The 144,179-nt window shown below is 36.9% G+C and overlaps 1 protein-coding gene across 1 annotated transcript; it reads right to left on the bottom strand.

The window, feature by feature from the left end:
• Positions 1 to 22,521: 22,521 nt before the first annotated feature.
• CASD1 (CAS1 domain containing 1) lies at positions 22,522 to 96,664 on the bottom strand. Its single transcript, XM_032643533.1, has 18 exons — positions 96,265 to 96,664; positions 89,093 to 89,189; positions 88,421 to 88,541; positions 73,286 to 73,330; positions 72,200 to 72,262; positions 68,370 to 68,414; positions 67,820 to 67,943; positions 66,388 to 66,602; positions 64,110 to 64,532; positions 62,981 to 63,070; positions 50,562 to 50,681; positions 49,435 to 49,591; positions 47,986 to 48,065; positions 45,631 to 45,732; positions 42,824 to 42,964; positions 42,228 to 42,305; positions 39,563 to 39,655; positions 22,522 to 23,948 (listed from the first exon to the last, which is right to left on the bottom strand). The coding sequence occupies exons 1-18, from the start codon at positions 96,395 to 96,397 to the stop codon at positions 23,682 to 23,684; spliced, it is 2,394 nt and encodes a 797-aa protein (XP_032499424.1). The 5' UTR covers positions 96,398 to 96,664; the 3' UTR covers positions 22,522 to 23,681.
• Positions 96,665 to 144,179: the final 47,515 nt, after the last annotated feature.

Below are 144,179 nucleotides of genomic sequence, written 5' to 3'. Positions count from 1 at the left end.
CCTCAGATATCAGGAGAAATTTGCAAAAATTAAATGGTGAGTTTGGAGTGAACAGTTCTCAATTGGTAGATGTTGCTTTTACAGTGTTCAGCAACAGGGAACAAAGAAAGGAAAAGGAAATTGCAAAGCAAAATGCCACTTTTTTTTTCTGTTACTTTTTAATATTGAAGTATAGTTGATTTACAGTGTTGTAAATGTTTTCAGGTGTACAGCAGTGATTCAGTTATACTTCTAAATATCTATTCTTTTTCAGACTCTTTTCCCTTGTAGGTTATTAACAAAATATTAAGTATAGCTCCCTGTGCTATACAGTATGTCCTTGTTGGTTATCTGTTACATATAGTAGTGTGTATATGTTAATTCCATCCTCCTAATTTATCCCTCCCTCTCCCCTTTCCCTTTGGTAACCATAAGTTTGTTTTCTATGTCTGTGGGTCTATTTCTGCGTTGTGTATAAGTTCATTTGCATATATTTTTTTCAGATTCTACATATAAGTGATATCATATGATATTTGTCTTTCTCTGTTTTATATCACGTAGTATGATAATCTCTAGGTCCTTCCTTGTTGCCGCACATGGCATTATTTCATTGGTTTTTTATGGTTGAGTAATAGTCCACTGTGTATGTATATCACAACTTCTTTATCCATTCATCTGTCAGTGGACATTTAGGTTGCTTCCATGTCCTGGCTATTGTAAATTGTGCTGCAGTGAACACTGGGGCATGTATCTATTCGAATTATAGTTTTCTCAGGATATATGCCCAGGAGTGGGATTGCAGAATCATATGGTAGTTCTATTTTTCGTTTTTTAAGGAACCTCCATACTGTTCTCTACAGTGGCTATACCAATTTGCATTCCCACCAACAGAGGTAGGAGGGTTCTTTTTTTCTCCACACCCTCTCCAGCATTTATTATTTGTAGACTTTTCAGTGATGCCCATTCTGACCAGTGTGAGATGATGCCTCACTATATATATATATTATATATAATTTTAACATCTTTATTGGGGTATAATTGCTTTACAATGGTGTGTTAGTTTCTGCTTTATAACAAAGTGAATCAGTTATACATATACATATGTTCCCATATCTCTTCCCTCTTGCATCTTCCTCCCTCCCACCCTCCATATCCCACCCCTCCAAGCGGTCACAAAGCACCGAGCTGATATCCCTGGGCTGTGCGGCTGCTTCCCACTAGCTATCTACCTTACGTTTGGTAGTGTATATATGTCCATGCCTCTCTCTCGCTTTGTCACAGCTAACCCTTCCCCTCCCCATATCCTCAAGTCCGTTCTCCAGTAGGTCTGTGTCTTTATTCCTGTCTTACCCCTAGGTTCTTCATGACATTTTTTTCCCTTAAATTCCATACATATGTGTTAGCATACGGTATTTGTCTTTCTCTTTCTGACTTACTTCACTCTGTATGACAGACTCTAGGTCTATCCACCTCATTACAAATAGCTCAATTTCGTTTCTTTTTATGGCTGAGTAATATTCCATTGTATATATGTGCCACATCTTCTTTATCCATTCATCCAATGATGGGCACTTAGGTTGTTTCCATCTCCGGGCTATTGTAAATAGAGCTGCAATGAACATTTTGGTACATGACTCTTTGAATTATGGCTTTCTCAGGGTATATGCCCAGTAGTGGGATTGCTGGGTCATATGGTAGTTCTATTTGTAGTTTTTTAAGGAAGCTCCATACTGTTCTCCATAGTGGCTGAACCAATTCACGTTCCCACCAGCAGTGCAGGAGTGTTCCCTTTTCTCCACACCCTCTCCAGCATTTATTGTTTCTAGATTTTTTGAGGATGGCCATTCTGACTGGTGTGAGATGATATCTCATTGTAGTTTTGACTTGCATTTCCCTAATGATTAATGATGTTGAACATTCTTTCATGTGTGTGTTGGCAGTCTGTATATCTTCTTTGGAGAAATGTCTATTTAGGTCTTCTGCCCATTTTTGGATTGAGTTGTTTGTTTTTTTGTTATTGAGCTGCATGAGCTGCTTGTAAATTGTGGAAATAAATCCTTTGTCAGTTGCTTCATTTGCAAATATTTTCTCCCATTCTGAGGGTTGTCTTTTGGTCTTGTTTTTGGTTTCCTTTGCTGTGCAAAAGCTTTGAAGTTTCATTAGGTCCCATTTGTTTATTTTTATTTCCCTTTCTCTAGGAGGTGGGTCAGAAAGGATCTTGCTGTGATTTATGTCATAGAGTGTTCTGCCTATGTTTTCCTCTAAGAGTTTGATAGTTTCTGGCCTTACATTTAGGTCTTTTATCCATTTTGAGCTTATTTTTGTGTATGGTGTTAGGGAGGTCTAATCTCATACTTTTACATGTACCTGTCCAGTTTTCCCAGCACCACTTATTGAAGAGGCTGTCCTTTCTCCACTGTACATTCCTGCCTCCTTTATCAAAGATAAGGTGACCATATGTATGTGGGTTTATCTCTGGGCTTTCTATCCTGTTCCATTGATCTGTCTTTCTGTTTTTGTGCCAGTACCATACTGTCTTGATTACTGGAGCTTTGTACTATAGTCTGAAGTCAGGGAGCCCGATTCCTCCAGCTCCGTTTTTCGTTCTCAAGATTGCTTTGGCTATTCGGGGTCTTTTGTGTTTCCATACAAATTGTGAAATTTTTTGTTCTAGTTCTGTGAAAAATGCCAGTGGTAGTTTGATAGGGATTGCATTGAATCTGTAGATTGCTTTGGGTAGTAGAGTCATTTTCACAATGTTGATTCTTCCAATCCAAGAACATGGTATATCTCTCCATCTATTTATATCATCTTTATTTTTTTCATCAGTGACATAATTTTCTGCGTACAGGTCTTTTGTCTCCTTAGGTAGGCTTATTCCTAGATATTTTATTCTTTTTGTTGCAATGGTAAATGGGAGTGTTTTCTTGATTTCACTTTCAGATTTTTCATCATTAGTATACAGGAATGCCAGAGATTTCTGTGCATTAATTTTGTATCCTGCAACTTTACCAAATTCATTGATTAGCTCTAGTAGTTTTCTGGTAGCATCTTTAGGATTCTCTATGTATAGTATCATGTCATCTGCAAACAGTGACAGCTTTACTTCTTCTTTTCCGATTTGGATTCCTTTTATTTCCTTTTCTTCTCTGATTGCTGTGGCTAAAACTTCCAAAACTATATTGAATAAGAGTGGTGAGAGTGGGCAACCTTGTCTTGTTCCTGATCTTAGTGGAAATGCTTTCAGTTTTTCACCATTGAGGATGATGTTGGCTGTGGGTTTGTCATATATGGTCTTTATTATGTTGAGGAAAGTTCCCTCTATGCCTACTTGCGGCAGGGTTTTGATCATAAATGGGTGTTGAATTTTGTTGAAAGCTTTCTCTGCATCTATTGAGATGATCATATGGTTTTTCTCCTTCAATTTGTTAATATGGTTTATCACATTGATTGATTTGCGTATATTGAAGAATCCTTGCATTCCTGGAATAAACCCCAGTTGATCGTGGTGTATTATCCTTTTAATGTGCTGTTGGATTCTGTTTGCTAGTATTTTCTTGAGGATTTTTGCATCTATGTTCATCAGTGATATTGTTCTGTAGTTTTCTTTCTTTGTGACATCCTTGTCTGGTTTTGGTGTCAGGGTGATGGTGGCCTCGTAGAAGGAATTTGGGCGTGTTCCTCCCTCTGCTATATTTTGGAAGAGTTTGAGAAGGATAGATGTTAGGTCTTCTCTAAATGTTTGATAGAATTCGCCTGTGAAGCCATCTGGTCCTGGGCTTTTGTTTGTTGGAAGATTTTTAATCACAGTTTCAATTTCGGTGCTTGTGATTGGTCTGTTCATATTTTCTATTTCTTCCTGATTCAGTCTTGGCAGGTTGTGCATTTCTAAGAATTTGTCCATTTCCTCCAGGTTGTCCATTTTATTGGCATAGAGTTGCTTGTAGTAATCTCTCATGATCTTCTGTATTTCTGCAGTGTCACTTGCTACTTCTCCTTTTTCATTTCTAATTCTATTGATTTGAGTCTTCTCCATTTTTTTCTTGATGAGTCTGGCTAATGGTTTATCTATTTTGTTTATCTTCTCAAAGAACCAGCTTTTAGTTTTACTGATCTTTGCTATTGTTTCCTTCATTTCTTTTTCATTTATTTCTGATCTGATTTTTATGATTTCTTTCCTTCTGCTAACTTTGGGGTTTATTTGGTTCTTCTTTCTGTAATTGCTTTAGGTGCAAGGTTAAGTTGATTATTTGAGATGTTTTCTGTTTCTTAAGGTGGGCTTGTATTGCTATAAACTTCCCTCTTAGAACTGCTTTTGCTGCATTCCATAGGTTTTGGGTCGTCGTGTCTCCATTGTCATCTGTTTCTAGGTGTTTTTTTTATTTCCTCTTTGATTTGTTCAGTGATCACTTCGTTATTAAGTAGTGTATTGTTTAGCCTCCATGTGTTTGTATTTTTTACAGATCTTTTCCTGTAATTGATATCTAGTCTTATGGCATTGTGGTCAGAAAAGATACTTGATACAATTTCAATTTTCTTAAATTTGCCAAGGCTTGATTTGTGACCCAAGATATGATCTATCCTGGAGAATGTTCCATGAGCACTTGAGAAAAATGTGTATTCTGTTGTTTTTGGATGGAGTGTCCTATAAATATCAATTAAGTCCATCTTGTTTAATGTTATCATTTAAAGCTTGTGTTTCCTTATTTACTTTCATTTTGCATGATCTGTCCATTGGTGAAAGTGGGGTGTTAAAGTCCCCTACTATGAGTGTGTTACTGTCGATTTCCCCTTTTATGGCTGTTAGTATTTGCCTTATATATTAAGGTGCTCCTATATTGGGTGCATAAATATTTACAATTGCTATATCTTTTGCTTGGATTGATCCCTTGGTCATTATGTAGAGTCCTTCTTTGTCTCTTCTAATAGTCTTTATTTTAAAGTCTATTTTGTCTGATATGAGAATTGCTAATCCAGCTTTCTTTTGGTTTCCATTTGCATGGAATATCTTTTTCCATCCCCTTACTTTCAGTTTGTATGTGTCTCTAGGTCTGAAGTGGGTCTCTTGTAGACAGCATATATATGGGTCTTGTTTTTGTATCCATTCTGCCAATCTGTGTCTTTTGGTGGGAGCATTTAGTCCATTTACATTTAAGGTAATTATCGATATGTATGTTCGTATTCCCATTTTCTAAATTGTTTTGAGTTCGTTATTGTAGGTCTTTTCTTTCTCTTGTGTTTCTTGCCTAGAGAAGTTCCTTTAGCATTTGTTGTAAAGCTGGTTTGGTGGTGCTGAACTCTCTCAGCTTTTGCTTGTCTGTAAAGGTTTTAATTTCTCCATCAAATCTGAATGAGATCCTTCCTGGGTAGAGTAATCTTGGTTGCAGGTTTTTCTCCTTCATCACTTTCAGTATGTCCTGCCACTCCCTTCTGGCTTGCAGAGTTTCTGCTGAGAGATCAGCTGTTAACCTTATGGGGATTCCCTTGTGTGTTATTTGTTGTTTTTCCCTTGCTGCTTTTAATATGCTTTCTTTGTATTTAATTTTTGACAATTTGATTAATATGTGTCTTGGTGTATTTCTCCTTAGATTTATCCTGTATGGGACTCTCTGTGCTTCCTGGACTTGATTAACTATTTCCTTTCCCATATTAGGGAATTTTTCAACTATAATCTCTTCAAATATTTTCTCAGTCCCTTTCTTTTTCTCTTCTAATTCTGGAAACCCTATAATTCGAATGTTGGTTCGTTCAATGTTGTCCCGGAAGGCTCTGAGATTGTCCTCAGTTCTTTTCATTCTTTTTTCTTTATTCTGCTCTGCAGTAGTTATTTCCACTATTTTACCTTTCAGGTCACTTATCCGTTCTTCTGCCTCAGTTATTCTGCTATTGATCCCTTCTAGAGAATTTTTAATTTCATTTATTGTGTTGTTCATTGTTGCTTGTTTCCTCTTTAGTTCTTCTAGGTCCTTGTTAAATGTTTCTTGCATTTTGTCTATTCTATTTCCAAGATTTTGGATCATCTTTACTATCATTCTTCTGAATTCTTTTTCAGGTAGACTGCCTATTTCCTCTTCATTTGTTAGGTCTGGTGGGTTTTTATCTTGCTCCTTTATCTGCTGTGTGTTTTTCTGTCTTCTCATTTTGCTTATCTTACTGTGTTTGGGGTCTCCTTTTTGCAGGCTGCAGGTTTGTCGTTCCCGTTGTTTTTGGTGTCTGTCCCCAGTGGCTAAGGTTGGTTCAGTGGGTTGTGTAGGGTTCTTGGTGGAGGGGACTAGTGCCTGTGTTCTGGTGGATGAGGCTGGATCTTGTCTCTCTGCTGGGAAGGTCCACGTCTGGTGGTGTGTTTTGGGGTGTCTGTGGACTTATTATGATTTTAGGCAGCCTCTCTGCTAATTGGTGGGGTTGTATTCCTGTCTTGCTAGTTGTTTGGCATAGGCTGTCCAGCACTGTAGCTTTCTGGTCATTGAGTGAAGCTGGGTGCTGGTGTTGAGATGGAGATTTCTGGGAGAGTTTCACCTTTTGTTATTATGTGGAGCTGGGAGGTCTCTTTTTGACCAGTGTTGTGAAGTTGTCTCTCCCACCTCAGAGGCACAGCACTGACTCTTGGCTGCAGCACCAAGAGCCTTTTGTGCACACGGCTCAGAATAAAAGGGAGAAAAAGTAGAGAGAAAGAATTAGTAGAAGTAGGAGGAAAGAAAGAAAGAAAGGAGGGAAGAAAGGAAGGAGGGAAGGAAGGAAGGAAGAAAGAAGGATGGAAAGAAGGAAAGAAAGGAGGGAGGGAGGGATGGTGGGAGGAAGGAAGGAAGGAGGGAAGGAAGGAAAAAAGAAAGAAGATAAAGTAAAATAAAATAACGTAAAATATATTAAAGTTATTAATTTAAAAGTATTAAAAAAATTAAAAAAAAAAACAAACGGACAGATAGAACCTTAGGACAAATGGTGGAAGCAAAGCTATACAGACAAAATCTCACAGAGAAGCATACACATACACACAAAAAGAGGAAAAGGGGAAAATATCATAAATCTTGCTTTCAGTGTCTACCTCCTCAATTTGGGATGATTCGTTGTCTATTCAGGTATTCCTCAGATGCAGGGTACATCAAGTTGATTGTGGAGCTTTAATCTGCTGCTTCTGAGGCTGCTGGGAGAGATTTCCCTTTCTCTTCTTTGTTCTCACAGCTCCCAGGGTCTCAGGTTTGGATTTGGCCCCGCCTCTGCATGTAGGTCACTGGAGGGCGTCTGTTTTTTGCTCAGACAGGATGGGGTTAAAGGAGCCGCTGATTCGGGGGCTCTGGCTCACTCAGGCCGGGGGGGAGGGAGGGGCGCGGAGTGCGGGGCGGGCCTGCGGCTGCAGAGGCCAGCATGACGTTGTACCAGCCTGAGGCGAGCCATGCGTTCTCCTGGGGAAATTGTCCCTAGGACCCGGGAACCTGGCAGTGGCGGGCTGCACAGGCTCCCGGGAAGAGGGGTGTGGTTAGTGACCTGTGCTCGCACACAGGCTTCTTGCTGGCGGCAGCAGCAGTCTTAGTGTCTCCCGCCTGTCTCTGGGGTTCGTGCTTTTAGCCACAGCTCGCGCCCGTCTCTGGCATTCCTTTAAGCAGCGCTCTTAATCCCTTCTCCTCGCGCACCATTAAACAAAGAGGGAAGAAAAAGTCTCTTGCCTCTTCGGCAGCTCCAGACCTTTCCCGGACTCCCTCTCGGCTAGCCGTGGTGCACTAACTCCTTCAGGCTGTGTTCACGCCGTCAACCCCAGTCCTCTCCCTGCACTCTGACCAAAGCCCAAGCCTCAGCTCCCAGCCCCGCCCGCCCCGGCGGATGAGCAGACAAGCCTCTCGGGCTGGTGAGTGCCGGTCAGCAACCGATCCTCTGTGCAGGAATCTCCCCGCTTTGCCCTCCGCACCCCCTGTTGCTGTGCACTCCTCCACGGCTCCCAAGTTGCCCCCTCCGCCACCCCCCAGTCTCCGCCCGCGAAGGGGCTTCCTAGTGTGCGGAAACCTTTCCTCCTTCACAGCTCCCTCCCACTGGTGCAGGTCCTATTCTTTTGTCTGTTTTTTCTTTTTTTCTTTTGCCCTACCCAGGTACATGGGGAGTTTCTTGCCTTTGGGAGGTCTGAGGTCTTCTGCCAGCATTCAGTAGGTGTTCTGTAGGAGATGTTCCACGTGTAGGTGTTATTTCTGGTGTATCTGTGGGGAGGAAGGTGATCTCTGCGTCTTACTCCTCCGCCATCTTCAGAACCCCCTCATTATAGTTTTGATTTGCATTTCTCTAATATTTAGCGAATTTGAGCATCTTTTCATGTGCCTCTTGGCCATCTGTATGTCTTCTTTGGCAAATGTGTTTTTAGGTCTTCTGCCCATTTTTTGATTGGGTTTTCTTGTTTAGTTTTATGAGCTGCTTGTGTGTTTTGGAAAGATATCATTTGCAGATATTTTCTCCCAGTCCATAGGTTGTCTTTTAGTTTTGTTTGTAGTTTCTTTTGCTGTGTAAAAGCTTATAAGCTTGATTAGGTCCCATTTGTTTATTTTTACTTTTATATCTATTGCCTTTGGAGACTGACCTAAGAAAACATTCATATGATTTATGTCATAATGTTTTGCCTATGTTCTCTTCTAGGAGTTTGATGGTGTCATGTCTTATATTTAAGTCTTTAAAGCCATTTTGAGTGTATTTTGTATATGGTGTGATGGTGTGTTCTGACTTCATTGATTTACAATGTGTCTGTGCAATCTTTTACAACACTTGTGAAGAGACCCTGTTTTCTCCATTGTCTATTCTTGCCACCTTTGTTGAAGATTAGTTGATTGTAAGTGTGTTGGTTTATTTCTGGGCTCTCTATTCTGTTCCATTGATCCATATGTCTGTTTTTGTCCAATACAAACACTGTTTTGATTACTGTAGCTTTGTGCTATTGTCTGAAGTCTGAGAGGGTTATGCCTCCTGCTTTGTTCTTTTTCCTCAAGAATTGCTTTGGTAGTTCTGGGTCTTTTATGATTCCATGTAAATTTTAGTATCCTAGTTCTGTGAAAAACGTCATGGGTAATTTGCTAGAGCTCACATTAAATCTGTAGATTGCTTTGGGTAGTATGGCCAATTTAACAATATTAATTCTTCCAATCCAAAAGCATGGGATATCTTTCCATTTCTTGGAATCATCTTTAATTTCCTTACTGTTTTACAGTTCTCAGCATATAAATCTTTCACCTCCTTGGTCAGGTTTATTCCTAAGTATTTTATTTTTTTTGACATGATTTTAAAAGGGATTTTGTTTGCTTGTTTTACTTTCCCTTTCTGATATTTCATTGTTAGTATAAAGAAATGCAACCGATTTCTGTATGTTAATCTTGTATCCTGCTACCTTGCTGAATTTGTTTATCAGTTCTAGTAGTTTTTGTGTGGAGTCATTAGGGTTTTCTATATATAATATCATGTCATCTGCATATAATGACAATTTTACCTCTTCTCTTCCAGTTTGGATATGTTTTTATTTCTTGTCTGTTGCTGTGACTAGGACTTCCAATACTATGTTGAATAGAAGTGATGAGAGTGGGCATCCTTGTCTTGCTCCAGATTTTAGCAAGAAGGCTTTCAGCTTTCCACCATTGAGTATTATGTTGGCTGTGGGTTTGTTATAAATGGCCTTTATTATGTTGAGATTTGTTCCCTCTATAAGGAGGGAAGAGTTTTTTTTTTTAATCATAAACGGATGTTGAGTTTTATCAAATGCTTTTTCTGCATCTATTGAGATAATGTGATTTTTGGTCTTTTGTTGATGTGGGGTAGCACATTGATTTATGTTGAACCATCCTTGTGGCGCTGGGATGAATCCAACTTTATTGTGGTGTATGATTTTTATGTGTTGTTGGATTTGGTTTCCTAATATTTTGTTGAGAATTTTTGCATCTATATTCATCAAAGATATTGGCTTGTAATTTTCTTTTTTTGGTATTGTCTGTCTGGTTTTTGTATCAGGGTGATGGTGGCTTCATAGAATGACTTTGGGAGTGTTCCCTCTTCAATCTTTAGGAATAGTTCGAGAAGGCTCAGAAGAAGTTCTTTGTATGTTAAGTAGAATTCCCCAGTGAAGCCATCTGGTCCTGGACTTTTGTTTATAGGGAGTTTTTTTTTTTTAATTACAGATTGTATTTCACTTCTAGTGATTGATCTGTTCAAATTATCTCTTTCTTTTTGACTCAGTTTTGATGAGCTGTGTGTTTCTAGAAACTTATCCATTTATCCTAGACTGTCCAACTTCTTGGCATATAATTTTTCAAAAATTTTCATAGTATTCTGTTATTTTTTATTTTTTTTGTATTTCTATTGTATCGGTTATTTATCCTCTTTCATTTCTTACTTTGTTTATTTGGGTCCTCTTTTCTTCTTAATGAGTCTGGCCAGAGGTTTGTCAATTTTTGTTTACCCTTTCAAGGAACTAGCTCTTGATTTTATGGATTTTTTTTTTCTTTTTTTAAATCTCTATTTTATTTCCTCTCTGACCTTTATTCCCTTCCTTTTGTTTACTTTAGAAAAAGAGTGACAAAACCTAATTCTTTTAGGTGGTAGGTTAGGTTGTATATTTGAGATTTTTCTTGTTTTTTGAAGAATGCCTGCATTGCTATTAAATTCTCTCTTAGGACTGCTTTTGCTGCATCCCATAGATTTTGTATTGTTGTGTTTTCATTGTAATTTGTCTAAAGGTATTTTTAAATTTCCTCTTTGATTTCATCATTGAGCCATTGGTTTTTTCAGGAGCATGTTGTTTGGTTTCCATGTAATTATTTTTTCCCTCATTTCTCTTTCTGTGGTTGATTTCTAGTTTCATGCCATTTTGTTCAGAAAAGATGCTTGAAATAATTTCTATCCTTAAATTTGTTGAGGCTTGTTTTGTGTTCTAGTATGTGGTCAATCCTAGAGAATGTTTCATATGCATTTGAAAAGAATGTGTATATATCCAAAAAAAATCTGAAACGTCTTAATTGATATTTTTAAGTCTAACTATTCTACTGTGTAACTTAATATCTTTGTTGCCTTATGGGTTTTCTGTCTGGAAGATCTGTCCATTGATGTGAGTAGGGTGTTAAAGTCTCCTATATTACTGTATTCCTGTCAACTTCTCCCTTTTATGTTTGTTAATCTTGCTGGGTAGAATATTAATAAATATTATCATTTAGAATAGAAAGTGAGAATTTCTCAGACAAGCAAGAACTAAAAGAATACAGCAATACTAAACATATCCTAAAGGAAATAGTGAGAGGTCTTCTCTAAATAGAAAAGAAGCAAGAACCTATAGGAAAGAGAAAATAACAATTGGAAAGTAAATCACTTAAATAAGCCAGTATACAGATTTAAAAAGAAAATCAAAAAAGTTTTTGTGGAAGCAATGATAACTACAATGAAGAGCAAAAGGAAAACATGAAAATGTAAAAGAGGACAGCAAAATCATAACATGTGGGGGAGGAGAGTAAGAAAATGTACTTTTTTTTTTTAGAATGTGTTTGAGCCTATAGGACTACCAGTCTAAAGCAAATAGATATAGTAATGGGTTAACATACTTGAAAAGCAGGGTTACCACAAATCAAAAACATACAATAGATTCACAAAAACCGAAAAGAAAACACAAGCATAATACAAAAGAAAACCATCAAACCACAAAAGGGAAAACAAAAAAAGGAACAAAGAAGAAATACAAAATCAACTGGAAAACAAGATATATATTTGCCATTTTAAATCTATCAATAATTACTTTAAATGTCAATGGACTAAATGCTCCAATCAAGAGTGGCAGATTTGATTAAAAAAACATAAAACAGAAGACTACAATATGCTGCTTACAAGAGACTCACTTTAGGGCAAAGGACACACATAGATTGAAAGTGAGGGGGAAGAAAAAGATATTTCAGGTAAACAAATGACAAGAAAGCAGGGGTAGCGGCACTCGTATCAGACAAAATAGACTTTAAAACAAAGGCCATAAAGAAAGATAAAGAAGGACACTATATAATGATAAAAGGATCAATACAAGAAGAGGATATTACATTCATTAACATATGCACGCAACATAGGAGCACCTAAATACATAAAACAAATATTAACAGAAATGCCACTCTTCTGGTAGTGGCATTGGATTCCTGGGAGGCGAGTAACCTGAAGAGAGGTAAGCCACCACTGGGGAAGGAACAATGCGCTTACTGTAAGGAGGAAGGACATTGGATTGCCATAAGCTAAAACATAAGAACAATAAAAGACGGGAGCCTCTCATATGGTAGAAACAGAGGGACACTCTGATGAATGAAGAGGCCCAGGGGCTCCCTTGGACTTGAGGCACCTAATTCCCATTTCCCGATAGGAGTCCTGGGGAATGAGCTGATTGACTTTCTGATAGATACGGGTGCAGCGTAGTCTGTGGTAGACATCAAAGTGGCACAGAAAACATCCCAATCCGTCCTGGTCACGGGAGTATCTGGAGGAGTATGAAATCATTCATTCTTACAATCTCTAGAATGCCAACTAGGAGACCTCACCCCCAAACAAAAATTCTTATATATGTCAGAGTTTCCAATCCCTCTTTTGGGCCAAGGTCTCCTTTGTAGAAAAGGGCAAAGAGGGGGCCAAAGAATGGAGTTTCACTCTTGATCACACCTTGCTTGGCTGGAAATGTAGTGCACAAGGAATTGTTTTCATCCCTGAGACACTCTTGGACACTGTGGTGCAGCACATTCATAATAGTACCCATTATGAGAGATGCCACCTTACAGTGGACTAAAAAGTATGTGATGGGGTCTAACCTACACAAGATAATCCAGCAAGCCACTCAGAATTGCGTGATTTGTGCTTAAAAATAACCTGAAGACTGCTGTCAGACCTCCCCAGACGGGGAGTCAACACAAAGGAACCTGCCTCACCGAGGACTGGCAAATAGACTTTACTCAAATGCCTTGAGCTGCAGGAAATTTCAGATACCTGCTAGTGTTTGGATACTTTTTCAGGATGGGTGGAGGTATATCCCACCCAGACAGAAAAAGCCTCTGAAGTGATTAAAGTCCTCTTTATGGAAGTTATTCCCTGATTTAGATTCCCTAACACCCCTTCAAAAGTGACAATAGGACTGCTTTTGTCTCCAGTATAATCAAACAGGTATCTAAAGCATTGCAAATTAATTGGAAACTATGTTCATCCTGGAGACCACAATCAATAGGAAGAACCGAGAAAATAAATCATCCATTAAAAAAGAGCATTGCTAAAATGTCAAGAGACTAATTTAACTTAGGATAAGGCCTTGACAGTTGCCCTGATATGAATCAGAGTGGCTCCCAGAAGCAAGCTTAAATTAAGCCCCTTTGAAATATTGTATGGTAGACCATTCCAGGTGTCTGCTGGGTGGGAGAATCTATAAATGCTCTAAAGACCTAGCAGTTGTCTATTATGTTAAAACTTCGGGCACTATACTAACCCCTGTTCATGAATTTGCCTCCAACCGGTCTGCCTATCCAACGGAAGTAGCCTTACATCCTTTCCGACCTGGAGACTGAGTCCTCCTTAAAACCTGGAAAGAACAATGGCCTGAACATCAACTGACTGCAAGGTGGACAGGACCACACGTGGTATTACTTACCACACATTCATCTGTCAAGTTAGCTGGAGTAAAACCATGGATTCATCACACTCAGATAAAAGCAGCACCACTATCATCCGAAAATGACCCTACTTCTGAGAGGCCTGGAGAGCAACGGGTTTGTGAGCTCTTAGAAGACTTAAGGTTGCTCTTTAAAAAAAGAAGTATTGATTATAATTTCATTGTTGCTAGGGAAGGGTCAGCCCATTTAATTTTGTCCAAATAAATAGCACAGGAATTTATACGTATTGGGAACAGGAACCAAAAACCCAAATTCAATTAAATTAGACAATAAAGTGCTAAGGGGTTTAATCAGTTTCAAATAATTGTAGATAAAAAAGGAAGGAGGATTGTACTACTGACTAAAAGACTCTAAGGAATATTTCCCGTTCAAGGTTCATCAATTCCATTTTGTAATCACCTCTTCGTCACCCCTGTTCAACAGCGATTAGAGAGGTCTTCATCCCTTTTCCCCCAAGATTGGGGAATGGATCATTGACAGTGGGAAATTGTAATAGGGAAGAACCTTTGTATTCTATTACAAGTTAATCACTAGAGGGATGTTGCCTATAAGCTTAAATTACACATAATGGCCTATCTCTGGGAACCCTGCCTCCCAGGTAATGAGCATTAAACTAATATACCTTTGTTTAGCTTACAGGAAACATCCTGACTAGGCCTACCTGCGAACAGCTGCAGGAAGGAAGGAATTAACACATCCCTTCCAGAGTCTGGCCAGAACCAGGATTTTACCCCCTCCCCCCCACCTTTTAGTACTGATATAAAAGAAGCCTGAATTCTAACTCAGAGAAGATGGTTCTTCGGGACATTAGTTCATCATCTTCTCAGTCTTTCTGAATAAAGTCACTGTTCCTTGCCCTAACAGCTCATCTCTCAATGAGTCACCCTGTTGTGCAGTGAGTAGTATGAGCTTGGACTTGGTAACATACAAGCTCTTATTTCTAATTCTTATTTTGAATGTCTTTAAACCTTTTAATCATCTTAAATATCTTTTAGTATATGGAGTAAGAAAGGGAATTTACTGCCCCCACTCCCATAATTAAGCAGTTGTCTGAGGACCATTTAAAGACTATGTCTATCTTTCCTTAGTAATGTGAAATCAAATATTACCTTACTCTAATTGTTGGGATTAAAATGTTTTTGTTTCATATTCTGTCAATCTATATATTCTTGCATCTATCCCACACTGATAACTGTAGGTTAATGTGTCTATACATCTAATTGTACAAGTCCTACCCCTTTCATTACTCTATTTAAATTCTTTTTTGGATAGCCGTGCCCATGTATTACTTCTCTATAGTTTCCATTTTTAATTTTGTAGTCTGTAAGTGCTCCAGCTCTGTGTCCCTTGTGTACAAATGTGTTTTGAAAGTGCTGGACCCCTTGGCCTTCAACTAAATGTTTTTCCATCATTTTTTTCTCTCTTAGTGATAGTGTTCCTAGGTGGGGGTGAGATGGAAGGAGATGAGGTAAGGAAAATGTGGGTTCTTAGTTCTAGTTTACTCTCTCTATACCAGAGATGGCTGTCACTATTTTTCTACTGAATTACTTAGTTAAAACTAATCTTGCCACTCCAAACATTAATATCTAATCTAGTCTCATAGAGGAGAGTCTAATCCTTTCATTAGCAGTACCTTGACCCTATGACTTACCAGGCAAAACAAAACAAAACATACCTAGTTATGAAAAAGCTATGGTCAAAAGTCAAGAACTTTGACTAGATAGAAAGTAGAATAAAGAAGGTTAAGAATTAAAACAAAAAAAACAAAACACAACTGCCAGATAGAGAATCAAACCTTTTTATTTTTAATGTATGAGGGTGTAAGCCTTCAATATAACATAAACATTTATAATACCGGAGATATTTTAAATTAGAAAATGGAAAATTTTTTCTTTCTTGGTTTACCTTGAATTTGGAAAAAGAATCTTGGGTACCATTCTTTACTAAGATATAAAGTGTCAGATATTTCCATTATGATGCTCAGTAAAATTTTATCTTTGAATCCTTTAAAGACAAAGTATTTCATTTTATCCTGTTTCATAGTCCCCAAAATTCTTCATAATGGATAAAATACCTGTATAATAGCTTTTATATTTTAGAACAACTATTCCTAGTATTACATAGAATTCAGGTATTCCAAAATTTTGTCATATTTAGATTCTGGTACCATATTGAATGGCAGCCATATAAATTCCACTTTTTTCTCATATCTCATTTTTACTATCACTACTAACATGAAAAGCTAAAACATATAGCGCTTTTACATTTTATAAGATTTAAAACCAGAAAAAGTTTTCTAGAATTTAGTCGTCAACCCTATAATTTTGGGAATGTAGTTGCCAATCGTTCCTTCTCTGGAAACCATTTTTAGCATAAGAAAATGAACCAGAATAAACGTTGCCAAATACATTTCCCCAAATGACAATTATCCTGAGAATGAACAAATTGAGTCATATATTCAATCAGTTTTGAATGTCTTTGCAGAAAAATATTCAAACTGGTAAGACAGATTGAACTGCCAGTCAAAATTGGCCATCTTTATTTCAGTCTTTGAAATTAGGCTAATGGTCATTTTCTCTTAAATTATGTAAAAAATTTAATCTCTTTCAATAGTTCTAAAGATCTCTAAGTACAATGCCATCTACCTCCTGTCATATAGCAGGTTCCCATATGGTACATCCAATCTATCAAACAAAACACTGACCTGTCTATAAGATAACCCACAAAACACTTCCAGTTTATGATATCAATGGCTATATCCAGAATGTATTCTATTTTTAAAATTTAGCATAAAGCCATTCCCAGGAAGTGAAATGAGTGGACTTAAGTTCCATGTCCTTGCAAAACATCATTAATTTCAGTCTTATTTTGTAAGTCCACGGATCATCACAATAGCACTTTCTGTTATCATACTAATTAACTTTATTAATATTAGCCTATATCAAACTTTAAGATCTCAATCAAATCAGTAAATCATTTTCTTATAATGAACATGACATAGGTATGTTTCTGAGTCCGTTACATTAGAATTCTCAGTGTAAGCAAAATATAATTAACTAGGTGGTTTGCTGATATCTGTGCTCTTAACACAATAGAAATAGACAATAGACAATTTCTCTCAACACAATGTGCAGTAGAAAATGTCACAAATTACACTTTTAATAAACTTTCTCTATAAGTTCTCAGCCATATCTTGATATACCAAGGGAGATAAGTTTTCCTAGTTAGCCTTCTATTTTCAAAAGCTTATTTTTTTGGCATGTAATTTCTGCTATATTCAATGGATATGCTTTTAAAACTTACCATCTGTTAAATGTTCTGGTGCAGTTTTTTCACTTAATATATATCAGAATTTCACAGCATTATCATTTAAAAAATTTTCATTAAAGTCCTGTTGAAATTTCAGGTTTCCATTTAATTAATTAATCTGATTTTACTTATACTGGCACTCATATATATATTTCTAGGTACTGGCAATAGTTTTTAATATAGTTTATTTCATAACGGTTTAAGTAGTATTTTTAAGTAGTATTTTATGACATAGTCACATTTTATCTGAACACAGAAGAATATTTTTGACTTCCACAAAAAGCACAATCTTTTTTAAAAATACATGGCTTTCTTAGTTTATCTTTTCATTTTCCACTTTTGATAGAGATAGGATTCCAAAGAAATAATTCTCTCTACTATAACAAATATAATAGTATAAGTACAAAGACAAATTGCAGTTGACATTTTGCCCCAGCATAAAGCAAAAAAATGAAGAACGGTAGGACTCACAGCGAGTGAAAGCTTATGTTCTACCAGGTATGGCAAGCACTCAGGTCTGCAAGTAGTTTGCATCCAGGACAGAAAGACTCTTGCCCTGCTGCGGAGTCACAGGTTATGTGCCATGTGACTATTTAAACTCACTCTTTAGCTGGCTGCATAAGTGGGTTAAATTTTTTATAACATTATTCAAATCAACATGCTAACAGCCAAATAAAGTTTATCTTTAGCCTCCTGTCCAAATCACTAAGAAGGCAGTTGGGAAAATAATTTTCCTTTTCATCATTTGCAGGGCTGCCCACCTGCCTTGTATGGGGTTAGTACTTGATAGTTTCTGGAGCATTTATTTATTAGTTCATTCAGCAAGTAATTGAAAGGTATTGTTCTAGGAGCTGCGGATACCATAGAGAGTAAAACAGAAAAATCCCTGTCCTCAGAAAGACTACATTCTAATGGGGGGAGACGGAAGATTAAAAAAATAGGAAAATAAAAAGTGTTAAGTATGTTGGAACTACAGAGAAAAATGAAGCTGACTAGTAACCATAATCCAGGAAAGAGCTGGTGGACTTCTGGAACAAGGTGATCACATAGGGGATGATGAAAAGTGGTTGAATTATTGAATTATGGATATATTTTGAAGATGAAGCTGACAAGTTTTACTAAAATATAAGACAAAAAGTATGAGTCAAAAATTTTTTAGTTGAGCACCTGAAGAATGTAGTTGCCATTTACTGAGAAAAAGACTGTGGGTGTTTTTGTTTGTGGCCAGTAGTGGGGAAGCTTAGTTTTGTTTTAGACTTGTTAAGTTTGAGATGTCTTTTAGATATTCAAATGGAGATGTTAAAGTACGCAGGTAGGTATCTGGATTTGAATTTTCGGGAAGAAGTTCAGACTAAAGACAAAAATTTGGTAGACATCAAAATACAGATAATGTTTAAAGCTATGTGACTACTCATACTCACTCCTTAAGTAATATCACCTGAAGTTCTGAGAACTGACCTCTGGGAAATTATTTAGAGACTGAGGGTGTGAAGAGGATCCAGTATCCAGGACTGTGAAGGAATGGCTACTGAGGTAGGGAGAAAATGGGAAATGGTGATGTCCTGGAAGCATAGTGAAGGAGATGGTTGAAAGGCGAGGCATTAAATCAACTGCGTCAAATACTGCCCATAGGTCAAGTAGGGTGAAAACTCAGAACTCATCAATGGATTTAGCAGTATGGAAGCTCTTGCTGATCTTGACAAGAACAGTTCAGGTCTGGAGGAGAAGATAAACGAAGCAGTAGCTTTGGGAATGCTAAATATAGAGGAATTTTGTTTCTAAGATGGGAGAAAATAAAGCCAGAATCCGTTAGCTGATGGTCAAGCCTCTCGATACCTACTTTGTATAACACGTTACTATATCCATCTTGACTCTGGAGTTACAGTCTTACTGAAGGAATGGAAGAAATGACAACATAATGGCACCAGGTAACTAATGCTAGAATAGTTTAAAAGATAAAGTATTGGTGTCACAGAAAAGGCGGAGTTTAAATCCTATGTTAAAGAAGTTGGATCTAGGTAGATGAAGAGTGGGAACAAAGGAATAGTATATTTGGGGAACAGTAAGATTGGTCTGGCTGGAATTCATATTAAAAAGACATAAACATGGAGAACTTTTACCACGTGCTAAATTCTAGTTTATTATTTTAGGACTGGTGATTAAAAGAAATAATCCATCTGTGGTAGCTATAGAATTTAAAAAAATTTGTTAAGTTTTATCATCCTTTTAAGTGATTTTCATTATTAAAAAATTCTCTTAAATGTCTTCTATATAATAGGACCACTAGGTATTAGTGAAGTAAATGCTAATACAATCAGCTGAATTTAAATATCATAAAAGTTACTTTTAAGGATGAAGATTTTGCCTGCACATGACAAACACTTCTAGGTAAGCATAAATTTCCTTTTAAAATGTTGATCTACCCCCTTTTTATGCTTTGGAATGGTATTTAAAAAAGTATTTTGTAAATAATTGTGTACAGTATCACGTCATCTGCAAACAGTGAGTTTTACTTCTTTTTAAATTTGGATCCCTTTTGTTTCTTCTTCTCTGATTGCCGTGGCTAGAACTTCCAGAACTATGTTGAATAAAAGTGACAAGAGTGAACATCCTTGTCTTGTTCCTGATCTTGGAGGGAACGCTTTCAGCTTTTCACCGAGTATGATGTTAGCTGTGGGTTTGTCATATATGGCCTTTATTATGTTGAGGTAGGTTCCCTTCATGCCCACTTTCTGGAGTTTTTCTCATAAATGGGTGTTGAATTTTCTCAAAAGCTTTTTCTGCATATACTGAGATGATCATATGGCGTTTATTCTTCAATTTGTTAATGTGGTGTATCACAGTGATTGATTTGCATATACTGAAGAATCCTTGCATGCCTGGGGTAAATCCCACTTGATCCTGGTTTATGATCCCTTTACAATGTTCTTGGATTTGGTTTGCTAGTATTTTGTTGAGGATTTTTGTTTTTATGTTCATCAGTGATATGGGCCTGTAATTTTTTTTTGTGGTGTGTTTGTCTGGTTTTGCTATCAGGGTGATGGTGGCCTCGTAGAATGAGCTTGGGAGTGTTCCTTCCCGTGCAATTTCCGGGAAGTTTCAGGATAGGTGTTAACTCTTCTCTAAATGTTTACTAGAATTCGCCTGTGAAGCCATCTGGTCCTGGACTTTTTGTTTGTCGGAAGTTTTTTAATCACAGAAATTTAAGTCTTATTTCTTAATGTTAGATGTATTATAGCTCATAATATATTCAACTCTACTTTTGGAAAATAAGTCTCGTTTATACTACCTTATGGATCTTTTACGGAAGTTTTATAATTCTAATTCATATAATACAAGATGCTAGGAGGGATTTCATTAAAAGACCAATACAGATTTAAACGTGCTTTTCAAGCATGAGTATCTTAATATTTAGAATTTTTGAAGTTGTCAAGATCAATTCTGCAGGAAACTACCCAAGTTGTTGTTGATGTTTTAATCAAGGGAAACTGTTAGGTTGAGCCCTATGAAACTGCCATTTTTGTAGGTCAAAATGATAGCATATTAGTGATTTAATATTGTTCAACATAAAAATTCCAACTTGGCTCTCAAGTTTACTAGACTGCCTCTTCCCCTCTTATCAATCTAAAGGGGGAGAGGCATTCTCGTAGAAATTGCATGTTCTTTGACAAACTGTTCTTACTGAGTCTGTTTTATGAAGGTTCTGCCCTAGGTCCTATGGTTTATTTGTTTAGGCTTAATAGTTTATATACTTTTTTTTTTTTTTTTTTGCGGTATGCGGGCCTCTCACTGTTGTGGCCTCTCCCGTTGCGGAGCACAGGCTCCGGACGCGCAGGCTCAGCGGCCATTGCTCACAGGCCCAGCCACTCCACGGCATGTGGGATCTTCCCGGACTGGGGCACGAACCCGTGTGCCCTGCATCGGCAGGCGGACTCTCAACCACTGCGCCACCAGGGAAGCCCTATATACATATTTTTACAAGGTAGTAAAAAATACACATAATCAAACACAGACATGCTTATCATTAAAGTTAATTTTACCAAGCTTAAAAGCTTACTATGCTCACTAACATGTGAAATAATATTCACCCATCTTTAAAATTTTAACTGGTTAACTTATCTTACAATGGATGGTAGGATATAAATGTTATCTTATACCAGCACCTAAAACAAATAATAAGATCCAGTTCATATGTACAGAGAATGGTTTTAGGTGAAGGCTCTGAATTTTTAATGCTATGTTGGCTATCCATAAAAATGGGACCGTTTCACAAGGGAAACGGGGAAGGATTGGGTTAGAGTGAGTCAAGCAAGTACCTTTTGGGGCCAGATGATAGATTTTTCAACATGATTTATATTATAGAAAATTTGAGCTTTAGAGAATCTGTGGTTTTATCTAAATTTTAGCATATCTAAATATTCTGTTAAACATCTTTCTGAAGAATGGTATGATTAATGCAAATAATCACTATGTGAGTCAATGCAGAAAAAATATTAAAACATACCGTAGATGCTATCATTGTGGTAAGCTATCATTGTGGTAACTAATACCACAATAACCTCTTATCCATAAAGACTCATTAAGAAAATCAAATATATTTTAATGACATGCATATTTTGATTTTAATTTTTATGTGCCACTGTTTTATTTTATACATATAAATTAAATGAGAACGCGTGATGAAGAAATAGGGCTTACCAGTTCCAAGTTTTAGGAAAAAACTTTTTACTTGGCTATCACTATTAGAAGACATAAGTACTTTAAAAAACAAATAATGGTCATCTTTCTTTTTCAATTGTTTCATCAGGAGGAATCTTTCTCTGATGATAAAACTTACAAGCTAAATTAAAATGCACTCTACTCATTGGCAAGCCACACCAGCAAGAATAATGTGATCACAGTACTTGGAAGTTTTTGATTTATAACTATACTGTTCTCTACTTATAAGTCTGCAGTCTAGGAGGCAGAGCAATGAATCATTACAATTGTCTATCTGGGAAATGTCAAAAGATTAAGTAAGGGCAGAAGAAGAGAGGAAAAAGAAAGACCAAACATCTGTTTGAGAAATATTCCTCAATTAATGGAAATATATCACTAGCACATAAATCCAGTGCTAAAGAAATACATTTTAAAAATCTTTAACACGGGGGGCTTCCCTGGTGGTGCAGTGGTTGAGAGTCCGCCTGCCGATGCAGGGCACACGGGGGTTCGTGCCCTGGTCCGGGAGGATCCCACATACCGCGGAGCAGCTGGGCCCGTGAGCCATGACTGCTGAGCCTGCGCGTCTGGAGCCTGTGCTCCGCAACAGGAGAGGCCACAGCAGTGAGGGGCCCGCGTACCGCAAAAAAAAAAAAAAAAAAACAAAGAAAACGTTAACATTACTAATAAAACAATGTTTTAACTCATGGGCAGAAAAGCAGATTATCCTCTGAAGCACTGATAACTAAATTATTCTTTAACTGTCACAGTGACTTACCCATATATGCTAAGAGATTGAAAAAGTAAATTTAAGTTGAGGAAATGAATTAGACATTTGAACCAATCATTAATGGATCCAGCTTTAAAAAAAAAACAGTTTAATTGATACTTTACAATACAAAAATAAGCATCCACAGAATGTTTATTTACTGTTTAAATTACTCCATATTTTCATATACCGTGAACAAAAAATATCTTACCCCATACACAGTAACAGCAAACAAGTGCAATCTTTCAAACATTAAAATTTATAATCAAATCTGTACAACAGATAAATAAATTTATACCTCTAACAGTTAGCTTGTAACAAAACCAAAAACATACATTGCCCAAGGTCACCGGTTTACTTAAAATTCTACTTATGGTTATACATCTCACACATAACTTGAATCTTTACTACACTGCACAAGTTTAGGTTGATAAATATTTTTTTTAAAATAGGAGGGAGTAATAGGAAATACCAAAATGGTTATAAAGAGCTTCCAAACATTGGAAATAATACACAAAATTAGATGGGGGAAAGCATATTCAATGGATCCACAGGGTAACTGGTATTACACTGGTATAGCTTAAAGAAAGGAAACAGGTGAATGTTTGGACTAGAAAGAAAAAAATGGCCTTTTTATAAAAAGCTACAACAGTATCAATGACAAAACCCTGTCATGGAGCCTAGAACAACTTTGAGACAAAGTGTACAAAGATTTTAGGCTTATATACCTGAAAACCATAGTTAGGAAGAAAACTCATGTCAGGAAACATAACAATCAGAACATGAACACAGAAGACATACTGTTTGTCATTCCACATCATTGCACATATAAGAAAACAATATTGCAGTCTTTCTTGAGTAAGAAAGTTTTCAACGAAATAGGAAGTTCCATGATGAATACAGGTGCATACAATTTTATTACCACAAATTTAGTAAATATCAAAACACTCAGTGGTGTCACTAAGCTAATTATCTGTATTTTTTACTGGAAAGGTAATTATTTCCCTGCCTTCATAGGTTAACTTAAAATCACTTATAAAAGGAAATACAGATCCAGTAGAAAAGACTTTTCACATGCAGTCCTATACAATGCACTCTGCTTCAATTTTCTTCCGTATTTCACATCATATATGTACATTTCCAAAATATACAACCACATATGTTGAACAGATGTCACTGAGCTATCTTCTTGTCACACAAATTTTTATTTACATATACATTTGTATCTTCAGGTAGATGCTGTTCTCCTCCAGGTAGACACAAAGTTAATCTGAAGAGTTTAAGGTTTTAGTATCCTAATGTCTTGATTTATCTTGAACAGATGATAAGATGAGGAGTCCACAAAAAAATGCAGCTATACATGCCAATCTTTTCAACAGAGATGAGTTATCTTTAGGAATAATAATCTGTGCAAGATCATTAGTGATCTGAGAAATTTCATGTGCCACACAAACAAATATGAAAGTGCTGACAATGATGTTGAGCATAGGGTTTCCAGGTATGAGTACCAAGATACCCCTTGTGTCTGCTGCCAGCCATATGTGATACTGACAAATAAATAGCTGAAAGGAAAAATATGGAAGTCAGATATGTTCAGAGGGTCCATGAATACATTACAGATTTTCCTAATTTAAACATATGATAGCATAATTACGTCAGAAGGCTTTTCCAAAACCATTTAATTATGTTTCACTGTTGGCCTTGAAAAGTCTAGTGTCCAGAACTCCTAATTGCTGAAGCACTGCTTCAAAGTCCCCAAGAAATGAACCACCAGGAACCTTATAACTTGAAAAACATTTCTTTGTCAGCTGTCTTCTGCATCATGCAATGATATATGGACTTCTGTATTCAGACGCCAAATAAAGAATTACTGTGTGTGTGTGTGTGTGTGTACACGTCTGTACTACATGTATATTTGTGAATATACTTATGTATATGTGTATATGAATGGGAAATGGCATGTTTTTTAAGATGTCCTCGTGTTTGTTCTGCACCAGACAAATGTCTTGAATTGCATTTGAATGTTTCAAAAGTGTATTTCAACTTCTATGTGAGTATACATATTAGAGGACACAATTAGTACTTTTGATTGTGATTACAAACGTGGTTCTACCATCTCACTGCTTCAAAATATCAAAGATTAGGAAAATGCTTAAGCTACTTCAACAAATATCAACATGCTGAAGAATGCTGAATTCTATACAATCTCTCTTTTAAAGGAGACTTAAAAAATAGGACATTCAGAGACAAGATGGCAGAGCAGAAGGACCTTGCTCTCAGGAGAACATCAAAAAATTAAAAAGACTGGAATCTTCCAAAACAAGATATTCTATTTCCAAAGACATAAAGAAGAAACCATGAGATAGTAGGAGGGGCACTCTCATGATGTGATCAAATCCCATACCACCTGGGTGGGAGGACCACAAACTGGAGAATAATTGTATCACAGAAGTTTTCCCACAGGAGTGAGAGCTCTGAGCTCCACACCATGCCTAGGGGTTCAGCATTGGGAGGAGGAGCCAAGCGGCTTTGAAGGCCAGTGGGGCTCAACTGCAGGAGCTCCACAGGATTGGGGGCAACAGAGACTTCACTCTTGGAGGATGCACACCAAGACCCAGGGCAAAAGCAGAGACTCCACAGGAGCCTGGGCCAGAATTACCTGCTGGTCTTGGAAGGTCTCCTGGGGAGGTGGCAGGCATAGCAGGGACCTACGTGAACTTTGGCTAGAGGCAGACATCTTGGGTCCTTTGACTAAGACCTGGTTGCACCCAACTGCCTATAAGCTCCAGGGCTGGAACACCTCAGGCCAAAAACCAAAAGGGCAGGAACACAGCCCCACCCACCAGCAGCCAGGCTGCCTAAAGACTTCTTGAGCCCACAGCCACCTCTAGACACGCCCCTTGACATGGCCCTGCCCACAAGAGGGCCAAGACCTGGCTCCACCCACCAAAGGAAGGCACTGGCCTCGCCCCCGCCAGGAAGCCTGCACAAGCATCTAGACTGGACTAACCCACCAGAGGGGAGACACCAGAAGCAAGAAAACTATGATCCAGCAGCCTGTGGAACTGAGTCTGAAAACAGGTCAGAACTACCCTGGGACCAGCTGGTCCCTGGCCCTTGGGTGACGAGAGGGGAGTGTAGTGCTGGGACATACAGGACATCCCCTATAGAGGGCCACTTCTCCAAGGTCAAGAAACATAACTAAACTACAACATATATAAAAACACAAATAGGAAATTAAAATGAGATGGCAAAGGAATATGTTCCAGATGAAGGAACAAGATAAAAATAACAACTAAGTGAAGTAGCCATAACCAGTCTACCCAAGAAAGAGTTCAGAGTAGTAATGGTAAAGACGATCCAATAACTTGGGAAAAGAATGATGTACAGAGTGAGAAGTTACAAGAAGTTTTTAGCAAAGAGTTAGAAAGTATAAAGAACAACCAAACAGAATCGAAGAATACAGTAACTGCAATGAAAAATACACTAGAAGGAATCAATAGTACAATAAATGAGGCAGAGGAATGAATCAGTGAGCTGGAAGACAGAGTGGTGGAAATTATTGCCATGGAACAAAATAAGAATAAAATGAGTACAGTTTAAGAAACCTCTGGGACAATGTCAAACACACCAACATTTGCATTAGAGGGGTCCCAGAAGGAGAAGAGGGAGAGAAAGGACCTGAGATAATACTTGAAGAGATAATAGCTGAAAAATTCCCAACATGGGAAAGGAAACAGTCACCCAAGTCCAGGAAATTCACAGACCCATACAGGATTAACCCAAGGAGGAACATGGTGAGACAACAGTAATCAAATTGACAAAAATTAAATATAATGAAAAAATATTAAAAAAAAAAAAAGGAAAAAGCAACAAATAACATACAAGGGAATCCCTGCAGGAGTATCAGCTGATTTTTCAGCAGAAACTCTAGGCCAGAAGGGAGTGGCACAATATAAAGTGATGAAAGGGAAAAACATACAATGAAAATTACTCTACCGAGCAAGGCCCTCGGTTCAAATTAGATGGAGAAATCAAAAGCTCCACAGACAAGCAAAAGTAAAAGAATTCAGCACCACCAAACCGGCTTTACAACAAATGCTAAAAGAACTTCTCTCGGCAGAAAAGGCCACAACTAAAACAAGAACATCATGAAATGGGAAAGCTCAGCAGTAAAGGCAAACATACAGGAAATCATCTACACACGAACATGATATCTAAACCAGTAACTGTGAGAGAAGGAAACTACAGAAAAGTAATGCAGGATATTTGAAATTCATTTGATATTACGATATCAGAAACTTAAACAATCATGTATAGACCGGTATATCAAAACCTCATGGTAACCACAAACCAAAAAGCCATAATAGATATACACACAAAGAAATCCAAACATAACACTATAAAAATAGTCATCAAATCACAAGAGAACAAATGAGGAAAGGAAGAAAAAAGACCTACAAAAACAAATCCAAAACAACAAACATAATGGCAAGAAGGACATACATACTGATAATTACCTTAAATGTAAGCAGAGTAATTGCTCCAAACAAAGACACAGATTGGCTGAATGGATGCAAACACAAGACCAGTATATATGCTGTCTATAAGAGACCCATGTCAGACCTAGAGACACATACAACTGAAAGTGAGGGGATGGAAAAAGGTTTTCCATACAAATGGGAATCAATAGCAATACTCATATCAGACAAAAGAGACTTTAAAATACTGTTACAAGAGACAAAGAAGGACACTACAGAATGATCAAGGGATCAATCCAGGAAGAAGACAGAACAACTGTAATATGCACCCAACACAGGAGCACCTCAATGTACAAGGCAAAACGTTAACAGACATAAAAGGAGAAATTGACAGTAACACAAAAACAGTGGGAGACTTTAACACCCCACTTACATCAATGGACAGGTCATCCAGACAGAAAATCAATAAGGAAACACAGGCCTTAAATGACACATTAGCCCAGAAGGACTTAAATGCTATTTATAGGGTGTGCCAATCAAAAGAGCAGTAGGATACACATTCTTTTCAAGTGCACATGGCATGGAACATTCTCCAGCATAGATCACATGCTGGACCACAAAGCAAGCCTGGGTAAATTTACAAAAACTGAAATCATATCAAGCATCTTTACTGACCACAACACTATGAGATGAGAAAATCAATTACAGGAAAAATGCTGTAAAAAACACAAACATGTGGAGGCTGAACAATATGGTACTAAACAACCAATGGATCACTGAAGAAATCAAAGAGGAAATAAATACCTAGAGGCAAATGAAAAATGAAAACACAACAATCCAAAACCTGTGGGAGGCAGACAAAGCAGTTCTAAGAGGGAAGTTTATAGGAATACAATCTTACCTCAGGAAACAAGAAAAATCTCAAACAACCTAACTTTACACTTGAAGCAACTAGAGAAAGAACAAAACAAAACCCAAAGTTAGAAGAAAGAAAGAAATCATAAAGATCAGAGCAGAAATAAATGAAATAGAGATGAAGAAAACAATAGAAAAAATCAATGACATAGAAGCTGGTTCTTTAAAAAGATAAACAAAATTGATAAACCTTTAGCTAGACTCACCAAGAAAAAAGGGAGGGCTCAAATCAATAAAATTAGAAATGAGAAAGGAGAAGTTACAATGGACATCACAGAAATACAAAAGATCAGAAGAGACTACTACAAATAACTATATGCCAATAAAATGGACCACCTAGAAGAAATGGACAAATTCTTAGAAAGGTACAATTTCCTAAAACTGAACCAGGAAGAAATGGAAAATATGAACAGACAAATCACAAGCACTGAAGTTGAAACTGTGATTTAAAAATTCTCAACAAACAGAAGTCCAAGACCAGGTGGCTTCACAGAATTCTAGCAAACATTTAACACCTATCCTTCTGAAACTATTCCAAAAAAATTGCAGAGGAAGGAACACTTCCAAACTCATTCTATGAGGCTACCATCACCCTGATACCAAAACCAGACAAAGGCACCACAAAAAAAGAAAATTACAGGCCAACACAAGTGATGAACAAAGACAAAAAAATACTCAACAAAATACTACCAAATCAAATCCAGCAATACATTAAAAGGATCACAGAATCATGATCAGGTTGGGATTTATATCAGGGAGGCGAGGAGTCTTTGATATCCGTAAATCAATCAGTATGATATACCACATTAACAAATTGAAAAATAAAAACCATATGATCATCTCAGTAGGTGCAGAAACAGCTTTTGATAAAATTCACCATCCATTTATGATTAAAAAACTCTCCAGAAAGGGGGCATAGAGGAAATCTATCTCAACATAATAAAAGCCATATATGACAAACCCACAGCTAACCTCATTTGCAAAGGTGAAAAGCTGAAAGCATTTCCTGTAAGATCAGAAACAAGAAAAGGATGTCCACTATCAGTACTTTTATTCAACATAGTTTGGACGTTCTAGCCACGGCAATGAGAAGAAAAAGAAATAAAGGGATCCAAATTGGTAAAGAAGAAGTAAAGCTGTCCCTGTTCGGGGAGGACATGAGAGTATACATAGAAAATCCTAAAGATGCTACCAGAAAACTACTAGAGCTCAGCCATGAATTCAGTAAAGTTGCAGGATACAAAATTAATACACAGAAATCTCTTGCATTCCTATGCTCTAACAACAAAAGATCAGAAAGAGAAATTAAGGAAACTATCCCATTTACTACTGCAACAAAAAGAATAAAATAGCTAGGAATAAACCAACCTAGGGAGGCAAAACATCTGTATTTTGAAAACTATAAGATGCTGATGAAAGAAATTGAAGATGACACACACAGAAAGATACACTGTGTTCTTGGATTAGAAGAATCAATATTGTTAAAATGCCTATACTACCCAAGGTAATCTACAGATTCGATGCAATACCTATCAAGTTACCAATGGCATGTTTTGCAGATCTAGGACAAAAAAATGTTAAAATTTGTATGGAAACACAAAGGACCCCAAATAGCCAAAGCAATCTTGAGAAAGAAAATGGAGCTGGAGGAATCAGGATCCCTGACTTCAGACTATACTATAATGCTACAGTCATAAAAACAGTATGGTACTGGCACAAAAACAGAAATACAGATCAAATGGAACAGGATAAAAATCCCAGAAATAAACCCACACACCTATGGTAAATTAATCTACAACAAAGGAGGCAAGAATATACAATGGAGAAAAGACAGTCTCTTCAGTAAGTGGTGCTGGGAAAACTGGACAGCTACATGTAAAAGAATGATATTAAAACATTCTCTAACATCACGTACAAAAACAAACCCAAAATGGATTAAAGACCTAAATGTAAGACCGCATACTATAAAACTCTTAGTGGAAAATATAGGCAGGACACTGTTTGACATATATCACAGCAAGATCTTTTTGGATCTGTCTCCTAGAGTAATGGAAATAAAAATAAACAAATGAGACTGAATTAAATAAATGCTTTTACACAGCAAAGGAAACCATACACCAAATGAAAAGACAACCTGTAGAATTGGAGAAAATATTTGCAAACAATGTGACTGACAAGTGATTAATCTCCAAAATATACAGCTAGCTCATACAGCTCAATATCAAAAAAACAAAGAATGACTTCTCTAACATGGGAAACAGTCACCCAAGTCCAGGAAGCGCAGAGAGACCTGTACAGGATAAACCCAAGGGGGAACACTGCAAGACAAATATTAATCAAACTAACAAATATTAAATACAAAGAAAAAATTTTAAAAGCAACAAAGGAAAAGCAATAAATAATATACAAAGGCATCCCTATAAGGTTATCAGCTGATTTTTCGGCAGAAACTCTGCAGGCCAGAAGGGAGTGGCATGATATATTTAACGTGATGAAAGGGAAACATCTACAACCAAGAATACTCTACCTAGCAAGGCCCTCATTCAGATTTGACGGAGAAATCGAAAGCTTTACAGACAAGCAAAAGCTAAGAGAATTCAGCATCACCAGACCAGCTTTACAACAAATGCTAAAGGAGCTTCTCAAGGCAGAAAACATAAGAGAAAAAATGAGGAAGGGAAGAAAAAAGACCAATTAGAACAAACCCAAAACAATTAAGAAAATGGAAATAGGAATGTACATATCATTATCAATAATTACCTTAAATGTAAAATAATTAAATCAATTATTACCTCAAATGTAAATGGATTAAATGCTCCAACCAAAAGACATAGAGTGGTGGAATGCATACAAAAACAAGACCCATACATATGCTACCTACAAGAGACCCACTTCAGACCTAAGGACACATACAGACTGAAAGTAAGGAGATGGAAAAAGATATGCAAATGGAAATCAAAAGAAAGCTGGAGTAGCAATACTCATATCAAAGTAGACTTTAAAGACAGTTACAAGAGACAAGGAAGGACACTACATAATGATCAAGGGATCAAGCCAAGAAGAAGATAGAACAATTCTAAATATATATGTACCCAGTATAGGACCCCTCAATATGTAAGGCAAATGCTATCAGCCATAAAAGGGGAAAATGACAGTAACACAATAATAGTGGGGGACTTTAACACCCCACTTACACCAATGGACAGATTATCCAAACAGAAAATTAATAAGGAAACACGAACCTTAAATGACACATTAGACCAGATAAATGTAATTGATATTTATAGAACATTCCATCCGAAAGCAGCAGAATACACTTCCTTCTCAAGTGCTCATGGAATATTCTCCAGGGCAGATCATATCTTGGGTCACAAATCAAGCCTTGGTAAATTTAAGAAAACTGAAGTCATATCAAGCAACTGTTCTGACCACAATGCTATGAAATTAGAAATCAATTATAGGAAAAAAACTGTAAAAAACACAAACACATGGAGGCTAAAGAATGTTACTAAATAACCAATGGATCACTGAAGAAACCAAAGAGGAAATCAAAAAATACCTAAAGACAAATGAGAACGGAAAAAGACGATCCAAAGCCTATGGGATGCAGCAGTTCTAAGAGGGACGTTTAAAGCAATAGTCTTACCTCAAGAATCAAGAAAAATCTCAAACAACCTAACCTTACACCTAAAGCAATTAGAGAAAGAAGAACAAACAAAACCCAAAGTTAGCAGAAGGAAAGAAATCATAAAGATCAGAGCAGAAATAAGTGAAATAGAGACAAAGAAAACAATAGCAAAAATCAATGAAAGTAAAAGCTGGTTCTTTGAGAAGATAAACAAAATTGATAAACTTTTAGCCAGACTCATCAAGAAAAAACAGGAGAGTACTCAAATCAGTAAAGTTGGAAATGAAAAAGGAGAAATGACAACAGACACCACAGAAATACAAAGGTTCATAAGAGACTACTAAAAGCAACTATACGTCAATAAAATGGACAACCTAGAAGAAATGGAAAAATTATTAGAAAGGTACAACCTTTGAAGACTGAACCAGGAAGAAATAGAAAATATGAACAGACCAATCACAAGCACTGAAAATGTAACTGTGATTAAAAATCTTCCAACAAACAGAAGTCCAGGACCAGATGGCTTCACAGAATTCTAGCAAACATTTAGAGAAGACTTAATATCTATCCTTCTAAAACTCTTCCAAAAAATCACAGAGGAAGGTACACTCCCAAGCTCATTCTATGAGGCCACCATCACCCTGATACCAAAACCAGAAAAAGATATAACAAAAAGAGAAAATTACAGACCAATATCGCTGATGAACGTAGACACAAAAATCCTCAATAAAATACTAGCAAACAGAATGCAACAACACATTAAAAGAAACATACCATGATCAAGTAGGATTTATCCCAGGGATGCAAAGACTTTTCAATATCTGCAAATCACTGTGATACACCACATCAACAAACTTAGGAATAAAAACCATATGATCATCTCAATAGATACAGAAAAAGCTTCTGACAAAATTTAACACTGATTTATGATAAAAAACTCTACAGAAAGTCAGCATAGAGGGAAACTACCTCAACATAATAAAGGCCATATATGACAAACCCAAAGCAAACATCATTCTCAATGGTGAAAAACTGAAAGAATTTCCTCTAAGATCAGGAATAAGACAAGGATGTCCACTCTCACCACTATTACTCAACATAGTTTTGGAAGTCCTAGCCATGGCAATCAGAGAAGAAAAAGAAATAAAAGGAATGCAAATTAGAAAAGAAGTAAAACTGTCACTGTTTGCAGACGACATGATACTACTATACATAGAAAAACCTAAAGATGCTACCAGAAAACTACTAGAGATCATCAATAAATCTGGTAAAATTGCAGGATGCAAAATTAATACACAGAAATCTGCTGCATTCTGATACACTAACAATGGAAGATCATCAAGAGAAATCAAGGAAACAATCCCATTTACCATTGCATCAAAAAGAATAAAATAGGGCTTCCCCAGTGGCGCAGTGGTTGAGAGTCCGCCTGCCAATGCAGGTTCGTGCCCCAGTCTGGGAAGATCCCACATGCCACGGAGTGGCTGGGCCCGTGAGCCATGGCCACTGAGCCTGCACGTCCAGAGCCTGTGCTCCGCAACGGGAGAGGCCACAACAGTGAGAGGCCCATGTACCGCAAAAAAAAAAAAAAAAGAATAAAATATCTAGAAACAAACCTACCCAAGGAGGTAAAAGATCTGCACTTCGAAAACTCTAAGATACTGATGAAAGAAATCAAAGATGACACAAACAGATGGAGATATACCATATTCTTGGATTGGAAGAACAGATATTGTGAAAATGACTATACTACCCAAAGGAATCTACAGATTCAATGCAATTCCTATCAAATCACCAATGGCATTTTTCACAGAATTAGAACAAATTTTACAATTTGTATGGAAACACAAAAGAACCCAAATAGCGAAAGCAATCTTGAAAAAGAAAAATGGAACTGGAGGAATCAGGCTCTGTGACTTCAGACTATACTACAAAGCTACAGTAATCAAAACGGTATGATAGGGCTTCCCTGGTGGCGCAGTGGTTAAGAATCCACCTGCCAATGCAGGGGACGTGGGTTTGAGCCCTGGTCCAGGAAGATCCCACATGCTGCAGAGCAACTAAGCCTGTGCGCCACAACAACTGAGCCTGCGTGCCACAACTACTGAAGCCTGTGTGCCTAGAGCCTGTGCTCCACAACAAGAGAAGACACCGCAACAAGAAGCTGATGCACTGCAACAGAGTGGCCCCCGCTCGCCACAACTAGAGAAAGCCCATGCATAGCAACAAAAAAAAACAGTATGACAGTGGCACAAAAATAGAAATATAGATCAATGGAACAGGATCGACAGTCCAGAGATAAACCCACATACCTATGGTCACCTAATCTATGACAAACGAGGCAAGAATATACAATGGAGAAAAGAGAGCCTCTTCAATAGGTGGTGCTGAGAAAACTGAACGGCTACATGTAAAAGAATGAAATTAGAACACTCCCTAACACCATACACAAAAATAAACTCAAGATGGATTAAAGACCTAAATGTAAGACCACATACTATAAAACTCTTAGAGGAAAACATAGGGAGAACACTCTTTGACATAAATTGCAGCAAGATCTTTTTGACCCACCTCCTAGAGTAATTAAAATAACACCAAAAATAAACAAATGGGACCTAAAGAAACTTAAAAGCTTTTGCACAGCAAAGGAAACCATAAACAAAATAAAAAGACTACCAACAGACTGGGAGAAAATATTTGCAAATGAAGCAACCAACAAGGGATTAATCTCCAAAATATACCAACAGCTCATGGAGCTCAATATCAGAAAAACAGACAATCCAATCAAAATATGGGCAGAAGATCTAAATACACATTTCGTCAAAAAAGACATACAGATGGCTAAAAAGCACATGAAAAGATGCTCAACATCATTCATTATTAAAGACCATCATCAAACAATCTATAAACAATAAATGCTTGGAAAGGGTGTGGAGAAAAGGTAACCCTCCTACTCTGTTGGTGGGAATGTAAGCTGGTACAGCCACTATGGAGAACAGTATGAAGGTTCCTTAAAAAACTAAAAGTAGGGCTACCATATGATCGATCCAGCAATCCCACTCCTGGGCATATATCTGCAGAAAACCATAATTCAAAAAGATACATGCACCCCAAGGTTCACTGCAGCACTATTTAGAACAGGCAGGACATGGAAGCAACCTAAATGTCCATCAACAGAGGAATGGATAAAGAAGATGTGGTACATATATACAATGGAATATTACTCAGCCATGAAAAAGAATGAAATAATGCCACTTGCTGCAACATGGATGGACCTAGAGACTGTCATACAGAGTGAAGTAAGTCAGACAAAGACAAATATATGATATCGCTTATATGTGGAATCTAAAAAAAAGGGTACAAATGAACTTAATCTACAAAACGGAAATAGAGTTACAGATGTAGAAAACAAACTTATAGTTACCAGGGGCAAGGGAGGCATAGGGATAAATTGGAAGATTGGTGTTGACATACACACACTACTATATATAAAATAGGTAACTGATAAAGACCTACTGTATAGCACAGGGAACTCTACTCAATACTCTGTAATGGCCTGTATAGAAAAAGAATCTAAAAAAGAGTGGATATATGTATAACTGATTCACTTTGCTGTACCCCTGAAACTAACAAAACATTGTAAATCAAATATACTGCAATAAAAAAAAAACAACCCATAAATGACCCAATGAAAAAATGGGAAGAAGATCTAAATAGATGTTTCTCCAAAGAAGACTTACAGATGGCCAAAAAGCATATGAGAAGATGCTTAACATCACAATTAGAGAAATGCAAATCAAAACTGCAATGAGGTAGACCTGGGGAGAGGACTGGGGTTGGCTGCACGGAGACAGCCTGAAGGGGCTGGAGTGTGGTACGGCTGCAGTAGTGGGTGTTCGAGGAAGATGCTTGGGCCTGCCATAGAAACAAAGGGCTATTGTTCAGTGGTGCGTGAAGGATGGGGCCACCATAGCAGCTCATGTGCTGGCCCCTGCCTCACCTTATTGGCCTCCAGGAGAGTGTGCCTCAGCTGCCGCTGCCTTGGCAGGCTCCCACACCAACCGCCACCTTGGCAGGCCCTGGGAGGAGATGTCATTGTGTTGCCCACAAGCAGAGGTGGGGCTAAAACCACAGCTGAGCCTCAGGGGCCATGCAACTCAGAAAGCAGGGCTGAAATCTCTCCCCATGGCTGTGTGAGCCATGGATTAACACCTCTGCCGCTGGCTTTGTAAATTCAGTGCCTGCAGGACATCTGAACAGATAACAGGTGCCCTGTGGCTGGGAGGTATCTGGCCTTAGCAGCTGTAGGCTTTGTGGGTGTGTGTGCATGAGGGCTTGGCCAGGCCAGGGTGTGAACTGCCTCTGTAGCTCCCACAGTGGATTCATATGTGCGAGTACTGTGGTCCTGGGACCTAACTTCAGTCAATCTGCACTGGTGGCCTTGTGAAAACAACACCTGTGGGACACCAGGGCTGATTGCTCGTATTCCCAGCATTGAGGAGGGGCCAAGGGCAGCACCAACAACAGTTTACTCTGTGAGCCTGTACAGTAGGTGAAAGGTAACACAACAGAGCACATTCACTGGTGAACAGCTCCAGCAGCCGTGGAGGAAAACTCAGTGGCTCCTGTCCCAGTGGGAGTGCTCCAATCCTGACTATCTTGCACTGTAGCTCAGAAATGCAGGTCAGAAAAGGATCTGGGAGCGTCTACTCCCAACAACTAGGGAGTAGACCTTGTCCCAAACAGGGCTGTAGCAACCACAGAGCAAAGAGGAGGCCCACTGAATATCCAGTGCAGGCTCTGGTCACCACAACATCAGTCACACCTCCTGTCAAAGGGATAATGGCCAGCATACACTGAGGAAAGAGACAGCAGGCATCCACACTGAAAAGAGCCCTTGTACCAAAAAATATTAAACCCATGCAGGCTACAAAGGGATGTTCCCACATAAAAACAGCCCTCCAAGACCACAGCATATAATTGTTTCTCCTAAACTCATAGAGCAAGAGAAATATATGTAAAATGAAGAAGCAGAGGAACCACTCCCAATTAAAAGATCAAGAGAATTCCCTTGAAAGAACAAGCAATAAAATAGACCTCTTCATGTAAACACACTCTGAGTTCAAAAAGGAGATAATGAAAATACTGAAGGAATTAAGAAAGGCTACCAACAGAAATGCAGAGTACTGTAAAAAGGAATTAGAAACTAAAAGGAGGAGACAAGACAAATTAGAAAATTCATTTGCAGAGACAAAAGCTGAGCTAAAGGCAATGAAGGGCAGAATGAATAATGCAGAAGACAGAATAAGTGATCTGGAAGACAGAATAATGGAAATCACCCAATTAGAACAGCAGACAGAAAGCCAAATGAAAAAAAATGAAAGCAATATAAGAGACCTATGGGATAATATAAAGCATGCCAATCCACACATAATAGGGATCCCAGAAGGAGAAGAAAGAGAAAAGGGGATTGAAAATGTATTTGTATTGAATGTATTCTGAAATTTTTCAGAAATTATGGCTGAAGATTTCCCAAACGGAAAGAAGGAAGCAGATATCCAGGTACAGGAACACAAACAGTCCCGAACAAGATAAACCCAAACAGACCTACACCAAGACATATAATTAAAACGGCAAAAGTTAAAGAAAGCATTCTAAAGGCAGTTAAGAGAAAAACAAAGAGTTAATTACAAGGGAACACCCAAAAGGCTATCAGCTGATTTCTCTGCAGAAATGTTGCAGGCCAGAAGGGAGTGGCAAGGTATATTGAAAGTCCTGAAAGGGAAAAATCTGCAACCTAGGATATTCTACCCAGCAAGATCATCATTTAGAATAAAAGGAGAGAGAAAGAATTTCTCACACAAGCAAAAACTAAAAGAATACAGCAATACTATACCTATCCTAAAGGAAATATTGAAAGGTCTTCTCTAAATGGAAAAGAAGTAAGAATCTATAGGAAAGAAATAATCACAATTGGAAAGTAAATCTCTTAAATAAGCCTGTACACAGATTTAAAAAAAAATTTCTGAGAAAGCGATGATAACCACAATGAGCAGCAAAAGGATGAACATGAAGATGTAAGAGAGAACATCAAAATCATAAAATGTGGTGGAGGACAGTAAGAAAATGTAGACTTTTTTTTTAATTATGTGTTTGAGCCTATATGGCTACCTGTCTAAAGCATGTAGATACAGGAAGGGGTTAACATACTTGAGAAACAGCACAACAGCAAATCAAAAACATACAACAGATTCAGAAAAAACAAAAAGAAGAGAACATAAGTATACAAAAGAAAACCATCAAACCACAAAAGGAAAAACAAAAAGAAAGGGACAAAGAAGAAATGTAAAACCAACAAGAAAACAAAGTTTAAAATGGCAATAAATATGTATCTATCAATAATTACCTTAAATGTTAATGGACTAAATGCTCTAATCAAGACACAGAGTGGCAGATTGGATAAAAAAAGAAGCCTACAATATGCTGTCTACAAGAGACCCACTCTTGGGCAAAGGACACTCACAGACTGAAAGTGAGGGGATGGAAAAAGATAAGCAAACAGAAATGAGAAGAGAGCAGGGGTTGCAATACTCATGAGACAAAATAGGCTTTAAAACAAAGGACATAAAGATAAAGGACAGCATATAATGATAAAAGGATCAAGGAGAGGATATTACACTTGTCATATATGCACCCAATATAGGAGCACTCAAATACATAAAACAGATACTAACAGACATAAAGGGAGAAATCGAAGGGAATACAATAATAGTAGGAGACTTTAATACCCCACGCATATCAATGGACAGATATTCGAGACAAAAAATCAATAAGGCAACAGAGATCCTAAGTGATAACAACAGTTAGACTTAATTGATATTTTCAGGACATTACATCCCCAAAAAGCAGACTACACATTCTTTTCAAGGGCCCATATGATCCTGCAAGCCTATATCTGCAGAAAACCAGAGAATATACACCCACCCCAAAGTTCATTGCAGCACTGTTTACAATAGCCAAGACATGGAAGCAACCTAAATGTCCGTCAACAGGTGAATGGATAAGAAGGTGCAGTGTGTGTGTGTGTGTGTGTATGTGTATAGTGGAATATTAGTCATAAAAAAGGATAAAATAATGCCATATGCAGCAACATGGATGGACCTAGAGATTATTATACTAAGTAGAGTAAGCCAGACAGAGAAAGACAAGCATCATATATCACTTATATGTGGAATCTTAAAAAAAAAAAAAAAAACTTATTTTCAAAACAGAAAGAGACTCACAGATATAGAAAACAAACTTATGGTTACCAAAAGGGAAAGGGGGTCGAGTGATAAATTAGGAGGTTGGGATTAGGATTAACACACTACTATATATAAAATAGATAACCAACAAGGACCTACTAAATAGCAAAAGGAGCTATACTAAATATTTTGTAATAACCTATAAGGGAAGAAAATCTGAAAAAGAATGTGTGTGTGTGTATAACAATCGCAGAGAAATTTCCCCAATTTTAAAGACAACTTAATAAATATCGTAACTCTAAAATGTATCTTTTATGATTACAGTATGAATTCTGTTTTAAAATGTTCTGTTTCAAATAATAAAACTCAGAATACTCAGAATGTATTTCATAACCTACTTTAAACGGATTCTGTAGATAATTTCGTATTAGGTATTGCACACAAAACAATGAGTTTAAAAATTTTCCCCAAACTTCCAATTGTAAGAGTGAATTTTTTTATAAGCATCAATAAACTAAATTCCAGTACTATAATATTTAATTATGAATGAACAAATCAAAATCCTCTCAACTTGATTTCATTTATGTCTATTTACAAATTTCATTTATATCTATTTCATTTTTTTTCTCTTCTGATCTCAGCATCTTGTTGTACTTGAAAGCTTAAGACAATGTAAAGAATATTTCAAAGTCATCTATGTCTAGCCATTTAAATAAGGCTTTAAATAATGTAACGTCTAGCCATTACATTCTATAATACTGCTGTTGAAGTTCTAAATCTTTCCTATAATTTCATAAATAACTTTGATTAAAAAAAAGTCAGACTTACACACCTATATACTCATTCACATACACACCTGCATATAACACTTGGTTGTGTAAGACAGACCAAAATATTAATGTACCAACCTCTAATGAAATTTTTCCAAACCAAGCAAAAAATGAACTGTAAACTGAACGGGCATATCCAGGGATATTCCTTATTAGGATGAAGGCTAAAATCTAAAGAAAAAACACAGAGGCAAATATTAATAATCCGCTTATTAAAATAATTTTGCTTTCTTTCAAGTAATAACTTTGTTATTGAACTTGATACATTGACACAATGGTTTTCTTCAACAGATAAATGTTTTTTTTTCAAGTTATTATTTTCTTTTTTTGCAGTACACGGGCCTCTCACTGTTGGGGCCCCTCCCGTTGAGGAGCACAGGCTCCGGACGTGCAGGCTCAGTGGCCATGGCTCATGGGCCCAGCCGCTCCGCGGCATGTGGGATCCCCCCGGACTGGGGCACGAACCCGTGTCCCCTGCATCGGCAGGTGGACTCAACCACTGCACCACCGGGGAAGCCCCTCAAGTTATTTTTGATCCAGAGTCTACTCTAACTGGATTTCTCAGCATGTGGTCTGTATACTGCAAACAAGTGCAGGTTTTACATAGTACATGGCTGAACAGTTTTATTTTATGTATATTAGAAAAAACATAAACTCATCTTGAAGCCCTTTGTGTAGAAAGAAATGATGTATTTATGTAGCAAAACTTAATAAAATTCCATAATACAATTTTGTACTAATGTACTAATCCATAATGTATTTGCTTATTTAGGAGCCGCCCACCCCCATCTTTTTGCTCTCTTCAAAAGTCTCCTTCTACTGGCAGCAATGTAAACGTGGGAAAAAAATAACTAAGGAAAGATGAGCATGTGAAGTGGAGTGACTAGCAGAAAAGGTGGTAAGGCTCAGGAGTGCTTGTGTTAGTGTTATTCTATGTGCAGTCACTCTCTTCCTTAGCTCCCCTTATACTGTTCGGTATTAGTGCACTGTTAGTGGAACAACCCCCTTCCTTTCACGTCATTACAAAAATGACATCAGATATGATATACAAAGTGTTATATCTGGTTGTCTGCAGAAGTCATGAAAGTGTTATATGAATATAGTACAATGTTTAAAATGTCATTATCAATTGTGTTTGGAAAGTCTGTCATATGCTTGGTTCTACTGACTATATAGAGGTTTAAGAGGGATAAAATAGTTTCTTCATTGAAGAGAACTTGAAACCTAAAACAAGATCCTCCAGAAATCCTGTTTCTCTTTGTTGAACTACTCATTTTTTAGGCCTCGGCTTAGACATACTTTTTCCAAGAACCCTGCTCTGGTATCAAGATGGGTTAGGAAGAAATCCCATGTGTTTCCAAAGTATCCTGTACTTGACCATCACTACACTAATCACAATACCCTATGATTACCTGCAACCAGAGGTATCTCTGTAAAAGGTAAATCTGATTTGGGTTGCCCCTAGCCTCTGCCCACCTCCCAGGCACTGTGACATACTCCTCTCGACCCTGGGTCTCTTGAGCTCTAGCCCCAATGGCCTTCATTAAGTTTCTTGAATGTGAATATGCTCTTTTCTACCACAGGGCCTAAGTTCTCACTGCCTGCCTTCATTCCTCCATTCTCAGCTTAATTTTATAAGGGAAATCATCTCTGAACCCTAACTACCTTCACTCCAACTCCAACTAGGTCATATCCTGTATTATATTCCCTTGTAGCATCATGTACTTCTATTTATAATTACGTGGTGATTATATGATTACTATCTCTAACAGAAGAATACAGGCTCTGTGAGGGTAGGGACCATGTCTGATTTGGTCACCACTATATCCCCCAGCATAATATCTAGCACATAGTAAGTATCAAATATTTGTTAAATGAATTTAAAAAATTGTTAAATGGGGCTTCCCTGGTGGCGCAGTGGTTGACAGTCCGTCTGCCGATGCAGGGGACACGAGTTCGTGCCCCGGTCCGGGAAGATCCCACATGCCGCAGAGCAGCTGGGCCCGTGAGCCATGGCCACTGAGCCTGCGCGTCCGGAGCCTGTGCTCCGCAACGGGAGAGGCCACAACAGTGAGAGGCCCACGTACCGCAAAAAAAAAAAAAAAATTGAATGAATGAATGAATGTTTACTGATCCATATCTCTATTAGACTGTAAGTTCTGTGAGGGCAGGAGCTACATGTACTTTTTACATGTAGCATGGTTCTTTTTTTTTTTTTTTTTTTTTTTTTTTTTTTGCGGTACGTGGGTCTCTCACTGTTGTGGCCTCTCCCGTTGCGGAGCACAGGCTCCGGACGCGCAGGCTCAGTGGCCATGGCTCACGGGCCCAGCCGCTTGCCGGACCGGGTCACGAACCCGTGTCCCTTGCATCGGCAGGCGGACTCTCAACCACTGCACCACCAAGGAAGCCCCAGTAGCATGGTTCTTAACACGTAGTCTCATAGTTTTTAATGATCTTCTAAGTAAAAAAGTAAATGAGAAATTTGAATAAATAAATGATGAAAAAGCAAACAGGAGAAAAGAATTAACATTTTCTGAGTGCTTATTAAGCAACAGACACTGATCATTTCCATACATTTAATAACCACCCTTTAAAAGAGATTTTAATATCTCTGTTACAGTAGAGGAAGGTAGGCCTTAGGAAAATTAAGTAATATACCTACATTTAATAGAGTTTAATCTCAAATCTCGCTGCCTCTAAAGACTCTATTCTTATCAAAATTTCTCTAAATAAAGATAATTACCTGTACCACAGAAACAGATGGGTGGAGTTCATTGCACTCTGCTTTGTTTTTACAACTGCTAGCCCAGATGGAATAGGTCTAAAATAAAAAATATATGCATCAGTTCACAAAAATATATATGCCTTAAAGAGGCAGCACTCAACTTTAAAAACAGTTTTATTTATAACATTATACTTCATTATGTTATTAAAAAAGCTTCAGTAAAAACTGTCCACAGGTTTGCTCATCACTCTTTTTGGTGTGCTCAAATATCAGAAAGTAGAAAGAGGGGAACATAAGTCTGTGATTTTCTGGAAGTAGTGATCATAAGGCAGTGATGGCTCTTCCTGTCAAACACCTTATGTTATATTTTTTCCCAAACTTATTACAACTTTTAAAATTCTATTTCACTGAGTTCTCAGTTATTCTTCATATTTAACATATATATATTTATATTCTCTTTAGAATTTATGTTCAATTAAAAAATAAGGAGAAAAAGAATTTCAAAAGTAAAGATTTTATTTACTAAAAACAAATGATTAAACTCCTATCTCTTAGAAGTTAATTTTCTGTACCATGGATTCTGGAAATTTAGAAAATTACATTTTGAAACTTACCAAGAAAGAAACTACTGAAATAAATAATAGAAAATTTGAAACTTTGTTTGAAAAAAGAGGTTCACCCTTTCCTTCAGAAAGTACTTGGCGCTTCTGTAAAGCCAGATAAATGAAAGCAAACAACATTCCATGAAAGACTACCTAAAAAATAAGGAGAGAAAACCTGTTTTAAACAGCTACTTTTCAATAAATAGCAAATGTAATTGGTAAAGGAGAACAGTATGTATAAAAGTATGTAGGTAAAAAGCTTAAAGGTCCAAAGTTTCTATGAAGAACTTAAACTTCAAGAAATGAAGTCAACGATTGTTGGAAACAATTTGCAATAGACAAGCAAACATCTCTTGCAATGACACAGATAAGCTGGTTTACTCCAAGCAGTCTCAGCAGCAAGTGAAGAAATAAAGACAATTTATATATCCGGAGAAAACCATAATTCGAAAAGATACATGCACCCCAACGTTCACTGCAGCATTATTTACAATAGCCAGGACATGGAAGCAACCATCAATGGGTGAATGGATAATGAAGACGTGGTACATATATACTGTGGAATATTACCCAGCCATAAAAAAAGAACAAAATAATGCCACTTGCAGCAACATAGATGGACGTAGAGATTGTCATACTGATTGAACTAAGTCAGACACAGAAAGACATATAATATGATATCACTTATACATGGAATCTAAAAAAATGGTAAAAATGAACTTATTTACAAAACAGAAAGAGAGTCACAGATATAGAAAACAAATTTATGGTTACCATGGGGGAAGCGGGGGAGGGAAAAATTGGGAGATTGGGATTGACATATATACACTACCATATATAAAATAGATATCTGGGACTTCCCTGGTGGTGCAGTGGTTAAGAAGCCACCTGCCAATGCAGGGGACACGGGTTTGAGCCCTAGTCCGGGAAGATCCCACATGCCATGGAGCAACTAAGCCTGTGCGCCACAACTACTGAGCTTGTGCTCTAGAGCCTGTGAGCCACAACTACTGAAGCCCACATGCCTAGAGCCCATGCTCCGCAGCAAGAGAAGCCACGAGCAATGAGAAGCCTGCGTACCGCAACGAAGAGTAGCCCCCACTCGCCGCAACTAGAGAAAGCCCACGTGCAGCAATGAAGACCCAACGTGGCCAAAAATAAAATAAATAAATTTTAAAAAATAATAAAATAAAATTGATAAATAATAAGAACCTACTGTATAGCACAGGGAGCTCTACCTAATACTCTGTAATGACCTATATGGGAAAAAAAATCTAAAAAAGAGTGATATATGTATATGTATAACTGATTCACTTTGCTGTACAGCAGAAACTAACACAACATGGTAAACCAACTATACTTCAATAAAAATGAAAAAATAAAAATGATAAAAACTATTCTGAAGACACATGATAAAATTCAAATGTACTCAACCAAGATAAAATATATTTTATCTTGGTACTTTCAAGCAAATAAAACAGTAACATTACCAAGAGCATACTTTGAAAAAGCAGTATATGCACATAAGAATGAAAAAATGGTGGATCAGAAAGCACAATGGCTTTCTTTTCTTTTTTAAAAAATCTATTTATTTATTTATTTTTGGCCACGTTGGGTCTTCATTGCAATGCGCAGGCTTTCTCTAATTGCGGCGAGCGGGGGCTACTCTTCATTGCGGTGCATGGGCTTCTCATTGTGGTGGCTTCTCTTGTTGCGGAGCATGGGTTCTAGGCACACAGGCTTCAGTAGTTGTGGCACACAGGCCTGTGTGGCATGTGGGATCCCGTGGCATGTGGGATCTGCCCAGACCAGGGATGGAACCCATGTCCCCTGCACTGGCAGGCAGATTCTTAACCACTGCGCCACTAGGGAAGTTCCAGCTTTCTTTTTTAAATAAACACTTAACATGAGCTATCATAGTAGACTGCCCTAATGAGAAAGTTGAGAATTAAAAATTATTTTATGGCAAGGCTTTAACATAGCTTTTTATTCACATATCGTTTTGAAATGCAATGTACGATTAGAAAAATAAAAAGAATTTTAAAAGTAAATATTTTATTTATTAAGAATAACTGGAAAGTGCATAGGTATTAGAAACCAGGAATAGCACAGAAAATGCACTAAGAAAATATTTGTTGAATGAAAAAAGGGAAGAGTAAAAAATGGAAGTTAAAGGGAAAGAGTGAAGAGGGGTAATTAATATTTATTCAGTGTCTATTATTTTCCAAATGCTGTGCTAGATGTTTCATATTTTCTTGGCCAATTAAGTCCTAACCAGCCTTCAAGATAAAATTCATGGAATAATCCATGACATCGCTCTCTTTTCTTTGCACACTTCTATTACAAAATCCATACTGCAGAGTTTAGCACTAATTATAAGCAGTAATCCAGAGTTTTTGGGTTTTTTTTTTTTTTTTTTAGTAATCCAGAGTTTTAAACTAGATTATAAGGTTTAGAAGCCTGGTGGTATGTCTTCTTTCTCTAAAATATATCCCTCATAACACCAACATCTAGAGCATATATTGGAGCTTAATAAGTATTGTGTTGAATGGCTGAAGCATATATATGAGATCATCTCTAAGTCAAAATTATGACTCAAATAAAGGTCACTTTATAGAAAACATTTTTATAGTATTCTCCTACTTATATATGTACACATGCATACCCTTTCTCCACTATAAAAACAGGGGAGGGCTGGACTGCTTTGATTTACCAAATCAACATGTTTCCTTATTCCAAAACTAAATAGATTAAAATTTTCCAAATAATTTTTAAAAGTATAATTTGAAATAGCAAAAGATCACAAGGTAAATACATACGTAACGATCTAACCTCCATCTGAACCACCATTCATATACATTGCCTTTCAGTTCGAAACACTTGGACAATGGCCAAAGAGAAAAGATCTTCTCAAATGCACCCTGAGAAGAGGAATCCAGAAAATAAATTAAGATGGTACAAGTGAATACCTGCCTTACAATTCTCTTATAAACTGTCATTTTCTAAAGTTAAAATTATATAAGGGTCATTCACAATTTTAAAATTCTAGTTAAATATTTCATTTGAAAATGTCATTTCATTTGAAAATAAATATATTCTACTAAAGGCTATTAAAGATGATTTAAAACATTTTTGTTAACTTACTTTCACTGCGTATGAAAAGCTACTGAGACTGAAAAATAAAACAAACAAACAAAAAAACCAAGCTGGTAACTGGAAAATTATTCCATTTAAGGTTTTAATATTTACTGATCAAAACACAAAAATACAAAATACTTCAGCCAACACAGTATCAATAACCTAAAGGATGATGGTTAAAGTTATAGTTTTTCTTTATCTAAATGTCCTTAATAATCTATAATTAACCATTTGAGTTAAAAGAATCCTCTGAATTAGTCACCTTAATCAACCATACCCAAATTCCATTACTAGCCTTTGAAACAAAGTTTACAATTTTACTCTGGTCGAGTTAGTGAATGTACCTCCTTATTAATCTGACAGCCTGGAAAATCTGGGAATGAAGGGGCAGAAGTCTTGGGTACATTCCTGCACATTAATGAAGTCTTTCAAAAAAGAGAACAAAAACCTCAATTTCCAGACTAAAGAATGAAGACAAACTCTATTAAGGAAACTCCATTATTAGACATAATGCCACAGCATAAAAAAATGTTTAACATCACAATTTTTAAAAAGGCTAATAAAAATCAAAGCAAAATATGAAAATAGTACATTTTAGGTAATACCAAATCTTTAGGTCAGAAGAACTTTATTAATAAAATGCAATATTCTCCATTTAACCACAGAATTTAAAATGCTAACAGCTTATAAAAATAGGTTCTATTAAAGCTTTTGCCTCAGAAAATTAACGATGATTATTACCAAGACTTGCAATGTAAGGTATATACCTATTATATCATATTTCTATATTTTATCTATATATATTAGAGATACATGGCCCTGTAGATCATATATCACATAATGATGTATTTATAATTTAAAATTTTATTTCTCATTAAAATTATTTTTTATGATTAATAATCAAGTATTTAATGAGCACCCATTTTGTGAAAGACACTGGGCTATGTACTTTTTTTTCTTGTCCAGTGGTCAATACTGATCCTAAGCTGGGGAAATCTTCTTAATTCTTTCTATTGAACTGTTGGTCCGTGTTCCTTTCTCTGCCTCAGATGAACCAGGGAGTGTTGGGAATTTTAATGAATAATTATCAAGTAATGTGGCAGTTACCTGGCTATTTCTTTATACATTTGCCTATTGCTTATTATTTTATATATTTCCTGCAAAAAACCTTGGAAGTCAGGCAGAAATAAATATGCTTTATTTCTAAGTATAAAAATAAGTAGGAAAGCCTATAAAACAAACAAAAAAACCACCTTTATAGGACTACACACACACACACACACACACACACACACACACACACACACACACGCTTATATGGCATCTTTACCTGGCACAGCCAGATACAAGACAGAGTGTTGGAGATGGGAGTAAACTACAGAGTATGTCACAACTATAGGCATTCAAATTACAATATTTTGTTATAAATATCATGCTGACCAAATAATATGTCTGTCTGATGGACTGACCAGCAGGTAGCAATTTGCCATCCTGCTAAAATAGCTGAGAAAAACCTCAACCATCATAATAGGGGGACAAAAGTTTAGAGATAAGAAAATGACCAAAAGTTTTATTAAGTTAAACATACTACATATATACAAACCCTTCACTCTGAAGCTGGTTTTATTAACAGCCAAAATTTTACTCTATGCAGTTATGGAAAAATCAAGTTAAATTTTGGTGCCATGAATAATGCACAAACAAAGTTGCAAATTCTCTCAAGAGAATTTTGATCTTCACTTAGTGTCTTATAAGAGGCATTCAATAAAAGTTTGATTGATCAAAGTCAACTAAAATGGATTTTGAACAATTGCCAGAGGAAGAGCTTTAAATTGCTCTTACAACAAAAACAGTGGTAACAAAAGTAGATAGGTCTCAAAAGGACCACACTGAGTAGTCAGCTACAGAGTGACACTTTTATTACAGTCATTAAAAAGTGAGGCTTAAGAAAAGCTCTGACTCGTCTCTCATACTTTAATAGATTTGAACTTTACAATAAAATAGAACAAAATATAAACCAAAAAGACTATACAAACCTGAGAATATGCCAAAAAACATATACATAACAGCAAGAAGGCTAGTTTCAATAGTAAGCCAAAATGCCAGAAACAATTTCCTAAGAGAGAAAATGTTTAATTTACTAAGAAATGTAAACTTACATTAGAAAACACATTAAATATCTCTATTTAACATATTAATACCCTGCATAGCTCTTAAAAATAATTTAAGGCTGCCTACAGGATACAAAAAATATATCTAAGTAGTATAAATTACAAGTAGGACACGAAGAAAAGGTGGAGGGTCCTTACTAGGAATAAGGCTACATTAACCTGATACCCCATATACCTGCTATTTATCCACTATTTTCAATATATTTGAAAATACCTCCTAGATTCAATTATACTATTCATTATTGAAACTTACAACAAAATTTGGAACCATAGGTTCAATGTAACTCTAACAAACACTCACGTTTAATATAACTTAGATAATACTGCTTCAACATTAAAGTTCTAAGGAGAGAGCTTAAGAACTCCCTAGTGGACTAATTTAACCATAAGATGTATTTTAACATATGCATATTTTAAATTATGTGTTCACAGTTTATACATACTGATTATCATTTTATTAATATGCTGGGTTTGTGTTGAGGAATGAAACTACAGAGCCTGTCCAAAGACACAAATGGACTTTATTGAACCCTTTCCTGAAGAATTATTTGATATTATAATAAAGTCAACAGAAAATGTTTTTTGATATACAATATTTGATTGAAAGAGTTAAGTTAAATACATTATTAAAGATAAAAAATTTTCTTTTTCCAAAAAAGGGAGGCTTTTATTTTAATGACATGATTTGAGGGGAAAAAGCATTAAGATAAACGACTGTGACCTCACTTTGAACATTATCAGACCTGGCTATGTGAAATTTGAAGATGACACCTTCTGGGCACTTAGGTTTCCTTAAACAAAAAACAGGTTTATAATAACTGCTTAAAGGGTTGTCTAGAATATAAACTATATTAGTGATTTTTAAGCTTGTTTGACATAATGTTTACTCAAAATCTCAATATATATATAAGAAATCAAATAAAGCAGAACTGCCAAGATTGAAGCAGGATGTATGGCCCTGGAGCCCTGTTTGGCTTTCCTCTCTTCTGGCTCTCTCCATTCTGACTCCATACAAGGTAGTTTGAAAATGGCTGCACTAGTAGATATGTAAAATGGCTTTGAAAATTTAAGTTTAAAAAAGAGAAAACACATACAATATAAATGCAAACTATTGTTCTGCACTGTTATACTACTTGAACTACTTAACTGTAAAATTTTAAAAACATAATTTAAGAACAAAATTTCAAAATGTCAATGCTACACATAAATTTAACCTGTCAACATGTCTCAATAAAAATAATAGCCTTTAGCAACTGAAAAGGAACTTACATTGAAAGAATATATTTATTAACATTAGTAAGAGAGTATATTTACCGTTTGCTTTTTTTTGGATTATCTGTGGCCATAGTGCTAAAGTAACATATATGACCATGAACCATACAGTGACCAAGGGGACAAAGTAATAGAATTGATAAGGCCGATCCATTACTATACATAACACCACTACCAGGAAATTGAGACGAAATAAGACCTATTAAAAAGGAGAAGAAAATGGTTTTCATTCCAGGTATGCATGAAAAGCAGACAGATTCTGACAGAGTATAAATGTTTATTTAAGACTAAAATAATAACTGTACAAGTATGTTTTACTAATCCCTAAAATCACATTTGTTTAAAAATCATTGTAAACAGTTGAATATAAAATATTTATGCATCATTATATTAACTGAATCCCAGCAAAGCACCAACCTGAGCTGTCCTCTGGCTACAACTGCCATCTTGTTAAATGCAGCAAAAAGAATTATAAACCTCCTTCCTAGAGCTACAGTTCATAAACAGAGATTAGATTACCTCAACAAAAGGGTGTCCATTTCATCTCTGTTTGATGTTGATTTACCTCATTTAGTATTAAATTGAACATTTCAATAGGTACAAAATAATATTACTCAAATTAAAAACTGTCTTTGAAAAACAAAAGTATCTTTGGGACGTTTGTAACAGTCATTTCAGACACTGTGATGTCAAAGAACACAGAATTTGAGCAGATGAATATTAGAGCTTTATCACTTACAGTGTGACCTTAGGCAAATTATTTAACCTCTCTGAGCCTCAGTGTCTTTGTCTGTAAACATAAAGATTACAACTCAGGGTTGTAATGAAGGGTAAATAAAATAATGTTTACAAACTTCCTAGCACAAGGTAGAAACAAAAAATATTAATCCTCTTCTTAGAGAAAACATAGCATGTTTTAACAATCCCATGTAACTGTACATTTCTACAAAACTAAAGTGAATCAGCAATGTTCTCCCTTTTGCTTTTATTATACATTCATCTAAATTCTATTTTTTCATCCCTCAGTAATGGAAATAACAAAACTTTAAAGTGCTATTTCATAAATTCAAATTATCCATGGCCTTAAAATGGACATATTTATAGTTTCTCCACAGTTAGGCACAAAAGCATGTTGATATGAAAGAAAACAAATAACCGTGCATTCCTACCTGACATACTCTATGGATTCCAAAGTCTCCTTTGATCCAAAAGTATGAGAAATGCCCATACCCTGTCTGAAATAGATACGCAGCAACCAGAACCCGAATGTGCATGTACACAGGCAAAAACTGTTGACAAAAATAAACAGGTGAAATACATGCTGACACTAACTATACCTAAATTACCATAACCAGTAAATTTAACCAAAATAATGGAGCAACATTATTACTCAGCATTGGCGCAATGAAAAGATTTATTCTCGAAAATTAAGCCTTGTAGCAGGGGTTAAAAAAAGTAGACTTTGGAATTAGAGACCTAGATTCAAATTCTGGTTCTGCCACTCATTAGCTATGTGACTTTAAACTTAAATTTGAGTTTCTAAACTGCAAAATGAGACTATGTTCTCCTTCCTCAAAGGGTCTTGTGAGGAATGAATGAGTTAATAAATGTGAGGCGCTTTGTACATTTCATCCAATTTGAATTAAATATATTATATCCATAATTATTAATCACCATATATATGCTGAATACAAGGTCACTCTGGAGTTCACATTTTCTCAAGAAGATAAAAAACAAAACAAAGGGCTTCCCTGGTGGCGCAGTGGTTAAGAATCCGCCTGCCAATGCAGGGGACATGGGTTCAAGCCCTGGTCCGGGAAGATCCCACATGCCGCAGAGCAACTAAGCCTGTGCACCACAACTACTGAGCCTACACTCTAGAGACCACAAGCCATAACTACTGGGCCCGCGAGCCACAACTATTGAAGTCCTCATGCCTAGAGCCTGTGCTCTGCAACAAGAGAAGCCACCACAATGAAAAGCCCGCACACCACAACGAAGAGTAGCCCCCGCTCGTCACAACTAGAGAAAGCCTGCGTGCAGCAACAAAGACCCAGTGCAGCCAAAAATAAATTAAAAAAAAAATCCTAAAGAATTAACCCCCCCCAAAATCCTACATTCTTGGCCCCACTAAATATACAGAATTTAGACTTGTAAATAAAATCGTCACATGACTACTTAAAATATTTGATTATTCAGCAAAAATTACATTTAAAAAACATATGCAAACTTAATTCAGAAATATTATTTCCCTTCTAATCTTATTTTATAAAACAATTTTATTTTACACTCCTGCATGTGTTTCATCTTCACCATGAGTTTTCAGAGCATCACATCTTCACTTCTATCTAGGCTGAAAGAAATATAACATATTTCTAATCTATATTTTATGGGAGTCACTGGAAATATTATTTATAAGTCCTAACTCTCTTAACCTTAGAACACTGTCATGTGTTCTCCCCACCACCTATTAGTCCTTTAGGTGTATAGTCACGATCTCTACAACACAGGCAGTGTACTGCTTTTTAAAATGATCTTTAACAGGCTTGTTTAGTGACATCCAACCTTTGTAATTATAAGGCCATTCTTTTAGGAATAATTACTAAATCTATGTAAACATTTTTTTGGCTTCTATTTTATAGACTCATCTGATCACCTCTGTAATTATCCAGCATTAACACTGGTTATGGCCATTTTAGTTTAACATGTCTTCCCTAAGTGATACTTTGTAGGATAAAATAATTGAGCAGACGCCTTAAACTGATTTTATAAGGCCTCGAACATATGCATCTTTTGTATATATCCTCGAATGCATTCTTGAACACATCTTTTTCTTTTCTGAGGGATAACATTTTTTTCTGGAAGGAAAACCCCCTGAATTATAATGTCATAGATTCTTCAACATAGTCTCCACTCTAGCCAAACTGTTAAGATTCTCTGTCTCCTAAACTGGTCTTTCTTGTACTTTCCTGTCACCTCTCCTTTGTTTATCTGTTCTTTATACCCTGGAATGTTCTCCTAACCACATTTTGTTTATACAAATACTATCCTTCTTTAGACCCCTGGTCAAATTTTCCATTCTTTTACTCTCAGATGAAAGTCATTTCTCCTTCTGAGTTCCTTTAAGCACCAACAATTTATATATGAGTTTGTATTTATTGCTTTTCATCATTAGTTCTTTTTAAATGTCTTATCTCATCATTAGATCAGAAATTTTCAATGAAGGTGTAACATATTAGAATCACTGGGATGAAAGTGGGAATACAGTATTGAAATAGCCTCAAAACTTATCTAACCTAAACCTGTATCTTTACCTCATTCTTGAATGCACTCTAAAATATTCCCTTCAAGGGCTTCGCTGGTGCCACAGTGGTTGAGAGTCTGCCTGCCGATGCGGGGGACACGGGTTCGTGCAGCAGTCCAGGAAGATCCCACATGCAGCGGAGTGGCTGGGCCTGTGAGCCATGGCCGCTGGGCCTGCGCGCCTAGAGCCTGTGCTCCTCAAGGGGAGCAACGGGAGAGGCCACAACAGTGAGAGGCCCGCGTACCATTAAAAAAAACAAAACAAAAATTCCCTTCAAGTATTTGAGCACTTTTTAATAGCAGAAAACACACAAATTCCCAAGGCAATCCATACCATTTTCAGATGGTCATTAATTGCTATAAAGTTCCTTTTCATGAAAAGTTGAAATCAAACTCTATGTAAAAGCTACCAAATTAAGCTGTCTAGGGCAGTGCTGTGTGATGAAAATAACATGTGAGCCACATGGTAAATTTTTAATGTGGCTGCCAGACATTTAAACAGTTAAAAGAAATAAGTGACTGCCAGGTTCCTGGGATCCAGGGACAACTTCCCCGGGAAAACGCACAGCGAGCCTCAGGCTGGTGCAACGTCATGCTGGCCCCTGCCGCCGCAGGCTCGCCCCGCACTCTGCGCCCCTCCCCCCCCCCCCCCCCCCCCCCGGCCTGAGTGAGCCAGAGCCCCCGAATCAGCTGCTCCTTTATCCCTGTCCTGTCTGAGCAAAAAACAGATGCCCTCCAGCGACCTACATGCAGAGGTGGGGCCAAATCCAAAGCTGAGCCCCTGGGAGCTGTGAGAACAAAGAAGAGAAAGGGAAATCTCTCCCAGCAGCCTCAGAAGCAGCGGATTAAAGCTCCACAATCAACTTGATGTCTGTGGAATACATGAATAGACAATGAATAATCCCAAATTGAGGAGGTGGACTTTGAGGGCAAGATCTATGATTTTTTCCCCTTTTCCTCTTTTGGTGAGTGTGTATGTGTATGCTTCTGTGTGAGATTTTGTCTGTATAGCTTTGGTTCCACCATTTGTCCTAGAACACCATATGTTCTATCCGTCCTTTCTTTTTTTTCTTAAATTTTTTTTCTTAATAATTTTAATAACTTTATTTTATTTTACTTTATTTTATCTTACTCTATCTTCTTTCTTTCTTTTTTCCTTCCTTCCCTCCTTCCTTCCTCCCACCGTCCCTCCCTCCCTCCTTTCTTTCTCTCTTTCCTTCTCTTTTCTTTCTTTCCTTCTTTCTTTCTTTCCTTCTTCCTTCCTTCCTGCCTTTCTTTCTTTCTTTCTTCCTACTTCTACTAATTCTTTCTACTTTTTCTCCCTTTTATTCTGAGCCGTGTGCAGGAAAGGCTCTTGGTGCTGCAGCCAGGAGTCAGTGCTGTGCCTCTGAGGTAGAAGAGCCAACTTCAGGACACTGGTCCACAAGAGACCTCCCAGCTCCACATAATATCAAACAGCAAAAATCTCCCAGAGATCTCCATCTCAACACCAGCACCCAGCTTCACTCAACGACCAGCAAGCTACAGTGCTGGACACCCTATGCCAAACAACTAGCAAGACAGGAACACAACCCCACCCATTAGCAGAGAGGCTGCCTAAAATCATAGTAAGTCCACAGACACCCCAAAACACACCACCAGACGTGGACCTGCCCATCAGAAAGACAAGATCCAGCCTCATCCACCAGAACACAGGCACTAGTCCCCTCCACCAGGAAGCCTACACAACCCAATGAACCAACCTTAGCCACCGGGAACAGACACCAAAAACAACGGGAACTATGAACCTGCAGCCTGCAAAAAGGAGACCCCAAACACAGTAAGATAAGCAAAATGAGAAGACAGAAAAACACACAGCAGATAAAGGAGCAAGATAAAAATGCACCAGACCTAACAAATGAAGAAGAAATAGGCAGTCTACCTGAAAAAGAATTCAGAATAATGAGAGTAAAGATGATCCAAAATCCTGGAAATAGAATAGAAAAAATGCAAGAAACACTTAACAAGGAACTAGAAGAACTAAAGATGAAACAAACAATGATGAACAACACAATAAATGAAATTAAAAATACTCTTGATGGGATCAATAGCAGAATAACTGAGGCAGAAGAACGGATAAGTGACCTGGAAGATAAAATAGTGGAAATAACTACTGCAGAGCAGAATAAAGAAAAAAGAATGAAAAGAACTGAGGACAGTCTCAGAGACCTCTGGGACAACATTAAACGCACCAACATTTGAATAATAGGGGTTCCAGAAGAAGAAGAGAAAAAGCAAGGGACGGAGAAGATATTTGAAGAGATTATAGTTGAAAACTTGCCTAATACGGGAAAGGAAATAGTTAATCAAGTACAGGAAGCACACAGAGTCCCATACAGGATAAATCCAAGGAGAAATACGCCAAGACACATATTAATCAAACGGTCAAAAATTAAATACAAAGAAAGCATTTTAAAAGCAGCAAGAGAAAAACAACACACAAGGGAATCCCCATAAGGTTAACAGCTGATCTTTCAGCAGAAACTCTGCAAGCCAGAAGGGACTGGCAGGACATATTTAAAGTGATGAAAGGGAAAAACCTGCCACCAAGATTAATCTACCCAACAAGGATCTCATTCAGATTTGATGGAGAAATTAAAACCTTTGCAGACAAGCAAAAGCTGAGAGAGTTCAGCACCACCAAACCAGCTTTACAACAAATGCTAAAGGAACTTCTCTAGGCAGGAAACACAAGAGAAGGAAAAGACCTACAATAACGAACCCAAAACAATTTAGAAAATGGGAATAGGAACATACATATCAATAATTACCTTAAATGTAAATGGACTAAATGCTCCCACCAAAAGACAGAGATTGGCTGAATGGATACAAAAACAAAACCCATATATATGCTGTCTACAAGAGACCCACTTCAGACCTAGAGACACATACAGACTGAAAGTAAGGGGATGGAAAAAGATATTCCATGCAAAAGAAAACCAAAAGAAAGCTGGAGTAGCAATTCTCACATCAGACAAAACAGACTTTAAAATAAAGACTATTAGACAAAGAAGGACACTACATAATGATCAAGGGATCGACCAAGAAGAAGATATAACCATTGTAAATATTTATGCACCCAACATAGGAGCACCTCAATACATAAGGCAAATACTAACAGCCATAAAGGGGAAATTCACAGTAACACATTCATAGTAGGGGACTTTTAACACTGCACTTTCACCAATGGACAGATCATCCAAAATGAAAATAAATAAGGAAACACAAGCTTTAAATGATACATTAAACAAGATGGACTTAATTGATATTTATAGGACACTCCATCCAAAAACAACAGAATACACATTTTTCTCAAGTGCTCATGGAACATTCTCCAGGATAGATCATATCTTGGGTCACAAATCAAGCCTTGGCAAATTTAAGAAAATTGAAATTGTATCAAGTTTCTTTTCTGACCACAACACCATAAGACTAGATATCAATTACAGGAAAAGATCTGTAAAAAATACAAACACATGAAGGCTAAACAATATACTACTTAATAACGACGTGATCACTGAAGAAATCAAAGAGGAAATAAAAAAATACCTAGAAACAGATGACAATGGACACACGACAACCCAAAACCTATGGGATGCAGCAAAAGCAGTTCTAAGAGGGAAGTTTATAGCAATACAAGCCCACCTTAAGAAACAGGAAACGTCTTGAATAAACAACCTAACCTTGCACCTAAAGCAATTAGAGAAAGAAGAACAAAAAACCCCCTAACTTAGCAGAAGGAAAAAAATCATAAAAATCAGATCAGAAATAAATGAAAAAGAAATGAAGGAAACAATAGCAAAGATCAATAAAACTAAAAGCTGGTTCTTTGAGAAGATAAACAAAATTGATAAACCATTAGCCAGACTCATCAAGAAAAAAAGGGAGACTACTCAAATCAATAGAATTAGAAATGAAACAGGAGAAGTAACAACTGACACTGCAGAAATACAAAAGATCATGAGAGATTACTACAAGCAACTCTATGCAAATAAAATGGACAACCTGGAAGAAATGGACAAATTCTTAGAAAGGCACAACCTGCCAAGACTGATTCAGGAAGAAAAAGAAAATATGAACAGATCAATCACAAGCACTGAAATTGAAACTGTGATTAAAAATCTGTGATTAAAAATCTTCCAACAAACAGAAGCCCAGGCCCAGATGGCTTCACAGGCGAATTCTATCAAACATTTAGAGAAGAGCTAATACCTATCCTTCTCCAACTCTTCCAAAATACAGCAGAGGGAGGAACACTCCCAAACTCATTCTACGAGGCCACCATCACCTTGATACCAAAACCAGACAAGGATGTCACAAAGAAAGAAAACTATAGGCAATATCACTGATGAACATAGATGCAAAAATTCTCAACAAAATACTAGCAAACAGAATCCAACAGCACATTAAAAGGATCATACACCATGATCAAGTGGGGTTTATTCCAGGAATGCAAGGATTCTTCAATACATGCAAATCAATCAATGTGATAAACCATATTAACAAACTGAAGGAGAAAAACCATATGATCATCTCAATAGATGCAGAGAAAGCTTTCAACAAAATTCAACACCCATTTATGATAAAATTCCTGCAGAAAGTAGGCATAGAGGGAACTTACCTCAACATAATAAAGGCCATATATGACAAACCCACAGCCAACATCATCCTCAATGGTGAAAAACTGAAAGCATTTCCACTAAGATCAGGAACAAGACAAGGCTGCCCACTCTCACCACTTTTATTCAACATAGTTTTGGAGTTTTAGCCACAGCAATCAGAGAAGAAATGGAAATAAAAGGAATCCATATCAGAAAAGAAGAAAAAAGGTGTCACTGTTTGCAGATGACATGATACTATACATAGAGAATCCTAAAGATGCTACCAGAAAACTACTAGAGCTAATCAATGAATTTGGTATAGTAGCAGGATACAAAAATTAATGCACAGAAATCTCTGGCATTCCTATACACTAATGATGTAAAATCTAAAGTGAAATCAAGAAAACACTCCCATTTACCACTGCAACAAAGAGAATAAAATATCTAGGAATAAACATACCTAAGAAGACAAAAGACCTGTATGCAGAAAATTATAAGACAATGATGAAAGAAATTAAAGATGATACAAAATAGATGGAGAGATATACCATGCTCTTGGACTGGAAGATTCAACATTATGAAAATTACTACTGAAAGCAATCTACAGATTCAATGCAATCCCTATCAAACTACCACTGGCATTTTTCACAGAACTAGAACAAAAAATTTCACAATTTGTATGGAAACACAAAAGACCCCGAATAGCCAAAGCAATCTTCAGAACGAAAAACGGAGCTGGAGGAATCAGGCTCCCTGACTTCAGACTATACTACAAAGCCACAGTAATCAAGACAGTATGGTACTGGCACAAAACAGAAAGATAGATCAATGGGACAGGATAGAAAGCCCAGAGATAAACCCACACACATATGGTCACCTTATCTTTGATAAAGGAGGCAGGAATGTACAGTGGAGAAAGGACAGCCTCTTCAATAAGTGGTGCTGGGAAAACTGGACAGGTACATGTAAAAGTATGAGATTAGATCTCCCTAACACCATACACAAAAATAAGCCCAAAATGGATTAAAGACCTAAATGTAAGGCCAGAAACTATCAAACTCTTAGAGGAAAACATAGGCAGAACACTCTATGACATAAATCACAGCAAGATCCTTTCTGACCCACCTCCTAGAGAAATGGAAATAAAAACAAAAATAAACAAATGGGACCTAATGAAACGTCAAAGCTTTTGCACAGCAAAGGAAACCATAAACAAGACCAAAAGACAACCCTCAGAATGGGAGAAAATATTTGCAAATGAAGCAACTGACAAAGGATTAATCTCCAAAATTTACAGGCAGCTCATGCAGCTCAATAACAAAAAAGCAAACAACCCAATCCAAAAATGGGCAGAAGACCTAAATAGACATTTCTCCAAAGAAGATATACAGACTGCCAACAAACACATGAAAGAATATTCAACATCATTAATCATTAGGGAAATGCAAATCAAAACTACAATGAGATATCATCTCACACCAGTCAGAATGGCCATCCTCAAAAAATCTAGAAACAATAAATGCTGGAGAGGCTGTGGAGAAAAGGGAACACTCTTGCCCTGCTGGTGGGAATGTGAATTGGTTCAGCCACTATGGAGAACAGTATGGAGGTTCCTTAAAAAAACTACAAATAGAACTACCATATGACCCAGCAATCCCACTACTGGGCATATACCCTGAGAAAATCATAATTCAAAGAGTCATGTACCAAAATGCTCATTTCACCTCTATTTACAATAGCCAGGAGATGGAAACAACCTAAGTGCCCATCATCGGATGAATGGATAAAGAAGATGTGGCACATATATACAATGGAATATTACTCAGCCATAAAAAGAAACGAAATTGAGCTATTTGTAATGAGGTGGATAGACCTAGAGTCTGTCATACAGAGTGAAGTAAGTCAGAAAGAAAAAGACAAGTACCGTATGCTAACACATATATATGGAATTTAAGGGAAAAAAATGTCATGAAGAACCTAGGGGTAAGACAGGAATAAAGACACAGACCTACTGGAGAACGGACTTGAGGATATGGGGAGGGGGAAGGGTGAGCTGTGACAAAGCGAGGGAGAGGCATGAACACATATACACTATCAAACGTAAAATAGATAGGTAGTGGGAAGCAGCCGCATAGCACAGGGATATCGGCTCGGTGCTTTGTGACCGCCTGGAGGGGTGGGATAGGGAGGGTGGGAGGGAGAGAGATGCAACAGGGTAGAGATATGGGAACATATGTATATGTATAACTGATTTACTTTGTTATAAAGCAGAAAGTAACACACCATTGTAAAGCAATTATACCCCAATAAAGATGTTTAAAAAATAAAATAAAATGCCTATATGAAAAAAAAGAATTAAGTGAAAATAATTTTAATAAACACATTTTATTTAATATATCCAAAATATTATCATTCTGACATATACCATGATATTTCGTGTTTTTTCATACTAAGCTTTTGAACTTTATATGCATTTACCATAATTAATCATACTTAATCTCATATATATTTCACATTTACAGCACATCTCAATTCCGACTAGCTACATTTCAAGTGCTCAATGGCCACATGTGGCTAGTGGCCACCAAAATGGACAGTCTAACTCTAGAGCCATATGCACACACTTAATCACTTTTACATCTGATAGTTCTATGAATAGTTGAAAACAGATGTCAACCGAGGCTAACCATTCCCAATTACTTGAACCACTCTCCATAACGCATGCTTTCGAGCCCCTTCAAGACTGAGTCTGGGCCTACAGTGTTGAGACTTGGTTATATTTAAACAGTAAATACAACCATTTAAATTGAATTTAGCACTATCAGAACAATTTGCCAAGTTTCTACCTATGTTGGATTATTACAAATTTCATGTAATACTTCTCCCAAGTTTTTAAGATATTTTAAACCAACAGAAAAGTTGCAAGAATAGTACAATGAACAACTATTTACCATGCTGAACTATTTAAAAGTATTTGCAGACCATGTGTCTGCAAATTTAGACCATCATCCCTAAATATCTTAGCAAGTATCACCTAAGAAGAAAGAATAGTTTCTTGTATAGTTCTTATATTATCATTATAATACCCATGAAATTAAATATAATAGTATGTACTGTATAATCCATATATGAATTTCCTTGATTGTCCCAGTGATATCCTTTACGATTAAAAAAATTTTTTTTTGATTTAGGAACCTTGAACCAAGAATCACACATTGCATTTAGTTTTCATTCCGCTTTAGTCTCCTTTAATTCAAATTGTTTTCCTTTTTGTTTTTCAGGAGTCAAGTATTACTTACAACAAAATTTTAGTATTAAAAGTGTATTGAGAATCCAATTTCATTAGAATTAATAGGCTGACTGCTGGTTCTCTTCTTTTTCTAGCCCCACATATTTTCCCTTAAGACCTTTCACTTAGGTCCCTTCATGGAAGTTATTTACAAACTCTCAAAGGAGAAAAACCCACAATGGAACACAAAATCATCTACTGTATATACCTAACTTGCTGCACTCTCTGTATTTAATTCACAATATTTTATCCATATCTGATATGTTATGTTTAAAAGAATGTTTACACCAACAATTGCAATCTGCCAGACCATCTGGATTATTTTAATAATTCTCTGTAATTTTTGACATAGTTTCTATTTTACTATAAAAACATGGCACAACTAAAGTCTGACATATTTTACTCAAAATAAAAAAGCATTAAGATTAGGTAATTAAAAGAATCAAGTCCTCAAATACATTATAACCCATGCTAATAATGCTTTGCCAGTGTAGATACAGGTAATTTTTAACCACAAAATTCTATATAAACGAACAGGGATATGTTAATTAATCATAACTGTTAATCTGTTAATGAAAAGTAATGTCCTTCCAGAATACAGATGTTTTTAAACTGTAACTTAGAATGTACTGGGATATAGTCTAAGATGTATTAGAATGCTAGCTTGAGAAATAATTATAATAGAATGCCAAATTGCTTTCATTCTTTTATGATCCAAATCTTTTCTGGAATCAATGAGTTAAAGAACTGAATCTGTCATTAATTCTTTCTATCTGATTTTTTTTTTTTTTTACACAGTACTATTACCCTTTCTATGTCAGCAATTAATTATGTCTTAAGTGGCATTCTCTCAAAACCCTCTCCCCACCCCCCTTCAAATTAAACTAATCTTTCTTCATATGTCAGAGATATTTCTATGATTCAATATTCATCTTTTTAGAAAATCTGCTAAATTTATCCTACAAATTCTGAACTGGGCTTATGAACTAATTCTTACTATCTTCATCTCTCCTTGCTTTGGATCTCTTTTATTGTCTTGGTTCTTCCACAGTTACCTGAATTCACTAGGTCCCCTTCAGCTGCAGTGTCACAGGAGTTTTACTGTTGTCACAAATATACATATCATAGCCATGCAATTTCAGTAAAAATTATACCTCTTCCTCTGCCTTTTGCCCTTCAAACGAGCCATCCATGAAATCACCGGTAATTTTTGAAAATAATAAAGAGACTTAATGAAGAATAACGTTAGTATTTTCTAATTGTTAGAGATATCTGAAAAACCCTAGTATTATTCATCTTCTTAACTGCTGCAATGGAAATTTCAAAATACTCCTTTCTGGGCAACACTCCCCTATTATCTCCACATTGACTCAATGTTAAATGGAATCACTGATTCTATGTTAAGTTACTGTTTACAGATGTGTGCTTTATATAAGCAAATAAAGCAATAAAAACCAGTTCAGTAGTTCCCAAATTATGAAAGAACTTGTTAAATTTTTAAAACATATTTTATAGAAATCAGTTTGTATCTTCCCTATAAAAACTTGTGTGAAAGTGGTTATTAGATACCTAGGTTTACTCTTAAAAGTGTGTTTTAAATGTATGTAGCTGTATGTTACAATTCTGAACACATTTTTTCTACCCCTACCAAATCCAAGATGTCCCCAAGTCATGAGAATCCAAAGTCTAAAAGACATAAAAAGACACCTACGGCTAAGGGAAAAATGATTTTGTCCAGGTACAGAGGGCACTAGGTGAGCAAAGGAAGGGTCCTCCATCTCATGGAAGTGGTAATACTTATGAAGTATGGCACATAATACATGGTCAACAATAGCAGACCATGGGTATCTGAGTACTCTGAATACTGCGGCAAGAGAGTTCTAAGTTTTTAAACTTCAAAAATATAAAAATGGTTGGTCAAACTTCCTAACATACAGTGAAGGATAGAATATAAAATATAATCATCTAATTTGATTTCTTTTAATAGTAACTTGCCTATTCTAAATCCTTTGCAATTAAGTATCATCTAGAAAGTTTCTTGATAACTTTAGTTGTTCAGAAGGACATGAAACAATACCCTTAGATTATTAGCTGTTCCTACTACCTTAAAATTAAGGCAAAGTAAATATAAATTACTGCTTTATCTTTTAAAAAATAATTATTTTGCTTTTAAGACTATACATTCTCAAAGAGTCAGATGGTAGGAGAAAAATGGGAAGACAGAAAAATTGGGTGGGAAATAAGAATGGTCTCCAAATGGTAGAGAATATAAAACACAAAAGAATTGGTGCCCTTAAGGAAACATTAAAGTGACATTATTTCCTATATTTTCAGAACTTAAATTCAAAATACTTACTGTACTTGCGCCAGAAATATGATAAATCAAAATCACAAGTTGCATCCAGCCTTTCCATTCATCTGTTTGTTCTCTATTTAACACTTTAGTCTGTGTAAAAGAATCAAAATTTGCTTTAAAATTCATCATGAAGCTATTATTTGGACAGTATACATTAAATACGTTAACATTTTTCTCATAGGATATAAAGCTAATGCTTCTTTCAAAAGAACGTTGGGGGAAAATCAGTTAAAGATTGTCATTTTATTTCTTGATAAAAGAGATAATAAAACTATTTAAAGTATAATATGAATTTGGAAATGAATATAAAAGAGACTTTAAATATTTAAGTTGATACTTATGGTTTTATATTAAGATTACTTTTAAACTATGACAGATATGTTTGTAAATCTAAAAAAATGGCATTTAATAATTTTCTTTAAGAGAATCTTAGAATTTCAGTTAGAAAAGATCTTACAGTTCTTTTATACTTTATTGTGGGGAAAAAAGCTCCTTTATTATACTTTATTTTCTCTAGAATATTCCCACTGGAAATGAAGAACTGATTAATCATCCTCATATGAAAGTTATCTTACAACAGAATTTATTAATTCAACTAAATGACTTATAAAGGAGTTATATTAATATTCTGAGCAATTACAGTAATACTAAAATAGGAATTCAGAATATTGTGAACAGTGCCCACATTATTATATAAGTTCTAATTTGTGTGTACATGTCTGACTATATAAACATATAAATATAAAAAGTGTTTATTAGTATAATTATATGTTTTTAACTTATAAATGATAATACTATCTCATGTTTGAAGACCATTACAAAATTGGGAGCACCTCAACTTTCTCCATCCTCAAGCAGGCAAAATGACACCAAGTCATGATATCTTTTTCACAGGTCATTATTTTCCAACTTTTCAACCATCTTTATGAAACTATGATCTTTCTCCAAACTGTTTCAAAAAAGCAACAGTTAAGAGTCCACTAAGTGAAGTACTGCTGCAATATTCCTTCATTCTCTTCTATATATGTAAATGTTTGTATATTATGGCATGATAAATACTATTTCCTTAATCTACACTTTGTAATGAGATGAAAAGGATAAGATGAACTAAAAAGAAAATGACTCTTACCTCCTTAGTATTTTCATTGTAAAATACTCCCAAAACCAAGATGTAGATAATTGGAATAAAGAAAGTTGAATGTGTATAAAATTTGTTTTCCTTCATAAATAGATTTGCACGGTCACACATATAGAAATAAGCCATGATCAGGCCAAGTTTGCAGAAAGACTGTAAAAGTATTCCTAATGGAGACACAGGCGGATTGATAATATTTTTCTTTTCTTCTCCACTTTCCAAATCAGTACAAGGCTTATTCTTCCGATGAGCGTTATGATGAATTATATAAAAAATTAAATATCCAATAATAGATAAAGTGAAAAAACAAGCAGCTAGCTTCTGTAGGAGAGTAAGAGGAGGCCGAGGTTGACAACAGGAACCATCTACAGGCTTCAAAATCCTATTGCAATACACGTTCATAAGAATCATTGCACTCTGTGAAAAAACCAAGTTATTTCATTATTATCTTGTCAGTAATGTATTTCCCATTAGATTTTCTCCTGTGAATACTACCGTTTCAGCACTGAAACCAAAATGCTTTTGTACTTTTTGCTACCATTTCCCAAACACTGATGTAAATAATGGTATTCCTTCAATCTGTAAATAACTAGTTCAGGGTTTTTCCAACTTCTTGGGTTATTAACCGTAATGAAAAATTCATTTTATAATGGGACTCAGAACACATATATGGGAAACAATACCTATCCTTACTACTTGGAATGCATCTGACTTTTTTCCATTCTATTCTTTAAAAAAAGAAAAAAAATGCTGATTTCATGGCTGTTAATGGGCTGTGACCTTTGGTTACAAAAATACTGACAGATGTCAAGGACCAAAGAAATTTAATTAGCAGATTTTCAATACAAAAGATACCAAGATACTTAAGATAGAGTCCCAGTCTTTAGATGTGAAAAAAGAATATAAAATAACGGCCACCAAAAATAATTAATTCTTAGCTAACAGTATTTATAATATGCCCTTCATTTGGTTTACAGTTTATGGACCACTTAGGATTCAACCGTTTTAAGATTTCTAATTTTAAATGAGGTGTAGAATCTTCAACATGGTTTCATTATAATAAAAATATTTTAGGCAAGCTGTTAAGTATTTCTAGTTGAAGGTTCAGTCAAATCTAGTTTATGAAAACTGTATAGTTTAGGTACCCCTAGAACTCTTAAGATGATTATATTATTTAAGCCTAAAACATTCAAAGTACTCAGTTATTTAGAAAATCTCATTCTCTTAGCTCTGAGACTTCAGGAGACTCTGAGCCTGGAACTCTTGCAGATACTAGCCTACAAACTCCATCCCAAGGTTCTTAACCAGTTCCAGGGAGTCCACAAAGCCTTGAAAAAATATGGAGAACCGTGTGTGTGTGTGTGTGTGTGTGTGTGTGTGTATGCAGACATGCATTTTTCTTCAGGAGAGGAATACAACCATTACTTTTAATCAGATACAGGGTTATGTGATCCTCAAAAAGGTTAAGAACAACTGCTTTATAAGAAAACAATAACTCTAAGTAACATCTATTGTACTATGTGTGAAAATTTATAATTATGCAGCTCTCTTTTGTACTTAACCTAAAATCCTTTTCCACCCATCAATCTGGATTTGTTCAGTATCTACTTTGTACATTGAATCATGTTTAGGGTATCAGAACTAGAAGGAAATAATAAAAATCATTCTACATATTAAAAAAATGTGCTCTTCACAGAAGTTTTTTTTTTTTAACGGTACGCGGGCCTCTCACTGTTGTGGCCTCTCCCGTTGCGGAGCACAGGCTCCGGACGCGTAGGCTCAGTGGCCATGGCTCACAGGCCCAGCCGCTCCGCGACATGTGGGATCTTCCCGGAATGGGGCACGAACCCGTGTCCCCTGCATCGGCAGGTGGACTCTCAACCACTGCGCCACCAGGGAAGCCCTTCACAGAAGTTTAATCTTGTAAATTTAAGGTTCAAGGCTAAGAGAATATAAAGCAGTAGTTTTCAAACACGAGTGTGCTGAGAACTTATAAGCTTTATATGAAACAAGGGATATTAAGAGTAACTAGCACTCACTAAATGAAGTCGCATTTCCTCCCTTCCGTAACTTTCTCCCTTAGAGTATACTAAAACTCTCACTTATATATTCAGCTAAGTGATGGAAAGCAAAATTATTTCTAGATCTATGTTTAGATAGAATAACTGCAACTAATTAAGACTGCAATTAAATTATTTGTTACATTATAGTGACATATAGCTATAACCAATTAGATATTACAGTCTGTACTGACAGATACAAGAATTCTTACAGTTTCTCTGCTTGATTCAGGAAGATGTAAGCCATCCAAAGATTCCATGATGGTTTCTTGAGCAATTAATTTGGAAACACTGAACATCTTAACATTCGATTTAGAATTTCTGGTGCTGCTATTCAAAATACTGATTGCAGCTTCATTGTAGGCATCTATCTTCTCATTAGTGATCATTTTCCTATTTTCACTTAACAGATCTTCATAAACAGGATCTGCACATGAAACATATTTTTAAAAATACCCTTAAAAATCCCTACTGGTAGAAATTATAATCATTCAAGTTAGTTAACTGCATTTCATATTTTGTTGTTAAAGTTCAGAGAACTCCAAGCACTTAATAATTCATTTTAAAATAAAGTTGGCCAAGGTTTGCAATAGATTTCCTATCTTGTATTCAATTTTTGAATCAATCCATAACCCTCTTAAAGTTAAAGAACTTTTATACCTCTTCTCTCTTAGGTACATAGCTTTCAGGAAACATTTTTATGTTCTAGCATGTCTTAAGAGCTTAAAAATTTTGGATGCTGGGTTATAGCAGGTAACCGGAGTTTAAAACTGGATTATGGAAGATGGCCTAATTAAGAATAGCAGCCAATCTTTTTTTCCTCCTGTTGCTGATTCATTTTGCAAACTTTGTTCACACAATTAGGAGGTAATATTATTAAGGATCGAGGTCTTTTATCACGTACCATAAATCATTTAAATTTAACTTTTTCCTCACTTTAGTAATAGAAAGGTTAACAATGAGTCTGTAAATGAAATAGGGATTTTGGAAGAGATTATCACCACCGTGTTGTTTCTCTCAGCTTGACATTAAACTTGGAAACAATCGTAAGAGTTTCTGACAAACAACTTGAATTGCTAAAATACCCAAGGCATTTCATATTGTGCTAGGCATTAAACAATGGACATTCAATAAACTCCTGAAATGACTTGATCTAATGTCAACTTTCTCTTAAAGAATTTCATTACCAAGTATAAGCTAGCTGGTTTGAATTTAAATATATTGTCGATTCCAAAGAATATTTACTTCCAATGAACCTAATATTATGAACCAGACAATTTTTTCTCTATTTCCCAATCACAATAAGTATTACTTGGTAAGAAATTAAAAAATCAGAGGCAAACATCTTATTTGCCTTTAGGACTTATTCTCTTTGTTATACTCTGCAGCTGTTCTACCTGCTAAGGTTCCTTGGAGAATCTCTCTATTTATTATTAATTTTTTTTTTACTTATTGTATTTATTAGTCTGTCTATTCCTTAAGTTCAAAACAGGAAAGCAAATAGCTCAAATTTATTCTAATTTTTCAAATCTTATTTCAAAATTTATTCTCATAAAGTAGTAATTCTGCTTCTTGAAATAGAAAATAGAAACCTATACCTCAAAATATATACAAAATGACATTTTTTCATTACTTATCCCTTACCTTGTAAGACCCAATACACATCACTAGTCTTTGCCAATTTTTCTAAAAGTGGTGCTATGGAGGTAATGTTCATTTTATATTGGGAAAGTGCTTCGTTGCTGCCATTGTGAATTTTAATAGACCACTAAGAGGAAGTAAAAATTAAACATTAATTATTTGTCACAGAAAAATTAAAGTATATCATTTCCTCTGTTGTAACAAAGGTTATTTTAAGATAATTCCCATTCTTATTCAATATTAGAATAAAGTATGGTCAAATTATTTCATGAAATATATGAAGGCAGTTATAAAAAGCTGATATAAAATTAGACTTTCAATGTATAACGTTCAAGAAGAATGTAATTTTAGATATAAAATAATATTGACATTTACCATCAAATTTCCTAAGTTCATTCACATCTTTTAAAAAAATTATCCATCTAATTAATAGAAATAGGAATTAAAATATAAGTATAATCAAGAATTCTATATAACATAAGTTAATTTTTTCTTAGCATGTTCTTAAGTATGAAACAAAAATCATTATGTAAGAATACAGATAATAACTTACTGTGGCAGCTCCTGCTACAACCACATGGGGCTTTGCAACAGAATCCTGAAGAAAGAAAAGTCTTTATAATAGTGTTATATTCAGTTCAGGAAATTAACGCAAGTAATATCCCTTAATTTTTTCCCTTAAATTTAAGTTCTTCTTCCATTTAAATGCATCTTAATTTTCTAGGGTTCCTTATCAGATTCTTGTTACAAGATGGACACCCCATGCCTAAAACCTTACATGGTTATATGACTATACAGGATGGCATGAGGCTTGTATGGCTAATTCTCTGGTGTTCTTTATAACAAAAACAAAGACAAAAAAACACTACTGAAATCTAACACAGTCTGAATTCTGAGTAAACTGTGTAAAGCTCTAGTATATTATGTCAGCCAATTAAAAAGTATTCTTGGAAGCCTAAAGGGTATACAGTTTAAGTGTTAAATAAAATGCAGTGCTCTAAAGAAACATGATCTTTTGGGAAAGCCAATCTAGTATGTATTTAACAGTAAACTGATAATTATTATAGACCATAATGTGGGAAAAAATGAGAAATTTGGTAGAGATCCTCACCTAGTACAAATTATACTATTAATAATACTATCAGTTATATAGTACTTAGTAATTTACTAAGTATTTCTCTTAAATTAGCTCATTTTAATATAGATTCTTGCCACTTGTTAGATAGGCAGGAAGATATTATACATATCTTATAAAAAAAAAGGCGATAGACTCAGAAAGGTTTATAGCTATTGCTGAGGCCTGGCAGGAACAAAGCCAGAACTTAAGTCTTCCAACTACTGGGTTCAATGCATCTTCCACAACATAGAAGATCTGATAATACAATCACACAATCAAACAATGCACAATTGTTTCTTGCGCACAAGAAACAATTAAAAACAAGAAATCAGAAAAAGTCCAACCCATATATAAAAATAGAAGTGACAGTTACTGTCTCATTATGAAGCTAAAACATGCTCAGTGGAGAAAACTATGAAAGCAGAGAAAATAACGAAATTAATCTATTTCTTGTCAGAGATATTCCAGTTTCCAGTCTAGCATGCTCCATTTTACATTGCTACTTTAGTGAAACTTTCCTCATCTGTAGGTGGCTCCCTTTCTCACTCTTCACAGTGGTTATCCCAAATCATTTTTTCCTTACACAGGTCCCTCCTGTCCTCCTCACTTTTGGCATAAAGCCTAATTCTCAAACTTCACAGAGAAAACAGAATTCATCTGGCTTGTGTGCTCTTGCCTTCCTTCCTCCATTCTTACAACTTTGTCCATATGCTCACCCAGTCTACCTTCCTCTGACAGGAGAGTAAACAAAATATGTTCCTATTCTGCTTAATGGCTAACCCATTGCTCTGCATTTATATCTCCTCCCTTTTTACTTCTGGAGCTATATCCATAAGTTATCTCCTCAGACTCCTGATTTATCCATTTCATCCTTCTCTACTCTTCTTTCTTCCTTCAATCCACAAAATGTTAAATCATCTTTATCCGCAAAAAATGCTCCTTCAATCTCGTCTCACTGTCAAATTCTTGCCGTTCACACTCCTGACCAACAGATTACTTGGAAGAGCATTCCGCTTTCACTATGCTAATTTCTATATCTCTCATTTATGCCTCAACTTACCATGTTTTGATTTTGAATTAACCATCCATTAAAACTGCCCTCAGAGCCCATTAATGAACTCTGAATTGCCAAGTCCTGTAGTTTCATTCTACCCTATATAGTTCCTAAAGTGACACTATCCACTTTTTAAAACTCTTTCCTTCTCTGTGTGTAATATTAGTTATTCTTCTTCTGCTTTTCTTCTTACCCCTTTTACTACCTCCTCTAATAATCTTTTTTATAGTTCCATTTCTACACTCTCTTCTTTAATCTATACTTGCTTCTTATTCAATTATTTCTATTCAAGTCACCTCAAATATCAACTCACTCCATACCAAGACTCCCCAAATCCATCTAAGTAGCTCAGACTTAATGACTACTGTTCACCTGTAGAATTAAATCTAAATTGCTGGTTTCCTTAATTACCTATATCTGCCACTCACCTAGAAGCTCTTTGAGGAGAGGAACTCTGTTATGTTAACCAGGGTATCAACAGTGTTTAGCCTGGTGCCTAAAATATGGCAGCTGATTTATAAATATCTGTTGGATAACAGTAGAGTTGTTTAAATTCAACTTTGCTTTTATGCCTATAAGTCTATTTCAGTTCATAAGTATATCTTTCTAATCCACTGTTCTTCTAGAAATATTATCTCCTCTGTAAAGCTTTCTTAGATCCTCACTACTCTAAACCACCCTCATCCTAAGTGCCTCTATCCATGGTGCTTTCATAGTTCTTTGTGCTCAGTTCTATTGTTACCCTTCATATTATCATACCTTTATTCATAAGAAAGTCACTATCTACTAGATTGCACATTCCTCAAGGCCTGAGACTGGGGCTAATTCCCAGTCACATTCCTAATACTTAGAACAAAGCTAGTAACAGTACATACATAATAAAAATATACAACTTTGTATTCTCAGGATCTAGCAGCTTATTATGGAATTATTAAAAAATAAATATATAAATACATGCATACATACATACATACTCTTTGATTGAAACCAATGAACTAATCAATCTCAGGTAACTACATGGCCATCTATCCAAATAAGTTGAATCTTTCCTCTCCCCCAATAATCACAAGGAGTTTTACAACAGAATCTAAAGCTCCAAAAACTAGTGTTAGCAAATTATAAGAACAGAAGATCTGAATATGCAATATATCTCCAGGTTAGTAAATAACAAAGGCTTTTTGTGATCTTGCCTGACTTATAAATTATATTACACTGATGTTTGTTTAACTGTGAATTTCTACTACTTTAATGGATATACTTTCAGGTCCAGCACAAAGGTAAAATGCATGTTTAAATCATCTGAAATATACTCATAACATTATACTTCTGGACATTTAAAAACACATCAATAAAAACAAAATTATGTGAGATCCCAATTTTCCAGAAAGTTGAATTCTAGAAGTTGTCTGCATGTTTGTTTTTTGAAAACTTAAACATTTTCTTAAAGAAACAAAGTTAAAAATGTTGACTAGGTTCTCACTGGATCCTACCAAAGTCTATTTGGTTGCCGTACTAAACACTTATTGGGAAAAGAAGCAAAGAAAAATATCATTGCAACACAAGTAATTAAGCAAAACAAGGTCAACAAAATTGAATATTGTTTTATCCATCCCAAATGCAAATACCTCTGGAAAAGAATACAGGTTTAAATAAAGGACTGATAAAGAGCTATACGGAGAGACTGTGGAAGTTCTAAAGTGGGCTTGTGAGAAGTTAGGGGTTTTCTGAGGTTAACAGCATACTTGCCTTATATCTAATTTAACTCCAAACATTACGAGCCAAAACAAATTAGGCTTGACTTTTAGGTCACAAATATAATGATAAAAGGGAAGAAAACAGGATATTAAAAAAAAAAAGTTTCCTGAAGTTATCAGGACATGAGTTTGCAGAACAAAGTGGACAAATGCTCAAGAGAATGTATATAGTGCTAGAAAGATGATCTGAGTTTGAATTAACTGAGCTACAACAGTAACAGAAAGTTTTAAATCAGTAAAGTGTGGTATAAGCATAATCACCATAGGGTTAGAATGGTGATAACAGAGGCATTGGATCAAAACTTTGTTCTCTCAGTAAAGTGATAATCAACCCAGTATGGTCGAAATCAAAAAGGCTGGTATAAAGTACAGGAGAGTGGGACAGGTGAGTATGCGAGAATGAGTTTTCAAAATGTGATTGCTCAAAACCAGCAAGGCCTATATTTTCAAATACAGACCTCAGTCCACACTTTGATACACTGTTTCATAGAACCATTAACCTCTGGATGCCACAGAAAATCCTAAAAGAGAAATGTAAGAAAAGAAGTCAAAGAAAATATTGTATGCACCATTCAAACTAAACTTTAACATCTCTTATAGAGTACTTAAAAGTAAAACACTACCTTATCTACAATATCTTCATCTCTCATCCCATTTTGGTAAGGGTCTCACAATAGTTCTCCTTATGTCCACTTTTGCTTTTCTCTAAAATATTCCCCACATTTTAGTCAGAGTAATGTTTTAAAATTTTAAATCTGATCTTGCCACACCCCTGCTTAAGTATTCAAGGACTTTCAATCAGATGCCCTGAGAATAAATTCCAAAGTCCTTAAAATTCCTAAGAAGTTGCAGGATCTGGCCTCTGCCTAGACATTCTGTCTTTTTTCCTGCCATTTTCCCCCTTGCTAAGTGTCCTTTTGGTTCTCATTCAGCTCCTGCAATGCTCTATGTGCTCCTTTTTCTCCAGGGCTTTGTTCCTGTTCCTTCTGCCTGTAATGCTCATAAATTCTCCCCCTAAGCCTAACTAGCTGGAGGCCTCAGTTAAAACATTATTTCCTCAAGGAGAAAAACTACTTTTAATAATTCCTTGTTCTATACATTTCTAATGCCCCACTTTTTCCTTTTTGCTATCCTTATCCCATGTTTAATTGCACGTAGAAAACTATAATGACTCATACACTCCATTAGATCTAGGACATTGTTCTCTTGATCTCCATCTGTATTCTCAGTATCTAGAAGTCACCTGTGACTGGGAATTCAAGAAATTAATATATGTTCTTTTATGAACTTTGATCCTAAATACATACTGGTTTCAAATTAACGTACAAGATTATTTTTTCCTGGATAAAAATCTGAGAGACCAAATTTTCTATGTTATTACACAAAATAGTGCACACATTTATGAAATTACCTTAATCTACTTATCTACTCCCAATACACTGAAACACATTTAGCATGTTCAAAGCATTAGCTGATCTGCAAATAAATTAACCAATGAATAGTTTCAACATTATAACATTTAGCTTACTGTTATATGAACTTACCACTTTAACTGATGCAGTCTTGTCTTCAAAAGGAATGTTTTCATGCTGCCATAAAAAAGGGGGAGAGACAACAGAGAAATATTAATGTGTAGATTAACTGTATGTAAATAATTCCTCCTTTAGCTGCTTTTGTTCACTCATTTATACACCATATCCCAATTAACTGCATTCAACCTGAAGGGGAAAAGACCTGCATAGACTGCCAAAAAATAAGTGATATTAAACTGTTTATATGTGATCTTCAACATCTAAGATGTAAAGATAAAACTCCAACTATGAATAAGCAGGTATGTGAACATGCCTATGTAAATTATCTTTTTGCCAAGCTTCCCATGATTCAAATTTAATCCTAGTATTATTATCTATGGTAGAGACCGACTGCTGCCAATGTAATATGGCTAGACGTAATATGGGTCATTTCCAGGCTGAAGTTCGCAGGGCAATTCTAGTCTCTGCCTTAACCTGATACAGAGACTGATGAGGTTGAATGTCCCAAATGGTACAACTAGAAAATAGTAAAAATTCCAATAGCAAAAATCGCTGAATGACTGCATGGAGCAAAGCCCCTTGCCAAACCACCTAGGACAAGCAGTGCTAAGTATTAAGATTGTAGCATGGTTTGCTGCTGCACCAACATCTAGTCTATTCTCACCAATATACTAGTACAGGCCCTGTCTAAACAGGAATGGACATATATGACTCTAGTTTATTGTAGATTTCACTTAGAAGACAGTAAATAGTCCAGTTGTAGAAAAAAAATTAAAATCCAGAGACTACAACTTCTTGTAACTAAGTGTTCCATAAAAAGAATAAAAATCCTTTCATAGTTAAATATCCAGGATGGAACAGGGGTGGTTAATAAGAAGCTAATTCTCTTCCTAAAACCAAGGTTGAAATGTTTTCATTAATTTAACCAGACAGTATTTTTTATAATGAAATAAAGTTTGCTTTTATCAACAAGCTAAATTTTAAAATTCTTATTAGTTCTGCTTAAGCATCTTTTCCCAAAATGACTTTTTTAAAAAAAAATTTTATTGGAGTATAGTTGATTTACAATGTTGTGTTTCAGGTGTACAGCAGTGAATCAGTTATACATATACATATATCCATTCTTTTCCCATGTGGGTCATTACAGAGTACTGAGTAGAGTTCCCGTGCTATACAGCAGGTTCTTATTAGTTATCTATTTTATATATAGTAGTGTGTATATGTCAATCCCAATCTCCCAATTTATCCCTCCCCACCCTATCCCCTGGTAACCATAAGTTTGTTTTCTATATCCGTGACTCTACTTCTGTTTTGTAAATAAGTTCATTTGTACCCTTTTTCCCCAAAAGGACTCTTGAAGCCATTAATTCAACAGAACTTTAAGGTATGATATATGAAAAGAGCTTTCTTGGTCAAATAAGTCTGGGAAATACTGGGACAGAGAAAAATCATATAGGTGTTCTCCTCCTACTCCATTCTAACCTTTAACAAATTCTTAGAGAAATAGTGTGTCATGAAATTTCTTTTTCCTTTTTGCATAGCACAGTTAATTCAATCAATTCAATCTTTGCTTCCTTTATTATTTTAATATAACATTTGCTATATACAAAATAATATATCACATATATGTAAGTCACAAGGCACAGTAAAAATAAATAAGCACTTGTGAATCCATGGCACAAATCAGAATGCTACCAACACATGGAATGACCTATATAGCCCTCTCCCTCTCAAATTCCGTGCTTTGCCCAAAGAGAACAACCATCTTGAATTTTATTTTGCTTTCTTTTTTATTATACAGTTTTGTCACATGTATATGCATCTTCAAATGATATACTGTTCCGTTGTGTTGGCTTTCACTTCAACTTTAATTTTGAAAAATTTCAGACTTCTTATAGCAAAGTTAATACCTTTTACCAATGGTTAATATTTTCTACACTAGCTTCACGTGTCTCTACGCACCACATGTATTGGGTGGGCCAAAAGGTTAGTTCAGTTTTTTCCGTTAGGTGGCTCTAGTAGCACTTAGTTGTCTTTAACTTCATTCGAAACAATTTTGTTAGGTTCTATGTGACAGCTATCGTATCAGCGTGCATTTAAAAAAAGATATCTAAATTGGTGAATTTTTCTGTAGCCATTTTTTTTTTTTTTGCGGTACTCGGGCCTCTCACTGTTGTGGCCACTCCCGTTGCGGAGCACAGGCTCTGGACGCACAGGCTCAGCGGCCATGGCTCAAGGGCCCAGCCGCTCGGCGGCATGTGGGATCTTCCTGGCCCGGGGCACAAACCCGTGTCCCCTGCATCAGCAGGAGGACTGTCAACCACTGCGCCACCAGGGAAGCCCCTTGTGTAGCCATTTTAACACTGAAGATGAAGAAAAAAAGTGACGTTTTTGGCATATTATGCTTCATTATTTCAAAAAGTGAAATGCAAAAAAAGATTTGTGCAGCGTATGGAGAAGGTGTTGTGACTGATCAAACATGTCAAAAGTGGTTTGTGAAGTTTCACGCTGGAGATTTCTTGCTGGACGATGCTCCATGGTCAGGTAGACGAGTTGAAGTTGATAGCAATCAAATCAAAACAGTAATTGAGATCAGTGTTATACCACACAGGAGATAGCTGACATACTCAAAATATCCAAATCAAGCTTTGGAAATCATTTGCACCAGCCTGGTTGTATGAATCACTTTGATGTTTAGGTTCCACGTAAGTTAAGAGAAAAAGACCTTCTTTACCATATCTCCGCATGCAATTCTCTACTGAAATGTAATGAAAATGTTCTGTGTTTAAAACAAATTGTGACAGGCGATGAAAAGTGGATACTGTACAAAATGTGGAATGGAAGAGATCGTGCAGCAAGTGAAATGAACCACCACCAACCACACCAAAGGCCGGTCTTCATCCAAAGAAGGTGATATTGTGTATATGGTGGGATTGGAAGGGAGTTCTCTATGACGAGCTCCTTCAGGAAAACCAAATGATTAATTCCAACAAGTACTGCTCCCAATTAGACCAACTGAAAGTGGCACTTGACGAAAAGTGTCCAGAATTAGTCAACAGAAAAATGCATAATCTTCCATCAGGATAACACAAGATCACGTTTCTTTGATGACCTGGCAAAAACTGTTACAGCTTGGTTAGGAAGTTCTGATTCATCTGCCGTATTCACCAGACATTGCACCTTTGGATTTCCATTTATTTAGGTCTTTACAAATTCTCTTAATGGAAAAAAATTCAATTCCCGAGAAGCCTGTAAAAGGCACCTGGAACAGTTCTTTGCTCAAAAAGATAAAAAGTTTTGGGAAGATGGAATTATGAAGTTGCCTGAAAAATCGCAGAAGGTAGTGGAACAAAAGAGTGAACACACTGTTCAATAACATTCTTTGTGAAAATGAAAAATGTGTCTTTTATTTTTACTTAAAAAACCGAAGGCAGTTTTTGGCCCACTCTATACATAGTTTTTCTCCTTTGCTGAACCATATGAAAGTAAACTGCAGACATAATAACAATTTCACCCTTAAATACACATCTCCAAAGAATATGTACATTCTCTTACATAACTGCAAAACTACAGTCCCACCTAAGAATTTGACATTGATATTATCTAATTTAATATACAGTGCATGTTCAACTTTCCCTAATTGCCCAATAATGTCTTCTCTATAGTTCTTATATTTTAATCTAGAATTCAATTAAAACCAGGTATTGTGTACCCGACTGGAAACAAGATGGTGGAGAAAAGGGACCTTGATCCCACCTCCTCTCACAAGAACATCAAAATCACAACTAACTGCTGAACAACCATGGATTAAAAAAAGACTGGAACCTACCAAAAAAGATATTCTACACCCAAAAACATAAAGAAGAAACCCAACAAGACAGTAGGAGAGGCACAGTCATGATAAAATCAGATTCCATACCCTGAGTGGGTGACCCACAAGGAGAATAACTGTATCACAGAAGTTCTCCCACAGGAATGAGAGTTCTGAGCTCCATGTCAGGCCCCCAGCCTGGGGGTCCAGCATCGAGAGGAGGAACCCCCGGAGCATTTAGCTTTGAAGGCCAGCGGGGCTTGACTGCAGTAGCTCCACAGGAATGGGGGAAACAGGGCACACACAAGGTCTTGTGAGGGCATACTTAGAGGGCACACATAAGGTCTTGTGAGCACCAGGACCCAGGGCAAAAACAGTGACTTCATAAGAGACTGGACTGGACCTACCTGCTGGTCTTGGAGGGTCTCCTGGGAGGCTTGGGCATCTGTAGCTCTCTCTGGGGTCATAAAAGCTGGTGGTATAATATTGGGGAGTGTTCCTCTACTTGAACTCTTGCTGGAGACAGACATCTTTCTTGGGTAATTAGCATCAAGACCAGGTCCCACCTAACAGCCTGTAGGCTCCAAGACTGGAACACCTTAGGCCAAACAATCAACAGGCTGGGAACACAGCCCCACTCATCAGCAGACAGGCTGACTAAAGACTTCCTAAGCCCATAGCCACCTCTAGACATGCCCCTTGACATAGCCCTGCCCACCAGAGGGCCAAGACCCAGCTCCATTTACCAGTGTGCAAGCACCAGCCTCTCCCATCAGAAGTCTGCACAGACATCTAGACCAGATTAACCCACCATAAGGCAGACACCAGAAGCAAGAAAACTACGATCTGGCAGCCTGTGGAACCAAGTCTGCAAACGCAGGTCAGAACCTACCCTGAGACCAGCCAGTCACTGGACCTTGGGTAATGAGAGGGAAAGTGTACTGCTGGGACACATAGGACATCCCCTATAGGGGGCCACTTCTCCAAGGTCGAGAAACATAACTAAACTTCCCCATACATAAAAATACAAGTAGAAATTTAGACAAAACGTGATGGCTGAGGAATATGTTCCAGATGAAAGAAAAAGAAAAAAACCCAGAAGAACTAAGTGATACAAAGATAGGCAATCTACCTGAGAAAGAGTTAAGAGTAATGACTGTAAAGATCATCCAAGAAATCAGAAAAAGCATGGATATACAGAGCAAGAAGGTACAAGAAGTTTATAGCAAAGAGGCAGAAAAATATAAAGAGCAACCAAACAGAGATGAAGAATACAGTAATTGAAATGAAAAATACACTAGAAAGAATCAACAGCAGAATAAATGAGGCAGAAGAATGGATAATTAGGTAAGTGAGCTGGAAGACAGAGTGCTGGAAATCACTGCTGTGGAAAAGAAAAAAGAATGAAAAAAAAAAAAAAACAAGGACAGTTTAAGAGACCTCTGGGACAATGTCAAATGCACCAACATTCACATGATAGGGGTCCCAGAAGGAGAAGAGAGAGAAAGGTCCTGAGAAAATATTTGAAGAGATAACAGCTGAAAATTTCCCTTAACATGGGAAAGGAAACAGTCACCCAAGTCCAGGAAGCACAGAGAGTCCCATATAAGATTAACCCAAGGAGGAACATGCCCAGAAACACAGTAATCAAACTGACAGAAATTAAAAACAAAGAGAAAATATTAAAAGCAACAAGGGAAAAACAACAAATAACATACAAAGGAATCCCCATAAGACTATCGGCTGATTTTTCAGCAGAAACTGTACAGGCCAGAAGGGAATGGCATGATATATTTAAAGTGATGAAAGGGAAACAACTGCAATGAAGAACACTCTACCCAGCAAAGCTCTCGTTCAGATTTGATGGAGAAATCAAAAACTTTACAAAGAAGCAAAAACTAAAAGAATTCAGCACCACCCAACCAGCTTTACAACAAATGCTAAAGGAATTTCTTTAGATGAAAAGAAAAGGCAACAATTAGAAACAATAAAATTATGAAATGGGAAAACTCACCAGTTAAGGCAAACATAGAGTAAAGGTAGCAAAACACCCACATGCAAATATAACACCAAAACCAGTAACTGTGAGAGAAGGAAAGTACAGATACAGGATATTTGAAATGCATTTGAAATTAAGATATCAGCAACTTAAAACAATCATGTATATATATAGACTGCTATCAAAACCTCATGATAACCACAAACCAAAAAATTGTAATAGATACACATACAAAAAAGAAAAAGGAATCCAAGCACAACACTAAGGATAGTCATCAAATCAGAAAAGGAGAGAACAAAAGAGGGAAGGAAGAAAATAGACCTATAAACACAAATCCAAAACAATGGCAATAAGAACATACATATCGATAATTACCTTAAATGTAAACGGAGTAACTGCTCCAACCAAAAGACGCAGACTGGTTGAATGGATACAAAAATAAGACCCGTATATAGGCTGTCTGAAAGAGACCACTTCAGATCTAGAGACACACACAGAAGGAAAGTGAGGGGATGGAAAAAGGTATTCCAAACAAATGGAAATTAAAAGAAAGCTGGAGTAGCAATACTCATATCAAAGAAAATAGACTTTAAAATAAAGAATGTTACAAGAGACAAAGAAGGACACTACAGAATGATCAAGGGATCAATCCAGGAAGAAAAGATAACAATTGTAAATATATATGCACCCAACACAGGAGCAGCTCAATATACAAGGCAAATGCTGACATAAAGGGAGAAATTGACAGTAACACAGTAATGGGGGGACTTTTAACACCCCATGTATGTCAATGGAAAAATCATCCAGACAGAAAATTAATAAGGAAACACAGGCCTTAAATGACACACAGACCACTGGATTTAATTGATATTTATAGAGCATCCCACCTGAAAGCAGAAGAATGCACATTCATTTCAAGTGAACATGGAACATTCTCCAGGAGAGGTCACATACTGGGCCACAAATCAAGCCTGGGTAAATATAAGAAAACTGAAATCATAACAAGCATCTTTTCCAACCACAATGCTATGAGATTAGAAATCAACTAACAAGAAAAAAAGTATAAAAAACACAAACACATGGAGGCTAAACAATATGCTACGAAACAACCAATGGATCACTGAAGAAAACAAAGCGGAAATCAAAAAATACCTAGAGACAAATGAAAATGAAACCACGACGATCCAAAACCTATGGGATGCAGCAAATGCAGTTCTAAGAGGGAAGTTTATAGCAATACAAGCTTACCTCAGGAAACAAGAAAGATCTCAAATGAACAACCTAACCTTATACCTAAAGCAACTAGAGAAAGAAGAATAAACAAAACACAAAGTTAGCAGAAGGAAAGAAATCATAAAGATCAGATCAGAAGTAAATGAAATAGAGATGAAAACAATAGAAAAGATCAATGAAACTAAAAGCTGGTTCTTTGAAAAGATAAACAAAATTGATAAATCTTTAGCCAGGCTCATCAAGAAAAAAAGGGAGAGGGCTCAAATCGATAAAATTAGAAATGAAAAAGGATAAGTTACAATGGACACCACAGAAATACAAAGGATCATAAAAGACTACTGAAAGCAACTATATGCCAATAAAATGGACAACCTAGAAGAAATGGACAAATTCTTAGAAAGGTACAATTTCCCAAAGCTGAACCAGGAAGAAATGGAAAATATGAACAGACCAATCACAAGCACTGAAACTGAAACTGTGACTAAAAACTCCCAACAAAATCCAGGAGCAGATGGCTTCACAGGTGAATTCTATCAAACATTTAGAGAAGAGTTAACACCTATTCTTCTGCAACTCTTCCAAAAATTGCAGAGGAAGGAACACTCCCAAAATCATTCTATGAGACCACGATCACCCTGACACCAAAACCAGACAAAGATACCACAAAAAAAGAAAATTACAGGCCAATATCACTGATGAACAAAGATGCAAAAATACTTAACAAAATGCTAGCAAACTGAATCCAACAATACATTAAAAGGATCATACACCATGATCAAGTGATATTTATCCCAGGGATGCACGGACTGTCCAATATCTGCAAATCAATCAGTGTGACACACCACATCAACAAACTTAGGAATAAAAACCATATGGTCATCTCAAGAGATGCAGAAAAAGCTTTTGATAAAATTCAACACCCATTTATGATAAAAACTCTACCGAAAATAGGCATAGACAGAACCTACCTCAACATAATAAAGGCCTTATATGACACACAGCTAACATCATACTCAATGGTGTATAAAAAACTTTACAAACAAATGCTGGACAACGTGTGGAGAAAATGGAACCCTCTTATACTGTTGGTGGGAATGTAATTTGGTACAGCCACTATGGAGAACAGTATGGAGGTTCCTTAAAAAACTAAAAATAGAGCTACCATATGATCCAGCAATCCCACTCCTGGGCATATATCCGGAGAAAACCATAATTTGTAAAGATACATGCACCCAGTGTTCATTGTAGCACTATTTACAATAGCCAAGACATGGAAGCAACCTAAATGTCCACTGACAAAGCAGTAGATAAAGAAGATGTGGAACATATATTCAATGGAATATTACTCAGCCATAAAAAAGAATGAAATAATGCCATTTGCAGCAACATGGATGGACCTAGAGATTAGTATTCTAAGTGATGTGAACCAAAGACAAATATCATACGATATCATTTATATGTGGAATTTAAAAAGTGATACAAATGAACTTATATACAAAACAGAAATAGACCCACAGGCATAGAAAACAGACTTAATGTTACCAAAGGAAAAAGTGGGGGGAGGGATAAATTAGGAGTTTGGGATTAACATATACACAGTACTATATATAAAATAGATAACCAACAAGAACCTACTGTATAGCACAGAGAACTATACACAGTATTGTTTAATAACCTATAATGTAAAAGAATTCTGAAAAATATATATATTCACTTTGCTATACACCTGAAACTTACACAACATTGTAAATCAACTATACTTCAATAAAAAAGAAAAGAAAAAACAGGTACTGCATTTAGTTGTCATGTCTCTTTAGTTTCATTTTATATATCAATTTATCAATACACATCAAATATTATATTCGTTATTTTTTTAGAATCTAGGTTAATTGATACAATGCACCAAATCTAGATTATAAACAGCACTGATAGTTACCCTGTTGAACATCTCTTTACATGAGTCACTTTCTGTAATAGTTCTAAATGTTCATAAGACTATACAAATGTTCACCTCACATAATAATGCAAATTATTTTTTGAAGTGTTTGTAACAATGTACCCTCACTAGTGGTTTGAGACACAGCCTCTCTAATACATCTTGTTAGGCTCCATATTTTTTGCCATTGTCAAACTTAATTTTGCCACTAAAATAGGTATAAAATGCTATCTCACTATGGTCTTAATTTGCATTTCCCCTATTACTAATGAGGTTAAACATCTTTTAGATTTACACTGGGATTTATATTTCCTCTTCTGTGAAATACCTGATCATGCCTTTCCTCTTTTTATTCTACTGGGTTGTCTTTTTTATTAATTGGTTCCTTTTATCTCTTGGATATACGCAACAAATATTGTCTCCCAGTTTATAGTTGTCTTTTTCCTTTAAGGTATCTTTTTTTTTTTTTTTTTTGCAGTACGCGGGCCTCTCACTGTTGTGGTCTCTCCCGTTGCGGAGCACAGGTTCCGGATGTGCAGGCTCAGTGGCCATGGCTCACGGGCCCAGCCGCTCCGTGGCACGTGGGATCTTCCCGGACTGGGGCACGAACCCGTGTCCCCTGCATCGGCAGGCGGACTCTCAACCATTGCGCCACCAGGGAAGCCCTAAGGTATCTTTTGATGAACACATAAAGAACGTGAATCCCGCATTCATCTTTTATTTTACGGTTAGCATTTTTTGTTTCTTATGTACGAAACTTATCCCTACCTGAGGTACCAAAGATATTCTATATTTTTTTCTAAAGGTTTCAAAGTTTTGACTTTCACATTTAAGTCTAAATTCACCTAGAAATGATTATACTTGATGGTGTGAGGTAAGGGTCCAATTTCACTTTTTTCCATTATATAACCAATTGACTCAGCATCATTAATTGAAAAACTTTCCTATCCCTATGGATCTTCAATGGCATATCTGTTAAGTTTTTTTTGTATATGATTGTGTCTATTTTAGAGTTGTATATTCTGCTCCATTGGTTTCTTTGTTTAGCTCTCCCAATACCACATTTTCTTAATTAAAAGATGTCTAGTTAAAATAGGTCTTGATATTGGAGAAGTCCTTTCTACCTTGTTCTTTAGATCTCTTGCAGTTATTTTTGGTCCACTGCCCTCCATATAAAATTTGGAATGAACTGGTAAAGTTCTACAACAAATCCTGTTAGAATTTTTTGAACCTATAGATTAATTGGAGAATAACTGACATGTTTACAATATTGAGTCTTCCCATTCCAGAATACAGTACATAACTTCCATTTAATTATATTTAAATTGCCTTTTAATAAAATTTCATGAGTTTTCTGCATATACACCTTCCCTAGTTACTATGTTTATTCCTATGTACTATGTGCTTTTTATTATTGCACATAGTATATTTTTTTTTTTTTTTTTTTTTTTTTTTTTGCGGTACGCGGGCCTCTCACTGTTGTGGCCTCTCCCGTTGCGGAGCACAGGCTCCGGACGCGCAGGCTCAGCGGCCGTGGCTCACGGGCCCAGCTGCTCTGCGGCATGTGGGATCTTCCCGGACCGGGGCACGAACCCGTGTCCCCTGCATCGGCAGGCGGACTCTCAACCACTGTGCCACCAGGGAAGCCCGCACATAGTATATTTTAAATAACATTTTTGAACTCTATATTCCTGACAAGTAGATATGCAATTAATTTTTAACAGCCTTATTGAATTACAATTAATTTTCATATACTTACCTTATAATCAGCTATATTATTAAAATTTTTATTACATCTAGTAAATTTTCTATAGATTCTTTGGGATTTTCTGTGTAGATAACTGTATTATAAAATATCAAGTTTATTTCTTTCTAATCCTTACATCTTTATCTTTCTTTGGCTAAGGATCTCTAATACAATATTGAACTGAAGCAGCAATAATGGACTTCCTTGTTTTCTTCCTGAGTTTAATGGAAATGTGTCTAGCATTTTACCATTGGAACATTTACTGTAGGATTCTAGAATTTTTATCAGAATAAGTTAGAATACAAAGGAACTTACCTAACAGAGAGAGAATGATACCAATTCTCTGATATTGTCAGGACTTGGTTAATGGCCCAATATGTGATCAAAAAGATTTCATGTGTGCTTTGAAAAAATATATTCTCTGATATCTTAGTGTATGCTTTAAGTATTGAACTATAAGTTCGTAAAATCAGCATATTAAGTCTACTCTATGTTTACTTATTTGCTTGCACTATTATTAACTGCATGAGCAGTGAGTAATTCTCCCACTGTGGTAGAGAATCTGTCAACTTCTCACTGTAATCATATTAACTTTGGCTTTATATATTTATTTTAGGGCTAATTTATTAAATGCCTATAATTCAAAATCTTCCTAGTGATTTGAATCTTTTGTCACTAAAAAGTATCCCCAATAATGCTTTTGCCTCTTAATCTATTTTGTCTTATATTAATACAACTTATCTTTTTAATAAATATTTGTCTGGTAAATCTCTTCTCATTTTAAATTAAATCCTTCCTATGTCTTTTTGTTTTAGGTATCTTTTTAAGCAGCAGAAAATTCTTTTAAAAATCAATCTGAAAATCTGTGTTTAGCTGACGAGTTTAGACTACTTACATTTATTTTGATTATAAATGTTTCTATTATCTTACTTTTTGATTTCTAGCTAACACATACACATATTTTATATACATATGAAATGTAAACACTGATTTTTACATGTACATATAAATGTTCATATATATATGTATGTGTGTGTATCAGAGTATATATATGCATGTGTGCATGTGTATGTACATGTGTGCATTATATTTGGTATTAGATGAGTTTGGTTTTAATTTTTTTCTTCTTCTGGTTTGGAATTACCCACCTTAATTCTATCCTTTTAGTCCTTGCCCTTGGACTAAAGGGCATCATTAACTTAAGTTCTAAAGTAAGATAATACCTGGGGATTCCCCTGGTGGTCCAGTGGTAAAGAATCCGTCTTCCAATGCAGGGGATGCGGGTTGGACCCCTGTTCAGGGAACTAAGATCCCACATGCCATAGGGCAAGTAAGCCTGCGTGCCACAACTACTGAGCCCATACGCTCTGGAGCCCGTGCGCCACAACTAGAGAGAAGCCCGCGCACCACAACTAGAGAAAAGCCCATGTGTTACAAGGAAGAGCCTGTGCACCACAAGGAAGAGCCCATGCACCACAAAAAAAGATCCTGCATTCTGCAATGAAGATCCCACATGCCACAACGAAGACCTGATGCAGCCAAAAATAAAATAAATAAAATATTAAAGTGTATTGTGTAGTTTGTTGATGAATTAAAAAAAAGTAAAATAATACCTTAAAGAGTAAAGAGGACATTAGAACACTAATTGTGGTCATCTCTCTCTGATTTATATGCTATTGTACTGTCTTTTTGTAAAATGTAAAAAGACATTATTATTTTACACAGACACTGCTTAGATTTATATACAAGTTTACTATTTTCTTTAACCATTGTTTCAGATCATTTTTTTCTGAATTATTTCTCTCCTTCTTGAAGTTTATTCTTTAGAAAACCCTTTAATATAAGTTTAATGTGGCAGCAAACCCTCATAGTTTTTGTTTATCTGAAAAATGTCCTATATTTCAAGAACAGAGGAATCTGTATGCTAGGGATACAATTCTAGGTTGAAACTTACATTCTATCAGAACTTTAAAGTTATTAGTCTACTGTCCTCTGGCTCCCAATATTACTATTGATAAATATGGTGGCTCAAAGCTTAGTTTTCTACATATAGGTTATTGCAGCCACTGGCATCTGTCTTTAGGGCAACCTGAATCTCTGTTGCACGCCTACTGTTATTGTTCCCATCTCTGGTTTTGCCTCACAGTTTGTTCCTTTTTGGGGGTGTGTCTCCCATTTAGAAATACATCAACAAGTATTTTTTTAATCTAGGATCTAGTTGGTTTGAAGTGGAAGAGGCCCCCAGAGTATCTACCTTGCCCTCTGGCTGGAAGTAACACAAACAGGTTTCTTTACAGCAAGACTTTTCAAGTTTTTAATATCCTAGCCTAAATTAAAACCATCTAAGAGGGGGATATGATATCTGGCTCTGCCCAAACTTATTTGACCAGAACTTCATACAGAACTAGTCTTCCACAAAATATAATTTGAAAAAAGAAAATCCTGCTCTAAAGCTTCCTTTTTAAAAAATTTGCCCCAATACAGAAAATAAATTCAAAAGAATATTATCTTCAATACTCCTATTCCACCTAAAGAATCCCATTACCAAGGCTAAAAAAAAAAAAAAAATTAACTTCACAACATGCCAGGCACAAGAAACATATTCAAAAAATAATGATGATACACAATCTCTGTCCTCAAGGTGTTCAGAGACAAGAGAATAAGTAAAATACAATTTGGCAAATGTTCCACTATCAGTTTAATCTAAATAGTTTCACAATAACTGTCTCTTTAAGACTGTGACAAACTGTCTTTGTTTCTTTTTAAAATGCATATAAAATAACATGTATCTTGTCTGATAATTGTGGGATAACTAGGAACCGCTAGAAAATAAAAATTGGAAACGTAGAGCTCAGAAACAATGTACCATATTGTACCTACTTTCGGCTATAGACTAAACCATTACAGATTTTTTTCAACTAACTGTTGCCAAATACATTATTCCAATTTTCAAGAGTCACACTATTCTAGGCCTAGAAATACTAAAAATGTTTTTTTAAATCAGACATCTGCTTTTAAATGTTTACTAAGTTTTTTACTTTAAACTGTAAGAATCTCAGGTCATTAAATAGTTTCAACTCTTCTGTATAATTTTGTATGTATAAATACAAGTGGAAAATACATTTATAGATACCAAATAAAATGAAAGGTTGACTTTGTTATTTTCTATTATTCAGCTTTAAAATCTATACTAGCTTTTCCTGGTAGACAAAATCTCTAATAGCCTATAGACTCTTCTCACAAGGAGTAGTTCCTAAAGACTTAGTATCCATTACCATCATCACTGTGAAACTAGCTACTTAAGCTGTTAAGTCCCTGATTTTTCAACTCCTTGCCGCTGGGCAAGTTGATGTGTACAGATAGATTTTCATCATAAATTCATGAGATATTACCCCTACAATTCTGAACTTTTTGTACTTTACTTTTTTCTTCTTGCCATTACCCACTCCCAACCACATGCAACTGAAGGCAGGGATTAGAACCTTAGATCACTTAAAAATGTACAAACAGAAAGATATGATGAGATAATTCCCCCCAAATTAACTAATTAACAAACTGATTAACAGAAAGATGTTCATCCTTGTTAGCTTTTAAAAAAAGACATATTTTTAAAATGAGAAATTAAGAAGAGCAGAAATTTGTTACACTGTCACTTTAACTATATAGCATGAATGCCTAGTGCCAGAAAGGTTACAGAAAATTAGGTCCCAATGTACATTGCTACTTACAGTATAGATTGAAACAGTTTAACAATATAATCAATAATTTTAAAAGCATTTATATTCTTTAAACTAGTATTTGCATTGTAAAGATTCCGTCCTAAGGAAATAATTTAAAAAGCAAAGTTTTCACACAAAAATGTCCGTTTTTAAATTGTAAAATAAAAATTAGAAAACTACAAAAAGTTAAGAAAAGGGAAGATTATATAAAATCACATTATATCCATTCAATAATATGTTGCCATTATGAAGATGCGTACATTGATTGTATAATATGGTAAACTGTGATAAGTGGTGGGGATAGAAGCAAGATATAAAATTGTCCATGCTAAACTATTACAATTTTGTTTCCAAAAGAGTCTGAAAAGAAATATGTCAAAATATTAAAAGGAGGATAAGGGATATTTCTTCTTTGTTCTTTCTACAATTTTTTAAAAAGGTTTCCATGGAAAGAATTTTAATATTTCTGAAAATGAAAAGTTTAAGTCAATGAAAAGCTTGCCAATACCTTACCCGCCACTTCTTTTTCTTATGTTCCCCATTATGGCAAATTGTCCCTGTTTTCCCCCTCCACCTTTCCTAAAACCAAAGTAAAATTTTATAGTTCCTTTTGTTAATGTGAAAGGGCACATTCCTCCTATAACTATTCAGTTGGCTAACTTCTAAAACAATACGCTAATGAAATGAATAGACAAAATTTACCTTATTTCCTTCTTCTTTAAATTGGGGATTAATTATTTTTACAAAAGAGTAAAACAATTGACGAATTCTGGAATCTCCAATAAATGCAATATGTTTATCTACAAGGCAGTTCTTCGCTTCACTGAAATCAACAAAGACATCAATTAGAATAAGGAAAATCAGCATACTGGCACTTTTCAAAGCACATAATTTGTGAAGAAAGTAGTACAGCATTATTACATACACAGTTATGTTGCTTTAGAAATAGGTGGCCAGGTTTGTTTAACCTACCAGTCCGTGTATGATCAACTAACTCTCAATAATAACAGCCCTCATCTAATAAGTGTTTCAGATGTACTCTAACCATAGTAAGTGCTTTATATCCGTTGTCTCAGAATAACTCCATGAGGTAGCTATCCAAGTCCCAAAGCAAGAGTCCTTCATTCACGGGCAATTGCCCTGGGCCTGGTTATCTCTCACCTGAGATAAAGCAGATTGGTCCAAAGCTTTCCCTGATGCTTTAGAGCGAGAATATTCCTTTGGACTCACCCCTAACTCCTACCCTGTCAGCAATTCTCTACCATCACATAGTAGACGTACCATCTATCACTTTCCCTGATTCACCAACACTTTTCTAGCAGATATTAAGACCCATCTTAGAAAAGAATACAAGCAACAAAATGAAGAAACTACCTGATTTTGTACTTATGCATCATACAGCTGTGAGGTTGCCAAACTTTCTCTCCAAGAAATCTGCCACTTGAGAGAAGGTATTCACATGAATCATTTCCTATAGTAATTAAACACAATAATGTTGTAAACAATAGTTAAATTCTTATATGTTGGTTATTTGACCCCATTTAAGCCTTTGAGATGAGGGAGTACAGAGTTTTCTATACTTCACTATACCCTCTAGGTACATATCACTCATCCATGAGAAGCAAATATTAATATATTAATATTCAAGAGGATTAGAGCCACTAATGACAGATACTTTACCTAGAAAATACTTCATCCCCAAAGCTACATTCACTGCTTTGGTAGTTCCTTCTGCTTCAGGTTTTCCTTCCAAGGACATCACCTTGCCTCAAACTAGCCTTTATATCTGTTTATCACTCCTACTTCTAGTTGGGAAAGAAAAGTTTAAGGGATAAAAGAGAAGACTTTGGAAATGACTTCCTATTCGACTATTATAGTACTCAGTGCATTAGCATATCTGGAAACCTAGTAAATACTGAAGTATTTTATAAATCTACTCCCTAATTTTCACAGCTTCCCTGGAAGTAGGGTATCCCTATTCTGTAAATGTGCAAAGGAAGACTTATGCAAGAACTTCGGAAAAAGCTCAATAAAATTTCATCCTTTTGCAATCTCACAAAGATAAGGCTTAAAACTATGTTAGTCAAATGGTGGCTGAAGATACACATGATCAGTACCAGTAATGAATGCTGCTGTTAATATTTAGCCCCTCCACTTCTCTCGATTGTCTCTTGCCTCCGTTAGGATGACCAACTAACTCCTCCTAGTGTGGTTGGGACTGCCACAGTTTTAAACAGAAAATTCCACATCTGCAAAACCCCTCAGTCCTGTGTAAACTGGGACAGATGGCTACCCTGCTTCCTTTGGCCATTTTACCGTACATTAGCTTAATGTACATGGTCAATGTACGTGGTTAAAAAGGGGATTGGAGACATTAAAAAAGTTCAAATATGTCAAATGGATGAGGGAAAAACGAGATGTGTACATTAACTGTGGGGTTATGATAAAATACATGTGTTTTTAAATTTGATCTCTAGTTCTTTACTAACAGTCAACAGCGATCTCTATTTGTTTTACAAATAGTTAAGGTCAGGATAGGGCATCTGGTAAAAATACTACAGAACAAAATGGTGGGGATAGGGAAGACCCAAAGATTTTTAAAGTAGAAAAACACATCTCTTTTCTCAATCCAGTTATCCATTTATCTGGTCAACATACAGATAACGGTGATACAAATACAAGACAGGTATGCATAAATAATGAAAGTGTTGATACCACAGTGTCATAAATTCTAAAACAGAACAGGAAGGAAAAGTGAAAATACTGCATTATTCTGTTGGTGAAAAACTGGATAAGGAAAGTAGAATACCAATTATTACATTTTTGCAGTTACATATGTAGCCTGAGCAGCTTTTTCTGTATTTGAAAGATTTTTTAATAACATCTAAGGAAACTATAAATAATCAGTTCTTAATTCTTTCCAATTCTTAAAAACTAATTCTAGTTCTAAAAAATTACGCTATACAATCGAGGAGTAAAAAAAAAAAAGGACTAAAGGAACACACAATTATTTCCTAAAAACAGCACTCCTGCTGCATTCTTTTATAATGGCCATTTAATAAAATCCTATTAAAAATCTAGTAAATGTTTAAAATTAGGATGAAAATTCCGTATTTATACCACTTCTACCTCTTTAAATACATCTATTAAACTAAGTGAAAAGTTAGTAACCCATCTATTTTCTTAAAAGGTTATATGAAGTTGTAAATAACTGGTATTAATTCTGTGAAGTTTTTCTTCCTTTTCTTTCTTCATCCCTTCCTTTTTTTTTTGGTGGTGTTGTTACTTGATTTTTGTTTTTTAATAGAAGCCTAAACAGGAACACACCTTGATCAGTCTTCAGTGTGTGGGACTATACTCTTTGTTAACCATGTCTATGGGTTATGAATATGATTTTGTGGAGACTGAAGTACCATACCAACATCTTAAAATAACCAATTTTCTCCACCAGAAAATATGTTTTAAAATGCCAAACTCTTCTTCCTCTCTTCAATATTACTACTCAGACATTATTTTTCAGTAGTTCAGCTAGTAGAAAACAAAAGCTCTAATCTCAAGAACCCACATTAGAAAAACCTGATAGCAAAACAGATTTGAAGTTGCCACTAACCAAAAGACACTATAAACACAGTACTGTAGAGACTACTAGTCTTTCCAGGGAAGAAGTTCTTAACCTGGTAATGAATGCTAGTTAATGGTGACTCTTCATAATATATTTTATATTGCAAATTAAAAAAAAATAATCCTTGTATCTGAAATTAATAGTCTTTGTATCACATCAGTTAAGGTCCATTCAAAAGACAGAAATTACACCAGCTATTTTAATAGAGAGAATGTAATATGACGAACTGTTAGGAAAGTAAAAGAATTGCTAATTAGATAAATGACAAGGCAAGAGGAGACTGGCTTTTATATATTTGTCAGCAAAATAATGAAAGTAGTAGTAATAATAAATACTATTATTATCTGATTTTAAAAAATTAACCGGATCTAAAAAAGAAAACTCCACAAAATTCCATACTCTAAAACTAGTTCTCTTTTCCTGGGAAGGAAATATTTTTAAAATCAAATCACTAAATGTAAATCTAAATGTTAAAATAAGTTAATGTGCCACATTTTTATTATGTATACTAACTACATGTAAACATCTGCTAGCACATTATTTTCCTTTCAGAATTTACCCAGAAGCACCCCAAACAAAAGAAAAAAAAACCAAAATGCAGTCATTATTTTCAATTGCTTCATATAATTTTGACAGCTACTTTAATACAACCAGCGTGAAATGAAAGTCACCAAGTGCTCAGATAAATCAAGCTAAGAACACAATTAAAAAAAAAAAGCAACTAAAGGGATAGAATTATCTACTTCAGCTATCTCCAATACAAAGATTATCTAGATGAATAGCTGTCTTCCTCTTCATTCTGTTATCTTAAGCATAAGCATTCTGGTTTGTCAACCTAAAGTCTCAGGTTTTCATGCATGATTTTTCTATAATAGAAAAATACTAAGAGCAAACAAAATAAGTAAAAAGACAAACAAGTTTTTAAAAAACTGAAAAACAAAATAGAACTAAAGAAAACATCTGATGTGCTAAATAAACCGTAGCTTTTGTTTTCCTTTGAATAGAATACCTCTGGCACGTTGAAACTTTAGACTTAATCATCCTGCCAAGGCTGTGCGTTTCTTACTATCCATCATGAAAATACTAGATCATAGAGTTTACAATATGATCTGCAGAATATTTTATTTGCCTAAAATTCAGCAAGTTATACTTTCGTCTGTGCTGAAAAATCACAATATACATTTTTCTTTAGATAAGCTAGGAGTGCCTCATTACAAGTTGTGTCATGTAGATGAGGATCTTTCTAGCAAAGAAAGAAAAGGCTGAGAGACCTAGAGCTACTTCTTTCTTGCTTTAACTTCTGAAGTTTTGAACTTATTTTTCTCCAAAACATGCAATAATATTTAACATTTAATATCCCTAGTGGTAGAAAGGAATTAGATTAGAATTAGATTTCAACAAAATTAAAACGTTTGAAGCAAGTTAACTTTATTAAAAAATTCAAATTCATCTAGGTTGGAACTACCCTTAAGGCTACAGATACTGGCTTCTTGTCACAGAAATGATGTTTTTAGTCTGTAATCACAATATTAATGGACATTTTGTGATTCAGTAATGTTAAAATTTAGAAAAAATAAAATTAAAAGAATATTTTTTTAAAGGTCATTCTATTTTGTGAAAATAATATTAAGAATGCAACCCCCCCCACAAAACTCTACCTTCTAAAGTTGAGATCAGAACATGCTATTAGAACACGAAATTAAATCAAAACCAAAAGAACGAAATGCAAGGAGGAAAAGAGAAGGAAATGAGGACTTTGAAAATCTATTTATTCAATAAGTGTTTATGGAGTTCCTACCGTGTGTTAAGCTCTGATGATTTAAAAGATGAATAAAATACCCTTGGAAGCTCAAAGTTTGTGTGGGGCTGTCAGATACAAATTATTATAATACAAAATGATAAGGGTGTACTAGTTACTGTAGAAACACTGAATTCCTAATTCCTACTTCTGTGCTGGTGACATCCGAACCAGGACTTGAAAGAAAAATCTGTACTTTCTTTCAAGGAGAGAGACAGGTCATTGCAGACAGAGAAAATCAGATATCTGTGAGATATGCAAAAGCGCAAAGCATATGTGGACTGTGAGCCTGGAGTTCCGGAAGAAGGAAAAAAGATAAACATAGGTAATAAAAAGTAAGCTTTACACAGGCAACTTTTAGAAATCACCATTTACTGGAAAAAGGATAAGAAAACTCTTGTCTGGCACTGTGAGGCTGAATTGGTATTTTTAAATGGTTTAACCCATGTCCCGCTGGAAAATGCTTTCTCACTCCACCTTTTATACATCACCACTGTCTAAGAGGCTCTGAGAAAGTCAGAATATAACATAATGACATGAGGCAGACTAACTGGGTTTTAAATCCTAGCTCAGTCAGACTAACTGTATCTTTAGGCAACTTAACCTCTCATGCCTCATTTTTAAAATGTGAAAAAAAAAAAAAGGTTAAAATGTAAATAATACTGTAATTAGCTGAATCTAAGACCACTGATTATAAAATACACCATTATTTTAGATAACAGTAGGAAAAATGTTATCAATTAAACTTTGACATGCAATCAAAGTTTTAAAAACTCATCTTGATTACAGAGATACTAAAAAAGGTGGGGGAAAGAAGAGGGGAGGATGAAATCTGGTAATTGTATCTACCTCATTGACTGGTTGTAAAGACAAAATGAGTTAAAAGATGTAAAACCTTTAGTAGAAGAGCACCCGGCATATAATAAGTGCTCAATGATAGCCTGTAGTTTTGCCAAGCCTTACTTCCTGTAGTGTGTAATGTTTTACTTTCTGTAGTTCGTAAAGCAAGAGATACTGAATATGTGTATTCCAACTGCATTCAGTCTACCTTGCCTGAGGCAAACTCATAAGCATGCATTGAAGATTTTAATATATAGCCTAAACCTCTATATCTAATATAAGGTCCTTTCTTATTCTAAAGATTTATGATACTATGATTCAAGCGTATGGTTATCCTTGTGTGAAAGGCACAGCATCTGACTCAGTTTCACACTGCCAAAGCATGAGGTTGGCTAAAAAGTGCCTGGTAAGATCGTTATTTTTCCCAAACTGTCTCTGGCTCAAGTTCTTGACATTCAGTATGGGCATGTACACACACCAGGTGTACTGCTTCACACTCAAGACACTAAAGCACCTACGAAAGCTGATGACTAGCTTCTGGAGGAGGCTTTATAAACAATCCCAGATTGCTACACTGACTCATAAGTTTCCATCTGACATTCTATTTTCCCTGCTAATGAGAGAACTTGAAAGGATGAAATAATTAGGGTCCAAGCTTATCAAAAGATAAAAGCACAGTTTTAAAAAGGGAGGTGAGGGGCACTAGATGTTTACATTTAGGACCATAGCATCCCAGTTATAAAATTTATCTCCACTACCACATACATAAAATTGAGTTAGATTACTGTCATCTTATACCAAAACAGCATAAAATGATAGCAGTCAGAAAGTTTTCTTTAAAATTACCACAAATTAATGCATCAAATTGCTAGTTTTATTTTGTGTATATAAGTGTTGGACTTGTTACAGCAACTGCAGATGAAACAAAGTCTTACCAGGTCATGTGGCAGTGATCTATAGGAGGCTGGAGGAGAAAGGCCAAAAGGGTATAAATAATTTATCTTTTTCAATCGATTTAGTGTATTTATATAAAGGGCTATTCATCCACTATGGTACTAGAGTATAAGAATTTTAATTCTCAAGCATTGCAGAAACAAAACAGCAGAATTGATCAAAATGTCCTTCACTTTGAAAGACTCCCTAAAATGAGAAGAGTTCAGATTCCAGTGGCCTCTTTACTGGATATTTTGCCAAAGTAGGTGTGAAGTTAAACTGGAAATGCGTTAAATGCGCACCTGTTACACATTACATCTTGACCAATTAATCTCACAATCACCAAGAGCTGTCCAGATAATGGCTTCGATAATACTAAGAGCCACAAATAAAAGATCCTATCGTTATTAATTTCCCTCAGCCTGTCAAACTCTAACCTAGTAGCATTTTTACAGAGAAAACGAAGAAAAAAATCAATCAACAAGGACAAGTAAATGCCCCTTATGACTGAAGAATAATTCGTTCTGAAACAAGGAGGTCGTATTTCCTTTTCCTCTTTACACCAGTCTCAAAACCCACACCGAAGACCTCCTCTCAAACTGCTTCCAACTTGTTTTCATAGCCCAACTCAACTCCTGTCAACCTGTAACTTCTTTTCAAATATCTGCCCCAGTGGCTTCACTTTGTAAAAAGTGTGCAACCAGAACGCTTTAAACGTTTCTGAATCACAAAGCCTGGGTGACACCTCCTCCACTTGGCCAAGAGCATCTTTTGCCAGCTGTCACCCGGCGGCAAAGGAAAATGGGGCGGCCCATGCCGCTGTCAAACAGCTTGGCCCCTCTGTTCCAGGGCAGAGGCCGGATAAAACAAAAGCTAAAGAGCTGATCCCCTAGGACGCAGAATGGGTGACCCTACTTGGGGCGGAGGTGCCCCATTGCAGGGCGGCCTTGGCCTTCACGCGCCCGGGGGTGGCCCCGGAGGGCCGCCTGCACGCCTCCTGCACGCTAGCCCCGGGCCTGGCGCGTCTCCCCCGGCGCAGCCCGCGCAGGAGCCGGGACCCCAGCATCCACTGGGCCAGGCCCGGGTAAGCGCCCCCGCCCGCAGCGCAGGCTGCTCGTGGGGCGCAGGACCATGGGCTCTCTACCCGTGGCCGCCTGTACTGGGGTCCGCTCGGTCGGTCGGGGGCGCCTGGCCCGCCGCCCGGGCCACCTGGGGGCACCTCCTCCCCCGCGGGCTGGGCGCACCGGCGGGCGGCCGCGTGAGCGTGGGCGTGTGTCGGGCGAGGGGAGCTGCCTCCAGCCTCCGCGTCGCCTCCTCCCCCAGCCGGCCCGGGCAGGGGGAGGGCCCGCTCACCTCGGTAGCGGCGGGAGGCGAGGTGGCACAGTGCGAGCAGCAGCACGGCCACCAGCGCCAGCACCTTGGCGCTCCTCACGCTGAAGTAGTGGTTGATCTCCCGCTTGCCCAGGTTGTAGGCCAGAGCCGCCATCTTGGTTCCTCCATGACAACAGCGCGCGGCGGAACGGGGAAGGGGCGCCGCACAGGGGCAGCACTGGAGCTGCCGCCGCCGCAGCAGCCAGGCGAGGAGCGGCCGCCACTCCCCGCGGCCGCCACCCGCGCCGCCCGCCGGGGAGCCTGACCCCGCGGTGCCCCCGGCCTCTACCTGCCCCTCCTCGGCCGCGACCGCTTCAGCGGCCTCACCCCAGCCCCGCCGCCGCTGCTCCGCCGTGCCGTTTCCCCAGGCGCCCTGGACGCCTGTCTCCTCCCCTTCCTCCTCCTCCCCTTTAGCCTCCTGTCTTAATAGCGGCTGCGCCTGCGAGGGGGGTCCGGATGCCGGGTGCTCCGGGGTCACGGGCCCCAGACGGACCTCCGGGGTCACCGGGTCACGGGCGGCGGCAGGCGGCGGCAGTGGCGGCAGAGACATGGGGATGTAAGGAGAGGGGAGCAGGGTTACACCCGACCCGAGCGCGAGCCAGGGGCTTCAATTAGCTTACTGGCCGCTACCTGAGCCCAGGTGGGGGCAATATAAGTACTGTTCCGGAAGACAAGTACACATCACTCCACTGCCTCCTTCCGTTAAAGCACCTTTTCGTGAGCTTTCTACTTCCCGAACCTGCCCCAGCAGGGTGCGAAGGCCACCCCAATGTTACCGGGCTTATCGTCAGGCTATCTGGTCAGTCTGGCTGCCCCCCAGGCTTGCCAAGTGTAGAGACTGCTGGTAGCCTTAGCACCCAACCCACGGGTAAAGACCAGTCTTAACTCGTTGCTTTGAAGCCCATTTCCTCTTGCAACTTGAAAAAAGTCCTCGGTTTTGCCCAGTTCCAGTGGGTGAAACTCTACCAAAGTACAGAGTAGAAGGTACAAAGAGTACAGAGTAGAAGCTTAGCTTAGTGTAGGTGTGGTGAGAAAAGAACCCCACTCTTAATTTTTTGTTTACACAAGGGTTGGCTAGGATGGGCCAACATGAAAAAGCGTCTCAGGATAGTCATTCCTGCTCCCGGAGTTGGTTAATGTCCGTGGTTATCAAAACAGGCAGCACACCTTTGCCTTGGTTAAGAGCTTGTTATTCCCTCATGTTTTCTTTTCTCCTTTTGGTTTCGCCTTTTCTGCCTTCCAGGTGGGAATGGTTATTTACATTGCTTCCCTTTCTACTTGTTCAGAGTGAGTTATTGATTAGTTAGGGTGTTTTCAGGTGTTCTTTGCAACTTTCCCATTTAGCCATTCCTGAACTTGTGTTTATAGGCCCCTCTTAAAATGATAGAATGTTAGATATGAAGGGACTGTACAGATCTTGTCATCCCAATTTTTTCATCTAAGGACTCTTTTATTATGTTTTTATCCGTGGACCCCATATCTTGAAAGATTTTGTCACTTAAATGAAATCACATACATCACTGTCATGGATGTAATGCTGATAAGAAATAAAGCTAAATAAGTGTACAAACACTAGGCACTGTTCCCTGGAAATGGTCGCTTAATTTTGGCTGTCATTCTTCTGATCCAAGGTTCCACATGCTGGAAGAATTAAATCTGATATTGTAAAAAACAGATAAATAACTCTGCTAACAGTATATGGTCTACCAATCACATCCTAGAAATTTCTAGGATGTCATCAACAGCAAATTAGAATTTCTGATCAGCGTACGATAACCAATGTTAGCCTGCAGGGTTGATTTAATGCCTGCCAAAAGTAAAGAAACTTGACATTTTATTTAACTGCAATTTCCAGAAGGCTTTCTGAAATGTTGTAAATAGCTTGTGGACCTCCTTCCTTCCCACTAGTTTAAAGCTAATCCCTCTCCTCTGCTCTGAATCTCTTTCTGTCCCCCTTTCTTGGGGGTGTTGATGACTCCATCAGTTATCCCTATGTCAATCATCCTCTCTCTGTGTCTTCTTTAAACTTTCCTTTCTCTTGGATGTTTCCCTTCCACCAATAATATTATCTTGATAGTGAAGCTCATCCATGGACTGTGTTTCTGTGTGTTTACCTCTCCATCTCTTTCCTTCTCTGACAAGTTCTAGAAAGAATAGTGTTGTCTTTTCAGCCTTCACTTGTTCCACTTCCATTCTCCCTTCTAAATAACTCTCAAATCTGTTGCCTCCTCTCCGTTCCCTGGTTGTTACCTTGGTGAAGGCATGATTTCTTGCCTGCATTTTTTATCCCTTAAAATCATCTTCCTCATGTTTGGCTCAAAAATTCAATCTTACATCTCCCTGCCATTCTCTAACCAGACGGAACTTTCTTAAACTCAAATCTGATGATGCTAAAAACTAGTTAGTGGCTCCATGTTTATTTGTCTATCCCTAAACCGTCCAGAATGTTAACTAATGCTCAGCAGGTTACGTCAACCCTAATAATCTGAGAAAAAGAGAAACCATTTTATAGGAAGTCTTTCAACCATGAATTACTTAAAGCAAAACAAAAACAGACAAAACAAACAAAAAAACCTGACTACACTTTATTCCTTCCCTTCTTCTTTTTTTTTTATTAACCAAACATCTATTTCCTATTGTACCACAGGAGGTCATGGGGATAAAGAAGACAGGAAAAAGAACTGAAAAGGACCAGCCAGCACAATAGGAGGAGCTCAGTTTTGAGGTGAGAATCTTTTGGTATAAACTGTTCCTGCTCCACTGTGTCCATTTCATTACTGTTTATACTGATGGGATTTTAAAATTTGGGTATAATTGACATATAACATTACATTAATTTCAGGTGTACAGTGTGATTTGCTATTTGTATATATTGCAAAATGATCACCACAGTAACTCTAGTTAACATTGGTCACCATGCATATATACCTAGTTACAGAATTTTTTTTCTTATTATGAGAACTTTAAAAATCTACTCTCTTAGCAGCTTTTGAATAAGCAATACAGTATAATTAACTATAGTTCCTTTCTGACTTGAAAAATTCTTCCTCTTCTTTCCCAAAGCTGTCTCTTTCATCTGTGTACTTGATTGTGTCAATAAAATTTCATTTGAGAACCTGGTATCATAAGTTTCCCTTCTTTATTTCTACCTTCAATTTCTCCCTCTTCACTGTTTGCCCAACACGTAAGCTCAAATGCTTCCTATTTAAAGCACCTTCCTTAATTCACCACACAGTCTGTCTTCTCCTTTAACTATCAGACTTCTTGGAGGAACAGTCTATGGTTACTGTTCCGATTTTTTTTTGTTTTTTTGGTTACTTATTGGTTCTTTAAATACTTGAAACTGACTTCTGCTCCTATTCCGTTACCTAAACCACTGTTTCAAATGTCAACCACATCCTAAATTACCATATCCAATGTCTTTATCTTAGCTTTATCCTTCATGACCTATGTAGCATTGTGACATATTTGCTTTCTTAAAATCTTCTCTTTTGACTTCCATACCACTACACCCTCTGGCTCTCTTTTTTTCTTTCCCATGCATCTCCAAGAAGAGTCAGCCCTCTTGCTTTTTCAAACCCTTATATGAAAGTGTTTGCCTGCTTTTCTTCTTGGGAAACCTACACTACAGCTACCACACTGCATCCCTGCATGAAACCTGGATTCCTGTTATGTGCTCCAGACCTGTTTCACGTACCTCAGAAACTGCTTCATTGGGTGTCTTGTGGTACCTCACACTCAGTGTGTTGGACACCAGTTTTCTTTTCCTTCCAAAACCATTCATCTTGTTATGGTTACCATTTCATCTTGCCACCACTATCCTTCAAGTCATTTCTGCTACTCTGACTCATCTTCTTTCTCCTCTGCCATATCTAAAGTATGGGTTTCAGTGGGGAGGTGTGTTCATAAGGTAAGCCAGTGGATAGTGAGAACAAATTACCAAAGCTTCTATTTATAGTTAATTCCTGTTAAAAAATGATTAAAAGAAGACATTTTAGGTGATACAAACTTTATTTAACACTTCATGAAGTGGATAGTCTCCTTTCAGAGAACAGTAAAATGGGATGGAAGCTTTTATAGGGTAAGGAATAAAGAACAAGGAAGAGAAAAATAGAAAATATCTGGTTGGCTGAGGCCACATAGTCATCCTTGTTTGGGATGAGAAGAAACAAGGAAATGAGGATAGAGCTTAGAGTTGGCTTGCTGTTTGGGGGTTGGCTGACTGGCTATACTGCATTTCTGCTCAAGCAGAGCATTTATAGAGATATGAAAGTTTTCTAAGTTTTGGTTTGCTGACATGGCATGACTAAGCAGGAGCAGATCCATTGTGAGCCCAGCAAGTTATTTCAGCATTCCTAGATACAATAAAATAAGGCTTCATTAATATTTAATATAAGGACTTCCCCTGGTACTCTGACTTGGTCTATATGTAGAGTCATGTCAAGTGCACTTGAAGAGGAATTCTGAGGGGAGAGTGGAAATTCACACATGGGGGAGAGAGATGAACAAGAGCTCCCTTATTTGTTGACTTTCAGCATACTGTGCCTATGAGCCTATCAAATGGATTCACAGATTGTATTATCTACTCTTACTTCAACTCACAAAATGGAAAGTGGCTTTAAAAATCCCCATGGAGGATGTGAATTGAAGATGATTCTAACCATATAAGCACTATCAAACAAGAAGAATATACAGCATGGAATCTTCTCCTAAAATAAACTCTTCATCAGCTGCATAGTTAAAAAAAAGAAGTATGTGTATATATCATAATATATACCTGACACAGATTATATGCAGATTATATAACATACAAATATCATACCTGACATACATATATGAACAACGTAAATCTGTAATAAATCAGGAAGAATTACGAAATTATCGAGATTATTTGAAATAAGAATTTACATCCACTCATTGTAAACCATGGGTCTTGCTTGTAAATGTATAGTGCTTTGAGATGAGAGTTACTACAGATATGAAGCCATCAAAATTAACAAGCCATTTATAAATTAAGCATCTGAACATGAATTAAACCTCTCTCTTTGAGAGAAAAAAAATTTGTGAATATGTATGACTGTTTCAGATTACATGGATTAGTTCATTGGTAGAGTAGTGCATATTTTATAACTAAATAAATATGCTCTAAGTTTTAACTGATACGAATGCACAGTCAAAAGCCTAGAATCACTTAGTGAATAACTGTATTCTGTTCGTTAACTCTGTCCTCAAAACTCTTTCCTTCTGCCCAGAATGCTCCGGTTTAGGCTCCAACCTGATCATTGCAACACATTTCTACTGGCCTCTTTACCTTTAACGTCTCACTTTTTCAATCCCTTATTAACCAATTGCCTCTAGAATTATTTGTCTAAGGCTTTATTTGATCTTATCATTTCCCTGCTTGAAAACTTTGGTGGTTCTCTACTGCAACAAAATGAATTCCCAGCCTCTTAATACGTGTAAGGTTGTCTGTGATTTGGCCTAAGTCTCCATTCCTTCTCTTTAGTTCTCATTTTATCCAACCATGCTAGAGTACAAGCCAGGAACGTTATATATCTGTTGCTTTTTTTCTTACTATTCCCTTAGCTTGAATACTTTCCGCCCTGTACCTCATATGCTACTTACTTAAAATCTTTCTTCTTTTTTTCCCCCCTCCAGCCTTAATAAGGTATAATTGACAAATAAATTGTTTATAGTGTACAACGTGATGATTTTTCACATATACCCATACTTTGTGAAATGGTTACCACGATCAGAAAAACTTTCTCCTTTAAAGACCTGCTACATTTTGCCTCTTCCATGAACTAAGCCCCATGGCTCCTTGTGGGAATGTAACTCTTTCCCTCCTCTGATTTGTCACAGTACTTTGTTTCTGTCTATGCTAAGTATGCCTTCAGCACAAGGCAGCACCCAATCAGAACAGATATCTTCCTTCCTTGTGCATATTGTGTGTATTGGGAAACTATCAGTTCTTTTGGGACATATCCCACTGTGCCTTGTAATCTACTCAGTTATTATGTTTATCTTCCTCTTCTTCATTCCTCTCCCTCCAGATTTTATGCATTGGGGCACAGGGAATTAATACTTTTTATATTATTTGTAGGGAAAACTTGTGAAAGACTTAGAAATAGACCAAGGTATTATGGTTGTCTTCAGTGGGAAACTGGGCATTGACCAGATTATCAGATTCTATCGGGTCTCTGAATCTTTTATTGTCTTTGAGTTATTTTACATTGCTGTAAGTTATATAATACTTATAGTAATGCAAATGATTCTTGTCCATAGAAATGCAAATTGTATCTCATTGGGATTCAGTTGATTATTGCTCTATGGATACTGAGCAGTTTTGAAGTTTTACATTTGTTAAGCAAATTTATTTCACCACTCCCAATGCCCATATATATGTGATTCTTTGAATTCTCCTTTGAACCAATTGTAATATCTTTCTGGTTCCCTCATTAATTAATGAATTAAATAAAAGCTTTGACACATGTTCATTTTATATCTGTATGAAAGTCATGCCATATACTCTTCTAAAAATTATCTTTTAATACATGAATATGCCTTGAACTGAATAAATATTAATATTTCTTAGGTTCAGATTAAAGATCATTTAATGAAAAACACTGGAGAAAACTGAGACACTTTTCTTCCTAGAATTTTTTTTTTCTTTTTTTTCCTTTTTTTTTTTTTTTTTTTTGCAGTACGCGGGCCTATCACCGCTGCGGCCTCTCCCGTTGCGGAGCACAGGCTCCGGATGCGCAGGCTCAGCGGTTCCGGACGCGCAGGCTCAGCGGCCACGGCTCACGGGCCCAGCCGCTCCGCGGCACGCGGGATCCTCCCGGACCGGGGCACGAACCCGTGTCCCCTGCATCGGCAGGCGGACCCCCAACCACTGTGCCACCAGGGAAGCCCTAGAATTTTTAAGATTGTGGGATAGAGAAATATTTTCCAAAGTGAATTTGACTTGTTTGAACAAGTGAACAGTTTCCTCTACAAGACTGAAAAAACTGGTTTTTATTACCATGAATTTGAATATTGGCCTTTGGATTTTTGGATCAAGTATACCCAAAACAAAACAAAACAAAACCCAAATATCTGATTTGTATGTATACAAATGTCAAAAAAACTGATACAAAAGAGTAAGAAATTATAAAGTATTACTCAGTTATTTTATTATATGCTTTTAGTTTAGTTTTTTTTTAATCTGGAAGATTTCACCTTAAAACATGATACAGAAATCTCAGTAATCATTTGGAAGTTGTATAAAGTAAAAGTTTATACATGATATTATAGTCTGCAGTATAAGAAACATCCTGAATTCACAGTCTGTTCACACCTGTCCTTCTTGTCTTCAGATTGGGAAACACTTGGGAGTCAACCTTAGGTCTCTGGTCCTTTCTGTCTAAATTCTCTGCTTATCCCAATTGTATTCTGCTTCTCCCACCTTTTCAGCTTCTCTTCTATCTCCTTTCCTTCTGCTACCAATTGTAGTTTTTCCCAAGTATCTGTACTTTTGAGAAAGCTCTTCACTCCCTACCCTCATTCACTTTACTGTTTGGACAAAGGTGAAAGCAGAAGAGATGGAGAAAAAAGTGGACAGATTAGAGACAGGTTTTAGTAATAAAATGGACAGAATATGCTGATGGAGTTGCATGTGAGAAGATAAGGGAGAAGGAGAATCAAGGGTGACTTCTGTTTCTGGCTTGAGCAACTGGTGGCTTCAGGGACCGCTTACTGACATGGGAAAGACTGGAGTGGGGGTAAGCTTGGGAAAGATTATCCTAACAGTTCTTCAGTTTCTTCTTGTTTACATCAAAATATGTTTAAAAATTAAAGCCCAGACAATCTAATACCTATTTAATTTTCACATGTGAAATTCTGCCCCACCCTGCCACCCTCAGTACCCTTGCTCCAAGACAGAAAAACGCATCTTCCACTTTATTCCCAAACTACACAGGTTTTTTTCAGGTGAAATCAACATTTCCTATCAACAGTTAACAAATCAAGGGGGGAAAGGGATAATAGTGTAGCAATTATTTTGCCCTGGGTCTTCCTCAACAGCTGAAACAAATTCTCCTTTCTGTAGAATAGTTGTTTTATATTAGCTGGAAATTCACAGTTCACAGCTTTTAAAAAACCCCTTAAGGAAGGCAAATATGAATATCTCCCATTGTTTCTAAGGTGAAGGATGTTAACCAGTGATCAGATCAGAGTCTGGCAACTTGAAGGGGAGAAAAAAATTCTAAATGACCTGTCTGGCTTCACGCAGCCCTCTGGCCCAAATGGTACTGACATTTTCATTAAACAGGTTAAGGAAAACAATAGAGGTTAATTGACTTAGTGGTGTTTCAGCTGAAATGGCCAAAACTGCCCAAGGCCTCAGGTAAGTCTAATGTTGTTAGCAGCATCTTGGCCTTCCACTTTATACTCTGTCACCTTTGAACTATCTAAACAAATTAGGATCGCTTTTTGTATAACACTGTGTAGCTCACAGGGATGTGTGAAAATGTATTAGGTAATGTCTGTAAAGCACTTTAAATGATTTATTCTTTAGCCAGTTTTTCCTGAGGGATACTTTGTCTCACACGCTTCTAATTGCCATCTAGCTAGATGATAAAGAGCAATCTTCAACTGAACACTTAGTGGGTTGCAGGAGGTGACTCAGATCTTTTACTCTATGCGCACAGAACATACATTTCCCATCATGAAATTCTGCCTTTCTAACTAGCATATTTTTGGGGGGTGACATTTAGATATCATTTTCGGTTTGCAGAAGTGGCAGGTATAGCTTTGTGGTCATTAGTAAAATGTTTTTACTACGGGGGTAGAATAACGTAGTAAAAAAAAGCGTAGGCTTTGAAAGAACATTCGGGGTTTGACACTGGGCTCCACCATTTACTAGCTAAATAATGTGGCAAATCGTTTCACCTGTTGAACTTCAGCTTTACTTTTTTTTTTTTTGCGGTACGCGGGCCTCTCATTGTTGTGGCCTCTCCCGTTGTGGAGCACAGGCTCCAGCTGCGCAGGCTCAGCGGCCATGGCTCATGGACCCAGATGCTCTGCCGCATGTGGGATCTTTCCGGACTGGGGCATGAACCCGTGTCCCCTGCATTAGCAGGCGGACTCTCAACCACTGCGCCACCAGGGCAGCCCCAGCTTTGTTACTTGTAAAATGAGGATAATAAGCTCTATCACTCAAGGTTGTTTTTATGACTAAATGAGTAATGTATAGTTTTTGACACTTAGGTGATGCTTAATAAAAGATTCTTTTTTCCTTCGGAGTTCACTGTCACTGGTAAATTCACCAGAAGTTTTCCTAAATTTCCTCTGTACTGGTTAATATGTGTGTCATGGAGACTGGGTGTTTAATTAATAGAAAATAGCCAAGTCAAACATAGATACATTCCTTTAGATAATTAAATAATCCTTGGTTTAGTCTGTTAAACAATACTCTGGTATGATATTGAAATGTCCTGTCATCCACCGTTTGCCTTATTTACAAGTTTTAAATAATTTTGCTTAACGGTCCATTCTTTTGACGGTAAATAATCTCTAGAGATTTATTTATTTATTTGTTTGTTTAAATTTTAAAAATTCTTGGCTGTGTTGGGTCTTCGTTGCGGTGCGTGGGCTTCTCATTGCGGTGGCTTCTCTTGTTGCGGAGCACGAGCTATAGGTGCACGGGCTTCAGTAGTTGTGGCTTGAAGGCTCTAGAGCGCAGGCTCAGTAGTTGTGGCGCACAGGCTTAGTTGCTCCACAGCATGTGGGATCTTCCTGGACCAGGGCTCGAACCCGTGTCTCCTGCATTGGCAGGTGGATTCTTAACCACTGTGCCACCAGGGAAGCCCCTCTAGAGATTTATTTTTGATCACACACACAAAAGGCTGGTCTCATTATGCTTTGGAGTGATTGTTTACACAGTTTAGCAAAAGTTATTAACCGTCCGGGTATGCCTCCTTGAGCGTTCAGTACTGAGCAACTGTAGAGCCCAAAGAATTAAATTCTGCTGAGTATTGTCATTAAGAAGTATAAGATTCAATAATTTAAAAGGATCTATTATTTTTTTCTATCCCAAGATTAGGAAACCAAGCCCAAGAAAATCTATGCACCAGGATTTCATCTCATTTCTTATAGATTCTGGTGAACTCCTTTTCACTTCAAGTCCCCAGTATGCTGAGGTTCCTGGCCAGCCAGTAAGTGATGTTGCTTTTGACCTGTGAGGCTTTAACCATAAAACAGGTACCAGGCTAGTTTTTTCAGGTGGGATTTGTAGGCATTGCTTTCACATATAAAATACAACACTTACTTGTTAATGATGGGATTTCCTTATCTGATTAAATGTCCTTTTTTTTCCAATATGACTCCCAGGTGTAACCTTTTATGACGATGTCAAAATCTTCTCTGTTGGGGTGCAATACACAGTTTTCTAAATAAGAATTCGACACCTGGTGAAATGAAGACAGCTTCTTTTTAACCCTATGCAAGTAACTTTGGAGACTCATTAAAGATATTTGGTTATAAATTCTGAAGGAGACACAGAGTTAGGAGCCATTTTTTTAAATGTTTCATTTGTTGTTGAGAGTTACATTTGATGTTGAGAGTTAGAGATAAATTACCAAGTAGAGGACTTCTTCATCAAGCATCAGAAAATAGTTCACAAATAAATGCCATCAGTATTCCAAACCAAGTAACTATAATTAAATTTTCCTTATCAGTTTATTTATTTACTTTTGGCTGTGCATGGGCTTTCTCTAATTGCGGTGCGCAACGGGCTTCTCGTTGTGGCGGCTTCTCTTGTTGCAGAGCACGGGCTTTAGGCACTCAGGCTTCAGTAGTTGTGGCTTGCAGGCTCTGGAGTGCAGGCTCAGTGGTTGTGGCTCACAGGCTTAGCTGCACGTGGGATCTTCCCGGACCAGGGCTCGAACCGGTGTCCCCTGCATTGGCAGGCGGATTCTTAACCACTGCACCACCAGGGAAGTCCCCATTTAGTTTTATGTATTTATTTCTTGTTCTACTGCATCTTGGGTCATCAGCCTTCTTTCACGAAGTCATCTCCTTCTGAACTAAGAAGAGTCCTGAAAATCCCAAGTCATTCCCAAATACATCTGACAATTGTGCAAGCAATGTTGTCTTTATGCTCCGAAGTTGTTACTCGTGAGGCTATTCGTTGAACTATCAACAATTAAGAGTATACGGTGTGGTCCTTTCCATGAAATTCTGAGATTTTCCTTTGTAGAAGATTAAAATTTTAACCTGTGAGCCTTTTGACAAGCACTAAATGATTAATATATTGTGGTAACTAACAATGTCAAAGCTGAAGACAGTAAAGTTCTCTATTGACTGCAGTACATAATTTTTTGTAAGAATTTGATCAGTGTTTTTCCTGAGAGTAAGAACATATTATGGACGAGAGCACTGACAAATCTCCAGGGCCTTCCAATTCATTTTATAATGTGTACAATCTCCAAAACGTATATGTAAATAATATTTTATCTATAAAATTTACCCTTTAATTTGACCACTCTTTTGATCAGTGCTTACACTAGAGTTGAGCTAATCTAGAAATATAAAACATGTCAAGAAAACAGTTATTTAGGGCATCACCTCTTTTATAAGGCAAGAGAACAAATCTTCATGAATTTCCAGGGACCTTAAGGGAATTTCAAAGAAGTTTTATGTGTAAAGAAAATCCTGAAAATTTTATTTTTCTGAATGTAAGTTATGATTGTGAAAAAGGAAAATCAAGAGAGTTACTTTAGATCATTTATAAAGACAGGATCAGGTGTGCCTGAGAAACAGTAAATTGGCTACCTGTTAATCAAAGTGACAATACAGTATTCTAAATAAGAAGAAGGTAACACAATTGAAAGGAATTTTAGCTTTTTCAGAAATGAGGAACTTTATGTTTTTGTTGCTTAGTAATAAAGTGCTTGACAAAGTTGTCGCAAAACACAGAAAACAGTTTTGTTAGGATATGGAATTTCCAACATGCAAACAGATCACACAGAATGTAAAAGAATAACTATTTACTACCTCTTGTTAAGAGAAGACAAAAGAGTTCAAGATAAACTGTCATTTTAATATATAGAAAACCAAATTCGAGATTTGCATTAATATCACATTTAGCAGTAAAGGGTTCATGAGCTCCCTGCCCTACTTTTTAAATTATCTTATAAATAAACCCATCAAAACGGAGTGAACTTTGTCAAAATTTGAATCCATCTCATTGCTTCTTTCCAGGCTTATTATTTATAGTTTGAGGCAAATACAATTTTTCCTGCCAATCTATAATTTTCTATATTTATTCAAGATTTGTCTTACACAATCCTTTTCCACATTCAGGAAAAACCAGAATCTTTAAGAAAAGACTACTCTCCTTTCCTTGAAAACAAAAATACATTCCATTATCTTGCATTCACCATTGTACTTTTCTGCTACTATTGCTTTAGCAGTCTTTGATTACTGGTATGATTAATAACTTTCAGTCAAATTAATTAACTTCTATTTCATAGAGGAAACTAGAAAGGAGTGTAGAAGAATCTGTCATACACAGTAAAACAACAAAACTCATACATACACACATAAAACCTTCTGTGGTCACATACATCCATTTTTCACCTTTTAAGTTAGCAAAATGAATACAATCATTATCATGACCAATAAATATATCCACGATAAGAAACACACATGCACACACACACACACACATACACACATATATAAATATGTTTGGGTGACCACATTTCAGATTTATATTTCACTTAGAAATCATCTAGGTGTCCAAGGTTCTGCATTTAAATAACTTGATTTAAGAATAGTCCAAGGTTTTACTACTAGAGCTAACCAATGAATTTGGTAAAGTTGCCAGATACAAAATTCATACACAGAAATCTCTTCCATTCCTATACACTAAACAATGAAAAATCAGAAAGAGAAATTAAGGAACAATCCCATTTACCATTGCAACAAAAGAATAAAATACCTAGGAATAAACCTACATAAGGAGGTAAAAGACCTGTACTCAGAAAACTATCAGATCCTGGTGAAAGAAATCAAAGATGACACAAACAGATGGAGAGATATACCATGTTCTTGGATTGGAAGAATCAACATTGAGAAAATAACTACACTACCCAAAGCAATCTACAGATCCAGTGCAATCCCCTATCAAATTACAATGGCATTTTTCACAGAATTAAAACAAAACATATTACAATTTGTATGGAAACACAAAAAGACCCTGATTACCCAAAGCAATCTTGAAAAACAGAAATAGAGCTGGAGGAATTCAGGCTCCCTGACCTCAGACTATACTACAAAGCTACAGTCATCAAGGACAGTATGGTACTGGCAGAAAAACAGAATATAGATCAATGGAACAGGATAGAAAGCCCAGAGATAAACCCACGTACATATGGTCACCTTATCTTTGATAAAGGAGGCAAAAATATGCAATGGAGGAAAAGACAGCCGCTTCAATAAGTGGTGCTGGGGAAAACTGGACAGCTACATATAAAAGAATGAAATTAGAACACTTCCTAACACCATACGCGAAAATAAACTCAAAATGGATTAAATACCCTAAATGTAAGGCCAGGCACTGTAAAACTCTTACAGGAAAAAACATAGGCAGGACACTCTTTGACATAAATCGTAGCAAGATCTTTTTTGACCCACCTCCTAGAGAAATGGAAATAAAAAACAAAATCAACAAATGGGACCTAATAAAACTTCAAAGCTTTTGCCACAGCAAAGGAAACCATAAACAAGATGAAGAGACAACCCTCAGAATGGGAGAAATATTTGCAAATGAAGCAACTGACAAGGGATTAATCTCCAAAATATACAAACAGCTCATGCAGCTCAATATCAAAAAAACAGAACAAACCCAATCCAAAAATGGGTCGAAGAACTAAATAGACATTTCTCCAAAGAAGAAAATACAGATGGCCAACAAACACATGAAAACTTACTCAACATTGCTAATTATTAGAGAAATGCAAATCAAAACTACAGTGAGGTATCAACCTCACACCAGTCAGAATGACTATTATCAAAAAATCTACAAACAATAAATGCTGGAGGGTTTCCCTGGTGGCGCAGTGGTTGAGAGTCTGCCTGCGATGCAGGGGACATGGGTTCGTGTCCCAGTCCGGGAAGATCCCACATGCCGCGGAGCGGCTGGGCCCATGAGCCATGGCCGCTGAGCCTGCGCATCCAGAGCCTGTGCTCCGCAACAGGAGAGGCCACAACATTGAGAGGCCAGCATACCGCAAAAATAAATAAATAAAAATGCTGGAGAGGGTGTGGAGAAAAGGGTACCCTCATATGCTGTTGGTGGGAATGTAAAATGATACAGCCACTATGGAAAACAGTATGGAGGTTCTTTAAAAAACTAAAAATAGAACTACCATATGACCCAGAAATCCCATTTCTGGGCATATACCCTGAGAAAACCATAATTCAAAAAGACACATGCAGCCCAATGTTCATAGCAGCACTATTTACAATAGCCAGGGTATGGAAGCAACCTAAATGTCCATCAACAGAGGAATGGGTAAAGAAGATGTGGTATATATATATGCAATGGAATATTACTCAGCCATAAAAAGGAATGAAATTGGGTCATTTGTAGAGATGTGGATGGACCTAGAGACTATCATACACAGTGAAGTAAGTCAGAAAGAGAAAGACAAATATCATATATTAACGCATACACGTGGAATCTAGAAAAATGGTATAGATGACCTTATTTGCAAAGCAGAAATAGAGACACAGATGTAGAGAACAAATGTATGGATACCAAGCGGGAAAGGGGTGGAATGTGAGGAACTGCCAGATTGGGATTGACACATATACACTATTGATACTATGTATAAAATAGACAACTGATGGGAACATACTGTATAGCACAGGGAACTCTACTTAATGCACTGTGGTGACCTAAATGGGAGGGAAATCAAAAGGGAGGGGATATATGTATACGTATGGCTGGTTCATTTTGCTGTGCAGCAGAAGCTAACACAACATTGTGAAGCAACTATGCTCCAATAGGGCTTCCCTGGTGGTGCAGTTGTTGAGTCCGCCTGCTGATACAGGGGACCCGGTTTCGTGCCCTGGTCCAGGAAGATCCCACATGCCGCGGAGCAGCTGGGCCCATGGGTCATGACCACTGAGCCTGCGCATCCGGAGCTTGTGCTCCAGAACGGGAGAGGCCGCAACAGTGAGAGGCCCGCGTACCTCAAAAACAAAACAAAACAAACTATACTCCAATAAAAATTAATTTAATAAAAGAAAGAGAAAAGTATAATATTGCTTGTATGTGGAATCTGGAAAAATCATACAGATGAACTTATTTACAAAGCAGAAATAGAGACACAGACATAGAGAACAAATGTATTGGATACCAAGGGGGAAGGGGGGGTGGTAATAATTGGGAGATTGGGATTGACATATATACACTACTATGTATAAAATAGATAACTAATGAGAAACTACTGTATAGCATAGGGAACTCTACTTAGTGCTCTGTGGTGACCCTTATGGGAAGGAAATCTAAAAAAGAGGGGATATATATATACGTATAGCTGATTCACTTTGCTGTACAGCAGAAACTAACACAACATTGTAAAGCAGCTATACTCCAATAAAAATTAATTAAAAAGAAAAGAATAGTCCAAGGTTTTAAAGTTAAATAAGGATCTTGGTTAAGTTGACATATAACAACTTAGAAAATCATTTATCAGAATTATAATTTAAGAATTTATTTAGACCATTTGTATTCACATAGCTTAATTATTGGGACTGAGAACTGAGATCCCCTGTATGAATTTGACTTAATATTTGTTCCAGGAAATTCTTGCCCAGGAATATAAAGCTGTAGCCAATCAACAATTTCACTATTTGCTTCAGGAAATTCCTGAAAAGCAATTTATCCATATAGTTTGTCCTTCTGGCCAAACAGCTCTATCTCCTGTCAGGATAATAGATTGTTAACTTCACCAAATAGGTAGCTTATTAAAAAATTTACTTATCAATACTCATGTCAAGAAGCTGACTTTTCTTTGTCCCTCAATCCTCAACTATTATGTCAAGGACTGTCCCCCATCACAATTAGTTTTCTTATCTTGACAAACCTACCTTCAGCCACTTAAGCCCAGATCCCCAAGCCCTTCCCCAATCTCCCCATTTGAGACATTACTAGAATCTCTCAAGGTAGTGTTCTCCCTTAACTGCAGTAGGCCTAATAAAAGTAGCTTTGATTGATCAACAGAAACTCTGAGTTAATAAATGCGTATTGCTTTAAGCTGAGAAGTTTGTGCAATTATTGTTATGCAGCAATAGTAAACTAATAGGACCACATTGATAAAACCAGGGAACAATTATTGCTGTCTTCAGACCAAAAGTTATTAAGCCAGCCTAGTTTGTAAAAGATTAAACTTTATTACATGAACTTATGTTTCATACTGACCTGCTTCTGATCCTGAGCTTATGTTTGATTTCTTTATTTCCTGAGAAATTTGGGAATATTAGAGTTATATAAGTGTTTGTTTTTCTTTATGAATCAATTAGAATGGAGCTATTTGGATTTGAGAAACTATTTTATTTATTTATTTTGGCTGCGTCAAGTCTTAGCTGCAGCACGTGGGATCTTCATTGAGGCATGCGGGATATTTTGTTGTGGTGCGTGGGCTCTTCGTTGCGGCGCAGGGGCTTCTCTCTAGTTGTGGTGTGTGGGTTTTCCCTCTCTAGTTGTGGCACGTGGGCTCCAGAGTGCGAGGGCTCTGTAGTTTGCAACATGCGGGCTCTCTCGTTGAGGCCTATGAGCTCTTTAGTTGTGGGGCGCAGGCTTAGTTGCCCCGTAGCATGTGGGATCTTAGTTCCCAGAACAGGGATCAAACCCACATCCCCTGCATTGGAAGGCAGATTCTTTGCCACTGGACCACCAGGGAAATCCCAGATTTGAGAGACTTTATAATTTAATTAATTTATATATTCTAGAGATAGGAAAACATCAAACACAATGAGAGGTAAATATTTTTCTCAATTACAGATAAACAGACTTGCTAAGAGCTTGCAGCTTTAGTTCTACAACCTCAATCATAGATTAACATTAAATGCAGAACCATAAACACTCACTAAAGCAGATCTCAAGGGATGTTCTACTTTCAGTGAGCATAAAGTGTTTTCTTGACTGAGTTGTGTTTACATATAGTCAAACAAAGGCTAACAAACCAGATTCTTTATCATCTCTCACCTAACTGATCCCCATTATATTCTGACAGAGATCACCTAATGATTAGATCATAAAACCAGATTCCCAAATAGTCCTGTCACCAATGAGGAAAAAATTGTTGATTGTGCATAAATATACACAAGATGCCTTCCTGACTATGAAATCAAGACTGTCCCAGTGGTCCAGTGTATCCACTGGTCCATGGGTCCAGCTGTGGAGTTAGACAAGACATGAATAGATGAATAGACTTGGTGAAGAACCAGAAAAAAGAAACAAAAGCTTCTATGGTTTACTCAGAGAACAATGATTTAGCCTGTTTTGGTATCAAAGAGTGGGGAGTAGGATGGCCAAAGGGGCCATATTAACTGATGAGCTTGAATGTTAAAAAGTGCCATTGTGGGGAGGACCTTCAAGATGGGGGAGGAGTAAGACATGGGCATCACCTTCCTCCGCACAAATACATCGAAAATACATCTACATGTGGAACAACTCCTACAGAACACCTACTGAACGCTGGCAGAAGACCTCACACCTCCCAAAAGGCAAGAAACCCCCCACGTACCTGGGTAGGGCAAAAGAAAAAAGAAAAAACAGAGACAAAAGAATAGTGACGGGACCTGCACCTCTGGGAGGGAGCTGTGAAGGAGGAAAAATTTGCACACACTAGGAAGCCCCTTCACTGGTGGAAACGGGAGGTGGGCAGGGGGGAAGCTTCAGAGCCACGGAGGAGAGTGCAGAAACGGGTGCAGAGGGCAAAGCGGAGAGATTCCCTCGCAGAGGTTCGGTGCCGACCAGCACTCACCAGCCCAAGAGGCTTGTCTGCTCACCTGCCAAGGTGGCTGGGCTCTGGGAGCTGAGGCTTGGGCTTCGGTGGTCAGATCCCAGGGAGAGGACTGGGGTTGGCTGTGTGAACACAGCCTGAAGGGGGCCAATGCGCCACAGTTAACCGGGAGGGAGTCTGGGAAAAAGTTTGGAACTGCTTAAGAGTCAAGAGACCATTGTTTCGGGGTGCGCAAGGGGAGGAGATTTAGAACACCGCCTAAATGAACTTCAGAGATGGGCACGAGCCGCGACTGTCAGCGTGGACACCAGAGATAGGCATGAACCACTAAGGCTGCTGCGTTAGCCGCCAAGAAGCCTGTGTGCAAGCACAGGTCACTATCCACACCTCTCCTCCCGGGAGCCTGTGCAGCCTGCCACTGCCAGGGTCCAGTGATCCAGGGACAAGTTCCCCGGGAGAACACACGGAATGCCTTAGGCTGTTGCAATGTCATGCTGGCCTCTGCTGCTGCGGGCTCGCCCCACATTCTGTACCCCTCCCTACGCCTGGCCTGAGTGAGCTAGAGCCCCCAATCAGCTGCTCCTTTAACCCCATCTTGTCTGGGCAAAGAACAAACACTAGAGGGCGACCTACATGCAGAGGCAGGGCCAAATCCAAAGCTGAACCCCAGGAGCTGTGCAAAGAAGAGAAAGGGAAATTGCTCCATGCAGCCTCAGGAGCAGTGGATTAAATCCCCACAGTCAACTTGATGTACCTGCATCTGTGGAATACCTGAATAGACAATGAATCATCCCAAAATCGAGGGGGTGGACTCTGGGAGCAACTGTAGACATGGGGTTTGCTGTATGCGACTGACTAGTTTCTGATTTTTATGTTTATCTCAGTATAGTTTTTAGCACTTGTTATCATTGGTGGATTTGTTTATTGGTTTGGTTACACTCTTTGTTTTTAATAACAATTTAAAAATTTTTATGATATATATATTTTTTATTTTAATAACTTTATTTTATTTTATTTTATTCTTGCTTTCTTTTTTTCTCCCTTTTCTTCTGAGCCGTGTAGCTGACTGAGTGTTGGTGCTCCGGCCAGGTGTCAGGCTTGAGCCTCTGAGGTGTTGCTCATGGCATGTGGGATCTTCCCACATGGCATAGTTGCTCCATGGCATGTGGGATTTTCCTGGACCAGGGCTTGAACCTGTGTCCCCTGCATTGGCAGGCAGATTCTTAACCACTGCACCACCAGGGAAGCCCACTATACTTCTTTTTAAAAAGGTAACTGTACAACTTAATACCAATATAAAAATGAATAGATGTTAAAGATTTAATTTAACTCATTAATGAGGAAACTGGTGAGGTATTACAAGTTCAAGGGAAAATTAAAAAGAAAGATATTTGCAAATCAGGAATATTGAAATAAATGTGCAAATCAAAGTAATACTGGCCTCAGGGGTGGCGGGTGGGAAGGAAGAAAAGTTAATTGACTCTCTACCAAGCAGAACTCACACATTTATAGACAATAATTATTGTGCATTGTTATCAGTTACAACTTACAGAGCTGTAAAGTAACTCAAGAATAATGAAAGAGTAGAATCAGATAGTTGGAAAGGTGTGATCTAAATAATACATATTCTTTTACACTGAAGCGTAATTTTTTCTCTACAGTGTACTTGACTGGCTTAATAGTGGGAAAGAGGCAGGGCAGATTTGAGAACTGCTTTAGGCTTAAAAACTGTGCAACTGTTAGTTGTTCAGATGTCATGAGTGGGAAGGAGAGGTCAAAGGTCATTGATCACACGTGTGGTGTTTGCCATAGTGTTTAGTGGTTGCTTCATGTGGGCCAGGATAATAACCTGCAGGGTGTTGGGGGCAATGAAGGGAAAAGTGAGGAAATATTTTAAGAAGGGATCATTTTAGAAACTCAAGCTTTGGGATGGTAAAAAGGGGTCTTCTGGTGGTGAGGGGGAGGGTTGCCATACACTGAATTATCATTAGACCCCCCTTTTAAGGTCACATCAAATAATCATGCAACCTAAGTGAAAATGATGTGCTTACTCTGCATGAAAGCTCCTGGGTAAGTCCTTTGGTTTTCTCTTTTAGGATTAGAGTATATTGCCTTTTTTGGTGCACTTGATCAGGAATAATTTGTGGACCTACAGAAAAGCTTCAAGAGGGAATTTAGGAACGTCCTAAAGGGAACCATGGGAGACATTTCTCAGTACTTTTCTTTTTCCCCAGCGTGAATTTGATAAGAGAATATTCTGACTAAGGAAAAAAAAGTGGGAGGAGGAACTGAAGAAATATTACCCTTTCTTCTAAAAGTTTGTGGGAAAAGGCAATTATATGACCAGGAATCTTTTTCATATTTAAAATATGAAGAACACTAGGTTCTTTGTTTATAGCTATATTACTGTTTGCTTAGCTTAAGGTCCTTTGAAACTCAGTTTTATATCCAAGATCTGCTCTAAACTAGTCAACTTGCTGTTCTGGTTTCCCAACATTTAAAATTTTCACCTTAAATTAATATATCTTTTCTGTTTACCCTATGTATGAATATGAGGTACTACATATTTTTGTTCCATGTTTAAGGAAGGAAGGAAGGGAGGGAGGGAGCAAGGACAGTAATGGAGGAAGAAGGGAAGAAAGAGAGAGAGAATAAAAAGGAAAAGTTGGGGGGAACCCTGATTCTCATGGCAGTTTGATCACTAGCTTGTTACAGTAGAGTTAGTCTGGTCACTATTGTAGATCTAGGATCTCCTTTTCTTGTTTTGAGCACTGAGAAGTAGTAAAACCCCCAAACCACAACTTTCCTTAAACTTCATTATTTTTGCATTTATACCATCAATCAATCAATATTACAGTGCCTCATATGTACCAAGTCATATACTGGAGGCTGGGGATATGGTAGTGAATTAAGGCATCCTTGCCCTGTTCAGTGTTTTGCTCTCATGGGAGGAACTTATTAACTTAATAACACACACTTAATAACTGTGTGTTATTAAAAAATAAACACACAGAAGTAAAATAAAGTTTAGTACAGGATGCTAAGTAAAAGAGACCTTTTTTGTTACTCATATATTGATGACTTAGGAGCTAAATCTGAGGTTAAAAAATGTGTTGAGTGCTTCAGATTCTAAAGACAACAGCAAAGAATTGGGGACAAACATCCCATGGAGGCTTGGCCAGCTCCTTTTCCTTCATTTCCATTCAGTCTCTCTTAGAGGGCAGTAGAGAGGGACGGAGAGAGAAAAAGCGAATCAGCCCTCTAAAGTGAGAGTGCTTGGCATTTTCTCCTCTTCTACTTGGTGGAGTTGAGGAGGTGTCTCCTAAAAGTCAAGTGAGTGTTTGTTAACTCCAAAAGCTAAGTGAGAGAAGCTGCAAGAAAGCCACCCATAGAGGTTGGGGGTATCTGCAAGAAAGTGAGACTGCGTCTTATTTTCTATTGGATCATCAGCTTATGCATGTACTTGCTGATCAGCCTCTATGCCATTTTAACATAGAGGGAAAAAAACCTGGAAACAAACGACAGAACAGAGAGAGGAAGTGGCCTGTCCTTGAAACTTTGCATGGCAAGGATATGAGAGTTCTGCAGTTCAAGTAGACACTATAAACTGTAGATGGACTTGAGCTGACCTTCTCTTACCTCACCTGGTGAGTAGGTTTTGACACTAAGAGCTTTGTGGTGTACCACTAGGGCAGGTGCTGTGGGAAGGTTGGAAGACATGAGCCAGGGTGAGACTGTCTAAGTGAAGGATCTCTCTGGGTTTTCTGAAGAATCAGCAGTTGGAGGCTTGCTGCAAGCAGAACATGAAAGGCCGGGGGGTCTTACCCAGAGAAGGCTCAGTGACCAAGAGAGAACCATTGACAGGCACCTGGTTATATAAGATCTTGGCTATTTTTCCTATTTTTTCCCTTTTCATCCCCAATTCCGGAATTCCTAATATTGGTAGGAATGGAGAGGAATTGAGAAGGAACATGCTGAGAAAGAGAATGAGACTGAGGTTTAAAAATGAACTAGACTAATTTTTAATAACTGAAAGTGATTGAACATCTTTGAGAGCTGCCTGAGTTATTGTTAAGAGGCAGGAAAGGAAAATTGAACTGTGCAAGGTTGAAGCCAGTGATTGGAAAAAAATAAAACTGTTTCATGCTCATTCCTCCACAGATTTCAAACTATAAATAAACTGATTACAAATAAGTGGGAAAATTTTATTTGGTATTAGTGCTGTGAAGGGAATAGAGTAATAAGTAGAAAGTAATTATGAAGATGGGAGTGGGTAGGAGGCTACTTTAGCTGTGGTGGTCTAGGAAGCCTCTTTGGGTTGAGAATTTCCATGGTGAGAGAGAGCCACTCATTCCAAACTCTGGGGCAAAAGTGTAAAATGACCCAAGGTAAGATCAAGAAAAATGGTCAGTATGGCTGGAGTTTAGTTAGTTAGATAGGCAGTGATGGAAGATACTTCTGGTAAAATGGGCAGAAAGCCAAGTAACAGAAGGCCTTGTAGGCCATGGTAAAATATTTTGATAGCAATTTTGCTTTCCTCAAAAAATTTTCAAACAGTTTCTTGGCCCTCCCCTCTTTGTAGAAGACTCTGAATTTGTTAATATAATTTTATTTAATGGGTCACACATATAATTCTAAATACTTCTGGTCTCAGAGGTAAGAAACTATTAAGATATCTTACATTTGTTCTCTTATGACCACAATGCTACTCCTATATCAAGCTAGTTATACAAAATTCATTTATGCTCTTTGATTTTTCATCTCATGCAACTCTGCATTCCTGAGGATTAAATTATTGCCCATTATGGGGGTGCACATACTTAAGCAGTTATAACTGACGTCTAGATTCTAGATGATATATCTGTTTGCTCTAAGACTGAAATGATGGGTCCAAGTGTGGTTGTAAATAATTCATATTAATCATGCCCAAAGAAAGAAGAACGAACTATTAATTTGCTAGCAAATAGAAAATGTGTGGAAAATTATGAAAGCATGGCAGTTAAAAGTTCTGCTCTTTGATATTTATGATTTAACTCCCAGAAGAGTAAACCTTTCCTCTTGGACTTAGCTATAAACTCCAGAGATGGAAATCTCTGGCAGGAGCAGTGCGTGTTGTCTCTCCTTAGAGCCAGTTCTTCCATAACCACGTTAAAGAATGCATAGACTGCAAGGGACGTGTGCTCAGCCCTCTAGCAGCAATGTTCCTGGCTTCTTCTTTAATATGAATTACACCACCTCTCAGTGTAATCTTAAACTTCTAGCTCCTACACTTATGCAAATCGTTACTCTGAATCCAACATGATACCTTTTCGTTAGTCCTGGATCATTAAGTATTGCAGCTGTTTCATGGAAGAAACTGAGAGAAAGATTTCTGTTCAGTATGGAAATAACTCTATAAAGCTCATGACAAAGGAAGACTTGTGAATAGTATATCAGTTATTGCAGTCATCATTATAGCAGTATATTTCCTTGGGTTCTTATGGGAAATTACTTTCTTTGGCACATTCTTGGGAATTATTTCCTGTGTTCCGTTAGCTCCGTGGGATGATGTCCTAAAATGACAGAGGCAGTTCTGTTGTTTTGTTAGAGTGCTCTATAACTGCTCTTAGGGCATGTTATATTCTCTTTGTCTATTATCTGAGAATATGATTCATAGTTTAGTATTAATGTTTTCCAAAAGAAACCACTTAATGAACAAGAGGGAAGCTTGTTCTGGTGGAAAGAGTAATAAACAGCAGAGCAGGTAATCCTTGTTCTAGTTGGTGATTCCACTGCTAAGTATATGACCTGTGGCAAGTTACTTTAGCTATAGTGTCTGTTTCTTTATAACTTATTTTAAAAATCTTCTTTAGTTTGTGTTTTCTATTATTGTAAGATTTTTCAGCATTCAGTAAATATTAACTCTGTAACTAAAAATCCTGTTGGGGAGACAAAATTGAAGTACAGAAATTATGGAAAATATATAATCAATTACTGACATGTATGTTAATAAGGGATATAGGTTGCAAGCAACAGAAGTCCACTGACTAAGCAAAAACTGAAGTTGTTTCAAAAGCTATCAGGGACTCTCACAATCAGTTGGAGGCTAGGTAGGAGACCAGGCTTGCGAATGGGGAGGATTTCAGGTAGCTCTGAAGAGCAAAGAAGCAGGAAGTACAGTCTTGTCAGGATTCTGCTGTTATGTTGACACCCTGTATATGATTATCAACCATTGGTTTTGTTCTTGCCTCACTTGTTCATAGTGTAGGATGAAAGCATTCAATGAGCTGATGTGCCCACCTGCAGGCGGTATTTAGAGATGGGAGCCTGACAGGCCCTAACAGTTATTCTCCAACTGTGATAATACACAAAGAAGGGAAATCATTTCCTAAAAGGATGTTAGAGTGCTATTAAGAAGTAGAATGGCTAATGTTTACATTAGCCATTCAGTTTACACTGGAATGATTGAGAGACTTCGTGAAAAAGGCTGGATAAATAGAAGTTGAGATGAAGGCCATGAAGGGAGATTAAAAATTCTTCACCAAAGAAAGCAACAAACAAACAAACAAAACAAAGAAAAACATATGAAAGCCACCAAATTCAGTCTGTGAGACTTTCAGTATTGTTTCTAGTCAGCTACATTGCATCTTTTAGTTCTCAGAGGGGCTTTATGGTTGGTCACTCATGGGAAACACAACAGCCTAACCGTTTGCATTCTCTAAACCTAGCAAAATTGTATCTTCACGTCAGAGATCACTCTCACTCATTTTCCAAAGCTATCCTAAAAATGCATAGTTACATTCCCCAGGGCACTGAGGAATGTATGGTTCCTCAGCCTCCTCATCCATTCAGAGGATATGTCATCCCCTACATTATTAAAACAATAAACACAGAAGTATATTTAAAAAGAGCTAATACAAAAGGTAAGAAATCATATACATTTGTTGTGGTTATCATTTATTATTGTGTAACATTTTTTCTTCTCCCTTTTTACCAAGACTTTGTTGATTAATTGGAATAGGGTGGTTTATATCATAATATTGCTTGTCGTTTCTAGTGACAGAAGCATACATAACTCTTTCCACAAGACTCCATTGTTGTGCGTGGCAGCAGCCATCCCTTGATTAACCAGTCTCAAAGACTGTTAATGACCAATAGGACTACACCTAAGACTTCTGTGGCTAAGGTGTTTAAGTTAAATTTTAACTCTCCTTTGACCATAATATGGTTAGATCTTCTTTCATTTTTCACAGAGAAAAATGCAACTTTTTATGGTAGCAACATGAGAACAAGTGAAGACCCCACTTGTCTCTGTCTCCTAAAACCTATTTCAAATATAACATTTTCGTGGCTATAAACTTGGGGATACCTCTGTGCTGGGCACACAATTAGGGACTCAATAAGTATCAGTTGATTTAATTCAAATTTACACCTGGAAACCGATAGAGAAGTGCTTTTTCCTGTTGGCTGTCATGAAATTACATTACGGTTGTTTTTGATAGTCCTGTAAAGTAGAGCTCTCACTTTTCCCCAGAAATAGTCAGAAAAGCAAACAACTCTCTAGATAACATGGGTAAACATGAATAAAATATATTCACAGTATCCTACCTTGATGATGGATGTGCAAATCTGTCTGCTCTTAGATGTTTAAGAAAGAGAAAAAAACCCTTATATTTCCTTATCAAAACTGGTGAAAGTAAACAAGCAACCATGTAAATTGGAAAAAGTCTGTAAGTCTGGAATATTTTTTAAAAATATCTTTTATGTATTAGCTTGTTGTTCTTGGTGGCAAGAGGATGGCAGTGATTATTGACTTTCCCTTGTTTAATTTCATTTTTCTTGCTGAAAGTGATAATTGACAGTTGACACAAGTGGATGAGAAAGCAACGGAAGTGCATTTTCTCCCAATTAGATGTGAAGAATATGTGCTGTTTGTGGTAAATTTCTGCCCATAAGGCTGGCTAGGATGCCAGGAGTTAGTGGGCTGCTATGGTTAACACTGGTGCACAGAAGGAATAGAAATGTGAAGACAGACCCAGTCTGTGAGAGGTGTGTTGTCAGGGCCAAGCCAGCAGCTGGCTTTGTAGACACCTCACAGAACCCTGTGAGGGGGCTTTATTTTGGTGAATTCATCACAGTAAGTGATTTGGCCCTGAATTGTCTAGGCTTGAAGCCCTGAAGCTTTAGTCAGCTCAAGAAATGGATGCATTTCTCAGTGCTGGTTTCATGTAAACCATGTTTACAAGGTTGATATCCAAAATTTAGTGCCAATTTATTAATTTTTAATGAGAAGTACAGTTGTCACACTAGTCAGAAAACCATAGTCTGTGATCGGTCCGTTCTTTTTCTGTAGATAATTGAACATGAGATGTAAAATTATAACCTGAAACTTACTTGATGAATGTGAAATCAGAACTAAGGGAATTGGTTAGATAAACATTTTTAACTGTTAATGCATTCAGAACACAGTCAACTTAACTGACCTGAGAGCTTTTCTTCTCTCTTTTATATCTCTTGTTATCAGTCATTGTGTCCTGAGCTTAACCATTTAAGGTTCATATTCCCTCATTTCCCAGTCTCAGGGAAAAACTGTAATCCTTCATGTACTGACTTCAGGGGAATTTTACTTTAAACTTTTACTGTAACTGGTTATCATTTATAAAGTATAAATTAAGATTACAAGTGCAGTTTTTAAAATGTGTATATGGGCAGCACATAGAAATCACAGGCATTCTCAGAATACCTGAGAGTTTAACAAAGTTGAATAATACTGAGAAAATGAGTTGACTGTTATCCACTGTTAAAGAAAGCTAGGAAGGGATTTGTCCAATTGCAGACTAGAGGAGAAACAGCAGATCTGAAGGGCAGAAAAATTCTGGTTTCTAAAGAAGTGTTCTGTGGTGAGAATACCTTGTCATGCCTTTTTATGACCTGAACAAAATAGCCATTACACCGTCCGTGTAACTCTCCTTGGAGTCTACCTCCCCACCACCACCCCGCCCTGCCATATACATTATTTTGGCCTCAAAACTGTTAGGAAAGTCATATTTAATATGCAGTTTCAAACCTTTTACCCCACACTCACCTTAATTTTCCCTTACCTCTTCAGTAAGGTCTGGTATGAAGACAAAGAAAGTAAAGGAAAGAACTTGAGGATTGCTCAATGTCCGTTTCCACATTTCCCATCCCTGGATTCAGAGATCCTTGTGGGACAGAATCCCCTGAAGAGGCCTGTAGTCTAAGCCATCACTAGCACTTGGGTATACGAGTATTGTTGTTTTTTGTTTTTTGTTTTTTTTTGCGGTACACAGACCTCTCACTGTTGTGGCCTCTCCCGTTCCGGATGCTCAGGCTCAGCGGCCATGGCTCAGGGGCCCAGGTGCTCTGCAGCATGTGGGATCTTCCCGGACCGGGGCACGAACCCGTGTCCCCTGCATCGGCAGGCGGACTCTCAACCACTGCGCCACCAGGGAAGCCCCACAAGTATCATTTTGAGGGGTGATCTAGAACAGACCTAAACCCAATTGCTCATTTGTATTACAAACAAAAACAATGTCCATTCCTTCCATTTCAAAAAGCACATTTTGAAAGGATTTTGTCCTTTTGTCCTGACTTTGCTGGTTCCCAGACCACTGTGTTTTTGTAAATGGGATTTCCTAAAGATGTTCAAGATAAAACGGTTGATTAAAGAGGAGACTCTGTTTGAGGGGAGGCAACGATGGTCCAGTTGGAAGGAGAATTCTTGCCTCAGGCAGGGAGGAGGGAATGAGCTTATATTTCTGCGAAGAGAAGCAAGAAGGAGGGAACCTATTTGTTGGGAGGGAAAGTTTTCCAAAAGCAGTGGGAAGGGCACATATTTTAACAATTTTTTTTTTTTCTTGGTACGCAGGCCTCTCACTGTTGTGGCCTCTCCTGTTGCGGAGCACAGGCTCCGGACGCGCAGGCTTAGTGGCCATGGCTCAGGGGCCCAGCCGCTCCGCAGCATGTGGGATCTTCCCGGACTAGGGCACGAACCCATGTCCCCTGCATCGACAGGCGGACTCTCAACCACTGCGCCACCAGGGAAGGGAAGGGCACATATTTTGAAGTCACACAGCCTTATATTTGAATCCCGTCTTATCCCTTACCAATAGAGTAATGGTGGACAAGTTACCCAGCTTTTCTGCTTTAGTCTCATCAGTATAATGAGGGAAGAAGACATCTAGGTTACAGAATTTATTATGACATCAAATGAGATCACATGAACAAAGTGCCTAGACCACTGTGGTGTTCAAATGCTAGTTTCCTTCTTCTTCTTAACCCATGATGTTTAATTGTAACCAAGTGAAAAAAGAGGACTTCTGGGATAATAACCTTTTCATTCTAGTTGATTGAAAGTTTCTCTTCCCTTAATGTGATTGCCCTGGTAAAACCTAGAGACAAGCTCTTTCACGCCTTGTCTGCAGACATCCCTGCCGGCAATCTCTTTCCCTGATTCGCTTAGTGTACTTACCCTTGCTATGATCACCCATAAGAGAGGAGATTGGTTCAATTTGGCAATGAGGAGGATATTTCACTGTCCCTCAGTGGCAGTAATGACCCTTCTGCCCTTGGGGAGAGAGATAATAGGGGCTACTGAGTTGTTTGAAAGTTTCATCTATATAGTTTTGTCCTTTTCCACTTTTGCCCATTTGATGTAAAGCTTCTTCTTTTTTTCTTTCTTTTTAAATACTTGATGACATCCAAGGCTGGGGTCTGGAGGTGGTTCATTTCATATATTGTTATATTCTCATTTGTTTTTTGGATCTTTCAAGTTGGGTCCAGTTATCGTAGCTTTTTCATTTTTTTTTAGAAGTAAGCAACTTGTGGACCCTTTGGTTCTTAGACTTCTTCACCTTCTGTGTGTACTCTAAACACCATAAATACAATATTATAGTGAATCAACATTTTCACCAAGGAGAACCAAATCTAATCTCACTAAAATTGTTATTCAAATGTGAGAGCCAACACTATGATTACCTGCGGGCCCAGGGCATGAAATGAGAATAGGAAAACAAGAGTATAAAATAAGGCAGATTGTTTTCCAACAGGAATATAGACATATAATTTAAATGGTTTTCAACTTGCAGACACAGCCTAGATTTGACTATATCTGGGTTGGCAAGGGGCACAATGAATGCCTTGTTTCTTTGACTAACAATGAAAACATTTCATTAAAAAAGTACATTTTCAACAGTGATGTCCTAGACTGCAAATCCAATCACCTAAACAGAAGATATTTGGACAGAATATGGTTACTAGGTACCTATAAAGAAATCTAATTTGGAAAATGCTGATTACTTGATTTTCTGCAGTTACTAAGGAGACCTCAAAGAATATATGTTTGTAGTTGAATTTAAGTTGCAGAAAATTCTGGTAAAGTTTTCCAAGTTGTTTTTAATACATTGAGTGAATCAGAGGTGAGAAATGTTCTAAATCAATAACCAGCGTTCAAATGTGACTTTTATATAATTTCTCAAGAGGAATTCTAGGAGACCCAAGGCATTGTAACTTCTAGTCAAGCCCAGACAACTTGCCACCTTGTTCTCTTAAGAGATGTCTGAACACATGGGAATGACAAAAGGCTACCCGCTTGGGAGTCTATTGATTTTCACATGTTATTTTCCCTTCTGCTTGCCTCTCCCACTAATTTCTCACTCCCTGCTATTTCTTTCACTGCCAGCATGGCAGAGAAAAAGAAAATGTGGTTATTGGTACACATTGGTGGGTATTGTACATATTGGAACTTTGAGTAAGATTTTCTATTTCCATTTACAGTGCAAGAGTGCATACAGAGCAAGGGCGTTCTTCTACAGTCCTAATGGTCTCTGGCCAGAAAATGACTGATATCCAGGTGAATTTAGAAATTGTTATTTAGAATGACCTTTAAATGTGTTGCTTTACAGGTAATTAGAACTTAAATTAGATTTCAGAAAGCCAGCAAAGCGAGGTGGTAAAGGAATAAGCTCTGGAACAGAATCTTGATTGTACATCTCATTAGGTATATAACTTTGGGTAAACTACTTAACTTCTTTGTGCCTTAGTTTCTTCATTTGTATAATGAGGCTAATCCTAGTATCTACCAGGTAGGCTTGTTGTGGATCAAATATATTGATATATAAAGCATTGAGAACATGCTTGGATCATGATAAATACAGTTTAAGTGTTTGTTATCACAGGTCCACAATCCCTTATTTGCAATTCTAAAATTGAAAACCTGAAAAAAATTGGTGCATATTGTAGCAAACTCATTAAGTGGTTAAGATCTGACTGAAAATTATCTGTAGCAATTTATAGGCTCACTTTACCCCACTTTGTGTAAATGCAGTTGTCCCTTGGTATCTGCAGGGTATTGGTTTCAGGCCCCCCTGCAGATACCAAAATTCCTAGATGCTTAAGTCTCTAATATAAAATCGTGTAGTACTTGCATATAACCTACACATATCCTCCCATATACTTAAAATCATCTCTAGATTACTTATAGTACCTAACACAATGTAAATGCTATGTAAATAGTTACCAGCCTGCGGCAAATTCAAATTTTTTTTTGGAACTTTCTGGAATTTTCTTTTTTTTTTTTCGGTACGCGGGCCTCTCACCGTTGTGGCCTCTCCCGCCGCAGAGCACAGGCTCCGGACGCGCAGGCTCAGCGGCCATGGCTCACGGGCCCAGCCGCTCCGCGGCACGTGGGATCTTCCCGGACCAGGGCACGAACCCGAGTCCCCTGCATCGGCAGGTGGACTCCCAACCACTGCGCCACCAGGGAAGCCCGGAATTTTCTTTTTTTACAAATATTTTTAGTCCGTGGTTGGTTGAATCCCCAGATGCAGAACCCGTGGATATGGAGGGCCTATGTATTAATGAATCATTAATTAATGATTCTTTATTAATACATATTAATTATGTATTAAAGTCATGACATAGTCATGACTTTCTTAAATCCAAGACATTCTGAATGAACTTTCCTTTTCCATGTCATCAGAGGAGACCTATCTGACATAGAGACCAATTTGGTTGCTTCCTCTTACCCTATGACTCTTATATCCTACTTGTTTCTATTCTCTAATTCAGTATATTAGATATTTAACAAAAATACCGTATTTTTTGACTAAAGCATACCTTTTTCATACTTTGTGTACCAAGAAACTTTGATGAATAAGTTGTGATGCTATTGTCCGTACATAGACAAACATCCAAGTAAAGGAGTTTGTCATCGAGTTGTGATTCTGTTTCTTGCAATGATGTCACACACTACACTGTTACACATAGACTTAAATTCAGATTTCAAATATTCACTTAACTTGCTTTCAAAATGATTACATTATGGGGCTTCCCTAGCTTAATTACATACTTATCAAAGAATTTTTCTCTTTAACTCAGTCCTTTCAAATATATTTGAGATAATACGCTTTATTTTGATAAACGATTCATACACACCTGAAAAGAATGTGAATTCTATTGTGTTGGATGGAGTTTTCTATGTAGTTCAATCAGGTCAATTGTGGTAACTGTGCTGTTCAATTCTTCTATATATCCTTACTGATATATTTGTCTGCATTGATCGTTACCAAAATTTTGTTAATATCGCCAACCATAATTGTGTGTTAACTATTTATCCATTTAGCTCTGTCCAGTTTAGCTCTTAAAGCAATACGTATGTAAAGCAATATGCATTGCCTTACATATTTTGACGTTGTTACTAGGTACATACAAATATAGATTATTATAAAATACTTTTGAATTGACTATTTTTTAAAATCATATCTTCACATCTCTTTACTTCTAGTTATTAATTTTTGCCTTAAAGTTTTCTTTATCTTATCTATCTATAGTTACAACCCCCCTCTTTTGGTTAGTGTTTGCATATAATCTCTTTTTCCATACCTTTCTTTCAACTTTTGTTTCCTAACATTTAAGGTCTTGTAAGCAGTATATAGATTTTTAAAAATCTGTTTGAATAATTTTGTCCTTCAATTGAAGGATATAGTCCATTTATATTTGATATAATTACTATTGTATTTGTGTTTAAATTTACTATATTAGGCTTGATTTTATTTTATTTCTCCTTGTGTTTGTTTCTTCCTTTTTCTTTTATCCTAACTTACTTTGAATGAATAAGTATATTTTATTATTCTCTTCTACTTCTATGCCTGATAGTAATGAATCTAAAATATTCCTTTGTGGTTAATATAGAGATTACATCATGCATTTTTGAATTATAACTATCTATATTAAATTAGAATCTACCTTGAATTAATGTTTTTACTCCTTTCTGGACAAAGTAAGGATCTCATAAACATTCTCCATTAACTCTTACTTTTTATGCTGTTGTTGTTATATGTCTTAGTTTCCATATATTTTAAATCACATAAGTTACTTTAAAAAAAATCAACTAATATTAATTTAAATTTACTTACATTTTGAACTTTTGGTGCTTTTCCTTAATTCCTATATCACAAAATTACCAGCTGGATCATTTTCCTTCTAACTGAAGAACTCTTGCTAGTATGTCTTTTAGCATATATTTACACATATATTTACATTGAATTCTCTCAGTTTTGTTTTTGTTTTCAAATTTTAACTTAATTTATAACAGATTTATTGATATGTAATTTACATACTATAAAATGCATCCTTTTAGAGTATGACAATTCAGTGTTTTTTAAATTATATTTACAGAGTTGTAAATATTGTCTAATTTTAGAATATTTTCATCACTCCTGAAGAAACCCTGTACCCATTATCAGTGTATATTCCATTTTCTCCCTAGTCCTTGGCAGCTGATAATCTACTTTCTGTCTCTATAAGTTTGCCTATTTTGGACATTTCATATAAATAGAACCACAAAAATATCACCTTTGTGTGGCTTCTTTCACTTAGCATAATATTTTCAATGTTTATCTATATGAGCATGTATAAGTACTTCATTCTTTCTTATAGCCAAATGCTAGTCTATTGTACGGATATACCACATTTAATATTTTTAAAATAATTTTTACTGGAGTATAGTTTATTTACAATGTTGTGTTAGTTTCAGGTGTACAGCAAGGTGAACCAAGTTATACGTATACATATATCTACTCTTTTTTAGATTATTTTCCCATATAGGTCCCACATTTAATATTGATTCATCACTTGATGGACATTTGGGTAGTTTCTGCTTTTTGGCTATCATAAATAATGCTGCTCTGAACATTCATATACACATTTTGCTATGGACATATGTTTTCAATTCTCTTGGGTACATACCTAGGAGTGGAATTGCTGGGCCATGTATTAATACTATGTTTGACTTTTTGAAGAACTGTCAAACATTTTCCCTAAAGTGGCTGGAAGATTTTATAATCCCATCAGAAATGTATGAGGGTTCCAATTTCTCCACAAACTCACCAACACTTGTTCTTGTCTTTTTCTTTTAGCAATTTTAATGGCTTGGAGCTGGTTTCTCATTGTAGTTTTGTATTTGACTAATGATTTTGAACATTGGGAGCTTATTGGGTATTTGTATATTTCTTTTGGAGGAATACCTTTTGAAATCCTTCGCCAGTTTTAAAATTGAGGTATTTGTCTTCTTATTGCTGAGTTGTAAGAGTTCTTTATGTATTCTTTATATATATCAAATACATGATTTGTAGATATTTTCTTCCATTCTTTGAGGATTTTTTTTTCATTTTCTTGGTGGTATCCTTTGAAGTGCAGATGTTTTAATTTGATGAAATCCAATTTATGTATTTTTTTTCTTTTTGTAACTTTTTTGTCACTTGTGCTTTTGGTGGCATGCCTAAGAAACCATTGCTAAATCTAGGTCTTGAAGATTTATGTTTTCTTCTAAAAGTTTTATGACTTTAGCTTTACTTTTAGGGCTACAATCCATTTTGAGTTAATTTTGTATATGGTTCAACTTTATTCTTTTGCACGTGCATTTGAGGTTGTCCCAGTGCCACTTTTAAAAAGATTGTTCTTTTCCCATTGAATTGTCCCCATTGAATTTTCTTTCTGACTTTTCATGTGGATGTTTCCTAGTTATTCTCTTTCCGTTTACTAATCTTTACTTTGCCTTATCTGCTATTAAACTCATGTATTGGATTATTAATTTCAATTATTATCTTTTTCATTTATACAATTTCTGCTTGATTCTATTTAGTAGATAAGTGTTTTCTTGAAAATTTTCTATCCTTTTCTCTGTTTTAAAGAATACATTATCTAATGATAACTCCAGTATCTGCATCATCTTTGGTTCTATTCTCAAATTTTTCCTATTTTTATATGTTCTAATTTCTTGTTTTCTCTAGTAATATTTGATGGAATATTCATATCCTGAATGAAAAATTACAGGGGTCCTAGGTGATGATGTCTTTCCCCAAGATAATTTAATTTGATTTTGACAGGAAGAGAGAGATATGGCAGATCATCTTGATCTAGTTGAAGGTGGCTTCTCTACTCTGATTGGATTGGTTTTGTCCTAATTTGTCTTCATTCTCAAGACACAGTCCTTATTTCTAGGGTATACCTTTTCTATGGTCTCTAGTGCAATCATGAGGGTTTTTCCTATATCCTCTCTACTTTTTGAGCCCTGAATTATGTTCTACATGTTCTCAGTACTACCTTACTGCCAAGATCTTTGCTTAGCTATCTGGCATACTACTAATTTTGACTAGGTTTCTGGGAGTCTTGCTTTGTGTATGTGCAGTTTCAGAGCTGGAAAACTCTTTGCAGGGAAGTTGCCTGCAGAATTTCAGGTACACTTTTTTTTTCATGTGCTTATTTGTCATCTGTATTTTCTTTTTTTTTAAACATCTTCATTGGAGTATCATTGCTTTACAATGGTGTGTTAGTTTCTGCTTTATAACAAAGTGAATCAGTTATACATATACATATGTCCCCATATCTCTTTTTATGTGCTTTCTCATTTTCCTCAAGTCTTAACCGCATTAGCTTCCCTCAACTCTGAATTCTGTCTCTTCAGCCCAGTGAGAGTGTTACAAGCAAGGTTTGTCTTTGTGTTTAGCCTCTGTTTCTCTGCTGCCAATCTGCAGGTGTCTTGAGGAAAAACACAGTGCAGAGGCTCACCTCAGTGTGCTTGCCTTCTCTCCAGGACTGCTGCTTCTCAAGTTCTGCCTGCCATCAGTATTTTCTAATGTGTCAAACTGTTGTTTTATGCATTGTATGATTAATTTTGGCAAGAGAATTATTCTGATATATACTTTTCTATAATAGCTGGGAGCAGAGTTTTCCCAGCTTTCTTTGGAAAAATATACACAGAAAATTCCTACTTTTTACTGTAATTTAGTTCTGTCATATCAGCAAGTAATATTCTTTAAAAAATCAGATACTTTCCTGGTGTTATAATTCAGGATTTTATTTGTGATTGAAAGCCTTGGCATTAAATAAATCCTAAGGAGAGTGCCCTAAAATTATATATGAGTGCTACAACATTTACACGGAGATATGGTAATTCAAAATTTATAAAAGCAGGCTGGGGTTCTTTGTGTTAAATATAAGAGACTTCAACATATGTGATGTGTAATATGTTAAAGAAGACCTTTTTATACCAATATTTTGATCCATAGTTAATATGTCAATTATCCTTAGCATTTAATTCACTGTATTTTTGTTTGTCTTAGAGTGTAAAACATATTTCAAGAATGACAATTTGAGTGGCCCAAGTCTCTTTAAAATGTCTTTAATAAAATTTGAGCTACTTGCTATATTTTCTCTCAATAACCTGTTTTTGAGAATTAACAGAATCCTTCTATTGATCTTAGTTCTACCCAGAAATATTACTGTACATATAAATATATTTATTGATATTGCTTTTGATGACTATCAAGATGTTTCTTCTGCTGAATATTATTTTTAAAGTAATGATTGACAAAATATTTTTCTCTCTTTCCTTGCCTAAGTTTTTGCAAACTGTAAGTATATCTATTAAGTTTCAGAATAGGAACTAATCATTTCTGCCTACACACTGTCATTGATACTTTGACAATTATCAAAAATCTTGACATTTTATTGTAATCCACATGAATGATGAACATTTCCTTTAAAACAGACTCTTCAGCTTGACTTGGAGAATTGAGGAAATAGCTGTGACATTTAAAAAATTGTATTCAAGTAATATTTGTAATGGGGAAATTTATGACTTCAGGATAAGCAAAGAAGATTACTGTCTATATATTCAATGTAACATTAGAGCCTTTGGGGATTATCCGAACCTTTAGGGATATGCAACTTTGTCTCTAACTAAGCTATTTTACAACTCTGTACAGAGTGAAGTTAAGTTGTAGAAAATGTATAACAACGCAAATAATTCTTGTCTGTAGACATGCAAAAAAAATTCTGTCTAATGGAAGGAAAACATTTTTCCTCCTATGGGAAAACCAGTTTTGCAAATTCATCTCAGTATTACAGACTCAAAAGTATGTCTTCTTTGAGGTCTCCTTTTAAACCCACCGAAATGGGTCCCTCATTTAATTAATGAGTTAAATAACATCTTTGACATGTGTTACTTTTATATTTATATGAGACACATTTTATCTTCTTTTGAAAATTATCATCTAACCTAATGCTCCCTTGGGCTTGTCATTTATGGAACCTCTTAAGGGAGAGATGAATTCATGTGTGGACGGAATTTAGGCAGATTTGAATGGGCATAATGATGGTCAATGAAAGTGTGAAAGACAAGAGCTTGCTTCTTTCTCCAGGCTTGAGATATAAACCCACTCAACAGAGGAAATCGGTCTTTAAGATTACAGAGATTTCTCAGGGTTTTGTTGTTGTTGTAGTTTGTTTACTTTAGTAGTGCCTATACAAAATCTATTTTTGCATCAGATCTGTTACATACACTGCAATTTTTAATATGATTTTTGGTTGTACTCTTTATTTCAAAGTCTGGTTTACTTCTTTACTTCAAAGATTGGTTCAGTAACTAAAGCTGCCCACACTTCTAATAACTACCAATAAAGAGGAACATGAATTATTATATATTTACAAATCATTCAGATGTAGGACAGTCTCTTAGGCCACTTACAAAATAAAATCTTGTTCATTTCTGTACCCCGTCACTGGCAACAGAAATGCAAGGAGTGATTTCCCCCTACTACACTAATTGTCCAGGATTTCATCTCTCCTATATTGGGTTTGAGAGGGCCTAAAATATTATAATCAGGAGGATTTCCTCCATGGGTTATTCAGACAGTAAAATCCTGTACCCCAGAAGGCATCATCACTGCTCAAAATCAGTAGGTGAACCACTGGGCCCTAAAGTCCTTTCTTGTTGCTAAAGAGAGGATCAACTGGATTCTCATTCGTGAAGGCTCCTGCTTTCTCAGCTTCCATTCATCATCTGAGCACTTGAATAGTGCTCTTGGCAGTGGTCCTTAATTAGGTCTACCTACTTGTTTCTTCCCAGGTAGCAAGCTCTCTTGGGCTCCAAAGCTCCCAGGGTCCTTCTGGTACCCCCTTTCATTTATTCACCTCTTTCCAACTTCCTTTTTGCCAGGGATAGGGGGAAGGTGGAGGGAAATCTATTCCTCTCTATTCAGACTTCCTTCACAGGCACTTTTTCTTTCCTCAAATTTAGTTCTTCTGTTTTTCTTTCTCAATAAATTTTGATGGCTCATTACCCTTAGAGGCTGAATCATTAACAATCAAAATATTAGTTCTCTTTCTTAATATTCAAACCCTGCCTCTAGGCAAGGGAAAATATTTGCATTCCATTATTCTCCGCATGAAAGGAAAGAAAAATTAAATAGTTTGTATATTATAATAGTCATAAAATTGGAGTCTTGCCACAGAAAAATATTTGATTGGGATGCATTTAGGAGGTGGAAAAATAGATATTAGAGCTGACGAGCTCCCTTCATTATGCTTTTTCTTAGGTTCATAATACAGAAGAAATACTGTACCAGTCTACAGTCCCTTTAGAAACCACTTGAGATTTGATGTCTGTTTTGGAGTTGAAAATTTTTTAGATTTTAGAATGGTAGCATGAACTCATATGAATTTATTATGTAACTTCTTCCAGAGGGACCTGGGGCAGTACTGATTACTCAGAATTTTTTTTTTTTTTGCCACCAACATATGAATATTCACACTCTGTAGAGTATAGTCTTTAAATGGTCTCCTGTCAATTCAGAACTGCTTTTCCTACTAAAAAATTTCAGATCAGATTATGTTTTGATGCCAAACAAATTAAAAAATTACTTCAGATTTTTCAGAGCTTTCTGGATTTTGCAATTTTGAATAAAAGATTTGGGCTTGTATTTCTTCAGTTTTAAGGTGCCATCAATTTAAAATGCACTATCCATTTAATGATAGTTTTGAAAGCCAAAAAATAAATGCTCTATTTACTATTATTTCATGTGTTTTTACTTTTCTTTTTTGCTTTCTTACTTATATATCCCTAATTTTATTGTATTGTGGGTAGTGAACATGGTGTGCATAATATTAGTTTTTTGGTTTTGTGTGTGTGTGTGTTTGTTGAAACTTCCTTTGTGGGTAGCTTGTGGTTATTTATCATAAATTTCTTATTTATATTAGAAAAGAATGTTTATTCTCTGAGTGTGTGTATATATGTATTCATATAGATGTATACATATATATACTACACTCATGTATATATATGTATGTGTATGTATATAAGTGTATAAGTAGATACACATGTATATATTTATATTTATTAGCAAAAGTTAAGTTATATTATTCAGACATTGTCCATACTTATTTTGAATCTGCTTGATCTATTGCTATCTGAAACAGGCATCTTAAAATTTCCTACTATTCTTATAAATCTGTTAGTTTCTCTTTCAAGTTCTGAGTATGTTTTCTTCATTCTGATACATGTTATGTTGATTGCGGTTATACATTTTATGGCTTTTGTATGAATGACATCGTTCCCTCATTTCTTAATGACTTTTGCCTTCAATTCTTTTTTTTTTAATCAGGCACTATCAGGTTTCTTTTTATTATAACTAGCCTGGTATTTTGTTGTTTGCTGTTTATAGAACTTGATTAGTTTAAATCTATTTTTGAGAATTTAATCCATTCATATTTATTATAATTACTGATATGTTTAGAATTATTTCTGCTGTGGTATATTGAATTTTCAATTTATTATGATTCTTGTTTCTTTTTCCCCCCTATTTCCTCTTATGTTACATTAAATAAGGGGTTTCCCTTTTTTTTCTTCCTGTTACATTTTCTTCCCCAAACTGAGAAATAAGGCAGAAGGGAATGAAGCTTATCCTTTCATGTCATACTAGGGGATACCAAGGACCATCCATAGATTATTTAATAATATATAGGAGTGTACCAGTGCTTAACTTTGCTCTTTACTATTTGATTAGAGTCTGGACACTTTGAAGTCTTGTTAATTTGTAGATATCCTTCCATTAGAAATGATAACTCTACCCATTTTTTTTGTCCTATAGGACACTTTGTATTGCTAAACTTTACTTTTCAAAAAGGTAAAATTATGTCTCACATAAAAATGGTTACACGTCAGAGATTTTATTCAACTTATTTATTAAAGAGGGACCCAAGAAGATATCAAAACAAGTTCAAAAAACATTTAAGGAGATGTGTATTTATACCTTTTAAATAAAACGTTGTTAGAATAAAATTTCTGGGTTATATATAAAACTGGTTAATGTTCTACAGTGCAACAAACCATACCTTTGAGCTTATGTTTTCTAACAAAAGAAATTATTTACCTTTCTACTTGGGGGGAAAAATGGGTTAATATGTAAATTCACTGATCTGGAACCTTTAATCAATAACAGTGAGTCAAACAAAGTATATTTCTCTAGATTAGGGCTTGATAAACTCCAGCCTGCCAGACAAATCCAGCTCACTATGAGCCAAATTCAGCCATTAGTTTATGTATTGGCGGGGCGGTATCTGTGGCTGCTTTAGTGTGACAACAAAACGGTTGAGTAGTTGTGACAGACACCCTGTGGCTTACAAGATCAGGAATATATACTCTTCAGTACCTTACAGAAAAAAATCGCAGAACTCTGTCTTAAATAATCCTTGGGTAGATCTTTGCACTTTAATAACATTGAAAGATGTGCTGCCTTATTTCCAAGTTCTGAATAATTTTTCTTAATATTGCCTAAAGTAAAAATTTTTTCTAACACTTTTTGATTACTTACAAATAAACAGTTTATAAATCTTTGATGTGTGTCCTTTCTGTATTTCTATGAAAGTCATGTTTTTAACTTTTTTAAAATAAATTTATTTATTTATTCATTTATTTAATTTTTGGCTGCATTGGGTCTTCGCTGCTGCACACGGGTTTTCTCTAGTTGCTGAGAGCGGGGGCTACTCTTTGTTGCGGTGCACGGGCTTCTCATTGCTGTGGCTTCTCTTGTGGAGTACAGGCTCTCGGCGCGCAGGCTTCAGTAGTTGTGGCACATGGGCTTCAGTAGTTGTGGCACACGGACTTAGTTGCATGGGGGATCTTCCCAGACCAGGGCTCGAACCCGTGTCCCCTGCATTGACAGGCGGATTCTTAACCACTGCACCACCAGAGAAGCCCTGTTTTTAACTTTTTGATGTTGACCCTGATCATGTTGGTCTCCACAATATTTCTCCGTTATAAAGTCTTCATTTTCCCCTTTGTAATTGTTAGGTAGTTTGGAGGAAGGTACTAGATTATACCAGTATCCTGTTCTTCATCAAACCCAGAAGCCTTAGTATCCATTGACTACCCCCACCTGAATCAATTACCACTACGATTGTTGCCATATGGTAATTTTCTATTTCTGTTTTTCAGCATCTGTTAACAGGAATTCTCCTAAGAAAGAGTTTTCCTCTTATCGCCCCTTTTATGTATGTGTATATGTATCAACTCAGAGATTTCTGTTTTATTCACTGGGTTTCAATCAATTTCTATCATTATTTTAATGCTCAAATTGTTTAAGATTTGGCCAGTATGAGCTTCTTCAAAGCTGGCACTTATGACTTTTGACATGCCCAGTTATTCTTCTGATCTGTAACCAGACACGTTATCCATTGTGCAACTGACCCATGTCCTGCCCAGTTATTCTTTAAGTACCTTCTTATATTCTGGCACACCAAGATATTCCAGGGTCATTTTGTACTTTTCTTGCGCCCATCCTGGAATCAGTTTTTTCCCCAAGGACCTTGAGTTCCTTTAGAGGAAGATGGAATCTTGAAACTAAAATCTGGGCACTCACTTATGCTCATTGTTAGTTACTAGGGTGTCATTGCTTCTAGACTCTCTCAATAGAAGGTACAAAATATACACGTGTGTATAAACATGTACACACATATTATGATATATACATATCTATGTCTACATGTACACACATATTACGATATATACATATCTATTTCTTTATATATCTACCCATAGACATATATAAAACAAACATGAGTTCACATTGATATCTCCAATTCCAATTTAACAGCTCAGGCCTCTTTCTAGCCTTCCTCCTTTTCATATTTGTAACTCACTTCTCCAACACTGAAAAATCTAGCTCCTATTGTCTTTAATATAGTTACTTCTTTTCTCAGTCCTTCTGTGTATAACTAATTTCCTGACCACAGGAGCCATATGTTTGGCCTTTAGCTCCATCATCAGCTCTTCCTCACTCCCCTTTCCATCCTCCCCCGTCATGCCTACTTGGCCCTTGTCTCCATTGCCACCTCCTTGAATCTGTTGCTTGCTGCATGGCCCAACCACCTCTTCAGCTCCAGGCCCACTACTGCCTCCTGTGCCTTCTGCCATGCTACCATCACCAAAGAAAGAGAAGTGGAAGAAAGGAAACCAATTAGGTAGAGGAAGAAGAGGAGAAATAGAGAAGTTTCTTCTTATCCTTCATGGTCTGAAATTTTACTCTGATGTTTCTAGACCTGGATTTTTTCTTATTGAATTGTTTTTCTGGTAGCATTTGATGAACTCTTTTGACAAAAGAATCCTGTCACTTAGTTCTTAGAAATTCTTTGCCTCTATTTCTCCAACCATAGCTCTTCCTTTTTGTCTTTCTTCTCCTCTTAGGGAAATTCTTTGTCAGATATTAGAATTTCTGAATCTATTTTCCTTGTCTCTTAAAATTTTCTCCAGAGTTTACGTCTCATTACCTCTGTATTATGTTCTGGAAGAATCCCTCAGCAATATATTCCAGCTCAGCAATTTACTCTGCAGTAGATCCAATATGTTATTTAGTCTATTTATTAAGTTGTATATATTAATGAGTATATTTTTCATTTTAAAAACTTAACTGATGGGCTTCCCTGGTGGCGCAGTGGTTGAGAGTCCGCCTGCCGATGCAGGGGACACGGGTTCGTGCCCCGGTCTGGGAGGATCCCACGTGCCGCGGAGCGGCTGGGCCCGTGGGCCATGGCCGCTGGGCCTGCGCGTCCGGAGCCTGTCCTCCGCAACGGGAGAGGCCACAGCAGTGAGAGGCCCGCGTAACGCATAAAAAAAAAAAAAAAAAAACTTAACTGATTATTTTATTACTATTCTTGTTTCATAACCACTTGTTTTTATGTATTTTATTGAATTTCCTGTTTTATTTCTCCTGTAGTATTAAGTATTCTTTGAAATCCTTTCTGTTAACTCATCTCCTTAGGTCAAAGTTCTTTCTTGTGAGTTTAAAGACTGAGCTTGTTGATAATTTTTCATGGTGTTGCCATGGGATTAGTAAATCTTATTTGGACATTTATCTTCTGTGACAGAATTCTTCTGCATATATGCCAAGCAGTGGCAGTCTCCTATGTGGTGTCCAAATTGACTTCCAGTGGGGGTGATGTGTAAGTCTCCTGATACTGCATGACATGGCTATAGCAAGGGCAGTATTTTCTTTCAGGATGGCTGTCTTGACTTCTTAGCTCAGCAGCTGTGACATGCTCCAGATATAAAGGCCCCAAAGATTTCCTGCCTATAATGACTTCCAATTGCGATGACTTCCCACACAATGGATGCCTCTTAAACTTATGCCTGTGATTTTGGCTCGCTGCTATGGCTGCCAGTCTTTCTTTCAGTGACACCTCACAGTTTCATGGCCACCAAGAGTTCCCTTTCTTAATAAGAATCAATTTCTTTCTTTTCTCTCTTCCTTCCTTCCTTTCTTTCTTCTTTCCTTTTTACCTTTCTTCCTCCCTCCCTTTCTGCCTCCCTTCTCCCTTCTCCTCCTCCTTCGTCTTCTCCTTCTCTCCTTCTCCTTCTTCTTCTTCTCCTCTCTCTCTCTTTCTTTCTTTTATTCTCTGGTTTTGTTTGTTAGTCTGCATCTTAGACCAGAATCTATAAATGAAGTTTAGTACCTTTATGTTAATGAATGTATGTAAACAGTGACATTTTATGTCTTTTGCTTCATAAAGTCTGAGTATAACACTTCTTTGTATTCAGAGTCTAAAGGCTTTTCTGAATCATTCTCATCAATGGGCAGTCATATGTAGCACCATATGGAAAAGACACTTCCTAGGATAGTAACTTCTTTAGTATACTTAGGATTGATACACTGATACTATAACATGCAAGAGCACTGGGATTTTGTCTGTATTTCCTGTTTGATTAAACTCATATTTTCTTTTTATCTTTAATTGACTTAAGTATTTCTAGAAGTTAAATAGCTTCTCTTGAAAGTCAGTCAAAGATTTTTGACAGAGAGCTATTTGGGGGCCTGACTGTGGTTCTTTCTAAGGATGTATTGTTTGCACCAATCTCTCCTAGCTTTGAAAATTTGATGATCTATTGAAAAGATTTGGCAACTTCCAACACCTTTAACTGCATTACTTAACTTCTGCCAGGTATCTTTACCTTCTTCTATCACAATACTATTTCATTTCAGTGGTGTTTCATAATGTAATCATTATTTTTGTGTGTGTGTGGTACGCGGGCCTCTCACTGTTGTGGCCTCTCCCATTGCGGGGCACAGGCTCCGGACGCGCGGGTTCCCCGGCCATGGCTCACGGGCCTAGCCGCTCCGTGGCATGTGGGATCCACCCGGACCGGGGCATGAACCTGTATCCCCTGCCTCAGCAGGCAGACTCTCAACCACTGCGCCACCAGGGAAGCCCCATAATGTAATCATTTTGAAAGCAAGTTAAGTGAATATTTGAAATCTGAATTTAAGTCTATGTGTAACAGTGTAGTGTGTGACATCATTGCAAGAAACAGAATCACAACTCGATGACAAACTCCTTTACTTGGATGTTTGTCTATGTACGGACAATAGCATCACAACTTATTCATCAATGTTTCTTGGTACACAAAGTATGAAAAAGGTATGCTTTAGTCAAAAAATACGGTATTTTTGTTAAATATCTAATATACTGAATTAGAGAATAGAAACAAGTAGGATATAATAGTCATAGGGTAAGAGGAAACAACCAAATTGGTCTCTATGTCAGATAGGTCTCCTCTGATGACATGGAAAAGGAAAGTTCATTCTAAATAGCTTAAGAAAAAGAATATATTGACTCATGTAACAGAAAATCTAGGGGTTTGATACAGGACTTAAATAATATCATGACCTGGTTTTGCCATACTGTATCTCTTCATTCTGCTATCCCCTGTGTTTTCTTCCTTCTCAGGCTGGCTCTAGGCCTAACTCCTCCAATGTTCAAGTCCAGAGGAAATGGGAGAAAGTGTCTTCTCTGGCAATTCCCACGTAAATCCTGGGAGCCACTGTAGTGGGACCAATTTGGATCATATGGTCCCTGACCTAATCTCCTGGGGGATCTTTTGCTCTGATTGACTAGGGATCAGAATGGCATGCCACCCAAAATGCACAGATTGAGACTTGGAGGGTAGATAAATAGTTGCCAAGGAAAACTGTGCAATTTAACTTAAAGCAGCATGGGATGGATATTGGGTAGTTAAGAACAGCAACAAAACGTCTTACAGATTTGGTTGGATATCGAAGACAGAGAAAATAGGAGAATCGGCTAAAAACGCCCACTTTTAGCAAGTAAAGGTGTCTGTGAGTTTCTATTTGATTACAGAATTTATCAAATTATAAAGATTTTTTAAAGGTCTCTAGTATTCTGTCATCAATCTTACATATTATTTCTCTTCTTATGTATAGACTAAAGAAAATTTATTTAGGATCAAACTAAAAAAAGAAAGAAATGAAATATAAATATATAGGAGTTAACTAGAAAAAGTAAATGTTCCATTAATTGATCCAAGTACACTTAAGGCTCTATTTATTATGATGACCTGGAAAACTTTAATTGCATTGCTCCACTTGGCTCTGGTGTGTAGGTAAAGAAGAGTAAAAAATTGTTTGCTAGCAAACTAGAGGTAAACCAAACTATATTGTTTGCTGTTCCCATAAATCCTGGATACTGTGCTCTGCTTCTGGTCAGAACTCAATTATTCTTGTCTACTGACCTACCCAGTAGTATAAATATGTGCAAAATATGATTGCAGTATGGTATTCTAGCCTCAAAACGGATTTATTACACCTTCCTCTGAGAGCTTAACACAGATAAAAATAGAACAGCAAGAAAATAAGCAGCTACTGCCTTTCATAACCAACAACACTCTTTGCCTTTCCCTTTCCCTCTGCCTCCTACACCCACACTCATGGAACCAGATAAACACGTAGAGCTGAATTGTTCTCCCTTTGGGTCATAACATCATAACTATGCTTGAATGTTATCTGTCTTTCAGCTTTACTAAGTCTTTTGCAATAATAAATGGAAGTTGTGGTCTGTCTTAAGGGTATTTGCATTATGAAAGGAAATTCTTGAGGACTGTAAAGAAGCCTTAGGATCAGTAACTGGAATTGTGGGAAGAGAGTTTCTTTTGGGGGGAATGCCCTGTCCCCACATTTTTGGTGGAGCAGCAAACATAAACCAGTTGTTTTTCATAGTGTTTCCGGTTATAGATTTAACCTAGCTGTCTCCAAGCGCATCCACTTCTGGGCATGTGTGTGTGAGTGACCTAAAGATACTAGAACCCTTCCCTCTTCCAGTTCATGAGAGAATGAATCAATAAAGACTTGGCAGCCATCTCACAGAGGCTGCTGACACCTGCTCCAGACAAATCCCAGGGCAATGTGCTTTCTATCTTCATTGCGTGTTCTGCGCGAAGCACTAAACTGTTTATCCTCCATCCAGCTAAAGAGATTATATTTCATGGCCAGCTGGTTCCCTTTGAGGCTGACTTTGGCTCCTTAAATATACTTGTCTAGATAAATGTTTAAGTTATTTAACAAAGGACATGAAAATCACTTTTTCTTGGTAGCTTTTTTTCACTTTTCATTAGTCTAATAGAGATTATTCATGTTTGCTGACAAATTTTGTTTTGTTCCCCCTCCCCCAAGAACAGTAGTAAAAAGACTAATATTTTATTACTGTAGAAAGAGTTCTTTCTACTTTATCATTATTCATAGCCTTGTCCTCCTGAGGCTGTGAATATGATCATAATAGGTCTAGAGTTATTGGCTTTCATTTAATATAAATATTCTCAACTAATTTTGTGGGGAGGATTTTTTCCTTTTGGGGTATTTCCCTTTGGTGGTATGTAGTACTTTCCACACTCACTTCTCCCACTAGACTTGTGTGCTTGGGCTAAAAAACTTAAGTCATAATAAAAAAGATGTTAAGAAGTATACCTGCTTCCAAAGATCCACAGACGTTTTCCAAACCCTGCAGTGAATACCCATAATGTCTATTGCAGCACATTACCCACAATTTGCATTCTGTCTTGCTTGTTATTTGAGTGAAAAAGATGTAAATAGTTTGAATTATCTGTGTTACTATCCCCAAATCAGAAGTGGATCATAATATCAACACTTTTCATAAATCTTCTGTTATGTTTTTTTTTTTTTTTTTCGGTATGAGGGCCTCTCACTCTTGTGGCTTTTCCCGCTGTGGAGCACAGGCTCCAGATGCGCAGGCTCAGCGGCCATGGCTTACGGGCCCAGCCGGTCCGCGGCATGTGGGATCTTCCCGGACCGGGGCACGAACCCGTGTCCCCTGCATTGGCAGGGGGACTCTCAACCACTGTGCCACCAGGGAAGCCCTGTTATGGGTTATTTTGATGTTTATGCTGCTCATTTTCATGGAGCCCTAACCTGTCAGTGTGGGCTGGATCCTCATGAATGCAGCGGACTCAGATGTGACAAAGATTCAGGCTGTTTCATTACAGCCAGTTTGCCTGTTTTCACATAAAAAAGGGAGCGTAGAAGTGTAAGTCCCTGAAGATCAGAAAGCAGCCACCATGAACTAAGCTAAATGAGACACCTTTGATTTTTTTGGGCATGACTGAGAAACCAAAGGTGCAACAGCTGTGTAGGGAGAACGCATAGCAGAATGGAGTCATGTTATCTAGGTTTAAGAACCAGATCTTCCCAATTACTCACGTGTTCTTTTGGATAAATTACTTAACATCTCTAAGCCTTAGTTTCCTTGCTTGTAAAATGGAGATAATAATAGTATCTAACTCATAGGGTTGATGTGAGGATTAAATGAAATCATACTAAGGACATGGAACAGAGCCTGGCACTAAATAAATTCTCAATGAATGTGAGCTGTTAAGTCCTGTCTGCCAAAACTACTCCTTGACTCTGAACTACTAAAGCTCTTGGAATCTGCAATGCCCATTTTGGCACTTGATCATGCATTAATTCATCTATCACCATCTTTTGAGTAACTTTAATCCCCCTTAGATTGCTGACTATGGCTCACAGCGTTTAAGATAGCAGATTGCCTATTTTAGTGCTGTTTACATTAAACTGATCTCTAATAAATATTTGCTCAATGTTCTAGGTCAATACTAAAAAAGCTAAAGGACTGTGGTACCCTATTAATGGAGAAAAGGTGCCTAGCTTATAGAAGCCCTGCTTTGTTCCTCATTGCTAGAATATTGGGTTTAATTATGGGAATCTACACCCTGAGAAT

Source organism: Phocoena sinus, chromosome 9, assembly GCF_008692025.1.
Source record: "Phocoena sinus isolate mPhoSin1 chromosome 9, mPhoSin1.pri, whole genome shotgun sequence".
In the NCBI taxonomy this organism is placed as follows: domain Eukaryota; kingdom Metazoa; phylum Chordata; class Mammalia; order Artiodactyla; family Phocoenidae; genus Phocoena; species Phocoena sinus.
The sequence above is the reverse complement of the archived record's forward strand: the minus strand, read 5'-3'. Positions and strand labels throughout refer to the sequence as shown.

What these genes read in the sequence shown, in the direction of transcription:
- CASD1 (XM_032643533.1), bottom strand. Translation starts at nt 96,397, where the DNA reads ATGGCGGCTCTGGCCTACAACCTGGGCAAGCGGGAGATCAACCACTAC. An exon ending in TTAAAGAAGAAGGAAATAAG is followed by an intron (nt 73,331 to 88,420) that starts GTAAATTTTGTC and finishes TTTTTATGGCAG; the next exon opens with CATGAAAACATTCCTTTTGA. An exon ending in CTGAATCAAGCAGAGAAACT is followed by an intron (nt 64,533 to 66,387) that starts GTAAGAATTCTT and finishes GTTTTTTCACAG; the next exon opens with AGTGCAATGATTCTTATGAA.